Source organism: Natator depressus, chromosome 1 (assembly GCF_965152275.1).
Source record: "Natator depressus isolate rNatDep1 chromosome 1, rNatDep2.hap1, whole genome shotgun sequence".
Taxonomy (NCBI): Eukaryota; Metazoa; Chordata; order Testudines; family Cheloniidae; genus Natator; species Natator depressus.
In genome coordinates, this window is record NC_134234.1 from 309,746,741 (window position 1) to 309,890,919 (window position 144,179).

A 144,179-nucleotide genomic window follows, 5' to 3' on the forward strand; every position below is an offset into this window, starting at 1 on the left:
AACCTATCCTTGCAACAAAGCCCGTTGCCAACTGTGTCCACATATCTATTCAGGGGACACCATCATAGGACCTAATCACATTAGCCATGCCATCAGGGGCTCGTTCACCTGCACATCTACCAATGTGATATATGCCGTCATGTGCCACCAATGCCCCTCTGACATGTACATTGGCCAAACCGGACAGTCTCTACGCAAAAGAATAAATGGACACAAATCTGACATCAAGAATCATAACATTCAAAAACCGGTAGGAGAACACTTCAACCTCTCTGGCCACTCAGTAAAAGATTTAAGGGTGGCAATTTTGCAACAGAAAAGCTTCAGAAACAGACTCCAGTGAGAAACTGCTGAGCTTGAATTAATATGCAAACTGGATACCATTAACTTGGGTTTGACTAGAGACTGGGAGTGGCTGGGTCATTACACCTATTGAATCTATTTCCCTAAAGTTAAGTATCCTCACACCTTCTTGTCAACTGTCTAAATGGGCCATCTTGATTATCACCACAAAAGTTTTTTTCTCCTGCTGATAATAGCTCATCTTAACGAATTAGCCTCTCGCAGTTTGTATGGCAACTTCCAACTTATCTGTATGTATATATATAGCTTCTTACTATATGTTCCATTCTATGCATCCAATGAAGTGGGCTGTAGCCCACGAAAGCTTATGCTCTAATAAATTCGTTAGTCTCTAAGGTGCCACAAGTACTCCTGTTCTTTTTAAGAATGAAGATGGTAACTTTGGACTTGTTTTTAGGGGAAGGTCCAGTGGGGAGCTGGGGGGGCGGGGGGGAGGTGCTTTATCTGTAGCTACAGAGGAGTTAGTGACATGTCTGGAAACCTTCCTGAATATGCTATGCCTGCCAATCCACCTTCCACCTCCTAATTCCACATCCACTCCTACATATGAAGTAGGACTTGACTTGACTTACTATGGCCAGTGGTTCTATCCAGGTCGGTGCATGGGCCACCAGCGCCCCAGGCAGACTTCTAAATGGTTTGAGAACAAAGCCTTAAGTTGCCGGCAGTTTAGGAAAGGAGGATCTCTTTTATGTGTGCCCCTCTCCGCTCCACACACACACACACACACACATTTACAACTGCCCTATGCTGTTGCTAGGTGATTCTCAGTGCTCAGCAGACTATTTGCACTCCCGCGTGATTGTTATGCCACTATTTAAAAACGTACAGTGCCACCTAGCAACCGCTTGCATCTCTCAGACATGGGAAGTATGTAGCTTGTTAGGCTGCTGGTAGCAGCCTCCCTCCGGAAGAAGGCAACTGAGGACAAAGAAATTGGTTTCAGAAGGCAGCGTTACATAATACTGCAGTACAAGACCCCCACCCCACCCCCCCCCCCGCTTTAGTCCTGCTGAACTTCCTTCTGCAGTACAAAGAACAGGAGTACTTGTGGCAGTTTCCTTGAGCACTCCATGATCTCCTACATCAATCACTTGTGTTTTACTGAAGGATGTGGGGACTCTCCCAACTGGATTTGACTAGTGCACTAATCCCCTCACAATATAAACTCTACATTGCTTGTACTGATGTATTTGAAACGCTCTTTTCACAAGTGAAGTGTAAGTGAAATAATGCAAATGTAAATTGACTGCTATGCATGAAATCAAATGAAACAAATTACTGTTCAGATCCTGTTTTAGAATCTGCTCATTTTTGCTGTGGAAAGTGCTGTAAACAGGGCAGGGAATGGCTAATTGTGTTTGGACAATGCCTAGCTTGGCAGGGCTCTGATCCTAACTGGCACCTCTGAGCACTACTGTAATATAAGTAACAATCAAAGGCAGTGACTGGGGCCTAATTCAGTGCCCAGGAAGTAAATGGAAAAACTCCCATTGATCTCCGCAGACGATGAAAATATCATACAAACTGTAATACTTTTGAGACCACAATTCTGGCCACCAGGGGGCTGCAGCAACTAAGTTTCTGTTCCCTTTCCCAAAGGCTCGCTGTCTGTGCACGACAGTGCAGTTAGTTTTGTCGTCTTTGTGACACACGTCATTTGGCGTGTGTCCAACCACTTGCCATTTTCAGGAAACTCCTTCCTTTTTTGTTTTTCATTTAAATTATTTAGCTGATATTTTTAAATGCAGTGGATCATTATTAGGAAAAAAAAAAGAATTGGAGAAGTGTGCACAGAAAGGTTTCAGAGTAGCAGCCGTGTTAGTCTGTATTTGCAAAAAAGAAAAGGAGTACTAGTGGCACCTTAGAGACTAACCAATTTATTTGAGCATAAGCTTTCGTGAGCTACAGGATGCATCCGATGAAGTGAGCTGTAGCTCACGAAAGCTTATGCTCAAATAAATTGGTTAGTCTCTAAGGTGCCACTAGTACTCCTTTGCTTTATGCACAGAAAATCTTTGAAACAAAACCAAGGAGTTTGCTTTCTGAAAAGCATTCTTAAGATCTGGAATATATCGCAACATGAAACAATGTTAGTATTAAAGGCACTGAAACTATCATTCAAATAAAAAGACTCCTGAACAACAGTGGAATCACTTAGGCATATTCAATTAGAATAACCTGAAGAAGAGCTCTGGGTAGCTTGAAGGCTTGTCTCTCTCACCAACAGAAGTTGGTCCAATAAAAGGTTTCACCTCACCTATCTTGTCTCTAAAATAACCACACAACATTGAACTCCCAAGTGAATGAACCCTGGTGAGCATTCTTTCTAGTGCAGCAACTAACATGCCACTGCAAAACCTCCAGTTAAAGCAGGCAGAGTAAGGGTGAAAAGGCCCCAGTGAAGTCAACTGGAGTTTTGACTGTCTATCAAGTGGATGGGCAGATGCCAAGAATTGTTCATCAATTCAGACCAAAATTGTTTGGGGCACTTCTCTTACTGTAGCTAATACAAATGAATGTTGTGTCTCTGTTTGCTCTCTTATAAGGTAACTAGGGGATTTGACAGCTTTTGATCCGATCCTAAGGTGTGATGTGGCTGGCTGCTTTGCATTGCATTGTTAGTGGGTTCCAGCCCCAAAGCTGTTGTACCTTGCCAAGGTAGGATAACCCCAATATAGAGGATCCTCCTGTGCTATATCCACACCTCATTGTATCCTGCTGGCTGCTGTGTGGCCCTCAAGGCGATAGGCAGCTACTTACAGGCTCCTCCAAATCATGCCAGGAGACCAGCCCAGGATCAGGGCAGTGCAAGGGCTGCCTTTGTACATACTTCTCTCCTCAACCGCACTATGTTCCCCATCTATAGACAAAAATCTGGGCCTTTTGGTGTTGGATTTTGTTCAGAGGAACACAGCTTTTGTTTTTATATTTAATTTTGGCTTCCTGCCTGACAAAGCAATAAACAAACACTGTTATGTAAAGCAATGGCTAGGTATGGCGTTCCATAACTAAAAGGGGAATTTCCCCTGAGTAATACATTTTCTTTTCTTTTCTTTTAAAGAAAGGTGACTTCTTCGCTCTGATCACTCTGTTTGTATGTTGGATCCTGTTTCCCCACCTTTCATCTGTTTTATGTCTTTCTAGATTATTTTATGCATAGTTTCTAGGATAGTAGTGACATTCAGCCTTCAGTGCAATGTAGTACAATACCATTAGCATTGGTGCTGGCAGAATCACCTATTATTAAGGTAGTCTGATTCGTCCCATTATTACAATACCCTCTTTTCAGTTGCTTATACCTTTGACAAACTTTAATCATCAAGACTGCAATTCTTTCTACCACTTCCGCTCTCCCGCAGACAAAACAGTTCTGCTATTTTTGATAATGAGGCTAGGGCAAAATACATTGTTTTGCCGATGTTAAAAAATTCTGGTAACTTTTTCTTTCAAAAACTTTAGCACCCCATACTTTTGAGCAGGGGTATGAAATTTAGCTGGGGGGAGGGTGGCCTTTAAGTCAGGGAAGTCTCTTTTGCCATCCCTGTAAAAATCCCTTCAAATTTGTTCAAGTTATAAGCCTATGAAAAGTCTGAGTTTGCACATGCTCAGTAGAGACAGATTTTAGCAGCTAAAATCTCTAAAGATTTTGTCCTCACTGAGCATGCTCAAGCCTTTCACAGCTCCTAATGCTGACCAGACTGTGCATTCTCCCTCTAGACCAGGACTACAGGGGAAAAGCCAGACTTTCCCTCTAACTGCGGTTCCCAGCTGCCCCAGGCTAAGGTGTGGGCAGGCACCGGAACTGAGAATAGGGAGACTGTCTCGCTTGTGCTCTCAGTGACTTCCCTGCTGGCACCCAGGCACGACAGAGGAGGAAGCCGCCTGATCAGAATGCAGACGGGACAAGAGATGGACCAAGTCACAAAAAAAGCCATAATGGGTGGGCAAGTGAAATTGTGACTGGCTGGGCAAGGATACTGGTACTGGGAGCTGGGAGAAGAGGATGCAAAGAAGGTAAGGTCAAAGAAATGTATCTTGCGCTTATGAGGTTTGTGGTGGTCCTTTCTTCCCATGTGAATTCATTGCACAGTTTTGAACTGGCCCCCAAGAAAGGTCTGTCTCCTGCACAGATCAGCTTTATCTTTGCTATAGAGAGTGGGCCAAAGGAGAAAAGTTGCACCCAGGGTCTTCATCCCAGACCTTACGTCAGTCTTTTAGATATCTTGGACCCAGGCTATGAACCAAGAGTTTAAACTTGATGTGATGTTCTATGGGAAGCCAGTGTAAAGAGTGGAGGACAGCAGTGATGTACTTGTGGTAGCCTGTTTTGCTGAGAAGATGCACTGCAGTGTTCTGTACTAGATGGAGTTTCCTAAGCGCAGCCGAAAAATGAGGAAGGTGTGAATGACTGAAGCCAGGTCATGGTTTGCCAGGATGAGATGGAGTTTTGAGGTAACTAAAGATGGATGCTATTATGTGAGCGCTTAGCATCAGTGAGGAATCCAGGAGCACTCCTACGCTATAGACTGAATTGACCAACTGTGGGTGTGTATCTTCAACCATAGGAGGCTGCCCTGTGGCTGCAAATGCTTTCCTCTGCCCGTCAGCACAACTCTCTTTCACTTGGTTGGGTTCAGCTTTTTGTGTTCTTGCCACACAGAATGCATCCAATGAAGTGAGCTGTACCTCATGAAAGCTTAAGCTTAAGCTTAAGCTCAAATAAATTTGTTAGTCTCTAAGGTGCCACAAGACCTCCTTTTCTTTTTACACATGGTTATGGGTCACAACATTATTAGTCAAATTACATGACAAAAACACAACCCTGACTGAGAAAAGTTTCACCAACAAAAGTGCCAGTGTGGACGGCGCTATGTCGGTGAGAGATGATCTCCCACCGCTCATTAGGGGTGGTTTAATTATGCCGGTGGGAGAGCTCTCTCCCGCTGGCATAGAGTGTCTACACAGGAGACCTTATAGCAGTGCAGCTGCAGCGTCTGTAGTGTAGACATAGCCTTAGTCTCTATGCCTCAGTTCCCCAACTATAAAATGGGGATAATACCATCCCCTCACTTCACAGGGGTACTGTGAAATAAATTAATTAGTGCTTGTGAAGCACTCACATACTATTGTGATAAATGGCACAGCAAAGTTAATGAGGAAATTAATAATTCTGTATTCAGAGCACAGTTTGAATAGTGTGCAGTAAATAAGGCCTGTGGCCATACATTGAACAATGAGAAAACAAAATATTGAATAGCTTCATCTATCCTGTGGACTGAATGAGGCAAGGGTCCTGTGGAAAAAATAGTATGTAATCATATAGCTAAAGATTGTATCATAATGCATATGCACAAGGGGACCAAATTAAGGTTGCATAGGCGACCTTAATTCTGGTGTCTCCTACGTTTCGAGTGCTTGACTTTGCAACCTTAATAATAGAGAGCCAAGGTGGGTGAGGTAATATCTTTTATTGGACCAATTTCTGTTGGTGAGAGCTTTCAAGCTTCCACGGAGCTGCTCAGGTCTGGGAAAATACTCAGGGTGTTACAGCTAAATACAAGGTGGAACAGATTGTTTAGCAAAAGTAGTTAACACGTATTTCAAGGGACCATTCAAAGTGAAGTGGCCCGTTAACACCCCTCCAGTCATAAGGATTATAGGAACAAGGCATAAATCTAGTGTCTCTACTTAGGTCATGATTTTTAGTATCTAGCAAAGGTGTGAATTTGAGCTCCCAGACTCATGGTTTGACAGTGTTGTGCAGGTTTCCTTTGCGGATGAGGACTGATAGGTCCGCTATAGAGTGATCGCTTTGTGATGTGGGGTTTTTGTCTTTTTTTCCTGTGTGAGTTCATTCGAGAGCATAGTGATTGGCTGGCTGGTTTCATGCACACAGTTGCTATTGGGGCAGTTAGTGCAGTGGAGGAGGTACACACCACATGTTGAGATAGGCATGTGTAGGACCCAAGGATCTTCAAAGGTGAGTTCGGGGTCGGGGTAGTGTTGATCATTGTAGCAGTGGAGATATGTCTGCAGATTTTGCATCTGTTGTTCTGGAAGGGTCCGGTGCTCTTTAAGTTGGTGTGTCCTGGTCTGTGTGGAGCTTGCCTCTGATGATGAGGCTGAAGAGGTTGTGGGGTTGTTTGAAGGTCAGAAGAGGGGGTGCAGGACCCAGCCTTGAAAGAAATCTTTCCTGAATCTTTCTGGCTTCTCCTGTCAGCACAGATACTCCACCTCCCAGAGAGGCGGTAGCGATGTTGACAGGAGAAGCCCTCTCATCAACATAGCACTGTCTACACTGGGAGTTAGGTCGGTATAACTGCATCGTCCGGGGTGTGTATTTCCCACACCCCTGAGCAACGTATTTATACCAATATAAGTTGTTTGTGTAGATCAAACCTTAGGTTATCGCTACGCTAGACAGCTTACCGCAGCGCAGCTGCCTCATCTAAGCTGACAGGAGAGATCTCTCCCGTCAACTTAATTAATCCATCCCCAGTGAGTGGCGGCTACTATGTCGGTGGGAGAAGCTCTCCACACCAGTGCTTAAGTCAGCATAAGTTATATCACTCAGGGGGTGGCTAATTCACACCCCTGAACAACATAACTTGTGTCAACTTAAGCTGTAGTGTAGCCATAGCCTTTGTAAATTTCCCAGACTTGAAGCTGAGCTCTGCATATGCCCAGAAGTTGGTCCAATAAAAGATATTACCTCACCCACCTTGTCTCTCTTAGGCTATATCTACACTGGCACTGTTGTCACTCAGAGGTGTGAAAAAACACCTCCCTGAATGACAAAATGTTAGCGACGAAAAGCGCCTGTGTGAACAGCGTTTTGTCGGGGGGAGCCGCGCTCCTGGTGACAAAGCTACTGTCCCCATTGGAGATGGTTTTATTTTCTCACCGGGAGAGGCGATAAAGAGCAGCCACACAGCGCATCTTACAATGACGCGGCTGTGCCATCCTGGGATTGACACAGCCACAACAACACTGCATACCACCTTAGTAATGTTCTTTTAATGTAATTTTGTATGTGTGTGTGTGTATAACTACCATGTCTTATTGCTTATGTTCAATATTCAGTTAATATTAAACCTGCATATTGGATCTCAAAGCACTTTACACACTACATCAATACAGCATCACTGAAAAGCTGCTATCTGGGATAAAGTGTAAAAACCATCCAGCACATACTAGTGTGTCAAAGGAAACTCTTGGCCAAAGACACTGGCTAGCCCTTGTCCTTATTTTTTTATGAAAAGTGCCATCAGATCTTTAATCAGAGAACCTCTGTTTTTAAGTGAAACACCCACAAACTTCGTAACAGTACTTCGTGATCTATCTTGGGAGGATGAAGGCTTGACATAACCCTCCTGAAATTTGAGCCTGCCGGTTTGAAAACATCTGGTATTTCAAAGCTGGTTCTTAGACCAGGCATTCTGTATAACAGCATGATTGAATTATGGCTGAAAACATTTATTCATAATTCTTAAAAATAAAAGGAAACATATTAGAAGTTTTCCTGTCATAGGGCGTGATCCAAAACCTACTGAAGTGAATGTGAGTCTTTCAGTTGATTTCAACAGGCTTTAGATCAGACCCATAGTAAGTGCAACATTTAAAATACTAGGATATGTCATTTGCCCTAGCAGTGACTAGCTTGTTTACATGTGCAGCAAGCCCCCACCCTCACCACAAAGATTAGGCTTGAGACAGAAAGGAAACCTAATGCAAACAAGTGAAGAAGTTCTCTACATCTGAAATGAAACCTTCACACTCATGAGATAAGTCAAACCACTGAAGTGAAAAAACTGCAAACAGAGACAGAGTTCTTCAACCAGCAGGGTGAGAGGACAGAGGCACCAACTACATAAACACACTTCAAATCCCAGGTTACACACGACAGGCTTCCAATATAACTCCTCTTATGGATTCCAAAATAAAACTGCCTGGTAAACTTTAAGTTAAGGTTGCTAAATTACAGAACAGCTGCAAAAGAATGTCCTACTTATCAAATTTAAAGAGGCAAGAGTTTAGAAATTCTCAGTGTCTCAGTGTGACTTTCTCAGTTAATATTAATTCTCTAAAATTATAATTAATGGATAGATTAGCAATACCATCATAAGTCTTAAAAATGGAACTTTAACTCTATCTTCCTGTGCTGTAATATTAGGGTATGTGGAATTACTGGGGATTCTACAGCCTTCTATGGATTATGATTGGATTAATGCTGTGATGTCACTGATCTGATTTGATCAGTATAATGAGCTTGCTGCGTGTCTTACTGCATTTGAATTGCTCTCCATAAACGGTATGTGTCTTCATTATTGGAAGCGCTTTGAGATGTATATTATTTATGAAAATGGAAGATTTTCCCAAAACTGTATCACCAGCGCTGAGAAATGGCATATGAATGATCATTCCTCGGCACTTTTTGATGGAAGTCCAAAGGATAAAGCTGAACAAGGAGAGGAATATATCACCCAAGGTCAGCTATACCCAATGTGCTAAATTCATACTAGAGTATGCCTATACGCCCCTATTGAGGCTAAGGGGGTACAGTGGTGTGAGATCAGAACTTGGCATAATGTATCCCTTATGGTCAGCTACCTAACTTTAAAACAGGTTAAATTTCCTATGGCTCATCCAGCCCAAAAAGTTAGGCTTTAAAAATTTGGGGATATCCACAAGATGGGCTATAAATACTCTTATCCCAAAAGTTTCATCCTTTCTGGAAATATATTCTCCGCCACACAAGACTGATAGTATGGCATTTAGGCCCCAGTTCAGCAAAGCAGTTAAACATATGCTTAAGTACAGTAGTTAAGCACGTTAGGACTCACTGAAGTCAACATCACATAGGAAGACACAGTTCCTTATCCCTCTTCTGTTTTGTTGCTTTAAAGTTCACAGAAATGTCAAAATGCAAACATATTTCAGAGGGGTTGTGTGAGTGTATTACAAGCTTTCATCAGTTCATATTAGAAAGGGAAAGACTGGTGATGCCAGCAGTATTACACTGAATTTACACTTGCCAGCCACAGTTTAGGCTCCAAAAAAAGCAAAGGAGGACTTGTGGCACCTTAGAGACTAACCAATTTATCTGAGCATGAGCTTTCGTGAGCTACAGCTCACTTCATCGGATGCATGCAGTGGAAAATACAGTAGGGGGATTTTATATATGCAGAGAACATGAAACGGTGGGTGTTACCATCCACACTGTGCATCCGATGAAGTGAGCTGTAGCTCACAAAAGCTTATGCTCAAATAAATTTGTTAGTCTCTAAGGTGCCACAAGTACTCCTTTTCTTTTTCCAGATACAGACTAACACGGCTGCTACTTTGAAACCTGTCAGTTTAGACTCCTTATCTGAAAAGCTTTTAGAAGCAATTGCCTGTGGGACCTAACAAGTGAACAGAAAAGACATCTTTTTCCCCAGCAAGTTCAATTTCTCATACAAGATTAAAATGAAATATTATCTATTTATAATTTAAATAGATTAAATTTATAATTTAAGTAGATTATCCTGCCAGCTGGATTGGGTGCTCAGTGCTAAATAAGGCACAAAACCATGCACACTTCCTAAGAGGAGGTCACAGACTAAGCAGGCAGTCCAGACAGAAAATGGAGTGAGAGCCAGAGGATGATTCTAACAAAGGGCCCTACATAGATCTTGTTTTACTGGAGAAAGTTGGGGGTGGGGGGCCAAAAAATGTGTGAGAAAGTGGGGAGTCAATAAAATGTTAAAGTGAGAAAAAGTAACACTAGGAAAATTGGGGGTGGGAGGGAGTCAAAAAGGCAGAGAAAGTATCTTCTTCTCCCATGCTTCATCCTTTAGTGTTATCTACCAAATCCATTTACCAAATAAAAACCAACATTTCTATCTATGCAGCCAGCAGAAACAATCATGGTCAGGCTAGTGGTGTAATGCAAACGCAGGTGGAGGGCCAAATTCAATTCCGCACTTCCGGTATGTTTATCCCTGGGTGGGGCAGAAGCTCTGTGTAAATAATCTGCTCAGCCCAAGGATATGCGAGCGGACTTTAAGTGGCAGAAGGCATTCTCTCCCCTTCAAGTTAGGCGTGTGCATCTGCAGCATTCCTAGCCTTTGCTGGCACAGGGATTCTGAGAGACCAGGATTTAGGGGATTATTTTAGCCAGTCTCCCATGTGCCAGTGCAGAATACTGAATTGAGGCATCCTTCCCATCTTAAATCCTTTTAAACATCCTGTTTTATAAATATGCATTCTTACATAACTACCTAAAAGTCAGTTGAAAAACAGGAGTAGTATGGGTGGTCCATTTACATACAGCCAGGTGCTGTCACCTGTTCCTGTGTTGAATAGTGCTGTACGCCATGAGCGGTCCACTGAAATCAGTAGGACTGTTCATGATATATGATGATACTTAGCATGAATAAGGGTGGCAGAACCTGGCTTTCAGGGCTTGATTCTGCACCATTTAAGTCACTGGAAGCTTTGCCATTGACTTCAATGGGCAGGATCAGGCTGCCAGAGAGTAGCTTCATTCTGCTTTCAGTGGGACTCCTCACTGAGACAAGTACTACTTAACATAAGTAAAGGTGGCAGAGTCTGGCCCCAAATGGCAATACAAATGTAACTATATCCTGTGTTCAGAGGTGGAATGCTTTCAGTGCAATGACCCAGACCTGCCAACCGTCCCCATTTAGGAGGCACACTCCCTTAGTTTTCTTTATTTTAGAAAAGTATCACTTTGTCTTTCTGTGCCTCAGGAAAACTCTCCTGCACCGATATATTAATGTTGTTTAAAAGGTTTCAGAGTAGCAGCCGTGTTAGTCTGTATCCGCAAAAAGGAAAGGAGTACTTGTGCCACCTTAGAGACTAACCAATTTATTTGAGCATAAGCTTTCGTTAGCATCCAATGAAGTGAGCTGTAGCTCACGAAAGCTTATGCTCAAATAAATTGGTTAGTCTCTAAGGTGCCACAAGTACTCCTTTTCTTTTTGCAGTGTTTAAAATGGTGTCCTTACTTTTGTCCCCTAATGTTCCTGAGTCTAGCCTTCAAATGTTGTCAGCTAAAACAATCCCACCTCTAATCTATTTACTCCTCTATTATTTTAATAATGAAAATTGCCTTTTCAGAGCATCAAGTGACTCAAACATTACAGTCATCAATCTTAGGCCAGTGTGAAACCGGTAATGTTATTTAGAGAATGAAACCCCCGCTGTTCGCTAAAATCACCCTCTCCAGATAAAATATTCAGTCAATTACATGCATTCCAGGCTCAGCTTTCCTTCCCTGCTCCTTAGAAGACCAGTCAAAGCAAACCGCATTCTTAAAAATAATTTTAGGGCACCATTTAAGTTTAAACAGTTTATAAATTATTGCCTGGTAATTTTTTCCCCATTTATTTGTTCAACTCCTGTTGTTCATTCAGCTATTTAGGCTGGATTCATCTTAATTTAGATCCCTGCTAGCACAGTTGGAAGAAAAGTGACCCAGAGACAGTAAATGACTGTGCAAGCCAAGCTATGTTATATTTCACACAAAGGCAAAATATGTTCTGTATCCAAGACTAGCAAATGGGTGCTGGAGTCATGGCCTTCTAATCCTAGCCTGGAGGCTGAGCTGGTTCCATACATTTATTTTAGTCTGAATAGGGTTTAAGCATTAGGGTGGAGACATCTTTATCAGTGCACCTCTCAGCAAGACATGATAACAGAAAGCAATCGTCTTTGATCTCAATATAGGCAATGTGTGTTTCACAAACCACCATGTAAAAGGAACCTGCCTTTGCAGTTGTATAAACCTCCTATTGAACGGAGATAATGTCGCTGGTATCATGGCGGCTGAAGAAAAAAATGTTATTTCCCTGCACATCTTTCTCTGGTGATTGTTGTGTCTTTTGCTCTTTACACAACAAAAAGGAAATGAAACAATTTCAGAATGTGGGGCTGAATTAAGGAAGTTCACAGAGTGTTGTCAGTTTGGAGAGCATTTAAATGCTGCATTAAGGGAGTGGTTAGCGGGTGGTATGCAGAGTGAATCAATACAACCACCACTGTTGACTGAGGCTGATTGTATCCTAGAATGTGCCCCAGAAATTATTATATTAATCGAGACACCTACTCACAAGGTCAGCGAGCAATTGTTGCATCTTTTGTTCTTTACACAACAAATGTAAATAGTAATATGAAGGCACCACAGCAGCACATTGGGGGCCAAGAGACCATGTTTACTAAGAGCTTTTCTACACCAGTGCAGCTGCGCCACCGTAGGGCTTAGTGAAGATGCTACCTACACCAACAGGAGACCGTCTCCCATCAGCACAGCTACTCTGCCTGCCTGAGAGGCAGTAGCAATGCCGAGGGTTAGGTCGGAATAACTACGTCACTTGGGATGTGGATTTTCCACACCCCTGAGTGACGTAGTTATACTGACATAAGTTAGTAGTGCAGACCAGGGCTAAGTATATACAACATACAAGGCCTACCTACATGTACACACTACTGCTCGGGTAGGTTTCTAAACACAGACCGCAGAGAGTGCCACTAGAGGACTCTAAGACTTTTTAAAGGGATACTGCCCAGTTCCTACACAATGCAGAGATAAAAATCAAAATTGTTCATACTTTTAAAACATGGCAACTTGTTCTGCAAACCTATTGCCACTTTGACATTTAAATCGGGAACTGTACTACTGTTCATAAGAGCAGGTAATATATCTAACATAATCTCTGTAAATTAGTAGGAATTCTAGAACAATGTATTTGGGGGGTGGTGCAGCTTTGGAGTATTAGATGAGGGTGTCTGACTGTGAAGTCATGTTATAAACACTCAGAATCCCTGATTCAAGGTATAGATCTATATCTAGAAAGAGATATATAGTGGGAGGTGATGACTTGGTACCAGGACTCCTGGGTTCTATTCCCAGCCTGCCACTAAATGATGTGACTTCTAGCCTCTCACTGAACCTCTTTGTGATCAAAGGGAAGTAGTAGTAAAAAATACAGCTTTTGGCAGAGTAACAGATGGCACTAGTGGGAGTCCCATGCAGTCATCCTTATCCAGAAAGGGAGTGTCTGTAGTAGGGGGTCTCAAATGGGTAGGAGGAAAATGAAAACTAGGGAATATTCAAGCCTTTTGCAGGTATTTGGAGGAGTCCCATTGCCCCTCTGGTAGGGGGCAGCGGGAATAGAACAGAACTATTCCAATGGGAATTGTTTTTATAGTGATCAGGAACAAATAATTATCAGACATTTAGATACCACTAGGATGTACATGATGCTCTATACAAGACAGTCCCTGTTCTAACAGTTTTATACCTAATGCAAACATATTTTCTTTTTCATGCACTCAGAATGAAGTTTCCTAAAAACAAGCTTGGTTATAATGTTCTATCAGTTGATGGTTTAAGACACAGCCATTTCTTATAAGGGAGCTAGCCGAAAGGGTCATGTACATTTACCTGTTTGTGTTTATCTGAATGCAAAAGTTTGGAAAATCTAGAAAAAAAATTGGAATCTGAGAATACTATTCAAGTAGAAAGTTCAAAAGTAAAGACTAGTATTTCATCTAACAGTTTTTTCTTTGTAGAATTTTTAAAAGTAAATCCACTTACTTAAAAAGAATGTTATTATCTTGGTAGATTTATAGCAGGATCTATCAAAAAGAACCTACCAAGAAAAAAGAACGGGAGTACTTGTGGCACCTTAGAGATTAACAAATTTATTAGAACATAAGCTTTGCTCTAATAAATTTGTTAGTCTCTAAGGTGCCACAAGTACTCCTGTTCTTTTTGCGGATACAGACTAACACGCTGCTACTCTGACACCTGCGAAGAAGCCACCAGACAGAAACACAATGCATCTGCAGGCTGTTGCTTTGATTATTTGCTGACAAATATTATTTTTAAATCCCTGTTCAGCAAAGCCATTTGAAAATAGAATTTTTATTTCACTCATTTATGTTACAATATATTTTCCAAATTAAATAAGTGGGCCAGACCTTGCCGTCATTATTCAAGCAAAGCTCTCACTGATGAAAAAGATCTCAAGATTTGACAATAAGGCCCAATTCAGCCTATGTACTTAAACCTATGCATAATCTTAAACACATATTTAAGACTATCCCTATTCTGTAGACCATTTAACTGTACGTTTCACTTTTAATCACATGATTCAGTCTCATTGACTTCAATTGGGTTACATAAGCCGCGAATTTGACCCTATGTTTATTATTATGAATGGCAAGCCACAGGGTTTTTTCCTCCAGGAACCTAGAATAATATGACAGGTTTCAGAGTCGCAGCCCGTGCTAATCATATGAAGTAGGATTCAGGAAGCTGGCAAGTCCAGTTGAAAGGAGCAGCTCCCGGCTTAATGGAGTCAAGTGAGTACTCACCTGAAAGTTTTACTTTCTTAACTGATTTGAGCTATCTCCAGTAACAGCAAGAGGCCAGACATAATTTTCAGGTCTTGATGTGTTTTTGTCTTATCATGCTAATCAGTAGCTGACTACAGGCCACAGACAAAGGAAGTGCTGGGAACAGACAAGATGACCCTGTTTAATTTCTCAGTGGACTACAAACAATTGGTATGTATTTGCTGTTTACTTTCATCCAAATGAATTTATCTTTGGCTTATGTTAAAGCATACATATACAGCATCTTTGGAACTATTATTACTTAACTTTTACTTCAAAAGGGGCTGGCAAATCATTCAATACACTCTTCTGTACAGCGTTGTCTTCTTTAAATCATCCTGTAAATTATTCTTAAAACCTGCATATTCGTTCCTATTATTATTTACTTACCGGGAACAAAGCATTCTCAGTGGAGGGATATAGCTATAAAATGAACTTTGCGGGAGATTCGGCAAAGCCAAAGTCTGACCATCTTTACAAAATGCTGAAAAATCTGCCTCTTCAAAAGAATCTTTCCTCTGTAACAAGAATGACAGCCCCAACATTGACATTCCACTACCTAAACAGGACCCCACTTTTGTGCAAAAAAATAAAATTAAATTAAATTAAAACCAAGTAAATTAAAAAACACGAAACTAAAAATTAAAAACTAACAATAAATACAAACAAGCAACTCAAACCATCAACAACAACCACTATCCCCTTATGCATAGGTTAGTTTTTAATCCCTAACAAGGGGACTCCATGAATCCACTAGAGACTTGGCTATTGCTACTGATCTTATGTGCAAGGTGCTCACATAGAACAGTGATGGGCCACAGAATAGAATCCCAATATAGATAGTATATTTCTAGCACCTACAGGTCCCAGTCAGGAGCTGGAGCCCCAAGCTCTAAGCATTGCACAGACACCTAATGAAACGATGGTCCCTGCCACACAGAGCTTATGTATGTTTGAAGAGCAGGAATTTACTTCCATTATAATAATCTTCAACTCTTGTCCTCCTTTTCTCCTTCCTCTCAGAAACAACCTGTGTTACACACAGCATTTACCCCACAGCTGCCTCTAACTTTACTGTCGCCTTTGTATTGCCATCCACCGAATGCAGCCTACATATACTTCTAAGGATGTTTTACCTCTTTGTAGGGCTGTACTGAATTGAGGTTCTGAGCCTAAAAGCTTCTCATGCAAATAGTCCAACTGACTTCCATGACTAATGATTGCTTAGGTGAGGCTGGACTGAAAGCAGAGTGGCCCCAGGAGTAGTGCATTGGATGGGGATAAAAGGAGATGTGAATTCTTCTAATCCTGCCTTTGCCACTAACAACTCACCTCACTGTGCACCCTGTTTCCTAGCCCAACCTTTGTCTAGCAGGTCTATTTAGAAGCTGTTACTTACTCACTCTTTGTACAGTGCTAAGTACCCTTGGCCCCTGGCACTACTGTACTAGCTCCTGCCAGTATTTCCATGGCCCTTATTACCATTGTATCTGACTGCCTCACAGTCATGGGCAGTGGGTATCATTGGCTGGGGGAGGCTGTATCTCCCCAAACAGCCTGGCATAGCCCTGCCCATGCTCTGTCTCCAGGTCCCTTCCTGCAGTTCCCACTCTTCCCTGGCCCAGGCTGGCTGGCCTGCCACCAGGACTCAGGGCGGCCGGTACTGGGGCTGCGCCACCTGCCCGGCGCTTGGGGCACTGGGACTGCACCACCTGGCGCTTGGGGCCCTCAGGTGGCCCAGGACTGGGGACTGCGGTAGGGGTGCTCTGGGCTCCTGCGGGGGAGGGCAGACAGAAGGGGAGGAGGAGGGGCAGGCCCTTGAGCAGAAGGGGAGGATCCAGGGGTTAGCCTTCCCCAATGGCTGGTTCACCAGCTGCCCATGTTCACAATGATTAATGTGTTTAGCATCACCACACCCATGTGAGAATAGAGAAGTGCTATTATCCCCATTTTTCAGATGGAGAACTGACGCACAGGGAGATTAAGTGCATAGCCTAGTGTCACACAGGAAATCTATGACAGAGCAGGGAATTGAACATGGGTCTCCAAAGTCCAAGACAAGCACCCTAACCATTGGACAATCCTTATTCTCCAATAAATAATTAATAGTAATAAAGATAAAGATCCTCATTTGTAGCATCCCAGGGCAGTAGCCCTGTTCTCTTGAACTATTTATTGCACTATATGCACCTACAGCTCTTTTTAAATAAAAATAATATTTCTGATTTTTATAAAATTAAAGCATATCTTAAAACCATTCTTATTAACAAATTAAAGAAAATTCTTTCAGTACCAAACACAACTACTCCTCACAGTTATATTGGTGCCCGTATCTATTTACCATCATTTTTTGTAATCCACCAAAATCAAAACCAAAAGAAGAGACTATGAAATAATTGCTGTCATGGAAGAAAGCATGTTAGTGTGGCAAAGTACAATGGCAACTGGAATGTTAAAGTACAAAATATTTATTGTACTACTGACAGAGCAGGGCTTCTTGGAAATCTCTCATTAGGACTGAGAGTGGAGGCACAAAGTTTAAGGGTTGGATCCTTTTCAAACCATCTTGCATTTCTACAATTATTTTATTTGTTTGATATCTAAAATGATTCTGGCTAAATACTGCACCAAATCTTTAGTTTAACTTTTTTTTTTTTTTTTTAATACTTAGTTTTCTAATCTGTTCAGATTGCCCAAACTCCTGCCTTCTTTGAGGAGAATTCCAGTCCCATTTCTTATAGAGTCCGATCAGTGGCTCCTCATTAATCTCTGTCTCCCTGGGAACAGTCAAAGGAAATGAAGGGAACAGGGTAGAGGAGGAGGGTAGTCTCCAGTGACTATTCAAGTTATCAGGGTCCATCAACAGGTGACTGTCTCTCATAGTCAAGAACAGTAAATATGGCCTGTGGGTAAGGGAGTGACCTCACAACTTTCTTCAAAAGTCTTGAAAAGAATCAAGCTTGAATCACATGTTCAGGAACAACATACCTGTAAAACATGGCAGTTACTTTTTGACTGGACAACATTACATATTTCAAAGCTAACAAAACTTAGTTTAATAATAATGATAAAAAAAAGGCATGTAGGCCCTGCAATTTCCTCACTCAATTTCCTCAGCAATTCTTACTTTCTTTGTTTTTTGTAGTCCTTACTCAGGCAGCCCTTCCATTGAAGTCCCACAAGGATTTGGAAGAGCAGCAAGAGATGCAGCACAACCAGATGAATGAAGCGAAACAACGCATCAAAGTGGGATGCGGGTGGTGAAACACATAGTAAAAGGATCCCCTTATGAAGCCACGTGCAAATTCACATGGCAACTTTTCCACACCATGCTGATGAGTTAAGTAGCCACAAAAAGAAAAGGCAACTCGTACTCCTGTAACTCCTACTTCTGTGGCGGAGTCAACATACTAATTGACGTGAAGTGCTCCCCAAGCCATGTCTCTGTTTAGTGACTGGCTTGCCAGAGTCTTGTTAAAAATGATGAAGTATAGCCAACCGCTGTCAGACTGCATGTCAATCGGAGTTCCCTCCATGGAGGATGTCAAACTACTGAGACCTACAAATAAATATAGCCAGGAACTTCCTTGTACTTGAGACTGAACTGTGAATGTGTGGAACTGAAGTCTCAGAATGGAGAAGGCTTACCTGGGAAATGATGCTGCTGAGAATAGCACAGGATGAGCAATTTGACACAGCTAATACACCCTTGAACTAGATGATTACCAAGGTGCAACAGACTCAAGAGCCCAATCCTACGGACTTTGTTTTCTGGCAGAAGGCAGCCAACAAAGATAACTAGAACTATGGCCTACTAGGTAATGGTTTCAGTTGCTGCCTCAAACCAGAAACAGTGACAAATATCAAGCAGAAGGGGTATGTGTTTATGAAAGCTAGCGATCACACTAGGGCCGTGTGATCACTGGCTTTTGATTCACATGAACTAAAAAGCTGAAAGTGTATTTGAAACCATCACATTTTATAGCTAACAATACATGTATACATTTTTTCCATACTCAAGGAGCAGATACTTTTAGTCAGAATGATAAGAGTACACAGCAAAACAAGAAAGGGCAGAAGTGAAGCCTCCATGAGAGAGCATACAGTATGTGTCTCTTCTGACAGGCTGCACTGATCTCTCTGAGACAAGAGAAGCTGTCCCTCCAATCCCTGGTGGAGGCATATTGAGAGGCCAGCATGGAGATGCTTGATGTGCTCGTTCTGTTGTGCTGTACCTGTTCTATAAACTGAGGCCTTGTGTCTCCAGGATGCTCAGTCCACCTGCCTCAATAAGCACCACATTCACTCACACACAATAGTTTTCTTTACAATTAGAAAGTGCAGATCCTTTTAAAGACAGAGCACAGTAAGCAAACATGAAAACTGATTTAACTTCCTGCAGTGCAAATTTGGGACTAGAGTGAGTCTTTAGATACAATGCTGAGTAAGTGGCAGCTCATAACTGCTCCAACCCAGGAACAGCCCCAGGAAGAAATTGTGACACAGAGATTTCAAATTCCTTACTTTGAAGGGGAGAGAAGGGGATTGTTGCTATATAATACAGCCCTGGAAAAGGTTCCACTTGCTTCCCTACTCACACCTGGCCAGCTTCTCAGAGCCAGGGCCCCTCCTACTTCCTCCCTCTCCCCACCCACTTGCTCACAACCCAGAGACCAGCAATTGTTCTCCATTCTACAGACTGGAACCCATGTAGGCTGAGCAAGAATTGGAGTGTTTAAACCCCATTATTCCCTTGCTTGGCTGAGAAACGCATGGGCACAATCTCGCCATTTGAGTGAAAGAATTAATGTTGCCTGCAACAAGCTGAGAATTTGTCATAGGTCTATGTTTTGCCATTATATAATAGTTTGGAAGAAATCAAATAGTATTTTTATATAAAGAGTGTGGGAATTATGTTCGAAATAGTTAATAGCCCTCAGGCCTTTTAATTATATATGTTTTACAGCACTCAAAAGTGTGCTAGGAAGCTCACATTACAAATAAGAAGGCAGGGTCCCGATGCTGGAGAGCTTCCAACATGATTTCAGACATAAAGCAATGAAAAACACAACAAAATAATTCTGAGGGACTGAAGGAAAGGGGTTACAACAATAGGATTATGAGGTTACTCAGCAAAGGCTTGTGCACAGCATGGATGAATACAGAACTCCTTGGGGTTTGTTTGAGTATTTTGGACACATTGGGGTTCATTGGCATTGTACACATTCTCCTGCAGCTCCGAAATATGCAGTGCCACTAAGGCTGAGGGATGCAAAAGGGGCTGTAAACCACCTTTGTGCTCTCCTAGTCCTGCTTCATTTGGGCATTGGCCAGCCCATCAGCATATGTTACATCACCTGTCAAGAACCCGAAGCAATTGTTACAGCTGCCAGGGATTGCAAGGACACAACGAGAGGGAGTGGTACCCTAAGGGCCTTTTTGGAGGAGGATTTTACCTACATGGTGTTATCTTCCCTTGGGTTATATATGTTGGGTTACCCCATTAAGGCTTTCCCCATTGACTTAACTGGAAGTTATGTACATAGAAGTTTTGCAGGATCAGGTCTATGACTTAGCTCTGTGCACAGTGGGCAGCCAAACCATGTCAGAGGACAGTTTTAAAAGTTTCTTTGAATTGGTTTGAAACTCAGGCCCAGATTCTCCTGTGTTAAGGCTGCTTTGTGCCACCCTGTTGTTGCAAAGTAACTCTAAAGCCAACAGGTAAAAGCCTGGCCTAACTGAAATCAATGATACTAAACCAGTTTCTTTGGAACTACATTTTTATTGAGTTTCAACGTGGCTCCTAAATTTGAGTTGAAGATGAAGCACTTGATGAACTTGACGCTGATGAATAAAGGCTTGAGGAGTTTCCCCATAGCCCTAATTAGTCTTATTTTGTACTGATCTTCTCTAGTTTGAGGAAATGGAGACAGGTATAAATAAACCATATTTGTCCTCAGAAACAAGGAGCAAGAAACAAAACAATAAAAGAAAAAAAAATCCATGGAATATTTGTTTTTCCAAACAACACCATTAATCCCTGGGAACCTTTATGTTGTCTTTTTTCAGGGTATTTAAACAGATCCTGTAATTTTCCTGCTAGCATACAAACAATAAAACAAATATGTACAGTGAAATCCTGAGTCCCGTGGGAGTTCTGTCATTGATTTCAATGGGTCTAGGATTTCACCCCTAGACATTTACACACAACTAGATACCTGATATATAGTGTATTGTCTTTCTCAAATCTGTTGAGGCTAGAGGTCTGAAAACATTTTGGAAGAGTCTAATCAAGCACTATAACTGCCATGTCTGAGCCGTTCAAAAAGCTATTATGAGCCTATTTGTTTTAATTATATACACATCTATTTATCAGAGATAATACTTTGTAGTAGATTTATTGTGATTAGGGCCTGACATTTTATTAATATCTAAAAAGTTCTTGAAATAAGTTTACATATTGTAAAGTAGCCCAATTACTGTCTGTTTCAGAGTAAAAAATCAATTATTTGAGGAGAAATGGATCAAGTGATAAGAAATTGATTTTAAAAAATTGATATAAATAGAGCTGATGGAAAAATCTGTTTTCATCAAAATTTAAAATTTCCATTAAATTTTTTTCTAAAGTTTGAAACTCAAAAATTTTCAACCCTCTTCTGATATAACTTTTCTAATAGCAATATGTATGCTAGCTGTAACTCAGATCTATATGGCCTCAACTAGTCTGCTCCCTTCTCTGGTATATCTGGCACCCTTTGTTTTAATACTATGTAAGAAAATAACTTGCACTGTCAGCAATTCTATTTATTTTTAATTAACAAAACTGACAATTGAACTTGTGCTAAAAAAAGGGTGATGGGAGTAGTATTTGCAGTTATACATTTTCATGTATTTATAAAATGTTAATGAAATGATATTCATTTATTAGTAAAGTAATTAAAATACACAATCATCTGAATGCCTTAAATGTGTACCATCTTTCATCTCAAAGACTCCCAAAGTCCTGTACCAACTATAAGCAATATTCTGGCTTTGTGTAAGTGTATGTTCACATAGAGGACTGTAGCTGAAGCCAGAATATGGTCCTATACTATCCACTTAGGAAAAACTTCTCCCACCTCTGAACTTGAATATACCTTCTGCTAATCTAGTCAATGAAAGATGAGAATTCCATAGCTAAATATATAACCCTGCCTCTGGATATCCTAATGAATGAGACAATACAGTAAATTCCGTAAGCGCTCAGTTCTGTGACTCTTATTGAAATCAACAGTAGTTGTGGTGCACTTAACGCTTCATGGGATTGGGACCTAACAGAAGTTTCCAGACAGAATATTCTTTTACTAACAGAAAGCTGTCTCCTTTGTAGTACTTGACCACATAAAGAAAGTGCCTCTTGAAGTTGTAAAACAGTGCAAGAGACATGGTGCAATTACCAAAAGCAAAACATTTTCACTTGATAAGTCAATCTGAGCTGTTTTTTTCTGCCAAATCAGCAATGTCTGACAACAAAAGAGACACACCAACCCCAGGAGACAGCCTGTCTGTCAAGTACTTTTCTAGGGGGTCACTTAATTCGATTTAGCAGGCACATAGCAAAACTACCATGTGTCACAATTTAATATGCCACATAGTATGCTGCAGCACTGACATTTTCAGACTCATGAAATCCCATATGTAAATTTTTGCATTTAAAGTCATCGTCTCCACCTCCCTGGTTATCACAACAATCACTTGAATGGGCAATAAGCCCAGGTCTTGTCTTGAGTGTTTTGATAAGCTGTTGATAACGAATGGGGCAGAGAGCTCATGGTGTATATAAACCACAAGGCTTGTGTGTCTGAACACTGCAGAAGGACTTGACAACCCCATATTTAGCAACTCAGGAGTCACACAAAGATGTTTCCTGCAGCACAGATGCTCTTTGCTCTGAGTGGCTTCCTAAGATTGACAATGGGTTTTGACATCGGATTATCCACTAAATGTGTAGCGATACCTATGGAGATGGGCATGTGCCACAGCATTGGTTATTCTGAAATGAGGCTTCCCAACCTGATGGGACACACAAGTATGGCAGAGGTTATTCCAAAATCTGCCGAATGGCAGCACTTTGTGCAAACTGGCTGCCACCCTCATGCAAGGACATTTCTGTGCTCTCTGTTTGCGCCAGTCTGTTTAGATACGTAAGTACCATGTCACGTTCTAAAATTCTGCCTTGTGTACCTGAATAGATATCAACCTGAATGTATGTTGTTAAATCTTAAAATGAAGATAATTCTCAGCTCAATTGTTTCTCTTTTGCTGAAGAATATTTATTAACCTTTCTTTTGCCTGCCTGTTCCAGGAAAAAATTCTACACAAGAAGTGTTCTACTTAAACGTTGGTCATGATGTAAAAAAAGAGAGAGTTGTGATCAAACAATGTTGGGTTTTATTTCGTTTGATTGCAGCGTTATTCGTATTAATAATTTAGGGCCCAATCCAATTACTGCTGAAATCACTTATTGGACATAGAAGTAGGCCCTTATTGAGTGCCTATCAAAAATGACGTTCAGGTATTTTTCTTAAAACAATGTATGAATTCTATAAGCCAGCCCAAGGCCCAGATACAGAACCCCCAGCAGCACCCTCTGTCTGTGTGGAGTTGCATCACTGATGAAGACTGAGGATGTTAAACCCTGACATATAAGAAAGACTTTCACAACTCTGTACAGAATTTACTGTAGGAATAATCACTATTGTCACTGACTTCCAATAAATTTAACTGGTTGGACCTGATTTTTATTTTTTCACAGCTTCATCCATCCTTGCAGGAGTATGTGTGTCGCTGTTCGTGACAGCTGTGCTCCTGTGCTCCTCTGCCATGGACTGGCTTGGCCTGACAGTTTGGACTGTGATCGTTTCCCTGCTGATGAGGACATGTGTTTAGCATCTCTTAGCAAAGAATACAAACATATTCATAAAGGTAGATGGAGTAGATGGGTGGGATTGGCTGTGAGCTCTTTTAAAATCAAGTGTACAGAATCAATCAAATACAACTTGCGGGACAAATTTCAAAAACAGTCTCTTTTGTAAACAGTCATTTCCTTGGGTGCACATTTATTGTGCATGCATTCAGATCCATTTTGCACCCGATCCTGTGAAGTGCTGAACACCTTCAGTGTAAACTGGGCCAGATTTTAATTGGTATAATCAGTATAACTGCACTGAAGTCAAGGAAGGATGGTCAGATGGCTGGAGGAAGGCTAATACAATCATGCATATATGCAGCATAATCACCACGGTATCTACAGAGCTCAATGTATTTTATTTATTTACTGATAGGAGTGTCTATGGCCCTCATCACCATGTATTTGAGTACTTCATATACACAATAAATTTGTCCTCACAACAGCTCTGTGAGGTAGGGAAGGATTCCCATTTTAGTGCTGGGAAACTTAGGCACAGAGAGATTAATGCCCAGATTTTAGCACCCAGCAGCTCCTATTGAAGTCACCTTTGGAAATCTGGCCATAAATGACTTGCCCAAGCTCAGACAGGAAGCCTGTGGCAGAACCAATACTATTTCCGGAGCCCTAGCCCAATGCCTTAACCACAAGATCTTCCTTCTCGTGAATTTAGCATAGCATCACCAATAGAATGACTCCAATACATATGCCATAAATGGTACAAATTGATACCCTTGTCACTCTTAGCAAGCAATGTGAAAGGGCATGGAAAATGAACCCCCTTTTCATCCATAGAAGGGGCCCATTTTCAGAGCACTGTCTGGAAGCTTTCCTACATCACACCTGTTCTGTGGTTAAGTGGAGAATGTTACTCTTCAGGCCTGTCACTCTCGCACCTTTCATTGGCTCTAAATTCAGACAAAGGACAAAACAATAACAAGACTTTAATATTTCTTACCAGAATTGCCAAAGCCTATATGCCAGACCTGCCCAGCAGTGGAGGAATTCTTTACACAGAAAAGAGTACTTGATGTTTTCTGTGCCAACAATTTTGGTAAGTTCTTGTTAATATATGTACGATTAGAGACACCAGTATTTTTGATTCCTGAATAGTGGACACACTTTGCCACTTCAGATGTATTCAAAAACTATCTCTAATATAATTGGCAGTTTGTGATGTCCGTGTGTGTGTGTGTGTGTGTCAGGATTTAGCCCCAAGCCAATATTTTCTGGAAGTTCTTTCCCCTATAAACAATATACAAATAGGCCCCATGCTGATTTCGTTTGAATGATGAGGTTGCCTTATTGTCTATTTTATAACCAAGTGGCTTTTTTGTTCTAGTCTAATTTGCTGTACTACAGTGTACTTTATGGATAACATCTGTGGCAAAAAGGAATACTTGTGGCACCTTAGAGACGAACAAATTTATTTGAGCATAAGCTTTTGTGAGCTACAGCTCACTTCATCGGATGCATTATGCTCAAATAAATTTGTTCGTCTCTAAGGTGCCACAAGTACTCCTTTTCTTTTTGTGAATACAGATTAACACGGCTGCTACTCTGAAATCTGCAGCAAAGGAGTGAAGTGGCTTTTATTGGCAGTTAAAACCAAAAGAAAGCTGAGGCACTTGGCTGTTTGACATTAAAAGAGGAAAGTTCCTTACTGAATGTGTACATGTGCATTATTCCTGTTAACCACACAAAGCAAGATTCAGTAAATGCTAACATTAAAAAAAAAAGTCTTACCTGATGAGGGTTTGAAAGTTCTGGCTGCTGCCTCATTGGGCTTCCACTGACAATACTTTGAGATTACAGCTAGAAGCCTCTTCCAGAACCCACAGAAGTCAATGCTAAGACTTTCATTGACTTCAGTTGACTTTGGACCAGGCCTTAGGAGAAGCGGGCGTGGAAACGCAATGATACAGTTGGATCTGGGGAAAGAGCTGGATGGGAAGCTTTACGGAGAAAGGGAAGAACTAAAGAAGGTGGAGCAAAGAGCAGGCAGCAGTAGCCAGATATTTTGTTGGTTGATTCTGCTGAAAAATGGACAAAGTCACAATTTCAATAGGACCAGCTGGGATACCTGGGCTGCCCTACAAAGCTGGAATGATACCAGGGTGCTGGAACATCTGGTCACCCTAGTAGTTGGACACATGCAGTGTCACTAAAGATATATGACAGTGATCTTTGTGAGAATGTTACATTTTCCTGGTTGTGTTATTCAGTGAAAAACTTCTCTTATCTATGTCCCTCTTTAAAAAAATACTACCATAATCTATGGCAATGACCCAAAACAAAGGTATGACCTAATACTTATACTGTAGAATTCACTATGGATTCCTCCACTGCTCATTAGGCAGTATTCCTTGCTACACTTAAATAGTTAAAGCAACTTATGTGTTTTTTTCTCCCTAGCGGTAAAGGTAAAGCTGTCCAAAAAGAGAACAGTTTCTGGTGATCAGGAGTATAATATTGAATGCCAGGTGGAATTCATCAACCAGGGTTTGCTCTTGCCTTATGATACTCGGAACATGATACAACAGTGGTTGCTTATGAATGAAAATTGTACTCAGAGGATGACCCAGACCTACCGCTCCATGGTGTATCTCATTGTGGGGAATATTGAGGAAGGTACTGTTTTAGTAAACCAAATTTACCGCTGGCAGAGGAGGGACTCCCAGCTAACTTTGGCCACACGGAAGTGGAAACACCATAAATGTTTATAAATATTTATCTTATGGTCCCTGATACATGTAAAAGGTGACTACACTCCTCATACCAATGCAGTCTTGTAAATAGAAATGTATTATAAATGCAATGTAAAGTCTTAATGTAATTTTTTAAAAATATGTTATAACAGGTTGAATTCAACCTGGGTGTAAGTGGACATAATTTCTGTGTGGTAAATGGTGTTCCAGCCACTTTGGCCCAGCATGTATAAATGTGTATCCTCAGATTGTTGTGAAAAATCTTGCATAATATGTATAACACTGTCATAAAACACTTTCTTGTGCAAATCATAACAATGAATGCTTCTAATGCTGTTTGAGGTGCTCAGCACCTCTGAAAATCTGTCTGTCTACAGTTTCTTAAGTTTTCTGTATTGCCCATCACTGTAATATCTCAGTATTGACTTTTACATGCCCTAACTGTGGTTTTAGGTGCCTAATTTTAGGCACCTGCTTTGATAAAATTTGGCCTACATCTACACTAATCTACTTAATTTCTTACATTGATGGAGTGTTTTAAAAGAAGGTGGCCCTCTACTGGACATTTCTATATGGACAAAATGGTTTCCTTTTCTGTCAAATAGACATCAGTTTGAGTGCCTCAGAAGGACATGGTTGGGGTGGCTAGTTTTATTTTATAATGGGTAGCACTTACAATACCATAGTATTAATATTTTAAAGCATAAGACAAGTACAGGTTTTGAAAAAGTACTTTCTTGATCGTGTGTGATCATTTGAAAAAGTGTACACTCCTACTGGAATCTGAATCAGAACTCTACTGAATGTATCTAATCTGTTTTCATTTTATTAATTCAAATAAAACATTAGTTACTTTAAAAAAATCAACCCAGGTGCTTTACAAGCTGTCTCTGGGAATTACATGGGACTAAGACAACTGCAAAAGGCACTGATAATATTTAAGAAATGTAAAACATTATACTGCCCAAATTATTGTAATTAGCATCTTCAGTTGTAGTATGCCTGTGCTGATCTTAAAACACAGTGGTGATGGATTGGGCTCAATTTAATTTCAAACAAATAAGAACTAATTTCATAAAGATGTATAATCAGCACAAAAACATGTAATAGCTACTGCATAAATTATCAGCTACACCAGTAATATGCTACCTGTTGTATCTGTATATTTAAAAAGTTTAAAAAAGCATCTGGATTTTTAAAGCAAGGTCCTAAGGTCCCAACTACACCAACTAGAACATGATTCTCTACCATGCTCCAGGGCATCCTTATTAAAACTAAGCACATAGTTTTTTAGTGATTCATTAATCACCCTCTTGTTCACTTACATACAAAAATTTAAAAATCTAGCTTACACTTAGCTAATACATACAACCTTGTGTTCCTAACACTGTTAGCCCTACCTTCTTGGCTTCTCTCCTCCCACCATTATATCCTATTCTCACTTGTCACATCTTGTCCTTAGTTAGACTCCAATCCTTTAATAAACTCTTTGATTGAGTCTACCCTTGCAGAGCTCATTGCGAACTGTAAGCTCTCGGGGGCAGGGACTGTCTTCTGTTCCATGTTGTTCAGTTCCCAGCACCATGGAGTCCCACTCTTTGCTTAAGGCCAATAGTAACAACATGGCTTCTTCTTACCAATGAGGACAAGAAAATATGGGACTGAATCAGATATTCCCTGATAACCAGAAACTTCTATGCCTAAACTCTGTACCGTTTTCTTTTTATTTCAATATTTTAGAGCTGTTTTCCCATCCATACTGGCAATAAAAAATTGTATTTAAATGGTTATAACAGTGTCCCCTATTCATAGCAGAGAGTTGTGTACAAGTAGTGCAGATAGGCCCCAATATGAATCTTTTCTAATAATTAAAATCCATATGGCATAGAGGCTTCTGTATATATATTGTGGAACTCTTGTTATGAATTGAGTAGTGTTGTTACTGGAACAAATCCTCTTCATTAGACTGGTGGCCACAATTCCCATTGACATTAATTAAATGTAAATCATTTTCCAGAGGAAGTTGTGAAGGCCAAGACTATAACAGGGGTCAAAAAAGAAAAAGATAAATTCATGGAGGGTAGGTCCATCAGTGGCTATTAGCCAGGATGGGCAGGGATGGTATCCCTAACCTCTTTTTGCCAGAAGCTGGGAATGGGCAACAGGGAATGGATCACTTGTTCTGTTCATTCCCCCTGGGGCACCTGGCATTGGCCACTGTTGGAAGACAGCATACTTGGCTAGATGGACCTTTGTTCTGACCCAGTATGGCCGTTCTTATATACATGCATCTGAACCAGGACTAGCCCGTAGTTTGCTGTTATGGACTGGAAAACTAATACAGATTGAGAAATATCCAGAAGCTGAAACAACCTATTTTAAAGCTGTGTTGTATAATGAAGCAACTGCTTAAAAAAGCATGTCGTTGAAAAGCTCAGGTCATTCTGTCCTGTGGCTTGTGTGTCAATCTCTGGTGGTAAAATGGTAAATATTTAAAGAACTCTGTCAGTGCTTATACAAGTACCAACTCTCCAATAAAGGTCACATTAAAAGGCTCTCTTCATGGTAACATTCACACCCAGCAGTGGGTGACCCATTTTAGAAGCACAACACCTCTCAGAATGGTCAGCAACATCACTAACCTGGTTTTGATCATACTAAAAGGTACACTTTGAGTATGATCCACAGGGAATTAGATTCATGGTTCTTTATAAAAATAAATTTCCACTGAATGCTTCCGATGAAGTGAGCTGTAGCTCACGAAAGCTTATGCTCAAATAAATTGGTTAGTCTCTAAGGTGCCACAAGTACTCCTTTTCTTTTTGCGAACACAGACTAACATGGCTGCTACTCTGAAACCTATAAAAATAAAAGGAGTTATTTCCTTAGTTTAGTTTTATTTACCTTTATATTGGCGGATTTAGTCAGGATTTAGGTTGAAAGGTTTTGTTGGATTACGGCAAAAGTTTAATAAAATACTCCTGTTTTAAACTGTCCCTGACTGGGAGTGTAACAAAGACTGGCCCGGAAAACACATTCAAAACAATCCCTAACAAAGGGGCTGATACCAATTTGCACTAACAATATGTCTACACTACAAGTGCTACAGCGGAATAGCTGCAGCGTGGCAACTGTGCCACTGTAGTGCTATAGCGCAAACACTTGCTACAGCGATGGAAGGGATTTTACCTTGAGAGATGGTAGCGAGGTCCAAGCGAGAATTCTTCTATTGATTTACCAGTGTCTATACCGGGTTTTAGGTCAGCGGACAGTCTCTGAGGATGTGAATTTTTCCCACCCCTGAGCGACGTAGCTAGGTTTCAGGTGCAGACCAAGACTAAGTCTACTTTACACAGTGTAAAGGGGCCTCAGAATGGATATAAACTTACACATGTACCCACCATAAGACCTCTTTACACACGAGAGAGGTGTAATGTGGCCTTCGTGTAATGAGAACCAGGCCCTTCAAGTTTCCTCAGTGAGGTACACACACACACACATATAGTGCCCAGCCACCCTTGTCCCTTACACACACACACAGTGTCCTCCCACCCCAACCCACTCACACTGCCCTGTCCATTACACGCAGAGTTCCCTGCCCCGAGAGCCCAGCCACGCGAATCCCTCGCACACACCGTGTTCGGCCACCCCTAGTTCGTTCGTTCGCTCGCTCGCTCGCTCTCTCTCTCTCTCTCACACACACACTCACACGTGCGTGCCCTACCATTTGACTCCTCCCTCAGAGATCGGTCACGTGAGTGGGAAGGACGGAGGAGGGAGGTGGAGCAGGTTGGGGGTTTCACTCCGGGTTCATGGGCTGGCAAAGGAAACAGGAAGCGAAGACAAAGGGGCCGCGCCGTAGCAGCGGCGCAAAGACAACCCAGGTAGGGGACGCAAGGCCCCCGCTCAGAGCAAAGATACAGTCACCCTCCCGCTTCTCCTTTGCACCCGCCCCTCTCTTCCGGCGAGGGGTGGTAGCCTGAAGCCCTTATCACCCCCGCACAGCCCAGGGCGGGAATGAGAAGCGCATGGCCTCACCCTCCCGCAATTTGCATTTTTATTCTCCTACCCCCGCCTTTATTCCGCTCCCGGGGTGGTTGGCTGCCTGCAGGACTGATGCATTCTCATACCCTCTCCCCCAGCTTCTTTTTTATGTGTTTGCACTGCTGAGCCAAGGGGTGTCACGGCCTTTTGCGGGGTGCCACTGACCTCGGGATGCTAGTGAAGCGCCAGCGCTCTCACACCGTCACCCAAGTGTTCAGACAACTCGCTCTTGGGATTATTTTTACTGGTGAGGGTGGGGTGACTAGATGATTTGATTTTGCGATTGGTCCTGCTGCAAACACGCGAGCTATTTAAATAATAGGGAAACGGCTTTGTAATTTAGAAGTTATAAAATAAACTGATATGAGACTGAACTGGAAAGCTGAGCTGATCTGGGCAGTTCCAGGTTACATATTAACATCCCACTAGCTGATCTCTGGTCCTTGCCTTTGATGACACCAGTTTATTGCTTTGCATTTGAATTTGCTTTTGTCACTTTATATCCGTTTTTAAAATGAATTTCTTTTTATATCCATAAGATCCATCCTTCTAAAAGTAAACCTTATAAAGGTTAATGTGATCAATTTATTATAACTAATGACTATGGTATAAATAATAACACTTTGGTTTCACCAGTCTGAGGATTACCCAATACCTCACAAATATACATTCAGACCAGCCCTGACAAATAGGTATGTAGCGCAATGTTACAGTTTGGATAACAGAGAGAGTCTAGTGCTCTAATGGCCAACAATGTTGGCTTGCTGCATATTCAGACAATTGCAGGGCCCGAAGTGAGTTGTAGCTCACGAAAGCTTATGCTCAAATAAATTGGTTAGTCTCTAAGGTGCCACTAGTACTCCTTTTCTTTGTGCTCCAGTTTCTGGATCACTGCCTCTGCTTTGTATTGTTGCCTCTGTAATGTGGGCATTCATCCCCAAAATAGATTACACAGGATAAGATGACGTATGAACAGTTGAATCCTTTTTTTGTAATTTTTGTTTTCTGCCTGAATATGCAGAAATGTATCTTGGGATGTCTGTTTTGTTTTGTTTTAGCAATGGCTTCAGGAACAGCTTTGATTTACGATGATGAAATGACAAGTTACAAACTACTTTGGGATAAGTAAGTCAACTGCAGGTTTGCTGCATTTTCTATGAACAAACCGTTATTAGAGCGTTTCTAGAAATGCTGTATACACGAGTTGATGGGTGGCCCTGATTTCCATTTTGTGAGCTGCATTTTCTTGGGACCCAGGGAGTTTTTTTATTTTTACGGCTTTTGATCAAAGTAGAATCCTGCTGTAAATCCCCTTTTTCTTTGCTGGCCTTGAGCATTATTTATCTCTGATACTCTTTTCATTTGAATACTCCTGCCTTCTTTATTTTAGGGCGCGCGCGCGCTTGCTCTCTCTCTCTCTCTCTCTCTCTCTTTATTTATTTATTTTGGCTTCGTTCTTTGTTGGTTGCACTCCTGATGTTTTTAAAGAGCCACATAAAATTTCTTCTTACTCATGCATTTTTATAACCAAAAAATGTTTGTTGTTCCCCCACCTCCCCAATTCCACAAACTGGAAAGTTTTCAAAGATCTTTTTTCTTTTATTCACCCCTACAAGAAAAATGAATCTTCTTACAATGAAATATTTGTGCCTAAGCATCCCTGAAGAGGATTTATAATAAGACTTGTTGATATTGTATTGTAACAAGATAATTTTTGTTTATTTGTAGCCCTGAGTGTGATATTGAAGTGCCGGAAAGATTGTTATCTTCCTATGAGCAACTTAAACATTATCATCTTTTGGAAAGATGTGTCCATGTACCTGTCAGGGAAGGAACCGAAGAAGAGATCATGTTGGTTCACAGGTGTGATATCAAGTATAATGTTAATTTAATCACCTGGATCCTATTTGATCTTTACAAAAACTGTTCATATATTTTGCTGCTATGAAAGGTCCTGACCCAAAGCTCAGTGAAGTCAATTGAGGGATTCCCCCTGATATCAGTGAGCAGTGGATCAGGCCCAAAATGAAAGACTGGCTAGATCTAGGTGTAGTGGGGGCAGGTGCTGAACAAACTTCCCTGCACAAGTCTGTAATGCCCCTAAATCCTGTCTGACAATTTTCTTGCTTTTCCTATTCTGGGCTTCTTTTGAGCAGAGATTGCCAATTGTATCCAGCGCTAACTGCATACAACTGAGGCTCTGTACTTGTAAAACTTTAAAAGTAATCTTTAAACAAAACTGGTCCAACTTTGCCAGAAAAAATGAACACGGGAAAAATGGGGATTTGTATAAATCAAATAGGAAGAGATGTTGAGGGGAAATTATCTAAGATAAATTGAATCAAATAGAAAGGCATTGTATTTAATTCTGCAGAAGGCCCTGGGCCCAGAGGGACTGTGGCATACATACTCAGAGAGGGTGCCCCAAAGATGGGATTCCTGAAATCAGAAGGCTCTGGCTATAGCCCTGGCCCAGACTTAATTGTGGCATGTTGTGTAGTGGTTTTTCAGTATGGGCAAATGTTGATTGTACATTAGGATGAAACCACCAAGTTCAATTTTATTTGTGATCTGGATCGGTGCCTACGCATGAAGAAAATCAGGCCCAAAAGAGGTCCCATGGTGACCCACTCTGCCACCTGCCTCCCTCAAAAGACATGTAAAGTTCTTACTCTTCCTAGAGGATACCGCAATGGATTGGGACTCAAGAGACCTGGGTTCTATTCCTAGCTCTGCCTTTGGCCTGCTGGGTGTCCTTGAGCAAGTCACTTCCCTTCCCTGTGCTTCACGGGGACAAGGATACTGACCTCCTTTATAAAGGTGCTGTATAAGAGGTAGTTAATATTTATTTATGTTGAAATGTTTTGTACGTGTTGTTCACACCTGGTGCCTATGGGTTTAAGCTAGCTCTTTTTTTTTCTTTTTTCTTTTTCTTTTTCTTTTTTTTTAAATACAGTGAATTTGGATCCTACTCCTTAGTTCTTGCAAACCTCTTCATTTTGGAGCCACTCTTTTACATCTGTCCCTATTAGGCAGCTGCCGTTACTGTGTCTGTCTTCTACCTGGAGTGAGACTGTGGCTTGTGTTGCATGACCCCACATGAGAGTAAGCGGGGAGGGTGTAAGATGCATCATATCCTAAGTCACAGAGTGGAGGACAGAACAGGTTCCACTGGGATGCCATTCCCATGCAGTTGGACCAGGAGGGGCAGGGACAGACAATGGTTAGAGCATTGATTCTGCCCTTCCAATGCACTTCCAATGCCAGCACAATTGAGCCAGCGTGGAGATGCAAAAAATATAAACCTGATAAAGGGCTGATTCAAATTACTTCTTCCATGGAGCAAGGGGAGAATTTGGGACTGAACTGTGACTCTTAGAATCATAATATCATTCCCTCATCAACTCTTGAGGCAGAGCATCTCTGCATTGCTCTTTACTCAGGGCAGATTGCAAAGGGACAATCTCTCCTTTGGACGGTAAGGGTGTAGAGTACAGCGTGTAGAGTACAGATGTTGCATGCCCACTAGCACAGATGTAAACACAACTGGAAACAATGAGGTATGGTTTCGGTGAGTAGAGTGGAATGGAATGCCCAACACACCTGAACCCCAGGGTGCATGCCCTATACAGGCTCTCTACACCCAAGCAGTCTCCCCCACCTGCTACACTGCTATTGTTAGCAGTGTAGGATCCCACTGCCTCCTCACTGCCAGAGTCTTTCACCACTGCCTTTCACTATGACGTGTGGTTACACACCACAGTGACAAGTAGCCTGTCTTTTACTGCAGCATGTAGCTACACAGGTACACGCCACCCTAAGTGTACACAGCCTAAATGAGTGGCCTCCTTGGGGGCCGATAGCAGTCTCCAAACTGAACAACACTGCAAACCACACTTGGTTCTGCTCAGACAGGTTGCTAGTAGAAATGATAGTTGTCATGCTCTCATATGACCTAACATCTCGGTTTGATCCCCTGAACACCACCGGATATGCGGGGTTGACATTCTGAAGCTAGGTCTCACATGCTACCACCAACCTCTCATATTATCACATAGTCTTTTGTTTTCTCTTTGCATTAGTAGAGATTTTTCAGGCCATATCTAAGCTCAGTTAAGCTGCTTTCTCTTCTTTTTTTTTTTTTTTTTTTAATTATTAAAGTTCAGAATACTTGGAAGTTGTAAAGAGCACCCAGACAATGAATGAAGAAGAACTCCGAAGAGTCTCAGGAAATTATGATGCTGTTTACTTTCATCCGGTACGTGGGCATGGCCATTTATATAAGTGTTTGTACTGTTGCGTTAGAAGCCCATTTTTTATAGCTGGAATTAAAATAGCCAACTTTTTTTCTTTTGTTTAAATATACTTGTCGTTTTTTTCACGAGGTACTTATGTTTGTCAGTTAAAATTACTACACTGATACTTGTAACAGCTCCACAGCTTCTGCTCTCTAACCACACCACCCGATTGAAGTATAGTTCTTGATTTTAACTTAAACTAATAAAACTAAGGAGACTGATAGTTAAGGCCAACACTTTCCTCCCATAATTCTTCCCATTTTTGCCTGTGTATTGCTCATGCTTCAGAACAGTGCATGATATACACAAATATTTCTAGTAAAAGTCACACTTGAATTTCTATTGTCAAATTCTGCTCTCAGTTACATTCATGCAGCTCCAACTTCACTAGGGAGGGAACACTTCTTCAAATAATTTGTTATAGTGATGCAAAACATGTCAGTTATATTTAGTTTAAACCAGCTGGTGGGTGGCTGATGATGATAATGAGATTTTTTTTTTCTTAGAATACTTACCGCTGTGCTAAACTAGCAGTAGGAGCAACTTTGCAACTGGTGGACTCTGTGATGTCAGGAAAAGTGTGCAATGGAATGGCATTAGTAAGGTAATGAAGTACTTGGGAGTTATGTTAAGGGGTACTGGCAGCAGGAGTCAAACATGGGACCTCTTGAGCTAAATATATGAGCCTCTACTGCCTGAGCTAAAAGATAGGTCTCAGCCATGGCTGTAGCAGGGTCATCAATCTGTAGCTGGCCTAGCGACCACTAGAGGGGGACAGAGTGCCACTCTAACCAGAAAGGGGTTACATTACTTTTCAGCCAAAGTTCATTCATAGTGAGTAACGATGTCAAGCTTTGTTTCAGGCCTCCAGGTCATCACAGCCAGCGAAATGCAGCCAATGGATTCTGTGTGTTTAATAATGTTGCCATTGCAGCTCAGTATGCCAAAAGAAGATACGGTCTCCAGAGGTTAGTGTATATTTGTCTCTGGGGTAGGTTTTCAAAGGCACAAATGTCAGTTAGGTGCCTAACTTCCACTGAAAGTCCATAGGCGTTCGGCACCAAATTGCTTTTGTGCCTTTAACAATCTTCTCCTCTATCTGTTACTTACTATCCTCTTGACTTGGTTCGCTGTGGTTCTTCTAGTGAATATTTCCTTTTGATTCATGCAGAATTCTTATTGTTGACTGGGATGTGCACCATGGACAAGGAATTCAATATGTATTTGAAGAGGATCCCAGGTTTGTAAATTTTTTTTTGCATGTCCAGTTGGTTTATTTTTGGTCTCCTCTCTGTAGAATAAAACCCTTCTTACTTTGAAAATGGAAATTCCTACAAAATGACTCTCATTCTTTTAGGTACTTCATTCTCTTTGAAACTGTATTTATTTATTCTCATTTGTCAAACAAAGCGAAACAAACCTTTAAACCTAATTAAAAGTAATTTGTAAGTCTACTCTAGAAAAACTGACACAATATGAGCCCCGTAGCTACCTTTGTTTGCTGATAGAAAGCTCTCTCTGCACCACTATCCAAATATTCAGTGAACAGTTGGTCTAAACAAATGTGTTCTATGCTGTTTTCTGAAAGCTAAAAACTTTGAGCCCATCAGCAAAACCCCTCTTTCGAAAATTCTTTTTCTCTGGCCCTAGACGAGTCTATGCCAGAAACTTACAGCAGAAGTGCCCTAGTTGAATTTGACTGTTGTGCTAGACTATACTGAGCTTTTCAAGTAAGTGGGTGCCAGTTTGTTCAGAGATATTAGTGGAGAGAAAGATGAGGAATATTTTCTACTTAAGGCCTATTTTCATGCTTTCTGTGAAATGAGCCAGAGAGGGTCAGATGTGAAAAGATCCTTCATACCTTTTGTTTCAGTTAGGTTTGTTTATTCTTTCTTTCAGTGTTCTCTATTACTCCTGGCATCGCTATGAACATCAGCAGTTCTGGCCCTTGCTCAGAGAATCTGATTATGATGCTGTTGGTCAGGGAAAAGGAAAAGGATTCAATTTAAATGTACCTTGGAATAAGGTAAATGTTGCTTGATAGCATAACAGTGGAAATTCAGTAACTTTGTCATGCATTCAGAGCAATGTTGTCTTAGCAGTTTTAGAAGTAATACTTTTTATGAGAAACGCATTGACTTGATTACTTGGCAGAGTTCACACATTCTGGTGAATGGAATCTCTGCGGAGAAAATGAGTTCCAGTGTGATGATTTAAACAATCTATCACCAATTCACACATTCCCCTTCCTTTACCTGTGTGTTATTTAGTTAGGCCCCAGTACAGAACAGCATTTGAGCACATGATGAAATCCATCCCTCTTCAGCAAAGAACTTAAGCATGTGCTTAAGACCCATTGAAATTGGATGCTTACATACTTTGCTGAATAGGGATGGATGGCTGTACTGGGGCCTTAAAAGCTAAGGCTCCAGCTTTGTATTCTGTTCCTCTTGTTTAACCGTTGCTCCTGGCTTTCCCTAAAATCTTGAAGGAACTGAGACCTGGATCCACAAAGGGACTTAAGCATTGCAATGTTGAGCACTGCAATGCTTAACTTTTAGGCACCTTGAAAACCACAAAGCCTGAGTTAGGATTCTAGCCCCTTTGTACAACACTTAGAGAGAGAGAGAGGCACCTGAGAATGGGATCCATAAAAGCCAGCACTTTAGGCGGGCCAATGGGAGATGCTGACAAGAGGGGGATGTCCTAAGTCCCTCCGCTCTTATAGAGTTAGGCACCTAAGTCCAGCCTGCAGCGAGGCACCTGTCTCTGCTTGTGGAAACCCTTTTCCTGGAGTCAGGTGACTTAGGTGCCTAAACTATTTCGTAGGGCCTGTCTCACTCCACACAAGATGGCAGGGAAGGGAAGAGGAGGAAAGCTCCCTAATAACCTTTAGCCCTGTGATTATCCCTTTTCAAATCCCTTCTCTACATCAGGTGGAGGAAGGAATTGAACCAGGGTCTCCCACATCCCAGGTGAGTGCTCCAACCACTGGGCTAAAGATTATCGTCCTCACTGCCTATTTTGTTAGTGTTAGGCATGCTCTGAGCTTGCGTGCTGGACTCAGGTAAGATAAGCATTCCTCCATCTATCTTCTCCTGGTTTGAGCATCGGGCTGGGGCTTAGCCATGAGATAGGCATCCAGATGCCTGTCTTAGGCAGCAGTGTGCATGCTTAGAGGCAGAAACTTACCTGCCTACGGGACTTTTACAGCAAAAGTTTAGGTACTGAGTGAATTTAGGTACCTGTGGGGTTAGGTGGCAGCCAGGTGGGGGTTTTGCAGATTGCAGTGGTGCCTAAAACTGGGACATAGGCATCTGTCATGGGATTCTGGATACAATCCAGACCAGTGAGCGGTTGTGTCACCATTTTCCCTGAAACCCTGCATGCCTTACAGTGCTTTGCTGCTGTAGCTCCCAGCCTGGGATGTTCACAACCTACAAACATGCAGCCTACAAGCATGCAGGTCACACCCTGAAGTGTCTGTGCGCTAGACAGTCCTGGTTCAGCAGCTCTGACCCCAGCAGCCTGTCTATAGCCCCACTGTGTCTTCCACCAGCCTTGGTTACAACCAGCAAGGTGACCCCAACACACTCCCAATCCCAAATTGCAGAGCACACAGGCTTTGAGAAAATGTCCAGTCCTCACCTGTTTCAGAGTAGCAGGATAGTGCAGAGAAATAATAAATTTCATTTGTTTCTCTAAAGACACACAAGCAGATCATAGCTTATTAACTTAACTTGAGTAAATGCAGCTTTCCCTTTAAACACAGCACTGAATTGGTTTATAGTAAAAAATAAAACAAATTAATTAACAACAAGACATCGGTTCAGTGATGCCAAGTAGAAGGAATACACCTAGAAAGGGCTACAAGCAAATAAAAGTGAAAAACACACATCTAAAACTCAATCTAGCAAGGTATAAGCTTTGTTCAAGATGGTTTCTCACCTACATTCAGTTTCCAGAGACTTCAACTTCTCCTTGGTTGAAGGACCCATCTTTCTCAGCTTGCAAGAACTCTGTTCCCTTGTGTCCATCTAGTGATGGATGCCGAAGATGGCTTCTATCTTTGCTTATATCTTCCAAAGTTCAGTGACTTTGTTTCAAGAGGCGGGATGATCTCATGCTGTTTTCCCCTTCCTGTGGGCTTCCCACCTCCCTGCATGTAAACGGGCTTCCATTGTTTTGATTCCACATGCTTAATTTACAGGAGAATAGTTTACAGGTAAATAGTTGCATTTTATCCTGTCTGGGAGGGAACCTGTTTCACCTTGTTTGGCCACAGACTTTAAAGCATAATATCATTTATGTATCCATATTTCCTCATATAGTGTTAGTAAATACCTTTCCCAATTATATTAATCACCAGTGTGTCATTAGCTTCCAGAAAAGACCTCTGTACGCTGTATACAATATTACAGTCTTATAAAACTCAGTTGATTCAGTTGCTTATCACTTGAGGTTCGCCACCCTGTGCTTATAGACCATTAAAACTTTGAAACAGATTCTTCTGAGGGTACCCCTCAAAGTAAAGTTTATTCAAGCTGTGAGGAAATCACCATGGAATCTGGTGATGAAGGAAGCTCTGTGTTCTTTTCTCCTCTCTTCCCCCACTTGTTAGCTTTGTTACCTAATATTTAAAAGTGGACCGTCATTGTCTTTAACTGAATACTGGGCTGGTCAGAGAATCAAATACACATTGCTTTGTGTAAGTCATTCCTGTTTACCAGCTCCCCTGACATACCTGATTTCAACACACTTTAGTCATAATTCTACCGTATATCCATAACTCTTAATATACACTGCATACATATATCACACAAGAATATAAATAGTGAGTTATTAATTTTTAAATTATACAACACAAGGCATATTTTGTACAAAGAATATTACAGTAGTGTGCAGGGTGTGAATACAGGCATACTTAAGATTACAGCACCTAAAATCTTTTGTGGATCTGGCCCCTAGAAAATAAACACGTTACTTTCTCAGAAAAAAGAGCTGCTTCATATCTCATGCATTGGTTTTGCAGGTTGGAATGGGAAATTCAGATTATCTAGCTGCATTTTTCCATGTGTTGCTTCCAGTGGCTTTTGAGGTAATGTTTTTGTTCTGATTTTTGAATAAAAATAATAAAAAAAGAACCTTTTTTTAAATACTAAATACTTTTTAAAGTGGTGTTTTTATAAATATCTGTAGGTATAGGAATGCTGTATGCATTTGAAATGCAGCCGGTCCATTGTTTCTACTGAAAGGAGTGGCTGAATGATTGATGCCTGACTAGTGAAATATTGAAATGAGTTAGGATTTTATTTTTACATATTCAATATAAAAGGCTGTAATGAAAACAATACAAAGGCTAAGTCTTTACTCAGGAAAATTGTTTATTCATGTGTGTAGTCCAGTTGACAGGACTGGGCTCAGGGATTGCAAAAATGCCATATAACATATCTTTGTTTTATCTTAGTTTGTTCCAGAACTTATTCTGGTCTCTTCTGGATATGATTCAGGAATTGGTGACCCGGAGGTAAGCAATTTTACAGGATTTTGCATCTTTTCTCATTCATAATTTTATTTTAAAAGTATATTTATATTTTAAATGTCCTAATTGTCCAGCTACTGATAGATAGATTTTCACTTTGACCAAGAATAAAACCTCATGTTTCAGGCCTGAAACTAATCTTGAACTTTTAGGAATTAGGCTGAGACATTTATGGGTTGGTGGGGGGAGGTACAGATTTTTCCACATATTGCACATTTGTCTGAAATATCTGGTGCTGGAACCAGGATACTGGGCTACGTGGACCATGGGTGATCCACTATAGCAGTTCTTATGTTACCAGCTTTGTTGACCAAGGCTTCTATTTCTTTCTAACATTTTCCTGGTTTTTAGGGTCAGATGAATGCTACTCCAGAGTGTTTTGCCCACCTTACACATTTCCTAATGCAGTTAGCTAATGGAAGGCTGTGTGCAGTTCTAGAGGTAAAGCTTTAAACGTGTCATTTTTTTGTACATTTTGGAGGGGAGGGTCTCTGTATAAGAGCCTCACCCTAGCCTGAAACTAGAAATAAAAAGCTCAGCAAAATAAATTCTTTCCCTATGCATGTGAAACTTTACTAGAATGTCTTTTTTGAGAACCAGGAATGCAAGAATGGTTAAGATTTTACAGTGCTCTTGTGAGTGTGTAGAAAAGCTGCATCTCTTTTAAACTAACATTTTGTAGTCTACACTTTTGATGGAGAGAGAATTTATATGATGATTTTATATTCGGATTTAAAAAAATAAAGCTTTCAATGTGGGTTCATAGTGCTTGTGCACAGCAACTGGAGTGCTACTCCGAACCATATCAGATCCATTAAGAACAAGGCTGCATTATGGACATTTTTGCAAGTCCATCATCTGGAGTACTGTGTCCAGTTTTGGGCCCCACACTACAAGAAGGATGTGGAAAAATTGGAAAACATCCAGCGGAGGGCAACAAAAATGATTAGGGGACTGGAACACATGACTTATGAGGAGAGGCTGAGGGAACTGGGATTGTTTAGTCTGCGGAAGAGAAGAATGAGGGGGGATTTGATAGCTGCTTTCAACTACCTGAAAGGGGGTTCCAAAGAGGATGGATCTACATTGTTCTCAGTGGTAGCTGATGACAGAACAAGGAGTAATGGTCTCAAGTTGCAGTGGAGGAGGTTTAGGTTGGATATTAGGAAAAACTTTTTCACTAGGAGGGTGGTGAAACATTGGAATGCGTTACCTAGGGAGGTGGTGGAATCTCCTTCCTTAGAAACTTTTAAGGTCAGGCTTGACAAAGCCCTGGCTGGGATGATTTAGTTGGGGATTGGTCCTGCTTTGAGCAGGGGGTTGGACTAGATGACCTCCCGAGGTCCCTTCCAACCCTGATATTCTGTGATTCTATGATACATTGGTCTTTTACCATTCTATACCTGTCAATGGATGAATAGTGGATTTCAGTCTCCAGAGGTGTCAGTGTTGCAACCTTTGAGCACTAAGGTGTATATCAGAATAGATACTTGCAGATGCAAATGAGTTTAATAGAGATGAAAGCATCATGGGTGAGATCCTCACCCCCCCCATTCTGACCCTTTTATGTTGGGTAAGAGGGCCGGAGCAGTATAAAGGGGCCCTAAAATTCCTTGTTCCAGCTGGGTGAGGAGTCCCCTTGTGAAAGCACTCTTGGTTCCTGCGAGGTGGGAGGGTCCCAGAGCTCAGGCTAAACATCTACACTGCAATTAAACAGCCCCTTAGCCTGAGCCCTGTGAGCCTGAGGCAAGGGCCAGCCATGGGTTTTTAATTGCAGTGTAGACGTACCTTTAGTGGCTCAGTACGGAATCTCACCCCAAGTTTCCCAATTTTTTATTTTATTTTATTTTATTTTATTTTATTTTTGGTAAGATCATAACTGATTTCCAGTAATGCAGTCAAACCATATTATGTTCATTGGTGTCATTTCACAATGACGTATTTTAACAAGTTGCTTCTGACTTAGTGTTTTCAGACTGAAACAGAAACTGTAGCTGACTATTTATTTCCATGGCACTAGCCATTAGATCCTACTTTCCATTTAGCTAACATGCAGGCATATTTCAAAAGGTGGATGTAGAATATTTTTAAATGAAAAAATATACTTTCTACAAGCACGTTTTACAGATAGTTTATTTAGTATGTATTTGTTCTTTGCATTGCACAAAACATAGTTTAATTTTCCTAGGGTGGATACCATTTGAAGTCATTGTCTGAATCAGTCTGCATGACTGTAAAAACTTTGCTTAGAGACCCTCTCCCCCAGATCTCTGGAGAAATGGCACCGTGCTTAAGGTATGGATCAAGAAATATTTTGTTTCATGCTATATGTTGTCTGTTCTTCTTGTTTATGGAAGACGCTGATTGTACATTGAACTGGAGCTATTGGAGTGTGAGCTAGAAGTCGAGTCACATGGGCGTTTCATACTATTTTTTCTACTTTTATCATCAAGCCTAAAAGTGTAAAGAAAACTACCTTAAAACCTGAATGTGGGAAACAGAACATTTCATTAAAAATGCTACAATTTCCAGAAAATAATTAAAGTGCTCATTCCTTACATTTTTAATCCTGATGCTCAAAAATATTAAACAATATTATGATATTGATAAATGCAAATTAAGAAGTCAGGCCCCAGTTCAGAAAGATACATAAGCACATGCCTAGCCTTAAGCACATGAATAGTTCCATCAATGGGACAGTTAAGCATGTGCTTATAATACCTTGCTGAATCAGGGCTTTAATATGCTGCTACAATGCATTATTTTTCTGACTCTGATCACTCCCACTTCAAAATGATCCATGTATTTCTGGTTTTGTTTTCCTTTTCTGAGATTATTTCCAATTAAGATTAAAATGTGAAAGAACTCAGGAGGGGAATTTTTTTTACTATCTCTATCCTTAAGCCTCGTTTCTCTATAGACATCCACCTCAGTCAAAGCTGAACTCCTAATGCCGTGACAGCCAGTGGGGGTGAGCTATGAATGCACACAACATCTTGTCATGAATCTAGATTGTAATATCTTTGGGGGCAGCGACTCTCTGTTTACTTACTGTTTGTATGACACCCAGTCAAGGGCGCTGGAACAGGGGGGACCAGGGGCTGCATCACTTAAAAGTGGGAGGGCTGTGCCCTTCCACTTTTTACTGACTGTAAGGGCAAGTGACGGGGAGGGGGCAGAGAGGAGCTAGTGGGAGGTGGGGCCTAGGGGGAAGAGGCGGTGTGGGGGCAAGGCCTTTGGGGAAGGGATGGTGAGAGGGCAGGGGCTTGGGGAGAAGGGGCGACGCAAGGGCAGAGGCTCGCGGGGAAGGGGTGGGGCCACAGTTCAGGTGCCAGTGGCCCCCCCACTTCTGTCGCCTTTTGACCCAGCACAGTAGGGCCCTGGTCCCTGGATGAGGCTTGTAGATGCTACTGTAATGTATTTAATAATAATATGGAAAAAGACCTATTGCTTCCAACACAATGAAATAGCAAAGGATATATCACTGTTTTCTTAGGTCCCAAAACTGTGTTGCATCTGCTCCTTGTGCCTGCACAGAGCCCCACTGATTTCAAGAGGGCTCCACAAGTGTATGCATGGATAGATGTGATTGCAGGATTGGTGTCTTAATCTGCTGAAGCAATGGAAAGATGCAAGACAATCGGTGAAATCCTGGCCTCATTGAAGTCAGTGGCAGTTTTGCCACTGACATCTTGAGGGCCAGGATTTCACTCACCATTGTAAAGGTGTATACGCTTCTAAGGTACTGAAAGATATGGAAAGCAGTGTGTTCATGTAATGAACACTAAACTGTATTATACTGTTCAGCCTCTAGGTTGCACTGTGTGAGAAATACCTTATTCAAGCTAACCTCACCCATACCTGCGGGCAGAGCATTAAAGGATGGTATAGTGAGCACATCTGGTGTCTCTCTTGCTCACAAACAAGCTCTGTACTCAGTCGATAGCTGATACAGGACTACAACACTACACATTCTCTTTCATTTTCTGTGGCTGACACTTGCAAGTAATCATTCCAAGTAACATGCCCTTCTCTTTGTTTTTCTAGCAAAGACTTCAGAAACGGAGTCTTATGTTCAGCTTGGCAACCTTCCCTATATTTTCATCTGAACTGATGATGCTAATCACTTATCTTTTGTAGTGCTGTTGAGTCTATACAAAATGTGAGAGCTGCACATAAACCATACTGGAAATGTCTGATGTATGAAGGTAATTGGTCTTCTGTTTCTTTTTGCTAATGTGATTGATAAATGTGATACATACTTGAACTCCAGAAAAGATTTATAATTAATATCCATAGGTTCAAATAACCTACCTACTTCATGGAAGTATTGTGAGGGATCACGATTCAGGGCCAAATTCTTTGCTGGTGTAATTTGGCATAGCTCATAAGAACATAAAAATGGCCACTTGGGGTCAAACCAATGGTCTATCTAGTTCAATATTCTGTCTTCCAATGGTGGCCAATGCCAGATGCTTCAGTGGGAATGGACAAAACAGGGCACTTCTCAAGTGATCCATCCCTTGTCGTCCAGTCCCAACATCTGGCAGTCAGAAGCTTAGGGACGCCCTAAGCATGGAGTTGCATCCTTGACCATCTTGGCTAATAGCCATTGATGGACCTATCCTCCATGAACTTATCTAATTCTTTTTTGAACCTTGTTATAGTTGTGGCCTTCACAACATCCTGTTTCACAGGTTGACTGTACGTTGTATGAAAAAGTACTTTCATTTATTTGTTTTTTAAACTGATGCTTATTAATTTCATTGGATGACCCCTTATTCTTGTGTTATGTGAAGGGGTAAATAACACTCCCTTGCTCACTTTCTCCACACCAGTTATGATTTTATAGACCTCTATCACATCCCCCATGTAGTCGTCTCTTTTCCAAGCTGAACAGTCCCAGTCTTATTAATCTCTCCTCATATGGATGCTGTTCCATACCCCTAATCATTTTTGTTGCCCTTCTCTGTACCTTTTCCAATTCCAATATATCTTTTTTGAGATGGGGTGATCAGAACTGTATTTAGTATTTAAGGTGGAGGTGTACCTTGGATTTATATAGTGACATTATGATATTTACTGTCTTATTAGTAAGGCTGCGAGTCTGTCATGGAGGTCATGGAAGTCATGGATTTCGTGACTTTCCGTGATCTCTGTGACTTCTGCAGCGGCCAGTGCTGGCTTAGGGGCTGCCCAATTTGGGCAGCCCCTGGGCCAGCAGCAGCAGTTCAGGGGTGTGGGAGGGGACTCAGGGTTAGGGGCAGGGGGTTGGGCAGTGTGTGTGTGGGTGCTTACCTCGGGGTGGGGGGCTCCCCGGTTCCCACTGGCATGGCCCTGCAGCTCCTAGGCAGTGGAAGGACCAGGGGGCTCCGTGTGCCACCCGTGCCCATAGGCCCCTGCCCCGCAGCTCCCATTGTCTGTGGTTCCCGGCCAATAGGAGCTGTGCAGCCGGAGCTGGTGGCAGGAGCAGCGTGCAAAGCTCCCATTGCTCCTCTGCCACCTAGGAGCTGCAGGGACATGCGGAGCCGGGTAGTGAGCCTCTGCCAGCCCCCTGCCCAAGTTTTAGTTAGGGGTATATAGTAAAAGTCATGAACAGGTCATGGGCTGTGAATTTTTGTTTACTGCCCATGACCTGTCCATGACTTTTACTAAAAATACCCAGGACTAAAACGTAGCCTTACTGATTAGCTATCCCTTTCCTAATGGTTCCTAACTTTCTGTTAGCCTTTTTGACTGTCGCTGCATATTGAGTGGATGTCTTCAGAGAACTATCCATAATGACTCCAAGATCTCTTTCTTGAGTGATAACATCAAATTTAGACCATATCATTTTGTATGTATAGTTGGGATTATGTTTTCAAATGTGCATTACTTTTCATTTATCAACATTTGAATTTCATCTACCATTTTGTTGCTCAATCACCCAGTTTTGTTCGATCCCTTTGTAATGCTTCTCAGTCAGTTTTGGACTTACAAAATTACTCAAGAAAGTTAAGTTATCATCTGCATGCTTTGTCACCTCACTGTTTACCCCTATTTCAAATAATTTATGAATATTTTGAACATTTATGAATATGTCCCAGTACAGATCCCTGGGGGATACCACTATTTACCTCTCTCTATTCTGAAAACTGACCATTTATTCCTTGCCAGAGTTTATGCTCCTTTCTACTTTTTGCTTCTAACTACCACTTTCACTCTGTTTTTTAGCCATGGTGGCACTTTTTGTTCATCTTACTATTTTTTTTTTAAATTTTGGGGTATACATTTAATTTGCGCCTCTATTACAGTGTTTTTTAAAGTTTACCTGCAGCTTTCAGTCATTTCACTCTTGTTACTGTTCCTTTTAATTTCCTCATTTTTGTGTAGTTCCCCTTTCTGAAGTTATATGTTACTGTGGTGGGCTTCTCTGGTATTTCCCCCCGCCCCGAAGGATGTTTAGTTTAATTATATTATGGTTACTATTACCAAGCGGTTCAACTATATTCACCTCTTGCACCAGATCCTGTGCTCCGCTTAGGACTAAATCAAGAATTGCCTCTCCCCTTGTGGGTTCCAGGGCTAGCTGCTCCAAGAAGGTCTAGAAAGTCTAGAAACTTTATCTCTGCATCCTGTCCTGTACCTAGTCAATATGGGGATAATTGAAATCCACCATTATTATTGAGTTTTCTATTTTTATAGCTCCACTGATTTACTTACTCCAGCTGAAAATCTGGTCCTCAGTGCCTCAAAAATGCTGTGACGTCCTTGGTTGGAAGTGCTAATATGTATGACAGGATGCACAATCAGTATTTGGTCCCCAGTGAGCAAAGGGTTAACATTTGGTCAGCTTCCTCCTCCCTTTGTATGCTTGCTCAGATTGGCTGCTTGAGAGTCAGAGGGGCAGAGGATGCTTTTGTGAAGGCTTGGCACCAGTGTCATAAGTCTGGGTTAAATCTCATGCTGAGGAATATTGTGTGTTCTTTTTCTGTTTGTTTGTTAATTTATTTTGCTTTCTTCTTACAACTACTAGTGATATTCCTTTGAGGCAAAAACCTTGCTAACTGCAACTGGTTTTCTTTCTGCTGCATCATTCCACCAATTCAGAATATAAAAGCGGTACATGTTCTGAAAAATATTCCTTCCATGTTGTTTGTTTCATTCCTTCTACTGTGGTCCATCCCAGCTAATGGTACACATTGTAGGTTTTTTTTCAAATTGAGGTTGTTGGGTAAAAGCATCATATTTAGGATTCTAATCTCTTGAGATTTACACAGATATTCCCAGTAATGTTTATGGCTTTTATTCAAGGATGAGCATACCTTTAGGCCCCAATCCTGCAAACACTTCCTGCAAACACTTATACAGGTGCATAACTTTATGTACATGAGTTGTTCTGATGAACTCAGTGCAGTTAATTCAGTTAAGCACCTGTAGGATTGGGGCATCAAAGAATACAGAACAATTTATTTGACACTGCAAATAAAAACTTTTAGAAACAGCTTTATTTGCTTATCTTTCATATTAACCAAAGGAAGGTTGAAGCCATATTATTATGAAAACAAGAATGCCAAATATCACTTCTGAAAATTACATATTTCTTTGTAGCATAAATATGTTGACATCCAGCACCTGAAAATATATATTTGCACCAGCCAGGCAAATGCACCCCTCTATGGTAAATAAATGCAATTACTGTACATGTTAATATATAACATTTTTAGGCCTAGGAATTACACTTGTGTTTTATGATACTTATGAACCCAAAAAATGCATTTTTTTTTTCCTAGAAGCAACTCCTTTACACAATCTCGTTACCAAGTCAAAACAGATGATGGAGGCTGAGCTAATTCAAACTAGTACACATCCCACAGCAAAGCAAGTGGTTGGGAAGACTAACAGTGATGAAGCTATCAAAATGGACAGGTTTTTGGAATCACACATGAAAAAAATTCTCTTTCCAGTACCTTCTGTTAAAACAGCAGCAGCAATTGTCTCTAAAGCTGATGCACATTTGCTACGAATATCTGTTCAAGTGGAGATGGAAATGAATGCACAAGAACTGAAAACTCTTGTCAGGTTGGTTTTATTTATGTGGCTGTCAGCTTAATGTTGCGGAGTGGGCATGGTATAGTGATTTGATCACAGGACTGGAAACCAGTGACTCTTGTCTTCTAATCCTAGTTCTGATACTAACTTTCTTTTTGGCCTTGGCTTCCTTAACCTCTGCCTCAGTTTCTCCATCGGCAAAATGAGGTAAATGATATATATCTCCCATGTTGGCAAAGCTCTTTGTAGAGCTTGTCAGAACATTTGTGACTAAAAGTAATTTAATCAAATATACTGGGTTTTTTTGTTTGTTTGTTTTTTTGTTTCCAAAACTAAAACATTTTGCAGAAACATACCGATTTCAATGAAGTTTGCAGTAGGAAGTTTTCTGAGGGCCAGGGCTCTCTGTTCACTTCCGACCAGAGAGAGGTAGAGGGAGACCTGAATTGAAAACCTGAGCTTTTCAATCCATAAACAACTGTTTCAACACAATTCTGTTTTGGAAAGTGTCCCAAAGGGTTTTGTGGAGTGAAAACAAAGTTCAAGATCTCAAATTGTCATGAAACAAAATTGTCATCCTCTGACCATCTCTAGTTCTTTGAGGACAAATGTGTAGCACTTACAAAATGCTTTAGAAACATTTATTAATTAACATTACTATACTATTCAGAATATAACAGATTATTATTCATAACCCAATTTTTAATTAGTTTTAAAAAACTTATTTTACAGTGCATTTGATGCAGAACTTGTGAAGGAAGAGAGAGCTTTACTCTCTCTTCAGAATGTGGTGGCTGTCCTCGATAAAATACTAAAGAAGAAGGTAATATTAACTGCCTATATTGTTTTTCTTCTGCTCTTAAATTGTTCTTCAGTGTTAGCTCAATATTAGTTATGTCTTTTCCTATCCTGCTAGTCTCCATCAGATTGTATCTGTGTTAAAATTGTGACTACTTACTAGAGTAAATGGGAAAGATGAGAGAAAATATATATGAACAGCAGCTTACTTCAGTAATTTTTTTGATTGTGTTTGATCAAGATTGTGCCCTGCCTTTATGTGAGCAGGGGCATATGAGGGAGCAAGAATCCCCCTTGTTCTGTAGGCCTACCCAGATCATTGCTCTGACTCTTAAGAGAGTGCAGAGGGCTGTGCACTTGATGCCTCATGCAAAACTGGGAGTGGAGAAGGTAGAGCCATGGCGATGCAAATGGAGTATGTTGCACCCCATAAAGGAGCGTCTCAGATTATTCCTTCCCCAGTGCACATTGGGAGTAAGTTTTCCTTTTGGTCCTACCATTAGGGCAGTGGAGTTACGCATCCTCCCTTATTATGGGTTGCATGTTAAATGTACAGCTTAGCCCTTTTATTATTATATCTGTTGATGTCTGAATAACAGTTTACTCAGAACTGATCTTTTCTCTCTGTTTAACTCTCCAGCGAAGCAATAATCCTCTGTTTTGTTTAAAACATCACAGTGTATTGCCATGAAAATTAATGTGGTACCCCAAATTCAGTGTGGTGATTTCACTGCAGGATCAAGAACTAAGGAAAGATGGGCTTTGAAGTATCAAGACTATATTTAAACACAACTGTTATCAACAATTAGCAGGAGTGACCAGAAGAATTACAAATAACAAGCGAAACATAAATGAGTTTGTATTTTGTCATTGTACAGTTGCAAACTTTCTCTCTGGATGAACATCTCATTCTAAAGTGCAGTACTTGTCAGAAAAGTAACTGTCAAAATGACCCCTTCGTACTCAACAGGTCTGCTTCCTGCTATTGATATTTAGAGTCATATTTGCAGATGTTGGTGGCAAAAGCAAGTTTTTTTTATGTCTGCTAACATTACCAACCCCACGCAGCTCTGGGAGAGGGAGCTGGATTGTACAACAGTCAAGAGAACTAATAACTAAATTGCAGTTGGAGAACCTTTACTGTTCAAAATCCAAAAAGTTCCCATTTTGACTTTCAGATTCTAGGCTGAGCTTCCCGTGCTGGGAATTGGGAAATCCTTGTTTTACTCCATATTTATGTAGCATCTGAAGACAAATTTAATCTTTGCAGGGGGTAGGTATTGTTCAGATAGGGAGATGGGAAGGTGAAGGGACTTGGCCAAGATCACAATGACAGTGACAGTTAGAACTCGGCACAGCCTGATTCCCAGACCAGTGTTTGTTCCTCTTGAGCAGTGCCTACTTGTAAACTGAGCAGATTTATCTGTAAGTCATTGAGTGACAATAAACATGGAACCCCATGGTGACATTTTTACAGAGTCACTTTTCAGCATAGAACAACGCTTTTAAATAGGTTGCCAAACAAAGCAACTATGTAGCATAACAACCAAACACATCCTCTTTGCAGGTAGTGGGCCACGAGGACTTTTACCAATCTTGTTAGGCTACATCATTAATGTTCCTTTCACACAGCTGTAGCTTTGTTTGCATTTATATATAATATATAGACAAAACCAGGTTCAACTGGTACAAATTAAAAAATGGTATGATATAGGATTTATTATGATTTATTAATACAAATTTTTATTTTTAGGTGTGCAATGGAATTGCAGAATCATCTCTGGCTTCTGTTTCTACAACCTTTGCACTAAAGCACTGCTTTGATTTTGGATTACAAAGGTGAGCTATGCTCATTGGATATGGTGCTCTCTTATAAAATTTGAAAATGTGATGCAAGTTCATAAACTACAATGGGCTGCCTTAAAAACATTTCATTTGCCTCTGTAATGGAACAACATCACCTCAATATGTGTAGCATTGCCTATACTAAATATAGGCAACCCTGTAAGTGTGACCATAAAGCTATCTAGTTATCAAAGGCAAAACTCAACATTTTAAGAGTGATTGTTAAATAACAGTTTTTCTAACTCTGTTTTTTGATTGCCTAAGTCCCCATTATTTTTATCAGCCTGTTGTTTTATTTGTGTTTTGTCCTGAACTGTCATGAACCCGTATGCTATCCCATTGTTTTTTATATTGCTAATAGGTCAAATTCAGAGAAGACCCAGAGTTGTTTATTATTTTTTCTGGATTGAATTCTCTTCCACACATGTAAACCCCCTTAGCCAAATGGCCACATTTTCAGATTTTCTCTTGTACTGATTACTTAATTGCACTGCATGTTTTTAAAAGTTAGAAACTTATAAATGTAAGTTGTGTGTGTTATATACACACACACACACACACAGACATAATTATTTTTTGTGTTCTGTAGAGTGCTCTGCATAGTTGTTGGAGACGTGGATCTTGAACTCGATTTAGATGATGGGTAAGACTTTCCATTCGTTTCAGGTGATTAAATCCCAGAGGATCATTTATAAATGATTCTAGGTGCACATATGTTTGAGGAAACTTGCATTAAATGACTACCCAAGTGCCCGACAAACATTAGTTGTTTAATGGAGTTGATACCTAATAAAGTTGGGGCAGAATTGTACTCAGTATGTTTAGGGATATTTTGGGATGGCCTCTAAAGACAGAAGGTTGCCTTATAAGGGTTGTCCCGGGTAGGTTTTGTTGTTGGTTTAAAGTATAATCCTTTTCGATATTATTGAAAATTGAGATTGAAATGTCAGGCTATTAAAAAAGGGATCTAAAAAGAGCAATATGTGTTCAAATGTATTGCTGTTAATCACAGATGCTTTATTTAAGTCACTAAGAGCCCAGTACAGGTGAATGTGATGGTGGGGAGAAGGCACAAAATATCTTTTGCATTCACATTCATGTGCCCCTGCAGAGGGGCCAGATACATTCCCAGTCCTTGTCTGAGGTAATGCCAGCTCCTGGCTAGAACAACAGTGAAACCAGCCTCAACAAAGGGTCAGACCATGGTCATGCCCTCTTGAACAACCAATAGAACTGGCACCATGATTAGGAACTGTATGATGCATGCTGTAAAAGGGTTAGCGGGGGGGGGGGTCATCTTGCCCATGCTCATGTAGAACCCTAGACTCAGTGGGACTCTGTTGTTCTCTAGATCTGTATTAGGAGAGGAAGAAGCAGGACTGGGCAGATAGCAAGGAGAGGGCATGCATACATCATTTCCCACCCAACTCTGCAGTTTATCTACAAAATGGCTATATTATCTTTTCCATGGGGGTCTCTCCATGGCTAGGACCCCTCTTTGAGGGGGTTCCCTAGCCAGCCATGGGGAATGGAAAGCTACCAGGGGCACAGAACGGCTGCAGAGACACAAGACCTCCCTGCTGCTGGCCCCAGTCCACAACTCTTCCTCCAGGATCCATGTGGGTCACAGGGGACACAAGATTTCCTCCATCTGAGTCACCTCCAGTGGGTGTTACCATGGGGGCTGGAGGCTTTCTTGGCAATCCCAGCAGAGCAATGGTTCAGATTCTCGAAGGTATTTAGACTTCCACTGAAATCAATGGTTGAAATTCAGTTGATTTCAGTGGAAGCTAGGAACCTAAGTATCTTTGAGGATCTGGGCTAATATGACTACACATGCTCATCACAGAGCTGTGCCTTGAAGACACAGTCTATTCCAAAATGTATACAAAATACCATGTAGGACTTGAATTTGCTAAACGGTATCAAACTATCTCAGTATTAGAACCTAACATGGAAGGCAAGTTTCTTGTTGTTTGTACAGATGTAGGCATATTGTGTGTGTACAGCACATAGCACAATGGGGTCCTAATAAATAATAATGCTGTGTAGAGGTTTGTGGGGCAAGCCAATTGTGACATTAGACTCAAACTTTACATGATCTTGATGGTTCCCCTCGCCCACTCACTCCTGTAATAGATCCCTAACCTCTGGCTGAGTTACTGAAGTCCTCAAATCAGAGTTTAAAGACTTCAAGATTACAGAGAATTCACTATTTACACTAGTTTAAACCTGCAAGTGACCCGGGCCCCATGCTGCAGAGGAAGGCGAAAAACCCCCAGGGTCTCTGCCAATCTGACCTAGGGGAAAATTCCTTCCTGACCCCAAATATGGCAAAGACCCACCAGGCAGATCCATGGGAAAAAATTCTCTGTAGTAGCTCAGAGCCCTCCCCATCTAGTGTCCTGTCTCTGGCCATTGGGGATTTTTGCTACTGGCGGTCACCAGTGGGCCACATGCCATCATAGGCAGTCCCATCATGTCATCCCTTCCATACATTTATCAAGCTCAGTCTTGAAGTCAGTTTGGTTTTTTATCCCACTGCTCCCCTTGGAAGACTGTTCCACAACTTCTCTCCTCTGATGGTTAGAAACCTTTGCCTAATTTTGAGCCTAAACTTATTGATGGTCAGTTTATATGCATTTGTTCTTATGTCCACATTGGGGCTTAACTTAAATAATTCTTCCCCCTCCCTGGTATTTATCCCTCTGATGTATTTATAGAGAGCAATCAAATCTCCCCTTAGCCTTCTTTTGGTTAGGCTAAACAAGCCACGCTCTTTGAGTCTCCTCTTATAAAGTAGGTTTTCCATTCCTTGGATTATCCTAGTAGCCCTCCTCTGTACCTGTTTCAATTTGAATTCATCTTTCTTAAACCCCGGAGACCTGAATTGCACAAAGTATTCCAGATGAAGTCTCAACAATGCCTTATACACCTCTACCCCGATATAACATGGTCCTCGGGAGACAAAAAAAAAAATCTCACCGCGTTATAGGTGAAACTGCGTTATATTGAACTTGCTTTGGGCCCCCCTTTCCTTGTTCCCTGTCCCCTGACTGCTCCGACCCCTCTCCACACCCCCTGCCCCATGACAGGCACTCACCGGCAGCAGCAGGAAGCGGAGCAACACGGCCCCAGCCCGCTCCACTCCGCCACCTCCCAGCCACAGCGCTCCGCTTCCCACCACCGGTGAGTACAGAGGGCGTCCTTTCCCCAACCTCCCCTCACTCATCGGTGGCGGGAAGCGTTGGGGAAAGGACGCCCCCTGTACTCACCTGCGGCAGGAAGTGGAGCACCGCGGCTGGGAGCTGGTGGAGTAGAGCAGGCTGGGGCCGGGCTGCTCCACTTCCCACCGCTGGTGAGTGCGGGGGGGGTCCCTTCCCCCTCCCCCGAGCGACATGGCTGGGGACGGGGTGAGGGAAGTGGAGCGGGCTGCCCCTGGCTAATCCCCCGGGCCACTCTGGGACTGCGGGGCCCCCAAAAGTGCCCCCTCCAGCCCCTTCCTCCCAGACCCTGGGGGGTGGGGAGGAGCCCCTGACCACCCCCAAGACCCTCTGCCCTTTATCCAACCCCTCGGCCCCAGCCCGGCCCCCTTAACATGCTGCTTAGAGCAGCATGTCGGAGCTTTACCGCATTGTATGCGAACCCCCATTATATCGGGTCGCGTTATATCTGGGTAGAGGTGTATAATGATACTATCACGTCCCTGTTTCTACTGGAAATACCTCACCTGATGCATCCTAGGACTGCATTAGCCTTTTTCACAGCCACATCAAACTCATGGTTCGTAGTCATCTTGTGATCAACCAATACATCCAGGTCTTTCTCCTCTTCTGTCACTTCCAACTGGTAAGTCCCCAGTTTATAGCAGAAATTCTTGTTAGTCCCTAAATACATGATCTTGCACTTTGCACTATTAAATTTTATCCTGTTTCTATTACTCCAGTTTACAAGGTCATCCATATCTTCTTTTAGGATATTCTGGTCCTCCTCCATATTGGCAATATCTCCCAACTTTGTGTCATCCACAAATTTTATTAGCTCACACTCACTTTTTGTTCCAAGGTCAGTCATAAAAAGATTAAATAAGATTGGTCCGAAAACCAATCCCTGAGGAACTCCACTAGTAACCTCCCTCAAGCCTGACAGTTCACTTGTCAATATGAACAGTTGTAGTCCCCCCCTTAAACCAGTTCCTTATCCACCTTTCAATGCTCATATGAATCCCCATCTTCTCCAATTTAACTAATTTCCCATGTGGAACTGTATCAAATGTCTTACTGAAATCCAAGTAGATTAGATCTACTGCATTTCCTTTGTCTAAAAAAATCAGTTATCTTTTCAAAGAAGGAGATCTGGTTGGTCTGGCACAATCCACCTTTTGTAAAACTATAATGTATTTTATCCCAGTTACCGTTCACCTCTGTCCTTAATTACTTTCTCTTTCAAAATTTGTTCCAAAGACCTTGCATACAATTAAGGTTAAACTAACAGGTCTGTAGTGTCCGGGATCACTTTCCCCCCTTTCTTAAAAATAGGAACTATATTAGCAATTCTCTAGTCATAGGGTACAACCCCCGAGTTTACAGATTCATTAAAAATCCTTGTTATTGGACTTGCAATTTCATGTGCCAGCTCCTTTGATATTCTTGGATGGAGGTTATCCGTGCTCCCTGATTTAGTCCCATTAAGATGTATGAGTTTGACTTCCACCTCAGATGCGGTAATTTCTACCTCCACATTCTCATTGCCATTAGCCACTCTGCCACTACCCCTAAGCTCTTCATTACCCTTATTAAAAACTGAGGCAAACTATTTGTTTAGGTGTTGGGCTAGGCCTAGATAATATTTACTCTCCACCCCCATCCTCAGTGTTTAGCAGTCCCACTTCTACTTTCCTTCTTATTTATCTGGCTATAGAACCTTTTACTGTTGGTTTTAATTTCCTTTGCAAGATCCAACTCTGCTTGGCTTTTGGGAATTCTCACTTTATCCCTACACTTCCTTACCTCCAAGAGGCTAGCTTTCCTTGCTGATCCCTCCCCTCTTCCATTCCTTGTGGGCTTTTCCGCTTTCTCTTCATCACCTGTTTTGTGATGCTTGCTCATCCAGCTTGCTCTGCCACTCTTCCCTACAAATGTTTTCCCCTTACTAGGGATGCAGGCTGCAGATAGTTCCTGCAACTATAACTTAAAGTAATTCCAAGCCTCCTTCATCTTCAGATCCTTGAGTTCTTCAGTTCAGTCCATCTCCCTCACTAATTCCCTTAATTGTTTAAAGTTAGTTCTTGAAATCAAGGGACCTTGTTGCAGATCTATTTTTGTTTATCCTTGCATTTAAACTGAACTAGCTCATGATCATTGAAACCAAGGCTGCCCTCTACAACCAGTTCTTCTATGAGGTCCTCACTACTCGTGAATACCAAATCTAAAATGGCATCACCTCTTGTTGCTTCAGCGACTAGCTGGAGAAGAAATCAGTCAGCTATCACATCCAGGAAAATCTGGGCCCTACTATTATTGGTAGCACTTGTCCTCCAATCTATATTTGGGAAGTTAAAAGTCTCCCATAATCGCACAGTTTCCAGTACTATTTATTTCATTAAAAACATTAAAGAGGTTCATATCCATATCCAAATTGGATCCTGGTGGTCTGTAGCACACCCCAAGCACTATGTCAGGGGAACTTCTAGAAGCTTTCTTCCCCAAAGTGATTTTGGCACAGACAGACTCTTATCTTATCCATTCCATCACTTCTAATTTCTTTACGTCTATCTTATCACTAATATACAATGCTACTCTACCACCTTTGCCTTTTATTTGTCTTTCCTGAACAGCACATACTCTTCAATACCTGTACTCCAGTCCATGTCTACGATTCCACCATGTTTCTGTTATCCCTATAATATCTGGTTTCACTTCCTGCACCAATAGTTCTAGTTCCTCCATTTTGTTACCCGGGATCCCCGCATTGGTGTACAAACGTCTTAATTGTTGCTGCTTGGCTTCCCCGACATTCCTTGCCCAATTTGGGTACAGTCATTCTACTGCCAGTATCACCACTATTCTTCCTCTTAATGTACATTGTTGTACCCACTGCTGTTCCTTTCTCCATTCCTGTATCCTTTCTTACTTGATTTTCCTCCCACTCAATGTTAAAATCAAGTGTGGAAATTACATGAGCATCTCCCCTAAGTTCCTAGTTTAAAGCTCTTTTAATGAGTTGTGCCGACCTCCATCCTAGAAGTCTGTTTTCCTCCCTACTCAGGTGGAGTCCATCCCGCAAGAACTGTCGTCTGTCCATGAATGCCTCCCAGTGGTCAGCCATCCCAAAGCCCTCCTTATAGCACCACTTCCTGAGCCATCTGTTGATCATCAGAATCTTGTCTCACCTTCATTCTCCTCCTCTAGTAATAGGCAGAATCCCACTGAAGATCACCTGAGCCTCCATTTCCTTAAGCTTCTTCCCCAGCTTGGCATAGTCTCCCAATTTTGGTACTGTGAAAGTAGTTATTTCTTTATTGCATACTATGAAAATGTGCTTGCTAATCATATGTGGGGCTGGGGGGAAGAAGAGTCAAATGGACAATTCTGTATTGAAGGCCAACTTTACATATCAATATCCTATTTCTCCAGCTCCTCTTTCCACTAAAAGTGGCTTGACCATTATTTTCCTAAAAACTTTAATACAAAAAATTTACTTTATTGAGATTTCAGTTTTAACTGGTATTGACCTTTTTTAATCTTACTTTTCACAATTTAAACAAGGGACTACAATGATTCAGAAGTGTTTGCTGCTGAGATAAATTTGAGATCAAATTTATATAAGGGGCCACGAATATCGTCCAAAGAATAATTTTTAATATCCACTTTCACTAATTTCACTAGTATTATTTATTATCTCATTAGAAGTTGTTGATGAAATAGTGAAATGTATTTTTATCTACAGAAAAATACTTTTGATGAACATTTGCCAGAAACAACAAACTGAAAAGACCAACTCCAAATATCATATTTCTCTGAACTGGAAAGAGGTACATTAAAAAATTCTGGAAACCAAATAAGATAAAGGACTATTTCTTTTTTTTTTTTTTTAATTAAGTTAGAACAGAATCAAGTATATTTACTAGTTCGTAAAACTGAACGTAGTGTCTAAGATTATCAATTTGATTCAAGTTTTTACTAATGAAATTGGGGGGGAAATTTCAAAGATACAAATGGGAGTTAGACATCTAACTGCCATTGGGCCTTTAAAAATCTCCCCTTTTTATTTTTTTTTCTCCATTTTGTGTATAGTGCATCTTAGGCACCAAAGTTGTGACAGCTTGAAGAAGGTTAAAATGGCCTCTGACACTAGTCCTGGAGGGGTGGAGTTGTAATGAAAGGGGAGATGAATAATGCATGATGCGTAATTAATACAAATAATGATTCATATGAAAATAGGAACACTACATGGGATCAGACAAGTATCCTGTTTCCAACAGTGATCTATTCTAGAAGTATTTTATAGTTGTTCTCCTTTATTTCTGTGTTTTGTTTATTTTTTAATAAAATCTCTGTTTTTTGGTACATACAGGGATTTTGGAGTTTCACATAAATGTTAAATTGTTTTCTGTTTCTTGTTAAAGGATGCTGAAAGAAACAATTTCTTTTGTGCTGTACTTGGATTCATTCTTCCTGTAGCGTATAGCTATCAACCTGACTTAATGTTAATAGTCATTGGACCAAACAGGAGCCTTGGTGTAAATGGGATTTCTCTGCTTACTTGTTTACTGCAAGGATTAGCTGAGTCTCGAATTCTTGTGGTAATTCAGGTAAGAAGTGGTGCTAATCTTGATTACTCTAAAATCCTTTTAGCTGAGAAAGAGAAACTATTCTATTTAAGCACCATTGTCTTGAGTAGAAGTAGCAGTAGGCTGTCAGCATCCTCATTTATCAGAGCCTCACCAGAATACACCGTGCTGGGTGATATTCAATTTTATTTGGCTAATTCACTTTAAAATAACAAAAACAAAACATAGTTTTTTTTAAAAAATATTGCTATGTAAAAGAAGCCTATATAATGGTAGGAGCGTGTGTCTGGCCTAGTCCAAGTTACTAACGGTCATATTTGTAAAGGTAGTTAGATGCCTAAAGATGCAGATAAGTGCCGACTGGAATTTTCAAAATCACCTGTGCATTGAAATCATTGGGGGTTAGGCACTAAGCTATTGTTGAAAATCTCGCTGGGCACCTGGTCTGTAAGTATCCAAATACCTTTACAAATGTGGCTCTTACTTTCTCTACTCCAGATGTGTAAAACTGGAATAATACTGCTTTACTTACCACAAAGGTGTTATGCACTTTAACACTTTTTAAGATAATTACATAGAAGGTGCTATTATAAATACAAAGTAATAGCAGAATTATGTAGCAGGAAAGAAGCAAAAAAGTGGAAAATGTAAGTTACCATGAATCCATTTACAGACTTACTGACAAGTACTTATGTGGGGTAAATGTACCATTTATTTATTGTTTTAATGTAATGAAATACATAAAATGGAATCTCTTTCCTGGAAACTGCCCCACTTAGGGACATGTTATTTCTCAAGATGTCAATTAAGTAATCTTACCATACTTTATTCTACATTTCTCTAGAATTTTCTTTGAATTTACTGTGCTATGATATTTAAATTTTGTGAACTAAATCTGTACATTGTGTGATACAGCATGGCCAGAGAGCAGCAGGAGAGTGTAAGAAGGGAGCCTTATTCCCTGTAGAGGGAAGAAAGTTTGCTATAGATTAATTAAAGCACCTGAAGCCAGTCACCTGATTTAAAAAAAAAAAAAACCCTGCTTCAATCAGACAGGAGGAGGAGTTGAAGCAGAGTGGATTGGGATTGGAGCAGAGAGCAGTTTGGAGGGAAGCAGAGGAGAGTTTGGAGAAGTGCTGCAGTGGGCTAAGAAGACCAAGACCCTAGTAAAGGGACACCTGGTTTGTGCAGAGGGCGGGCAGGAAGCCCCACAAGCTGAAGGGCAGGAGAGGAAAGTAGTCCAGGGGAAGGAACCGCTAGTTCAAGTGGTTTACCGCTATCCCTAGGGCCTGTGGGCTGGGACCTGGAGTAGAAGGTGGGCCCGGGTCCCTCCCTCTCCGCTCCCCTTCTCTAGGACACTAATGGGGCAGTTAATATCCCAGTTCAGGGGCAAGAAACGTTGCCCTGAACACCGACCCCCCCCCCCCCGCCCCCCAAGAAAAAGCAGAAGACCCATCATTGTAGTGCCAGCAATTTGCCACAATTGATATACAGTATACTGAAATATTTGTACACACTAACTAGGAGCATTCAGCTGGGAAGAATTATTGGGAGTCTGAAGGGTAGGCTGAGAGATGAAAGAGGAGCTTGGATGGACATCTGAGCCTCTAATGAATGACTGAAACAGATTTATATTAACACTTAGCGGGTAGTACCTATAATAAAAATGTGGAGATTTTATATAGTATGCTTGGCTTCTTAGAAGAACTAAAATCCATGTTATCCCTTTTCAATGAAATTCAATAACATGATTGAAGAATGAAAATAAGTGGCATGCTCTTCACCACTAGTCACAATGACCACAGAAAATGCTTTCAGTGACTTTACAACATTGATTTAAACTGTTAAAAGATTCTAGAAAATTTTTATAATGTCATTACTGGTCAAAGCAAAATAAATCACTGTTTATTAGTGATGGAAAATTCAGTGATCTATGAAGTAAATAAGACCTATTTTTCTCCATTTTTCCATCTTTAATTCTGTGCTGTTTCTTTTGTCTCATAAAAGAGTAACTGAGAGGTCATTTGTATTTGAGATAAATTAGTTTTATAGGAGTTCACAGTAGGAATTCCTTCGTTATCTGCTTCAGCTCCTCCATTGGTAGTACTTTCAGACTTTGAAAACTGAAAGTTACTCCATTATTACTACTGATACTGCCAACTTCATTACAATAGGTTATAAAATATTGCATTCTTTTGCTGAAACAAATAAAAGTTTGCTTCACCACTATATATATATACATATATATATAATATTTTTTTTTTAAATAGGACACAGAAATAAAACTAGTGCAAAGTGTGGCCAAAGCCTTATCAGGTGTTCCTGTACCTGACTTTGGAGCCTATGCACCTGCTTCCCAAGAAAATGTACTTGAAATAAAACGATTAAGAAACCAACTTCAACAGGAATGGAAAATGCTTCGATGTTCAGGTAAGTAATCTGTTTGTAGTTCCGCTTCTTGGTACAGTTAGCATGTTTCTGAAAAGGCTATAAACTTCCTAAGGGTTCAGTTGTGTACCATTAAAGTCAATGGGAGTTTTTCCATTGACTTGAACGGGAGCAGGATCGAGCCCTTAAATGCCTGGTGAGATCTGTCTTCCTGGGGTTCCCATCACTGAAGTAAGAAAGCACTGAATTCAGTACCACTGTGGCTGCATAGAACATGGAATGCAGCCACTTCAAGTACTTAACGTTAAGCACTCACATTGAAAAGTAGTTTTCGGATCAAAATATTGTATATTCAGTGAACAATTCAGAGGCACACAAGCTCTGAATCTGTTAATCTTTTCAGAATGTGGCTCAGTCTTCTATCACTTATTCACTTGCCTACTATTCTCGCATGAGTAGTCCCACTGAACTTCATAGGGTCTACTCATGTACTCAGAGTTAAGCACATATATAAGTATTTGCAGAATCAGGGTCTGGGTTGGTACAGGACTCTGATTTTAGCAGGGAAATAGGCTTTCAAACGTCTGTATCCAGAAAGCTTCCTCTTAGCCAATACATGTATGTTAGGGATAGGGCACACCATAATAACATTGTGTTATATCCAGCAAGTGGGTGATTATGTTAACACTTTTGCTTATTTATGTCAAGACAGAGAGATCCCACAATTATCTGCAGAGTAAAACGTAGCTTTTGGCAGTAGTGAATATAAAACCTGCCACAAGCAAGATACATGAATATTTGTCTTGGTACAAGCTTAGGAAGTGCCTTCCCACCTATTGGTACCTGGAATGTGGTAAACCAGAGATAAGGAAAGGTACAGAACAACAAGTTAAGAAACTGGTATGAACTGGTGGGTTGGATCTTAGGTAACATATAAAGTGCTTTAACTTGTAAAAAGCCATGACATAAAGGTAGTTTTGGGGAAATATCTTTTGAAGTGCACTTACTGGGTAAGGTGAATATGCTGTGAGATAAAAATTGCTTCCTGAAATGTCTTTTGCATATTATACAATCTCTTGCTTTAGGCAGTAAACTGGCTGAGCTTGGTTATTTGGTCTCTTGAATATTTTTAATATGGAACCCAACTGTAGTCAACCAATTGGCTATATACTTTAAACACTCTCTACTATATAACTTCTTGTTTTGGAAGGGAGGGGAAAGGGAACAAGTTTAGACAAACAAAATTAAAAATGGGGATACAAATGCCCTCCACCCCCGCCACACGCATACACTCAAAAAAAACCTGCAGCTGTTTGTAGAAGTAGGTTGAGATCATCTGACCAGATCCTATAGACGGTAAAAATGTAATCTGGATTTTTGGGATTCTGCTGTGTAGCTTGACTAATAATTGCGCTTTTATTTTTTCTCTTTATAGTAAGGGACTGGATTTCTGGAAGCTGAGGTCACTTGACTACCTTTGGTCTCCATCATTTAACACATTTCATCATGACCGAAGGAAAAAGTGTGTTGTCACTTTTGGTTGTTTTCTTTTAAATCAATGAACAAAGATTATCAAGATATGGCCACAGCAAGAGCCATTCAGTTGTTTTACGACTATTAAATATTTTTGTTCAAAAGAGCCACATTTTCAGCTAAGAGCTCTTGCTGTGTGTCCGCAAAAGCATTCATGTATCAAGTTGTGCATGCAAAACCTGCATTTGCTTGTAACTGCCATAGGTGTATCTTTTCATGCATAGAATCATAGATGTGTAGAAGTGGAAGGGACCTTGAGAGGTCATCTAGTCCAGTCTCCTGCACTCAAGGCAGGACTAAGTATTATCTCGACAAGGGGTAGTCAGTAGGTGGACCGTGGGCCAAATCTGGATCGCCAGATGCTTTTGAGCATACCCCGAAATCTTTTTATGTACATATTATTTTATTTTATTTTCTCTGGAGTCTGGACCCTGACTATATCTTGACCAAGAAATTTGGACCCGGACAAAAAATAATTGACTACCCCAATCTAGACCATCCCTGACAGGTTTTTGTCTAACCTGCTCTTAAAAACCTCCAATGAGAGAGATTCCACATGAATGGTCCTATTTAACTCAATGAGACTGCTCATGTGTATAAGTGTTTGCAGGATTGGGCCTATGTGATTTATGAGTGCAAAGATGGGTTTTGCACATGCAGTAAGCTGAGTGTATATGAATTGTGAAGCTGATTGGAAACTTGGGCCCAAGAGGAGAGCAAGGAGAAAGTGAGTGGTCATAATACAATAATTGAGGAGTTTTCTGAATTACTCCAAAGTATGAACAAATAGTCTGCACTGCCTTCCAGCAACATGCATCAGACACATTTAATTCTGAATTAAACTTTTAATTGACAGTCCTCCAGACTTCTTTTATCATCCACTAATCTCCTATTGCAAGCTTCCATCTTACTTTCCATGGACTAGATGCTGGTACCCAGGTTGAATTGCAAAATAATTTCACTTAGGTCAATGGGACTACTCATGGAGTAAGGTTATCATAACCTGACCATATGTTAGTAGTCACCATTCCCTACAACTCCCCCCCACACAAACATAGCCACACTTTCTCTTGTTTCTTAATTTTTTTTGATCAACAGCTATCTGCCTAGCTATTTCCAGGAAAGAATTTTAAAAGAAAAACACTTGGGGGCATATTATATTTTGAAAATATGCATCTGGTGTTAATGTTTAATATCCTGGCATATACAGCATTCTTTTAATCTTTATATTACTTTATTCAATTTATTAAGGCAAGGAGCCAGAAACTCCTGAGTTATCTTCCCTTTGTTTGTGGCTTCTTCTGTGGCTTTTGATAGTCCTCTGGCCAGTCTCTGCCTCAGTTTCTCCAGCTGTAAAATGTAATAGTCCTCCCCTCCCAGGATTAAATAGTTCATTTCTGTGAAGTGCTTTGTAGCTGAAAAGCACAATATAAGCACTAAGCAGTATTATTAAATGGAGTGGTTTGAATAGCTAACACTGAAGTAGGATCTGTTTTGTTTCTTTTGGGATATTTACATAGGTGGTAGCTAGGTGAGCTGAGAAGTGTTTTGATTTGTTGATGTACTTCATTTTGTATGACAGATTTCTATAGTAGGAGGGATGAGCTGGAGTGCCAGTGAGAAGCGCAGTCAGGAGAGTAACAAATACTTTCCTCATGGATTGTATTTTCTAAATGGACAACTAAACTGATTCTCAATTACTGGGGGACAATCTCCACTCATTGACCTATTTTTGCTTTCCACAACCAAATCTATGCACAACTTTTCATGAGTGATGTACCCGAGTATTCGGACTCTAGATTTTAACAATACAGTTGAGATGATATTCACCTAAATCTGGGTTATTGCTGATCATGTACTCTATGTATCATATGACTTTTAAAAAAAACCCTAATTTTGTATTTGTGGATAATCTAAGCACTATACCCAGATGTACAGACACTCTTCTCCCAACCTATGTGTTATATAACTTTTTTTAACATTAGCTTTAATAAAAATTGTCAATCTATTGGTGCTGTTAAGGCTCAGCAAGGATTGACTAGGCATAGAGACTGGACTGGAACCTACTCTGCAGTTCATGCAGATGCACCTATGCTAGGTGCAATCTAACTAGGTTGCTAAAATGAGCAGTGAGGACACACCAATGCAAGTACATACCCAGTGGGGCCAGGTGGGCTTGTACAGCCTGTACTGAAGCCCATGCCACCATGTCCTCACTGCTATTTTAGCTATATTACAGCTAGTGCTGGTACATTTACATGAGCTGCAAATTACCCCCCTGGATATCAATGTAGATGTAGCCTTAGAAGCAGTCCGTCCAGGTCAGGCTTGAAGCACTGCTCTGCAAGTGTTGTACATGTTCAGTGGACTTTTCAGGCCAGCCTCTTTCATGAGCAGAAAGTTCCCCATACAACAAAGTTTAAAAATAAAAAAAAATAATAAAAAAAAAAGGCAGGGAGTGTTGCAGTGCTAGAGTAATATGCCCTCCCTAATGTAACTAAAATTAATGTATAGATTCTGAAGCCAGAAGGGACCACTGAGATTATGTAGTCTGACCCCAGCACACACACATAACGAGGGCACAAAATAATCCCTGTTTTGAACTAAAGTGTATTTTTTAGAAAAACATGCAATCTTGATTTTAAGATTTCCAATGATGGAGAATCCACTACAATCTTTGGTAAATTGTTCCAATTATTAATTACCCTCACTATTAAAAATTTACATTTTATTTCTAGTGAAGGCCTAGGGCACTGGGATTAATAGCTTTGTTGCTTCTGAACACTCCAGGAATGTTTTGGCAGAATACACCTGCTGTGTTGTTAAATGTGGCTACCAACCTTGCATTCCACTGTTTTCAATGGAATGCTAATGGGCAAACCCCTGCATAGCAGGGAACAATCAGCTACAACAGTAGTGCTTCTTGATCAGCGTTGGTGGGGAATTAGTCCCAGATACAGCATTGTTTTTGCTTATTATTTTGTTGCTTTTAAATGCATGTTCTGCTAGGGATGTCATTTACCATATGAATTCTCTTGGTATACCCAGCAACTTTCTACATGAATTCCAAGGTTTGAATACTGTAAATTCTTTGTAGCTAGCTCATATTGAAACATGCATAATTTTAAAAGTACTTTATTCACAGGGACTTTATGTTCTTCACTCTCCCAACTAATACTGGAAATTAGTAGGGTCTGTAAATGTTAAATGCAAGATGTAATTAAAAGAAGAAATATCATATTTAAAAATAGAGCACTTTAACTACTAACATCAATTTTAAATGTTCCAAGCAATGGAGAGATTGTATATTTCCTGTATATAGGAATATTAATATTTTATTATGATAAAGCAAGATGAACAAGGTGAACATTTGAAAATGAATAAGAATAGCCTACTTGTTTATCTGGTGACATAGTTCAGTTCTCAGCTTCAAAAGTAATGCTTCTAGCACAATGAGATCAGAGTATTAATTCCAGGTTCTAATACAAAACAGTGTCTTTTTACTTATCTCTACCAAGTCCACTCCTGTCACTTTGATTGAAATAAATGGTAGATATCTTTATACGTGATCTTCATCCTTAAAACACATATACTTACATGCTTAACTTGCTCAAGTCAAAGGTAAAGTTATCAAAAGCATCTAAGATGAGCCATAGAAGGAGGAGCCTAGCCAGCCATGGGAGCCCCAGCAAGTTTGGTCCCTGCTAAGGAGAAGAGCCCCCAGAGATCCAGCTCTAGCTGTGTGTTATAGAAGTTTTGCCAAATCTGCAGCAGATTTTAGAAAACATTTTGGTCCAGTGCCTCAGCCTTTACTGAAAATTTCTGACTAGCTCTACTCATAAGTTACTTAGGCTCCTACATCCTATTTAAAGTCAGTGAGACTGAGGCTTCTAAGTGACTTTAGATGCTTTTGAAAATTTTACCTAAAGTGACTACTTGCACGCTTAAAATTTAAGCATATGCATGTGTTTGCAAGATTGGGGCCCATATGGGGATATATCACGTAACAGTACTTATGTCCTAAACAGTCTGAATATCACAACTTTAAATTGCAGTAGTATTCTATTAAGATAGGTCTTCTATGGCTATTCCTATTTTAGATTTTCTAGCTCATACTGACTTTTGACTTGAGGTGGGCAGGAAAAGGTTTTCCCATTCTGCAAGAATTTTTGAGATTTTGAAAATTTTTACTGTCCCAAATTGGGATGAAATGTGAACACCTCAAATTCTCATGAACCAAAACATTCAAATCAGGTGAAAAATTTGTTTTAAATTGGAAAATTGAATTTTTTGTGTCGGGGACATTTTGACAATTTCAAAACTAATTTTACCAACAGTGAAAAAAAATTTTGAATTTGTCTAAACCAACCCTTTCCTGCAAAATGTTTGTTTCAAATGATTAGCATTTTCTGATGGAAAAAACATTTTGTTGAAAAATTCCCAACAAGGTCTACTTTTGACCTGCCTTCATTAAATTGTAATATTCTATAGCCGATGCTTGAGTGACACCAAGATTGTAGTATTTTTAATATAAATTGAGGTTCTTGAGCTCTTGATCAAATTAAATGGAAGATTTTCCGGTATATTTTTTCAGTAGGATTACTTTGCAGGTAATGTCAGAAGATTGTTTCTAAGGTTGATATGTATTAGAAAGCCAACTATTATAATATACAATAAAATGATGGCATTCTTTGCTATAACTTTGTCTACACAAAAATATATTGGAAGAGTAAATGCTAAAAAGTGTGGTGCAACAATAGCAATCAGCCTAAAAATAAACTACCAACCTTAGTTTGAAAGGAAAATCCAATTTGGGGTATTGGTTTCAAATTATCAGTAAGGTGAACCAAAATGACAGACAGAGCTCTTCAAAGCACTTTACAGTAACTAGCGGTGGATATGAGAGGGGCACCTAAAAAGAGGCAGCGTAGTCTAAGGCAGGGTTCTCACCCTTTTTCTTTCTAACTATTAAAAACTCCACTACCCACCGGTGCCACAACAACTGTTTTTTCTGCGTATAAAAGCCAGGGCCAGAGTTAGGGGGTAGCAAGGAAGGCAGCTGACCGGGACCCCACATCATAGGGGGCAAGGTGAAGCTAAATTGCTCAGGCTTTGGCCCCGGTCCCAGGTGGTGGGGCTTGAGGGCCTAGACTGCAGTCCCACATGGCAGGATTTTGGCTTACTGCCCTGGGCCCTAGCGAGTCTAATGCCAGACATGTTTGGCAGACCCTCTGGAACTGCTCGTGGTCCCCCAGGAGGACCAAGACCCCTGGTTGAGAACCACTGGTCTAATGGATAAGCCTACTTCTGGGGGAATTCTGCACCAAAAAATTAAAAATTCTGCAACAAAAATTTTTAAAATTCTGTACACAATACTTTCAAATTCTGCATATTTTATTTGACAAAATAACAATATAATCACACCCATTTCAATTATTTTTCGTCATTTATTTCAAAATACCTGTCAGCAAGTATGTCTGTAACAATACAGACAACAGAAAAGATTCAGAATTTTTTTTGACAAATAGATTCCTTACTAGGCATATTAATACAGAACTCTGAGTAATAATTCATTTAAACTACAATACAGAACCATATTTCCCACACCCCCAGAAGCAGTGCAAAGGCTGGGAGGAGTCAGGGGTAATGAAGGAGCAAAATTTGGAGGGTTGGTGGGTGTGGATGGGAAAAGTATGGAACAGGTTTTTTGAGGGTGGGGGTTGGGAGGGACTGTTAGGGAGCTTCCCCCATGCAGACCCTGGCTGTCCCCTAGAGTCTCCCATTCAGTCAGGCACATGTGGCCCTGCATCCCCTCCCCATCCTCATGTGTGTTTGTGCCCCTACTCAGACACCCTCTGTCCCTATGTTGCTCTGCACTCCCTCCCCCATTACCATGTGGCCATGCACCTCCCTTCCCACTATGGCCCTATGCCTCCACTCTAATTCAGCCCCGGCCCCAGTCTGTCCTCCCCTACTAGCCCTCATGAGCCCCTGTCTGACCCCCGTCAGCACTCCACGCTGTCTCCCCATAACCGCCATCTCCTGACCTGGCCCGCTGCGTAGAAGCCTCTGCAGGCTCTTTCTCTTCCCTAGCTTGCTGGGAACTGTTGATTTGTTCTGTCACCCACTGGTGGGCAAAAGGCAGCACTGCAGAAGTTATTTTCTGCTAGGAGCTGCTGCTGCGTTCTGTCACCACAGTGTCCTCTGGTGGGCAAAAGGTGGAACTGCAGCAACTTTTCAGCAGAACCCTTCTTCTGCACAAAAAATTAAAATTATTCACAGCTAACTAATTATGCACATGTGCAGTGGCACAGAATTCCCCCAGGAGTAAAAAGGACTAGGAGCCAGAACTCATCACTTCTATTCCAAAGTGCTACAGTCTGTTGCCTTAATACTACTTAACATATACAGCATATCTCATCCAAGGATTTAAAAATATTTTACAAATATTCTTTACGCCTTGTATTCCCTGTACCATGACATAAATATCACTGTTCCCATTGTTCAGGTGGCAAAATTTGAAGCTCAGAGAGATTTAAGTGTCTTGCCAAAAGCTACAAAGTGAGTGAGTGGTAACACTATGATGAGAACTCAAGTTGCCTGACTGTCCCGTATCTAATCAATTGAGAGACTTAAACTGTGTCCCATGCAACTCACTTAATTCCTCTATTCCTATTTGTGTGTATATAAAACAGGGATAACTTATTTATCTTGTGCTTTGAAAACATAAAGCAATGTAAAATTATTATTATTATTGTTACTGGGGCAGATCCAAGAGCAGCACTACAAATAGACAAGTAAACATTTCTCCCTTCATCTTAGCTCTGCTGTCTCCAAAAGCCAGCAAAATCTTAGCTTGGAAGACCCAAACTGAACAGAGCAGGAGAAGCTTGTTAACGATGATGCTGAATTCAGTTTTTAGTGGACCAAAATATGGCAACCCTTGAACTACTGGCTAGTGTGATACATGAAAGCCCATGTTGTACATGAATGTGTTGCAGAGCTCCTCTTAAAACTAAGTTGCTCAAAGCCAAAGAAAATTCCCAGACACAAAATGTTGATCTGGAGTTAGTTGTACAATGTAACTGAAACTTAAGAGGAAAATACATTTGAGAATTAAGCATCCTTGGGGCTAAATCACTGTTATGAAAATGTTTAGAAAAATCATGTACACAGGTAGCACATACTATCGTTTTAATGTACATGCTCATTTTGTAGCTCAGAATCAAGTAACACATATACCTTGTTATAACTTGACACTTTTTTCACTGACAAATACACATAACAAAATGATTATTAAAGATGCAAGTCTTCTGAAGCACTTCTTTCACATATTTGTAGTAAAATCCCACCGGAATAAAATGTTAAAAGAATTCACTAAGATTGTATTCTTTTATTTCGGATTTGAACATACCATTTGGCTTTCACATTACTGAAAGAAACAGGAAAGTCACACAAAATGGCTTATCTTTTATTCCTGGTGTTTCAATGTCTGAAAGCCAGTAAATTCAAAACTGAGGTTACACTTTTTTTTTTTTTTTAAGGCATGGAAATGCAGAATGGAGGTACCCGGAACTACTTTACTTTTGTCTGCCCTTCTTTTGCCCTAAATCAAGACAATCATCTGTCTGCAGGTCAAGCAGTTTCAAAACTGTTCCACTGATCTGCCCTGACTATTGACAGAGGGAAGAGAGGAGTTTAAATAGTACTCGTGGAGGAATTCTGCACCACTGTATGCATGCAGAATTCACGTCCCGCTCAGATTTCTTTGCTTTCCTGCAAAAAAAAAAAAAAGAATTTCTAAAGGAGAAGCAAAGGGAAACTGCAAGAGTGGTCACACACCCCTCTTCAGCAGCCTGGCCACATCATTTCAGGCACCCAGAACAGCCAGCAGAGAGGTAAATCGCTGTGGGGGGAGGGGAAGCTGAGGATGCCCCAGCTGGTGGCTCCTACCCTGTACTGGGCTTAGCTGCTATTCCCAGCTGGGCTGGGGAGGACAAGACTTCCTCTTCCCCTGCAAGGAGTGATGGGGTTTGTGTGAGACCCACCCCCAGAAACCTCCCCTGGCTGCAGGAAGCTCTTCCCCCTTCCTGCCCCCATCACTCCTCAGCCATGGGAGGAGAGGTCACTGAGGATGGGGAGCTGCTCCCCCATCCACCCAACCCCTGTGTATCTGGACCCCCCATACCCATACTCCCCTGCTGAACCTCACCTCCCCCAGAACTCCCCGCATTCAAACTCCCACCCTGCCATGCCTCACCCCCTGCATCCGGAGCCCCTCTGCACCCAGACACTTCCCGCTGAGCCACAACCCCCTACACCCAGACCCCTATGTGCTGAACCCCATCCCCTGATGAGCCCCGGATCCCCTTCACCTGGATCCCCCACCGTATCCCATTGCTCCTGCACCCAGAACCCCACAACAAGCCCCTGTGCATTCAGCTCCTTCCTGCACGTGGGTCCCCCACTGAGCCATAGAGTAGCCAACTGTCTATTTGCCCAAATCCAAACACCCTTACCCCGCCCCTGCCACACCCCTCCCTGAGGCCATGGCCATGCCTTGCTTCTTCTCCAAGGCCCTGCCACCCACTCACTCCATCACGTCACTCGCTCTCTGCCACCCTCGCTCACTTTTAGGCAGGGGGTTGGGTGCGGGAGGGGGTGCAGGCTCGGGCCGAGGGGTTCGGAGTGCAGGAGGGGGCTCCAGGCTGAGCCTGGGGCAGAGCGTTGGGATGCAGGAGGCGGTACAGGATCTGGGAGGGAGTATGGATGCAGGAGGGGGCTCAGGGCTGGGGCAGGGGGTTGGGGTACAGGAGGGGGTGAGGGCTCTGTCTGGGCAACACTTACCTCAGGTGGCTCCCGGAAGCGACCAGCACGTCCAGCTCCTAAACTCAGAGGCAGCCAGGGAGCTCTGTGCGCTGCCCCTGCCTGCAGGCACCATCCCTGCAGCTCCCATTGGCTGCAGTTCCTGGCCAATGGGAGCTGCACCACTGGTGCTCAGGGCAGAGCCTCTGTGCCTAGGAACCAGAGGAATATGCTGGTTGCTTCCGGGACTGCGTGAAGCCAAGGTAGTTAGGGAGCCTGCGTTAGTCCCACTGTGCTGAGGACCGGACTTTTAGCGGCCTATTAAAATCTCCTGGATTGGTTTCAGTAGCCAACAGGAGATCGATTCTGATTCCGGGAGACTCCTGGCCAATCTGGAAGAGTTGGCAACCCTACTGAGCCGCCTGCATCCAGACTGCCCCATACAGAACCCTCTCCCCCACACTTGGATGCTGCTGGGCTGAGCCTGTCTACCCACACCTGGTGCAGAGGGGCAGGACCCTGGGGTGTTTCTGGGGCAGGCCTGGCCCTTGCACTGTGTCAGGGTTGGGTGTAGTCTCTGTGCCTGTGGGGGGTCCTGCAGGGTGATCTCCCATCTCCGTGCAGCCAGTGGCCTGTGCTCCCCACTGCCATGCTAGAGTAGGGTTGCCTGGTATACGGTTTTCAACCGGAAAGTCTGGCTGAATGTCCAGTTAGCACTGCTGACCGGACACTAAGTCTGGTTATCTGCAGTAACTGGCGTCTGGGGGTGAGTAACGTGGGGCGAGGATGCGGGGGAAGAGCAGCAGCTGCTAGAGCCTGAAGGAGCACCAAGGAACGGCTCCCTCCCGAGGAGAGAGGTACCGGTGAGTCCCGCTCCTCAGTGATGAGCTACCGAAATCTTAACAACCAGTTCCCTCCTCACCCCACGAGGAGGTTGTGGCCCGCCCCCACACCCCAGGACCCCTGTGCCCTGACTGCCCCCAGAACGGGGCAGGAGGGTCTCATGGGCCACCGTAGTGGGTGCCTACCCCACCCCTAAGAGCCAGAGGGACCTGCCGGGGGGCGAGGTGGGGAGTCCCGGTGGTGCTTACCTGGGGCGACTCCCAGAAAGCATCCAGCAGGTCCCTCTGGTTCTTAGGGGCAGGGTAGCGTAGCTAGTGGGGGAGCAGGGGAAGCGGCCGCTCCCCACACTGATCACGTCAAAAGTGGCAACTTAGGCACCGACTCCGTAGGTGCTCCGGGGCTGGAGTGCACCCACGGGGAAAATTTGGTGGGTGCAGAGCACCCACCGGCAGCTCCCTGCCCCGCGCCAGCCCCAGCTCACCTCCACTTCGCCTTCGCCTCCACCTCCTCGCCTGAACGTGCTGCCCCGCTCTGCTTCGCCGCCCCTCCTCCCCCCGCTTCCCATGAATCAGCTGTTCGCACGGGAAGCCTGAGGGCTGAGAAACAGGCGGCGACTTTGCGCTCAGGCCCAGGGAGGTGGAGGCGAGCTGGGGCGGGGAGTGGTTCCCCTGTGTGCTCACCCAGGTTACCTGCCGTGGCACGGGCGGCCCTCCTCGCGCCCCCCCCCCGCCCCAGCTCACCTCCATTCCGCCTCCACAGGCCTGAGCACGACTTGCTTCTCAGCCCCCCCAGGCTTCCAGCGCGAACAGCTGATTCGCGGGAAACCGGGGGCCGAGAAGCAAAGCGGGACGGCGCGTTCAGGGGAGCAGGTAGAGAGGAGGTGAGGTGATCTGGGCCAGGCGGGGAGCTGCTGGTGGTTGCCCTGCACCCACCAAATTTTCCCGTGGGTGCTCCAGCCCCGGAGCACCCACAGAGTCAGCACCAAAGGTGCCACTTTTGGCCGGCTGTTAAATTTAGAAGCCTCTTTAGAACCGGTTGTCCCACATTGGTTGTCCCATGACCGGTTCTAAAAGGGCTTCTAAATTTAACAACCGGTTCCAGCTCACCACTGCCTCTCCTCCACCCTGCCCCACTCACCCCTCTGCCCCCGGACCATGCCTGCCCCCACCCCCGTCCTGCCCCAGTCTCCCATCCAGTCCTGCAGCCCTGATCAACAGGCAGTGGGAGGGAGTCTGGGAGAGCAGGGGGCGGCCTCAAAAGAGGCGGAGCAAGGGGAGAGCCTGGTGCTCAGTATCCGGTTTTCACACACTGATGCCGGCCTCCCTCTGCTAGAACCTCCACATTTATTTATTGACAAATAACATTTGCAGAACCCTGCAGAATTTTAAAATAGCGTGGGCAGAAATTTTCTTTTGTCTGGTGCAGAATTCCCCCCGGACGGAGCAAACACCAGCTTGAGCTGGAACGGCCCTGTCAATGCAAAACCACCCCGCCTTTCGCAGCGACCTTCAATACGCCCCACAATTACCAGAAACCGCCCAACCCCAACAGGCGGCTTTACGAGCCCCTTCCCGCGCTGCCCCTTAACCCCTTCTTCTCTCCCTCCCAGTGCACTCGCTAGGCGAGCCCCGCCCCCTCTGCCGTCCCCTCCCCCTCCTGTGAGCCCCGCCCCGCAGCAGCCCCAGGCCCCTCTCCCGGTTCCTACGCCAGGAGCCGCGTCCCCCGCCCCTGCTTCCCCCACCCCTGGCTGCCGGGCTCCGTCGCTCTCCCGTGACGTCCCAATGGCGGCGCCGCACGCCGCGCTCTTGCTGGGCGCCGCAGCGCGGGGCCGGTGGCTGCTCTCGGGCTGGAGCGGCCGGTGGGCCCGCGGGAGCGCGCAGCCCTGAGAGGCGCCTGGGGCTGCTCAGCGCGGGGTAGGGGCAGGGGGATCTACCCCTGGGCATTGGGATGGGCGGCCCCAGGCCTGGCGGGAGGGGGCTGGGGGCTGTCCCGACTCTTGTGGGGGGGCTGGTGTGGGGGGACTGGGGGCTGCCGGCTGCCTCGGGTATTGTGGAGGGGCTGGGGGGGGGTCAACCCAGTCGGCGGGCGAGTACGGGCGTGCTCGGCTGGGACCGGTTACAGTCACTATATGTTTTGAAGGGGACGCGACTGGTGCAGATCTTTTGGTGGGAGCGATGGGGACAAGGTGGACTAGGCACTGCTGTTTTTACCTTTGTGTGCCCCTGGGGACAGGGTGGACTAGGCACTGCCCCTGCTTTTAGCAGCTCTTGACTACTTGCCCTGTCTACACTAGCACTCAAACTATTACTATCACCAGAATAATTTTGATCTCACACTCTTTTTACACTGTATTGTTTGAACTCCTAGTATAAATATAGCTGAGTTTGCAGCAGAAAGTTATTTTTGTTAATCAAGTTGTTAGTGGGAAATATCCTGAAAAGAGTTAGTATTGACAAGACACTTGGATGTGTTAGTGCTTGACAGTGAAACACTCCTCTACCGTGGTAACCTGTGTTCATTCAAGTACCAGGTAATCTGTGTTCGTTCATGTACCACGGCAGGCTTTTTATCTATGGTGTAACGTGTCCTCTTTATATAAAAAAAAAAGTGTGAGATCAAATGTGTGTGTGTGTATATGAAACAGAGGTTATGATGTAGCAGTTTGGCTTTATCAGTAACACTGCACATATTGGGCTAACTCTATTTTAAATGTAAGTACATTAACACATACTTCCAGAGGTTCTACATGTGTAATTAGTCACTAATGTCTCTTTTTTTTTTTCTTTGTATTTTCCAGATCTTGAAATGGAATCAAAGACCAAACATACAGTTATATTTGCAATGAATTGACTTTACCACTTATTTGTGTTGAAATGGAGAGCATTACACAGTTGTTTAGTGACTTGTGTGAAGCGCACATGACAGGTTTGTCATGGAAGGTCCATCTGGGCAGACAGAAGATCAGCAAGAAAAGGGCTAAGCAAAATCTAAAAAGGATTGCATATAATGCCCTGTTCATGAATCTTTTTCAGGAGGAGGCCCGTAAAGTGCAGTCAAACATTTCCAGACTTCCAGTGAAAAACAAAATTTTAATGCTGTCCTTCAACTTGAGAGTTGGCGGAATGGGCGCTCAAGCAGATAGGCTGGAGAAACTCGTGGAGGAACTGGAAACATCTGATTGCTTACCATTTACGGAAATTAATTCTATTCTGGATCTTCTAGTACAGCTTGTAGGAAGTGGTCCTCCTCAGCTTCTACCACAAAAAAAGGACTATTTTCTGAACAACAAGTATGTTGGGAGAAATGTTAAATATCAGGGTTATGATTATTATGATGTGAGTGTATTTGAAGCTGATATACAGACTTTAATTACAAATGAAGAGTATCAGTTTAATGACACAATTCAAAAGACAGTTCAGATAATGGAGGCTGCACCCGGCACTGGACTTCCTGCCATCGGATTATTTTCACAGAACTACCCTGTTGGTGACAAGTTTGAGAAGGAAACACGTGTCTCACTTTTTGGTGCTCTTGTCCATAGCCGTACATATGACATGGACATCAGGTTGGATCTGCCACCAGTACCTGACCATGCGGATTTGTCTGGACTTGCGATTAAAGTATGGTGTCAATTTATTTTCACTATACTTCAGAGTATATACATACTTCCAATATGCCTTTTTGAAACTTTTTTTTTAATAAACAGCCATTTCTTGTAGTACTATCAGCATTACAAAGGTGTGGATTTAAAACATTTGCTTACATCATTCCCTGCTCATAATATTTAATTTGCATGTGAGCATCCCTCTTTACATATCTGTTCTAGTATCCAGTTGACCGGTTGCAGGTTTTTTTAATTGGAGCCCTTCTTGAGATGGTTTTATGTAGCTCCCCACTACATGCAACCTTTCACTAAGCAAAGTTTCCACTATCTCTTTTTTGGTATCATTTTTCTCTTTCGTCCTGTATTGTTATATAGCACTGATAAGCACTGCAGAAGAAGCTAGATTAACAGATTTGATTTTTTTTTCTTTCTGTCGATGGGTATCTTTTGCTTTTTCTGTTTTTAATCTTTCTTTTTTCTTATTTTATTGTTGCCCTGGTAATTCTCCCATTTAATAGAGAAGGCTACATGCTACTTAGGGTGAAGTTGGTCCAGTAGCACAGGGGTAGCCAAGCTATGGCACGCATGCCAAAGGCATCACACAAGCTAATTTTCAGTGGCATTCCGGGGGGCTCTGCATTTTAATTTAATTTTAAATGAAGCTTCTTAAACATTTTAAAAACCTTATTTACTTTACATACAACAGTAGTTTAGTTACATATTAAAGACTTGTAGAAAGAGACCTTCTGAAAACGTTAAAATATATTACTGGCACGCGAAACCTTAAATTAGAGTGAATAAATGAAGACTCAGCACACCACTTCTGAAAGGTTGCTGACCCCTGCAGTAGCAGTTTCTTTTGCCTTGGATGTGTATGCTTTTGCTACTGAGCTGAGTTTGGTGGGAGCAGAGACATGGGCTAGCACAGTGGAGGGCAACCTGCAGCCCATCAGGGAAATCCGCTGGTGGGCTGCGAGACAGTTTGTTTACATTTGCGGGAAGCGGCAAGGGCTTCAGGGACGTGCTGGCCGCCGCTTCCCACAGCTCCCATTGGTCGGGAACAGCAAACCACGGCCACTGGGAGCTGCGGGCGGCTGTGCAAATGTAAACAAACTGTCTTGTGGACCACCAGCGGATTACCCTGAAGGGGCCGCAGGTTGCCCACCACTGGGGTAGCAGGTTGCTGCCTGAATCTGTAGCGCTATACACGGTAATTGCAGATTCAGCTTTCATTAGGGTTTATGACAGGAACATGGAAGGAAGGCTGGCATGCTTAAAGGAGCTGCATGCCACTTTACCTGTAGCTGTGGGTGCACGTTGTAGTTAAGGGGGTGAGTCAGATCCTGGGTCAAGGAAGCAACTCTTTTTCTTTACATGCCTGTACCCCTTCTCTCAGGTTGGAAAACACTGTATTAAATGTTCTTAGGAGCAAATCAATCAATTTGACCTATTACACAGACTTGGGGTATTACACTGCGCACCAAGCTCCCAACAAAGTCAGTGGAGTTCCATGGTTGGGATGTTTAGAGGCCCTGATCCTGCAAACCCGTGCCTGATTTTATGCACATGAGTAGTCCTAGTGAAAACAATGGAACTGGTCACGGACACTTTAATCACATGCATAAGAATTTGTGGGATCAGGGCCTTATTATAAGTCACTTATTTTGTGAAAAAGAAAAACAAAACAGGTTTATTGTTCTGGAGCATTATGTATTATTAGACATCTAGTTTCTGAACTGACGTTATATTCAGAGTAAAATATTTCCGCGTCTAATACTAACATTGTTAATATTTTAGTTTGATTATTCCATTGGCTACCAAAAAAAAAGGCTTGTCAGAAATTGAAGTGGATTTTATTGTTTTTGTTACAAATAGCAAAGTTTCGGTTTGTATAAATAATAAAGCCTGAGTATTTAAAATGAGTATCTTTGATTAATTGTTAAAGTGAGGCCAACAATTAAATGGCATTAGCGTAATATTCCTCAATAAATGTTGCATATATGTGTACAGTTTGAACTCTCATGGTTATTTACAGGTTCCTCAAAGTATAGATCAATCAGAAGATGAGGGATTCCAGTCAGCATCCAATCTGACTCCTGATTCACAATCGGAACCCAGCATGACTCCAGACATAGACCTCTGGGATGCCGTACTTACTTATGGACCCAGCAAACGAAGATGCTGGGAAAGAATTGGATGGTATGTGTCTGATGTTAAGATGAAAAAGAATTGTATGCTTATGTATGGTTTGTATGTATTTTAGTTGGAAGTGACCTTAATTAGAATAAACAAGCTAGGAATATACCATCTGATTTGGAACATGGGGTTCAATATCTTGAGGCTCCGAAGCTTATTTCTGTTCCCTCCGAGCTATGTTTTTGCCAGATAACAGTGTAGTGCTCTATGGCATTTTTCAAGCAGCGGGACAGTTTTCCTTGCTGCCATTTAGATTTTGAGTTTTTAGTGGCATGGACTGTGTCTTCATATGTGTGTGACCGAGACTAGCACATAGTGGGTGCTATCGTAATAGAAATCAATAACACTTTAGGTCGAGGGAGTATTTCTCATTTTATGAACAGCTATTCTTGTTCTAAGGGGGGAGGGGATTTGCATATGTTAATACAAGTAATTGGAGCTTATAGGATCCCATTTCCTCTTCAAAGCAATTAACAAACATTAACCGCAAGTTAGACAAAGTGTCCTCATTTTGCTGATGGGGAAACTGCAACATTTTCAGGGCTATGGAGGAAGCTGGTAACTCCAGTCCAGTGTTCATTCTGTTTGTGAACAGTTGACACAAATAATCTATCAATAGGAACTCTTGACATGTATATAATCCCCTTCACCCTATTGACTCATTTCAACCAATAAAATGGCATCATGCAAATTAACAGTAGCATGCTAATTAACAGTTTTAGTTGATTGGTTATGATGGTTGTCATTTTGTCAAATGACAGCATTTAAGAATGACTTGAGCTTTAACATGGCCTTGACTACCCAGTAACAATTATTAATGGTTGATATTTTTAATTTAGCTAATTTCAACCTATTTTCTTCAAATGGAGCCTTTGCACAAGGTTTTAGTATGAATTATATGGAAAATGTTAAGAGCCTGTTTTGTTCCATTATTCAGATCATTTGGGTGAAGAAAAAGACAGGGAATGCTGAATTTCAAAAAATGATTATTTTTAAAATATTTGCGCAAGGGAATATAAGGAAGTGCTTAATCCAGAAATTGATCTAGAATATTCACTTGTCCTGTGAAAAGCAATTATGCCAAGTCTTGAAACAAAATTCATTAATTACACTGGATAATAGACTAAACATTAGCTGGAATTACCTATCAGTACGTCCATAATAACTATGTACCCACTAAACCGCTGTGCTGTGGTGGCATTCACAAAACTGTGTAGTCTGGAGGGAGTATTGGTTAGAATGGTAAATATAGGTTTCCTTCTTGCATGAATAAGTAAAAACTTATTCTTTTAAACTTTAAACACTTTAAAAAGGTGTGTGTCATTTCCTAAATAAGAGCAAATGCTTATTTTGAGGTCATGTCCAAATAATACTTTTGGATGTCTATCTAAAGAAGAATTGGTGAGACAGCATTAATCATTTTTCCTTCCAAAGGGTGCATCATATTGTGAAAGGTCTAGGTTTCAGTATGTTATGTTTTCAACATGGGTAATGTGCACTTTTAAATTTAGGCAAAACATCAGTGATGTCTTAGCACATGTGTATGAACATGTAAGCTGAACCGGGGTGTGAGAGATTGCATATAGGAGGAAGTGGTTGCAGAGGCACTTAGGAAAATGAAAAAAGAAGAAAAGATTTGGGCAGGTGAAGTACCAGTGCATGTGATGAAGTCATTGGGAAGGGAAGGCATTAAGTATCTTAAAGTTTGTTCAGTTATATTCTTAAGAAAGAGAAAATGCTGGATGAATGGCATAGAAGATTAGTAGTGCCTATTTTTAAATATACAGGAGATATTACACTGTATGCTAATTATCACCCAGTTAAGCTGACATCACATGTTCTGAAAGTATGAGTGAAGATAATTGAAAAGTGTCTGCATGGAGTAGTTGAGATTTGGAAGGGACAGTATGGCTTCATGCCTAGAAGGAGCAGAACTGATGCCATATTTGCACTACAAATCCTCATGGAAGAGTTCAGAGAAAAGAGATGGCAATTGGGTATGGTCTTTGTGGACCCATAGAAGGTGTATGATCATGTACCACGAGAACTATTTTGGATTTTGTAATGGAGAGGTGTCCCAGAATGGTATGTCCATCTTATCGAAGATATGTACGATGGAGTGACTACCGTAGTCAAAACTAAATGGGGCTACGTTAGAGAATTTCCTGTAAGTATTGGCCTACATCAGGGATCAGCACTGAACCTCTTTTTGTTTGCAGTTATCATGGATGTGGAAAGTGAGAATAAACAAAGAACTGCTTTGGAAAATGCTGTTCATTGGTGACCTAGTGATATGTGCAGAAGATTGTGAGATCTTGCAAGTCAATTTTCAATAGTAGCAACATAGTTTTGAGCAGGCAGGACTTAAAGTGAACATTGGTTAGACTGTGGCTATGATAATTGAGGGAGAAGGACTCTCCATAAAGGAAATCACAGGCAGAAAGCTTAGAAGAGTGAAATAGTTTAAATACTAGGATCAGTGGTTGCAGATGATGGTGTCCTCCTGAGTGATATCCAGCATAATATTAAAGCTGTGTGATGCAAATGGCAGGAGCAGATCCCAGTTCTCTGTGACAAAACGATGCCAGTAAAGTTAAAAGATAGACTGTATAAAACTGTAATTCGATACATCTTAATGCATGGAACAGAGACTTGATCAGTCGCAAGAAATCAATATGCTTAGAGCCCTTCGCGGATACAAAATTTGTATCTGCATTCGATCCGCAATCTGCAAAAATGATCCGTGGATAAAAAGTGGATATCCGCAAATTTGCAGGGCTCTAAATAGGCTCTTCACCATGGAAATGAAGATGTTGACAGAAGCGTGGACGCTCCATGATAGAAAGTGAAATGAGGTTGTAAAGGACCTAAGGCAGGATGCTCCAATTGAACACAAGTTGAGGGAGGCAAGGCTCTGTTGGTATGGGCATATCAGTGGAGATTAGAGAGTTCTATCATCAGCAGAGCTCTTGCAATTGTTGTGGATGGAAGATGACCAAGGAGGAGACAAAGACTCAGTATGTGGACCAGATATCAGCAGAGTACAGTGAGCCCAATCTGTACAAGAGCCTGGCATACAGTCATGAGTTTTGAAAGAAGGCTATAAAAGTTGCTGACCCCGAATAGGCAAGTGGAATGAGAGGAGGAGGAGGAGAAGTGCCGTTTTCACTCATATGTTTTGTTTTAACCCAGTAGTTCTCAACCTGTGGTCTGCAGATCCCTAGGGGTCTGCAGACGATGTCTAGGATTTCCAAAGGGGTTTGTACCTCCATCTGAAATTTTTTTAGAGGACTGCAAATGAAAAAAGGTTGAGAACCACTGTTTTAAAACCACTTACAAAGATCCTGGGCAAACTTATAAGAAAGTATCCATTCCAACTCCAGTTCTAAATTGTGCACAGATATGAAAGACATAATTAAAAGATGCATCCTAGAATACTGGAAAAATCTAGTTCCTTTGCTGTATAAGATATGCTGACTTGTGAATGAACTTGTGCTTAAGTGTTGTGGGGCCAGGTCATGTGTGATTGTTTTCTAATGGCTTCTCAATGCCATTTAGCAATAGTGATTTTTATAATTAAGTTATTACTGGAAGCTGTGGGTAATATATGAACAGTATTTTGAATGTTTTGTCTCTGTGTTTAGATTTCAGATTCTTTTATGCAGGGACATGCCTTTCTGTTTGTTCTGTAAATTCTCTAGAACACATCTGGTGCCATAAAAATTACCGTAATTAAGAATGGGTTGGTAGTGGAGAGATTTTTAGGTTGTAGTTCAAAATTGGCTCTTGGCAGTTGCCTAGCGTTTTTAACACTTGCGCTGCAGAACTTCACTTACTATTTTAACAAAAGTTATTTGTAACTTCAGCAGTTAATTTGTGTAGGTAATTTTGTGTAAGCAGTGGTAGTCTTCTTCCCTTCCTCTTTGGGAACCCACCCTGGTCTTTTCACTCTTCCTGTCAGGAGCTGGTGCAGACAGGATCTTGGGGTCAAATACATCTATCGCTTTCTTCAAGAATGCAATTTCCTGCATGCTTTTGACAGTTGTCCACACAGCCTCCTTATGCAAATGTTGCATTGTAGATAATCTACGAGGGTAAAACATTTTTAATGACTGTGTAAAGTTCTGAAATGTCTTTATTTTAAAGGAAAGCAGTTGATTTATTCTTGGCTTGTATTTTTTCTGACACAGCCCACCTGGTAAAAAAGAGGAACCATATCTTACTGAAGCTGGAAGAGAAGCTTTTGACAATTTTTATAGGCTTCGAGAAGGGGAATTAGAACTATTTAGCAATACCATTCTCCAGCTTCCACAACTTGTGCTAATGAAAGAATTTGAACTGGTTAAAGATGTTTTGAATGTCCTTATTGGTGTGGTATCTGCTACATTTTCACTTAATCAGGTATGAAAAACTTTTCTAAGAATGATCATGTTCAGTCACATCAGATTTCATGATTTTTGGTAGAGATTTTTGCAAGAGAAATAATTTTTTTGCATTTGAAGTTTTGTGATTCCTATTAGTATAACTTAAAATAATCAGAGAACTCTTTTACTGCAGTTTAAATGTCCAAAACAGTCTCCGGAGATCTGTACAAGAAAACATGTGAGGAAGTAAATTAATGGATTCCACGAATGCCTTAAAGTGATTAAAATAATGTATAGAGAACTGTTTGATTAAAAGATTAAGTAACAAGAATTTTTATATACACTTTATATAATTATGATTTAATTTTCCTCCTAAAATTGTGCTACCTTTTATATCTGTTAATCTTTTTGTCTCAGGTATTTAACTCCAGTCACCATAATAAACTGTAAATCTGTGTGCCATTATTTTATGGGGGTTTCGTTTTCAGGCAGTTTGGGGTGACGTTGTGTAATTATATAGCACTGAATATATAGTTCTGAAATAACAAACTGGTATTGTCTCCCTTTCTGCACGATTCTAGGCTGCTCAGACATTTGTGATAAAGCAGGGGATATATGTATCTGGAACATCACCTGAGAGCATGAACAATCTCCTGTCAGAAGTTGCTGAATATGGAACATATTACACACGATTGAGTCGCTTCTCTCTTCAGCCAGTCTTAGACTCCTTGTACAACAAAGGGCTTGTATTTCAGGTAATGTACTTGAATGGTGCTAGCCTGCTCAATAGTGTGTGTATTGTTTCTGTAGAGGAATGATCTTGACATGCTGTTTTATTGGGAAGTAAAGGGTGACTGTTTCTCAAGTTCTGCAGTATTGCTAAATATTTGATTAGTAAATATATTAAAAATATAATAGCTCTTTTTTGTAAGTGTAAATGCAATTCCCAGTGTAAAAGAAATAAAATGAGGGAAACAGTCCACTTTAATACCTTTTATTAGATCATGTCAGTTTGAAATTGCTTACTGCTTCCTTGTAGATATTAGTTCTCCAAATGTGACTTGGATTAAGCAATGCGCTTAATCTTCTGTGCATGGTGAGGTGTAATAAGTATTCTTTTTTAACCAGAGGGGCAAAGGGAATCTTCTTTGTTTGTAATACCCTATTAAAATTAGGTCATTTTTATTTTCATAGTTGCGATACATTCTCTTTTTAAATACTAAGTGTAATTCACATTAATGTTAATAGGTGTTGTCCATATGCATGAAAAGGAAAAAATCCTGTTATCTTTCAAATACACAACTTTTCTTGTCTTGCCATTGAAACTGGACTTTTTTTTTTTTTAAGATAACGTACCCAAATTAGAATGCAGTAAATGTGTTTTAATGTTAATGTACTGTAATCAGTGTGAACATAAACTGAGCACTAACAGTTTTAAAAGCAGGGTGTTGTCAATGTTTTTTCTTCTACTAGGCATTCACAAGTGGATTGAGGAAGTACCTTCAGTATTACCGAGCATGCGTTTTGTCAACACCTCCCACTTTAAGCCTTCTAACAATCAGTTTTCTCTTCAGAAAATTAGGGCGACAGTTAAGGTAATATTATAATATTAAAGCATTGTAGGACTGAAAAAATGAACACTAAAAAGACACTACTAGAGAACCCTTCCTATTCAATCTCTGGTGTTCATTTCGTAATATTTTCACAGAAAAAAATCTTTAAATTCCAGAGGCTGATGGTAGTAATACTACCTAGCTCTAATAGTCGTCTTCATCAGTAGATCTCAAAGCACTTTACAGATAAGCTCCTATTATATCTCCCCACTTTTTACAGAGGGGGAAATTGTGGCACAAGGAGGTGAAGTGAGTAAGGATATGAGGACTGATAGACTAGATAACTTTAGTATAGATAGTTAGACCTAGAGTCCTGGCCAAATTCCAACTTGAGTCACCATCTGCTTATCTAAATACTTTCTATAGCTTGAATTGGAGAAATGTCCTCCACCTCCCCTCCCTACGCCTGTTATAGTTTGATGCTGCAAAATGATAGCCTCATGCCACCCAAGTGTGGCACATTTCATTGATCACTGTAAATGCCCTGGGATACTTCTGTCTGAAAGATGTTACATAAATGTAATGTTTTTGTTTAGGTATTTAGCTGAGCTCTGTGGCATAGGAACAACTGTACTGGGGATCAGCAGAGGTGCTGGTGCTTCATTTCCTACGGTGATTATTGATCTTTTTTGGAAACCTGTTGTTTTAGTTTTAATATCAGTATATCCGCTTCAAATAAATTGAGTAGGATTTTTTTAAATGTTCAGTGTTGCCCTCTGCTCCCAATGAAGTCAATGGGAGTTTTAGCAAAGAACACTATTAAATCAGTGCTGAATGCTTTTGAAAATTCCACGTAAGTGTTGCATTAAATGAGAGAGAGAGAATTCATATACTGATTATAAATTGTTAAATTAATGTTGGATGTCTGTCACTGTTCTGCAAGTGGGTATACAATAGAAACACTTTTATAATATAACACACACAATTTTAAGTATTTTTCTGTTGTATTAACAAAATAATCCAAGCATTAAAAGCAATGCTCAACAGAAGACAGCCTGCTACAATCCTTCCTATTTAGCTTTGCCCCTCTGAAAAGTTTCAGTGAATAGATAAGACCTGAAGGTGAACATACGGGCTCAGGCAGACCAAAGAGGAAATGTGAACTTCAGCGTCTGTGGCTTTCCAATGAGAATGCCGTGCCAGCCCCAAATATTTAAATATTGGGACTTTGCCTTAGTGACTTCAATGGATGAGGTAAAGCTCAAAAAAGGTGGACCCTAAGATATTCAGGACCCAAATTAAAGCCTTTTATTAGAGTTCAAAACCAACCCCTTGAATTGTCCCTGGAAACTGGTTGGAAGGTAGTGCAGTCTATCAAGCACTGGTGTAATATGCTGTATCCTTGAAACTCTGCTATGTATGTGGGCTGTTTACACTATTGAAGTTTCTATGGTAAAGAGGTACGGCCCCACATAGAGTATTGCAGAAATTCAGTATATAGAGGTGGTAAATGCAGGGACAATAGTGGTAAGGTGTACATCTGGTAGGTAAGATTACAATCTTGTATTCAAGTAAAGATGAGAAAAGTACTCATGGCTACAGTTGCTATCTGGGTATCCAGAAGCAATCCAGGATCCAGAAAGAATCCTGAAGATTCCAATAAAACTTTGTCAGTTGAAGGGGCATATGTCACCTCTACCATTTCCTCTGGTTGTTATTGACCCATCCCACCAGTATCGTTTCAGTTTTATCCAGACTGAGCCATGACCAAATTGTCTCTGTCTAATAAACAGATGTAAAGATGTGTATATTATGAATCTTTTTTTACTAATAGTACGATGGATTCTACTGTTTTGAAATGTAGTTGTTTATCTTTTTTTTTCTTCCAGGGAGTAAGATTGCTTTCATACTTGTACAAAGAGGCTCTCAATAACTGTAGTAATGAACATTACCCAGTTCTTCTGTCATTGTTAAAAACCAGCTGTGAACCATATACCAGGTGGGTTGCAGACTATTTGTTTTATAATTGTGCTTAGCAATGACTGTAATAATAACCTACTGGTTTTCCATTTGGGCATTTTTAATGTAATAACCACTTTGAAGAAGTGGATAACTAGGCTGGTTTAGTTTATAAAGGGCAGACCATTAGCTTGAAGATTTTCAGAGTGGATGTGAATTATTTTTAATGATTTAAGCTGTGGTTCGGCTCTGAAAAGTGACTGCAAAAAGGCATTGTGTGGGTCCATATTTGCTTTCCAATGACTTCCCTAGCAAAACCTTTTTTCTTTTTTTTAACAAATAAAAGGATATTTTTTTCCTAACTGCCAACCCAGCAAATTCACTCAGGGATCTGAGACTCAGCCAGGGTTCAGTTTCTTTCCTTCTTGTACATCATCACCACCAGTAATAAATATCCTGCAGCTGATATTTAATTACACACAAAACCAGGAGAGATCCCACCTCACTATCTCATACCTGTGTTGGCTTTTCAATGTTAATAGAAGTTCAAAAGTAGTAAAAACATCTTTTATATCACTAACATAAGCATAGCTGTTGAGTAAGAAGTTATCTTTAATAGAGTCCCTTGGATGTACCAGTTTTTTTAATCAATATCCACACAACTTTGGAAATTGCTTATCTACTTCTATAGCAATGCTAAGGAGTGTATAAAATATTAGACATTTTTAGGAACTACAATAGTAATTAAAAAAAATCAATAATAATGTGGCAAGTATAATAAAATTAAACAGGACAAAACAAACCCATCAAGATATTCTGAACTGAAGACTCCACCCACCGTCACCTTTTCCCTGTGTTCAGTTCCCAGTCAAATTTTGGGCCTCAGACCTTCTCAGCTGTAAACCTGTTGAAATACTTAATTGTGGCTTCAGTTCTGCAACTTATACCTTGACAGACCGTTGAGTCTTCATTGTGTTTATTGCAGGAGTAGGACAGTAAAGTTATAAGTACATGCATAAAAATTTGCAGGATTAAGGCCTAAATGTGTTTGTAACAAGTCACTATGAGAACATCAATTGTTTAAGCAATAATGGTTGCTATAGAGGTCATTTCCTGCCAGCTAATGTCTGTCTTGAGGATGTTAACCCAGTCATTAATTCATTAACTTCCAGGAAATGTACCACCTGGAAGTTGTTGTTGCTGTTATAAATCATAAAAATATAAGGATATTAACACACAAGGCCTTATTTTTAATTAGGTTAAAGTTGAACTGCGGTTGCTATGGATACATTTTTCTGTTTACAGTACCAGTCTGTTCCTAGGCATTAGACCTTTACAGTAACCAGTCGAAAAGAAGGACTGGGCTGATGCTACTATGGGACCCTGAGTTTCAGTATCTGTAATTTATGATAATTTTGTTTCCTCTGTGCATATAGGGAGGATAACCTTTGATTCACACTGGGGTCAAGAGAGTGTTATCATAAATATATGAAAAAAGGAATATTTTCTCCCAAAATAATAGTTCACGTTTCTTCAGATATATGAAAAGCTGCTCAAGCTCAAAGGAAAAGTTGTCTGAATTTGTGTCCTAGAGTTCTATAGCCTCTCTTCTCCTTCTAAACAAGTTGCATCTAATTAAAATTCTTTCTTCCTCCCCCCTTCCCCATAAAATGTATTCTATCATTATGACAGTGCAAAGGTTTTTATGTATGTCCAGATCAGTAAAAAAGATTGTTACTGGAATTAGAATGATTTTAAACTAAATGTTTGCAGTTAAGATTCTCTAAAAAAGATGCTTCTTATGCCAAAAATGAGGTTTTATATTTTTTGGGAGTTAACTGTCGATGTGATTATGCTTAATTTTTATATTTATCCTCAACATGACTTGAAGATTTACCTTTTTGTCATGACTTTGACAAATATGCTGCTGATACAATATTTGCGGCGTGTGCATGCATGCGCACATGTGCATCCATACTGATTGAGATATATATATGTCAAAGAAAATAATCCATTATGTGTATTGGTTCAAATAAAATAATTTTAGAAAGGAAAGAGGGACTTAACTCCGTTGTATAATCTTTATTTTTTAGGTTTATCTATGATTGGGTGTACAGTGGTGTATTCAGGGATGTTTATGGCGAATTCATGATTCAAGTGAATGCGGATTATCTTAGTTTCAGAGGTACAGTACGTAGATGTAGAACTTCTAGTTCAGTTTGCATTCTTGTTATCTTTATTAAATACAATATACTTTGATCTTTCTTGTCTTTGATCTATAGATAAACATTACTGGACCCATGGATATATTTTGATTTCAAAAGAAGTAGAAGATTGTGTCCCTGTGTTTCTGAAGCATATTGCCAATGATGTATACATTTGTGGGAAAACCATAAACTTATTGAAATTGTGTTGTCCCAGGGCAAGTACTTGCTTGGTTCTTTCATGTTGCACTACAAAAACAAATTCTTGGCATATGTTGACTGGTTCTGTGGCAAGTAAATTTAAATATATGCTTTTATTGATAAGTGGCCCTGCCAAGGATGGATGTTGAAGAATGTTATTTAGCTGTTTACATTCAAGTATTCATGACCTCAATATTCCAGTGTAACACAGATCTTGATAGCTAATTGACAAACTATGAATGTGCAGAAGTAAGTTTAAAGTACCCTTTGTACAACTTTAGGTTTCATATTTTCCTTTATGTAAACCCTGAATGTTTTAGGCCTCCAAGCAATTGTTCTCCAACACCCAGAGAACACTGACCAAAGCAGGGGGCCTCCTCTCCCTGAAGACCTGAGTTTAGCCAATCTGGAGATCATACCTTCCCCCCCCCCAATCATTTTGGCTTTTTTTGCTGCACACTTATTCAGATACACTGTAATAGTTCCACTGTACACATTTTTTGCAAAACAGATCTGTTTGTGGTAGGAAGAATGCTTGAAATAATAAATTTAAAGTTCCCTTTAATTTATACTTTGATCTTTTCATCTGATTTCTAAGATCTTGTCTTTATAAACCTTTCAGGTCTCAGTCACAGGGTGTAGAAACGTGATCCTGTTATATCAGTTCCATTTTCATATCTGGATGTATGTGTTGTACCTAAAGGCAAGCAGTGGCCATTATCGGACACGTAATGCCATAAGCTATTCAAGAAAGTAATATGATTTAAAATAGATATTTAAACATCTGCAGAATGGCTCAGAACAAGACTCCTCATAGGAAGTATCTCAAACAGTTGATATATGCATATACAATCATAAAGCCTGATTAGTCATTTAAATTCACAGGCTTTTTTTCCCACTATTTAACTGTATAATATTTCTTATTTGTAGCATTACATATGCTGGTCAGATATCCCTGTTCCTCGGATTTCTGTTGTTTTTTCCCTTGGGGAGCTGAAAGAGATTGAGAGAGACTGTGCCGTATATGTGGGTCGAATGGAAAGAATTGCCCGTTACAGTTCTATTAGCAAGGAAGAAAAGGTAAATGAATATTAAAGAAGAAATAATTTTATATAATTAGTATATTTAAAGAGAGCTCAGATTTCTCATTTGATTGTATATGTAAAAGTACTGACATTCATGACTATAGTCTTCCTGCGGTGGTCTGCTTGCTTTCTATTGCTATCTCAGGGGAAAAAAAGACTAACATAATTGCTTTTAGTTTTGTTTAACTGGCCTGTCATTATTGTTGACATTTTCATGATTTTTGGAAATAGTTTTGGAGGATGTTCCGCCAGGAGTTTGTTGCATCTGCTTTAATCTATTAAGGAAAGGTAATCAAGACCCAACTAGTACACTATCAGAGTCTAACTTGTTTATTAACTAATCAGATTGTTCCATTTGTCAAGTCCTTTAAATAATTTGCATGGCTAATTTATTTTAGTAGAACTTCATTACTGTGAGCAGATCATTGTGTTAATAAATTTTAGTATAACCTTAGATTCTACGTTCAGTGATTTGCCTAATTAGGTGTCCCATTTATTAAGTGGGCATAAATCCTGGAAGCCAGCTACCTGAGGACATTATTGCTATGTGTACATGGAATGAAAGCGTGCACTTTAAATTGCAACACTATCTCTTCATGTCTGAAAAGCATAATAAAACTATATATATTTATCTCCTAGGATTTGCGCATGGAGATTGCAAAACAGGAGTTGATTGTTCATGCTCGAGAAACAGCTAGTAAAGTACTAAAAGCCATTAATGGTAAGTTTCAGTGGGGTTTTCATCTAGTGAATTTTTTCTCTGTTTTTTCAGTATGTTGATGTAAAGTAACAGTATTTTCAATTTAAATACAGATCAACAAATATCAGAAAGAATGACTTTGGATGCAAGGAAACGGGAACAGTTTCAGAAATTAAAAGAACAGTTTGCAAAAGATCAAGAGGTATTTCTGTGGCTTGATTGCATTGAGAATTATATTATTTGCTAAAGAAAAACAAAGAAATTACAATTTTACAGTGAAACATCAATTATTATGAAATCTAATCTTAGGAACGACCAGTTATACAAACCATTTTTCCTGAAGGAAGGGAAAAATCCCTACACAATAGTGATGTCTATGAAGAAAAAGGCAACATCCCTTCACGTTCCGATGTTTTCAGTGCATTGGAAATCACCTTGCAGTGGTTTGAAGGACAAGAAGAAAGTAATGCAGTGCACCATACTACAGTTTATGCACACTACCTACTGTAATTTTGAAATGTTCAATGTTATGACCTCCTCAATCCCCAATTAGTTTATAAAATAAGGGGTTTACTACACATTCTGAAATCGCTCAAACACCTAATGATATATAGTTTTAAAAGCTCTTTAAAATGTGTACATCTGTTTGACTGGGTTGGTGTTGAGAGTGATTTTTTTAACAGTTCTGAATGTTTATGTAGCGTCGACTTACGATGAAACAGGAGGAGATTGATGATGATTTCAGCTATGCCCGAGAGCTCAGGGAGAGAGAGAAAAGACTGAAAGCCTTAGAAGAGGAACTGGAAAAAAAGGCAAGGTAATGTATAAAGAGACAATATTTGTGGTTAGTCTCCCAAAGGTTTCAGATCACATTTTCCCATAAGGTCTGGTTTTAAAAAACAATTAAAATATTGCTCTTCATTTTGGAATCCTATCAATGCTCTAGAGAACAGACAGTCTATACCAATGACATCCAGACTGGTTTTTGTCATAATCATGGCTTTAGAAAAACTTTAACAACAAAATTTGTGATCAAAAGCTGCCCACACAGCAAAAGAATCGGATGTGTCAGATCAGATTAAAAACCGGTATGGGGGAATTAACATAGACTTTTTTTTTTTGCTTTACTGCTAATGTTAAATGTGGGTTACGATACTTTCCTCTGAGTCTACATGGACCCCGATCTTACTTCAGTGGGGCTCTACTTGGGCCTAGTGTCCACCAAAGTGGATCTGATTGTATGGTCAGAGCCACAGTTTATACATTGGTGAATGCTATTCGATTTTATTTGGACTATGAATAGCTGTCAGAGGTTAAGGGCTGCATTTTAATCATTTAATCAGGCACACATTGATGGTGTCTGAGTATGTAAGGTGAAATGTATATCTCAGTCAGATCCTTTTAATTTGATATATAATCAGCACTCAGATGCAGGTCAGGAATTTCTTGGTAGTTAGTCATTAGCAGGGATCGAGCCTTGGGCTTCACCACATACCTTCAAAATCTCCAGCTGGAAGTGGTGGATTCTCCGTCTCTTGATGTCTTCAGCTCAAGACTGGATGCCTTTGTGGAAGATATGTGTTAGCCAAACACAAGGTACATGGCTCAATACTGGGTAACTGGTTTAAGGGCCTGTTATATATAGGAGGTCAGACTAGATGATCGCTCCAGGACATACTGTAGCCAGGAGTCATTACTGTTCCCATTAACCATCAAAAGGACAAATAAAAGATATTTATGTGATTAAAAATTAAATTGATGAGGACAGTGCCATGGGTGTGATGTGGTGTGCTATTTTTAATTGTTTTTCCTTATCAGATAGACTTAAACAGTAATGAGCAGGAAACAAACACTTTTTCAGTGTTAAAATCAGTTCTAATTAAGGCTGCATGTCTGTCACAGAGGTCACGGAAGTCCTGGATTCCATGACTTTTCATGACTTCCGTGACTTTTGCAGCGGCTGGTGTGGCTGGCTCAGGGGTTTCCCGAGCACTTGGGCAGCCCCTGGGCCAGCAGCAGCAGTAGTTTGTGTGTGGGAGGGGGCTCAGGGCTGGGTCAGGGGCTTGGGGCATCGGGCGGCACTTACCCCCGGGGTGGAGGGCAGGGGCTTCTCGGAAGCAGCTGGCATGTCCCTGCAGCTCCTAGGCAGAGGGCCAGCTTGCAGGCACCGCCTCCACAGCTCTCGTTGGCTGCAGTTCCCAGCCAATGGGAGCTGCAGAGCCGGAGCTCGTGGCGGGGGCAGCGCATGGAGCCCCCTGGCCTTCCCTCCCCCTAGGAGCTGCAGGGACATGCTGGATGCTTCTGGGGAGCTGCGCGGAGCCGGGTAGGGAGCCTGCCAGCCCCTCCAACCCCGCCCCTCACCCCAGTAGGGGTCTTGGGCCATGCGCTGCCGCCTGGTTCCCCAGCACCAGCGGGGGTCCTGGGCTGCCCAAGCTTTAGTCTGGGGTATATAGTACAAGTCATGGACAGGTCACGGGCTGTGAATTTTTGTTTACTGCCTGTGACCTGTCCATGACTTTTTTACTAAAAATACCTGTGACTAAAACGCAGCCTTAATTATAATTGATATAAGTTCTGCATAGTAATTATAGCTATTACAAGCTTTGACATTACTTATCAATATATACAGCTAATTGTAATTTTTCTTTGTTTTCTATTATACATTTAAGCACATTTGTTATGAAAAATTAGTCTCCTAATAACATGGTTCTACAAAAACTTATTGACAAAAAATACCATCCTATTTTCATTACATTTTCTCAACTGGCTTTTGTACTGTGGATGAAACCTCTGGTTTTTAATTTTAAAAATATATAATCTGAGAGATCTATCATTTCCTTGCTCTTCTACACCAGCATATGGTCTCAATGTACAGAGTGCAAGATGAAAAATAAGCAGGTGGAGTGTCTGTAATATAGTATCTTTACTCTCTTTCAGGCAAGAAATAATTGACCATTATAGCAAACTTTCTGATGATGCAGCCCGTAGGGAGCAAAGAGCTTTATGGAAAATCCAGCGGCACAAATTGGAAACAGCCCGTCTCAACTTTCTATTAGAAGATCAAAAACATATTGAGGTATCTTTTAAATTTTTAAAAGAAATATCATTTGTAGCATTTTAACATTTGATATATTAAAAGCTTTTTGGTTTTGCTATTTTGATTTTTAGGAGATGCTTGAAAAACTTCCTAATGGGAAGTACAGGAGGAAATTAGACATTATTCCGCATAAGCAATGCCAAACAGTTTCACTTGTGGACGCAGCTGTAGAAGAACCAAGTTCTCAGGTTAGTTTTTTTTCTTACAGAAGCATTGCATGACAATTCCAAGTTTTCTAATGTGAATTTTGTAAATGTTTGATCACTAAACAGAAGAGTCACCATGGCAGAAATGTGAATGAGTATTACAGTATTGTGGTGCTGGCAATAAAAGGGCAGGACTGGAAATAAAATCTTGTTGTGGAAAAATAGTTTAAAATACATACAAACTGTATGTAAATAGCTGAAGAATGCAATAATTATTTGTGTTTTAGGTATCTTCTGTGGAACCTGTGCATTCTGACAGTAATGTTGTCAGAGGTGATTCTGAATCTGGACTGAAGAGTGTTGCTTCTGCTGAAAAACCATTGGCTTTGTCCCGGCCAGTAAATACTCATATTAATCAACATCCTGAGCAAGATGCAGCAGGAACTGAATCTCAATTACTAAGTACAGAACAAACATGGGATCCATCGCAGAGTGCTCTTTCTCTGCCTGAATCCAGTCTAAATATTGAGGATTTCCTACCAGAATCACAGGAAGAACAACCTGCTGTCGTTGGCTCTTTACTAGATGAAGGATCTTTACTAGACGAAGCATTTCAAAATATTAGCTCAGAACTTCCTGAAACTACTCAAATAAGTGAAAGTCAGCCTCTTTTGATAGAAGCACTGCAAGGAGAAGGTAATACACAGTTACATCAGCAAAGTGAATATGATTTTAATACAATTCTCAGGCCAGCTGCTGTTTCACAAGGACATGGCAGAGTTGGAGAAAATGTGTTGGTGGAGAGTAGGAGACTTCAGTGGAATATTCATGGGCATGTATCCAATGCCAGCTTTAATGTAGGGGAATATGTGCCTCGTGCAGAGACTTCCCAGCCACATTCAAATCCATATGGACATTCTTCAGATTCGCACATAAAGATTGGGGAATATACCTCTGAAGTTGAATCTAGTCGGCCTCGCTGGAATATTCATGGGCATATTTCTGCAGCTCATATTAAAATTGGGGAATACACATCAGAGGTCGAGTCCTTAAGGCCCAGATGGAATGTTCATGGACATGCCTCAGAAGCCAACATTAAGATTGGTGAGTATGTGTCAAACATAGAGCCTACAAGGCCTCGGTGGAACATCCATGGTCATGCATCTGATGCCAATATCAAGATTGGAGAGAACGTGTCTGAGCCTGTACCATCTAGAGCTCGGTGGAACATCCATGGCCATGCATCTGATGCCAATATCAAGATTGGGGAGAATGTGTCTGAGGCTCTACCATCCAGACCTCGGTGGAATATCCATGGACATGCTTCACAATCACACATTAAAATGGGAGAGCTAGTTTCAGACACTGAACTTTCAAAACCTCGTTGGAGCCCTTTTGGCCATGCATCTCAGTCAAACATTAAAATAGGGGAGTGGTCTCCATCCACAGAAAGTGATCCAATACCTCATAATAAAACCATCTCTGGTCACACATCAGACTCTACAGTTCAGACATTTCAGTGCAATGGAGAGTTTTCTCCCTCTGTTGAAAGTAAGAGAGACAATAAATCATCAGAAGGCAAGGAAGAGGTCTTACCCCAATCACAGTCCTCAGACAGTGTTCCAGTCCTTTCAGATTCTAATATTGAAGGTGAAAAGCAAGAAAACATCACAGAAGAGAGAGAGAAACAAAAAGGTGAGAATAAGACAATCAAACTGTATTCAGTTGGTCAGTAGTTTTTTAGGACCTTATAAAAATTACTATCAAGTGTGTTTGTTCTATCTGGATACTTATATGAGTTAATTCATTGAGTATATGGCTAAACACTATTAGAATTTAGAGGTGAGAATTTGCATGTAGTCTTGTCTCCTGTATGAAAAGGGTGAAATATTTGTTAAAATTTTCCACTGGTTTGAAACTTTGCAGACCACTTATAATTCTAGTGTGGTTTTAAATAGCTACTTTGCACTCTGAAATTGAAGAATGTGTTCTGACAGTACTTTAAATATATTAACGCTAATAGTGTCACAGTGTAATATATAGAAGCATGTGAAGCTAAAGTTCCCTGTTTTTCAAGTGCAGTGTAATGGTGGTTTTGTTACAGATTTTGCATTCTTTTGGAATTAGGATCAGGTCTGAGATACGATCCAGTGACTATAGGCAGTCAGCTGTATTTTGTATGTTCATGGGTTGTTTTTTTTTCTGATACTGTTTCAATTTGTGTTATTACAGTAATTGCAAAAGATGTCAGCAAAGATCTCCCTCCAGAGCTTCCTCAGGGTTCACAGGTAAGGAACACATCATTTCTGCATGGGATTTATGAGAAGATCGGCTCTGAGAGAAGGTGTTAGTTATTGTCTGCATTTTCTTAGACAGAGGAACCTGAAAAATCGATTGCCCTGACTGTTACACCTCAAGAAACTTTACTTTCTGAGGCATGTGCTTCTGAGACTAAAGAGAAGGAAGATGATGATGATACGTGGAGGAAAGAACAAGCTTATCTGAAAGCCTTATCAGACCAGTATTGCCTTGAAAAGTACCAAGACAGCTATGATTTAATGTGTGAGTAGAACTCTTGAAATGGTAGTTCAGCAAGAATATGTAATGATCTTGAGTGAGAAATCAGGATTTTAGCATAAGGAAAAGTTCTTAGATGATCTTTATCATCAAAATTATTAAGTACAGGAGCAAAACTATTTTTCTTTGCATAAAAATCTGAAGTCTACGGTAGCATGTTTTTGACTTTTCTAATCTGGAATGACTTTCAGGAGATTAATTGAAATAGCTTAAGTATAACAGCATACAATTTTTATATGTGTTCTTCAATTTAGCAGAGTTGCCAGTTTCCCATCTCTTGCATCATGTGATACCCAGGTCATACACTTTCCCAGTGGATCCTTTGGTACAGTCAGCAACAGATGAAACAGCTGTACAACTAAGTGAGCTTTTATCTTTGCCAGTGCTAATGAAACACTCTATTACTGCTCCCCTCGTGTCTCAGTAAGTATTAATTAGGAATAACAAATCCACTTTTATTAACTCAGTTATTTTTTCTTTGCTGGTTATTTTCCCTTGAGACAGAGCTGCACGAAAATCTGCTTACTACTTCTTCAAGTGCTGGTCCGGTCCCTATGTGTATTCCACACATGTGTACACATGCATGCCATGTGCCTGAGTCTGGAAGTTCTTCAAAGCAGTGTCTATTGACTCTCACATGCGCATTAGCTTCCCTCATGTTCCCGACCAAGGGTATAATAGGTGGCGCGGGTTGATGCCTCTCCAGTTCCTTCTTAACACTGCATGGCTTTGGTTGGAATTGTGTCCTTCAGTGCATAACCTGTAAACTAAACTAGATATAAAACCAATTTACAATGAGTTTAGTTTACAAGTATAGGGTATAGGATAATTTCCTCCCGCCCCTGCCTTTGGGGAAAGTCTTCCCCGGTCTCGGGACTATCCCCAGAGTTCCAGGGTTCAAGAATAGCATCTCCTGCCCTCTCTCCTTCTCTGTCAGTGACTAGCATCAAAGGTGCCTACATTGCCTGGGTGAAGTACACATCTCTGCAAAGATACAGACATGACACTTGCTTAACCAGTCTGGATCCCACCAGATGAAAGCTTCATAAAGGGAGGTTACTGGTAATGTGTTTTCCTATGATCCATGTAGTGTCAGTCTTCAGATATGCTAGCAATTCCAATCAAACTATAGTTCTCAGTAGTGGTAGGTTTTAGTTCTGGCTCATCCTGGATACTATCTGTATATAAGGTTTCTCCCATTTTCTTTTGTGCATCTGAATGTCATACAAGCTTGTACATTATGCTAGATACTGAAACGTTAATTTGATAGTAATATCCATGACTTCATTTTAATAGCAAGGAAAGAATTGTTCTTAAGAGTGATTGTCACTTCATGTTTTTATTAGTGTTTCCCTTGTGAACAAAGCGATAGTCGATTACTACTTTGTGGAACTGAACATAGAGAAGCATTTTGAAGCACTAAGACATTTTTTGTTAATGGAAGATGGAGAGTTTGCTCAGTCACTTAGTGACCTACTATTTGAGAAGGTATTTGCTGGCTTGTTTTATAACTCTGGTATTTGGTCATTTGTAATAGGCATGATGTCTGTGAACCTCTAATATCTCATACAGTGATATTAAGGACTGTTCCCTGCATTGACATAGATAGCTAAAAAAAACCAATATGAGTAAGGGTGGTAGAGAGGTGTGGGTTAAAATCCTGTCTGCTATTTTTCCCCTTACCCATTTTGTATCCCCTTGTGCCAAGGCAGCAAATTCTGTAACAAAGAGGCCCTGCTGAGGCCTTAATGACTGTGGGTCAAAATGCACCCTCTCTTAGAAATGCCCATGAGAGGGACTACACGAGGCCCAAGAAACTCTGTAAGAGCAGTATATTTGGCTGATATTCTCCCTGAGGAATGGGGCAGTGGGATTTGGCAGACTGCAGAGGATGTCAGGTGTATGACCTCTAAACTAAGCAGAACTTGGAGATCTTCAGGGAAGAAAACCCCCTGTCCTGTGAAAGGCTAGATTGTTTGCACTATTGCTCTGGCCCCTGCTGCCTAATGGCAACACAGCTGGAGGACACTGTTGCCACTGGTTGAGTCCCACCACTCCCCTCCATCACCCTGCAGGGGCCCGTGCTGTGAAAAGTTGGTCTACACTCCCACTTCAAAAATCCCACAGTGCACTGTTGAAGGAGAATTAGGGAGGAGAATGTTGGAATCTGCTGCAGAGGTGGCACTTATATGCCCTATTTCTGTGTCCCTGGATGAGGTTCACCTGAGTAAGGTCACAGGAAGGATGGTTTGAGCTTATGTCTAGCTATCAGGACATGCATGGGCACAGGATAGTTAACACCAACTCTCTAGAACCTGAGAGCATTTTGGTCACGATCGAGAAAAGTACTTTAGCACATGCTTAACTTTGAGCATATGTGAGAAGTCCTGCTGAAGTCAGTGCGGCTGCTTGTGCTTAAATGTTTTGAGTCCGAGTCTTACGCTCACTACTGTCATTTTAATAGTTGCAAGGGGATCAGGATAACATAAATGAAATGTTTAAAACGACATGATTTTTGTTGTTGTTCTTTATTCATTTCGAGACTTGACACCTGCAATTCTGAATTTGCTATGTACTTCTATTTTATATTTTCCATAACAGCAGTTAAGTCTTTATATTTGTATTTTGAAAAGTGAATTAGTAAGTTCTCATTTGGATTTTCAACGAATATATTAATTTCATTAGTAAACATATGTCGGAAAACACATTAAAATTGCTTTAAAGTGCTAAAGATGAAAATTCAGAGGTTTATTTCACAGTATTAATTTTGATTCTGTCACATTAATATGTTAATTAGGTTGTTCTGACATTGATCATCATGGTACTGAGCCAAAAGACTAAGGGCAAAAATTTCAAAAGCAGCCAAGTCCCATTTTCAAAAATGAATAAAACACTTGTGGCTAAGCCACTTTTGAAAATGGGACTTAGGCTCCTAGGTCATTTAGGTGCTTTTGAAAAATTTACCTTAAAGCAAGAACATGACTTGTATGTCTCTAAAAATTGTGTGCAATTAATTAAGATTTCTTTTTTTCAAGCTTGGTTCAGGGCAAACTCCTGGTGAACTTCTGAATCCACTGGTTCTCAATTCTATCTTAAATAAAGCATTACAGTATAGCCTTCACGGAGACACCCAGCTTGCTTCCAATCTTTCTTTTGCACTCAAGTACCTTCCAGAAATGTTCAAACCCAATGCTCCTGATGCTCTGAACTGCTTGGAGCTAAGGTACAAGGTAAGAAAGCATATAGAAAAGATTATTTGAAAGTTTTATACTTTGCTCTTATACCATAATCATTTGAGCATCCATGTTTCTTGTTCTTTGATGTATAGTAATTGATGATTTACTACCTCCTAGATGAAAAGAGTCAAGAAATTAGGCTAATCTAAGTGAATTCATAGGGTTCACGCATCCTGGTCATTCTATGATGCCATTTATAAATTCATTCAGTTATGTTTCAGCAGCCTGTAGTACCTGTGACTGAAAGGGTTGTGAAATATTCTGAAATGATCAAATATGACATGGACAGGTAACATTAATAGCACTTGGTTTTATATATATATTTTAGGTCGATTGGCCTCTGAACATTGTCATTACTGAGAGCTGCATGAATAAATACAACAAGATCTTCTCCTTTTTGCTGCAGTTGAAGCACATGGTGTGGACTCTCAAGGATATTTGGTTCCACTTAAAACGTACTGGTAAGATAAATTAGAAAAGGTACTGCATAAAAATATGTTTAGCTCCATGTGCCAGACAATAGATTGTAAACATACCATTTAAAACAGGTACTTTGGTCCTTAAAAGTCAAAATTTATTCAAGGAAACTTGTTTGGAATTTGAGACAGGTTTCTGCTAATAGTTTTGTCAAACCATGATTTTTATGGGAACAGTCTCTACAGTGTCAACAATAATATCTTTCTGTTTTTATTTTCAGCATTAGTGAGTCGTGCATCAAATTCTGTTCAATTTCGACAGCTTCAGCTGTATAAACATGAAATGCAGCACTTTGTTAAAGTTATTCAAGGTTACATTGCTAACCAAATATTGCATGTAACATGGTGTGAATTTGGAAACAGACTGTCTTCTGTAGGAAACCTGGAAGAAATTCACAGAACACATGCAGAATACCTCAACAAAGCAATTTTCAGGTAAGCAAAGCAGAGAAACACTTGAAGTCAACTGAGCTGTTTCAGCTTACTCCAGCAGAGGATTTTGCCCACTCTTTTGTGTAAATATGGTATATAGTGCGCACACAGTCTGTGTGTGTGTACGTATGTGTACATGTGCATGCGTATGTATATATATGTATACACATAAAATTATTTCAACAAACATACACAGTAGTAATTATACCAAAAAAAAATTGTAAAAACGTTGCATAGGTACAACAGAAGCATCCAGAATATTAGTGCTGTGATGAAAAGGAAGTTCGTCATTTGTAATTAATACCTACTACTTAGGGAAATGAGTGCTGTCTGTCTGAATAAGTAGTATGTACAAATAATCCAAATTTAAGGATTGCACAAGGGCTGTCTCTATACATTGTTTATACTTTTAATACTTATGCAGAGCTAATTTCAGGCTGCAGGATCATACCTTGGCAGAGCAGTTGTCATCTGATGTACCCAAATATTGTCTCTTAAGAAAGACCACCACCAGGGTTCATGAATAGTGGAAGTAGTACTACTTGCTTTATGAATCAGAGGCTGCTAACACTTTGAGTCTCATACACTACAGTTGTTACTAACACCAAACTGTAGATGCCCTGAGATGTTGTGATAGAGAGCAGAGAGGAGAGTAATAGGATAAGGAGAATGGAGTTGAGAGGTAAGTAGATATGGGAGTGGTGGGATAAGAAAGGAAGGAATAGAGAGAAAAAGAAGAGGTCAGAAATGACAAGGGAGGAAGATGGCGAACAGGAGGAGTAGATACAAGAAAAGGCAAAAAGAGTGTGTCCAACTAGAAGTGGCATCTCTTGTTAGTTACAGACTAGAACAGGTGCATCCAGAAAGACCAGTTCAGGCATTGGGAAGTGGCAGAAATGATGACAGATGCTTAATTACCTGGGCAAAGTTAAGAAGAACCAGAACATGATACTTAAAATTTAATCCCACCACCATAAAAGTAAAGGGCAAGTGTCTGGATTGAGCTCTTCATATGTAAATGTCAGCAACCTTGAAGAGTAGGTAAATCATACTGGACTCAAGAGTTACATAAATTCACTCCTGTAGGGTCCCATGTTTTGTTTTGAAATGATTAGAGAGGGAACCCAAAGGATTCTCTCTGCCTTCTAACCGCTCAAATAAACAATGTCTCTTTAGTTTTTTAAAGTCTGTTTTTCTTTTGCTAGAGGACTATTGACTGAGAAGGCCACCCCTGTGATGAACATTATTCACAGCATCTTCAGTCTCATTTTGAAGTTCCGCAGCCAGTTAATCTCTCAGTCATGGAACTTTGATGCTGGCGAGCAAATGGCTGTTCATCCCAACTTTGGTTTGATGCAACAATCTTATAATACTTTCAAATATTACTCTCACTTCTTATTCAAAGGTAGGAACTGGTATACATTATTGGGCTAATTTATATTGCCTCAGTCAACTGACACCTGAAAAACCCATCAGTTCTTGCAGTTGTCTCTGATAGTACAGCCTAAAATCCGGAGACATATTGAACTCATTTTGCTTAGTGCATTACTTCTGGGAAAGCTAATCTCTCCATGTCCGCTAACGTAAAGCATCAGAAGTCTGAATTTCTTGGCATGTGTCCCAGAGCTGACAATAAGTATCACATTGGTGGTTTACGGGGAGTAAATCCATGGTAAATAATTGCTTCTTAGGTTGATATGCTTATATTTACCATTTATCTGCAATGTAGTCTTTGAAACCGTATGACAGACAAAAGTATCTAAAATGGCAACACACAAAAAGTTCTTTGAACTCTATTTTACATCTTCCTACAAGTCAAATACTACATCTTACTGTGAGATTGAATTTCCTGGCTCCTGCAAGGGGTTAAGAGACTAAGGCCCACAGTCCGCTCACCTACTGCAAGATGTAGTTAAATCTAGTGCTGCAGGCAAGAACTTTGCCACTGTGCAGATTTCTTGCCATGTAGTTCATGTTCTTTTTCACAATAGAATTCCTCGCGGCGGTCACCTCAGCTTGCAGGGTGTGTAAGTTAGAGAGACCCTATCTAATCTTCTACATTTCCCAAATAATACTGGTCTTACAGACCCTTCCCGTATTTCTACCAAAAAAAATATTCACCTTTCTATGTGAATACAGGCAGCTCCTCACTTTCCTTTGTTAGCAGACCCAATATCCAAAGGAAGTGCCACTTTTTTCTTTAAATATCAGTCTCTCACAAAGGGTGTGATCCGAAGCCTACTGAAGCCAGTGGAGAGTCTCCTGTTGATTTGAGTGGGCTTTGGATACTCTAATCCTGTATATTCCACACCTTTCTTTCTTTTTCTTGCATGCTGTTACTGCTTGCTAATCCCCTTGGTGTATGAGATGTTTATGAAGCCAGGGCAATTTTTCTTTCTTTGATTTAAGGCCATATATTGGAAAGATCTATTCTTTATTGTGAATGATGGTTAGCATTAGTAAGTTTATTATTCAATTTATAGTTAAGATTTGCAATCATCCCAGGTGTTTGTCTCATGGTCCCTTCTGTACCAGTGGTCTTGGCATAAGAAAATTAGCAGAGCTGCTTTCTTTTACAGAGGTCAGGCAGCTCAGTAGTGCCTGCCCATTGGTTAATATGATGTTATGGGAACCTAAAATTGTCCTTTTTAAAATAGTTTGGATAAAGTGTACTTGTAATTAGAAGAATAAAATTCCATTTATATGCACACTGCTATGCATCCGATGAAGTGAGCTGTAGCTCATGAAAGCTCATGCTCAAATAAATTGGTTAGTCTCTAAGGTGCCACAAGTACTTCTTTTCTTTTTTCTTTTACGAATACAGACTAACACGGCTGTTACTCTGAAACCTGTCTAGGATTGACACTTCTATTCCTTGCCTTGCATCTGATTTGTTGTACAGACAGTGAATGAGAGTACTTTGTAATTCCACAAATAGAGGCAGGGGCTCTTTTATACAGTATTAACTGATTTGTTTCCATCTACATCAGACATCTCCAATAGGCTTTTTCCATGATAGTATTCGTACATTTAATCAACAGATAGACTTGTTAGAGGTTTAAATTAAAATTTGTGTATTTGCTTTTCCTACAGTGGTAACCAAACTTGTAAATAGGGGATACCAACCTCACCTGGAGGACTTCCTGCTGCGAATCAACTTTAACAACTACTACAAAGATAATTGAGCTCTAGTATAGTGTAAGGAATACTGGTAGCATGGTAAAGAAAATACAGCTACAGCTTTATGCTTACTATTTATGGAAATTGATGCTAATAACAGAGGCTTATCTTAAGAAATAATCCATTGTTCAAAATAACTTTGAAGAGGTTCCGCACAGCACTTAGAATATGATGCCATTTAGAATCCGTACAAATCACCGCTTCATCAGTACATTGAGAATTGATCCCGTAATTACAGATATAGGGAAGAATGAGGCCTTTTGTTATCATGGAAAGGGCATACATGTAAATCGGTTAATGTATAGTATACATTTTTCCTTTCAGTGTTGTGAATTGATGTTCAATGTAAATATATGTTTGTGAAATAAATAAACAAAAAGATATGTTTTAAAACTTCTTGGTGTTCAGTATGCTCAAATTTGGTCCATTTAATTTATTTAAAAACTGACGCACATTCTCAGTCTAAATCACATTTACATTTACTGTTCTGTAATTATTTCTACAAGGCTGCTAGTCACAAGGAATGAATAATATGGCTGAAATATGACATTTTGAGTACATCTTCTCAGCTGCTGGAAAGTGAGACTGGATTTGGAATATTTGTGAGAAACAGGAGGTCATTGGATCACATAACACAAAGCAGTTATTTAAAAAAGCAAACAGTTTGGTTGAAGATGTTCATAAAATGAGATTGGTATGTAAAATGGCAAACAAGAAAGTTTAGTATCCCTAACACAAATCAAAGCTCTAACTATGAATAACCTCAAATCAGTGATTTTTTTTTTAACCAGTAGAACTAGAAATCCCATATACTTATAAACCATTAAGTTGCAAAGATAAATCATATATTCATATTTAGTAGAGCTGATAGAAACTCAGAATTTCCAAAATTGATTTTGTTCTGATTCACCTGGTGGGGCTATCCCAAAGCCACAGACCCCAGAAACGCAGGGTTCCCAGCACTGGGGCAGTGTGCATAGTGGGGCAGTTTTGAAAATTTGAGCCAAATGTGTTTATCCTTTTAGAGTTTTTTTTGGAGTTAGTTTTTTCCCCCCTCCTTTTCCTCCTCCTCCTCCTTCCCCCCGTACATTACTGAATTTTGAAGGTTCACAGTCCGCATGGAATTACTGTTCAGGGAAGTGTAATGCCTATACTAGGTTTGAAATATTTTGGTTTTGAGTTACAATTTTTTACAATGTCACTTTGTGCATGCACAGTAGAAAGACCCTAATAAAGCCTACAGGTGGGTGCTTAGCTGAACATGTGTGTTCACTATATATATGTGTGCTCTTCACACGTGTCTATGCACCTGTGTACATGCTCAGTTGTTCACAATTAAGAGATACCAGAGGTGTTTGTTAGCTGGTGAAATGGCGACCTTCTTTTCTTTGCGTGTTTCTAAAACATACCTGAGGACTTTAATGCAAAAACTTAATATTTCATTGTCACTAGGTTGTGAAATCAAACATTTCGGTCAGAAAATCCCAAGTATAAAGTTGGCTACCGTGGGAGCTGAGGCTGTTCAGTTCCTTGTAGGGGCAATCCCATATTTAATATTAAAGGATTGCAGTGTTCAAATAAGGCAATGTGTATCTCAGACTGTTTCACACCTGTGTCTGTATATACGTACTTAGTGTCTGTCTTTGTCCTCAGTGGGAGGGGGAATTCACACCTATAGAGTTATTATATAGGTTTACTCCCCCAAAATTTAGCCAGTTAATAATAAATAACTGGCTAAATTTGGGGGAGTTAAACCTAGTCACAACAGCAATACTTTGGAGGGGTAAAATGGCAACAAAACAGCAAATTTCTGATTTTTGTCTGTTTTTGTGTTAGCCTCCACTAGAGGTCAGCCAAACAACTTTGAAAGAGAATAGTGGACCAATAGAAAAAGAGTTGCCTGAACTACACAAATCTTTTTCTATAATAAAATTTCAGAAGCACAGTGTTAACTTTCCTATGGGTTCAGTCCACTTATCTCTGAGTCAATGGAAAGATTCCCACTGATTTCAGTGGGAGTTAGATTAAGTGCTATGTTATGAAGGGAAGATAGATAGTAATGATAGGAGAAAATTAGACATGGAAGGCACCTATAGCTTATCTAGTTCTTCTCCCAAGAGACTCTTTGCTAGTAGTTGATCTAGTTAGTTTTTAAATTTCTTGAGCACTTTTTGAGAATGATTATTGCACAGTTTAATATACTATTCAATGGCAAAAACTACATCAAAGCAGAGTTGAGGTTGCTTGGTGATAGAATCATAGAATATCAGGGTTGGAAGGGACCTCAGGAGGTCATCTAGTCCAACCCTCTGCTCAAAGCAGGACCAATCCCCAACTAAATCATCCCAGCCAGGGCTTTGTCAAGCCTCACCTGAAAAATTTCTAAGAAAGGAGATTACACCACCTCCCTGGGTAACGCATTCCAGTGTTTCACCACCCTCCTAGTGAAAAAGTTTTTCCTAATATCCAACTTAAACCTCCCCCACTGCAGTTTGAGACCATTACTCCTCATTCTGTCATCCGCTACCACGGAGAATAGTCTAGATCCTTCCTTTTTGGAACCCCCTTTCAGGTAGTTGAAAGCAGCTATCAAATCCCCCCTCATTCTTCTCTTCCGCAGACTAAACAATCCCAGTTCCCTCAGCCTCTCCTCATAAGTCATGTGTTCCAGCCCCCAAATCATTTTTCTTGCCCTCCGCTGGACTCTTTCCAATTTTTCCACATCCTTCTTGTAGTGTGGGGCCCAAAACTGGACACAGTACTCCAGATGAGGCCTCACCAATGTCGGATAGAGGGGAACGATCACATCCCTCGATCTGCTGGCAATGCCCCTACTTATACATCCCAAAATGCCATTGGCCTTCTTGGCAACAATGGCACACTGTTGACTCATAGCCAGCTTCTAGGTCCTTTTCTGCAGAACTGCTGCCGAGCCATTCGGTCCCTAGTCTGTAGTGGTGCATGGGATTCTTCCGTCCTAAGTGCAGGACTCTGCACTTTGTCCTTGTTGAACCTCATCAGATTTTTTTGGCCCAATCCTCTAATTTGTCTAGGGCCCTCTGTATCCTATCCCTACCCTCCAGCATATCTATCTCTCCTCCCAGTTTAGTGTTATCTCCAAACTTGCTGAGGGTGCAATCCACACCATCCTCCAGATCATTTTTGAAGATATTGAACAAAATCGGCCCGAGGACCGACCCTTGGGGCACTCCACTTGATACCGGCTGCCAACTAGACATGGAACCATTGATCACTACCTGTTGAGCCCGGCAATCTAGCCAGCTTTCTATCCACCTTATAGTCCATTCATCCAGCCCATACTTCTTTAACTTACTGGCAAGAATACTGTGGGAGACCGTGTCAAAAGCTTTGCTAAAGTCAAGGAACAACACATCCACTGCTTTCCCCTCATCCACAGGGCCAGTTATCTCATCATAGAAGGCAATTAGATTAGTCAGGCATGACTTGCCCTTGGTGAATCCATGCTGACTGTTCCTGATCACTTTCCTCTCCTCTAAGATACTGACCTGAGCAACACAAGGAAATGCACGGTAAAGGTTGCCCATGCAACATTAACTCCGCCCTGCTTCAGCATAGCCCCAGTTTGCCCTGTTAATATACGTACCTTTACTCTGCCAACTGCACAGCTGCTGAAATGTACAAGCTGTTTATTTCATTTAAAAACCCATTCACTCTCACCCATAGCATTCCATCTAACACTAGTAAACACTATTAAAGGACAAAAAGAAAAAAAAAGTTTTCCACTAATCAATTGCTAATACGTGGCAGCAAAGTCCATGCAGTTGCCCTGACCATAGCACAAAATTGTCCATTGCCCCTCCTCAGTTGGTGGAAGCGCTCCTGGTGAGGATGCACACCACTAACAGAAGGAGGGTAGTGTGGACATCATCCACTGCAGTGGTGCATTGGCTGTAAATTGACCTAACATAGGGCGACTTAAGATTGTAGTGTAGACATGCCCTAAAAAATGTACATTTTCTTAAATACTATTCTCAGTTCGGGTCCACCAAGGATTTAGTGGGTACCATGCACTGCCTTATTTAAAACTTGATAGATGGAGACCATTTTGACTTGCACCACATCAATAGTTTGATCTCTAGCTCTGAGCAAAACAAAAACAAAACTCAACCTAGAAACTTTTTTTAAAAATGGCTATTTGGGTGGTTGTTTTTTTATCTTTGGAACCCCTGGCTCAAATACCTCCAAATTTGGCTCAATAACCCTACCTAGAGTCCTCCTGAGGCACACCAAATTTCAAAGAAATCCAACTGAGCATGTCAATTTTACATGACTTAGAAATGTTTACCTTTAAACAGATGTCATGACACAAACTTAACTATAGTGATGCAACCTTAACTACAATGCAGCTAAAGTTTTCCTGATATTTACTCTAAAATCCTCTTATTCCTATTTTAATTAATAACTCCTTCTACTGCGCTTCTTCCTGCTTGGCATTTATCTCTTTCAAAAGCATGTAGAGAGATTGTTCTTGTTTTCACTTAGCTAAGCTGCAGTTATTTTAATCCTCTTTTGTAGTTCCTGCCACCCCTGTAGTTATAATTGCTGCTTTACTCTGAACTTCTTCTCCTTTCTAGGTTTCTGTCTAGTACTGAGGGGTCCAGAACTAAAGGGAGCACTTTAGATTCAGTCTCAGCAGATCCTTATAGAGAGGGGACTCTCTTTTTAAAGACAAAAATAGCTTTGGCAATTAGAACATAGCTTCTAAAATATGTGAAAGTCAATTGGGTTTATATTTGAAAGGTTTCTTAGTGAGAAAGTGCCAGTCTGAAAGTCTTTATATATTATATCAACCAACAAAAGCAAGGAAAACCAGTGCTATGGCAGACAATGTGTGTAACAAATGCTACTCCATCTAGTTCCTAATCACTAAAGATTTGATATTTTACAAGAAAAATGCATGTGTGGGAGCCACTGCAACACCAGTACGCTCCGTAGGAATATTTTGCAAAGCCAAGCTTTTTTTCCTACATATATGCATAGGGAAACCATTAATCATAGTGGATCAAAATGAAAGGCAACCAAGTACTAAAGAACTGAATCATTACAGAGTCATAGCTTCCAAGGTGAGAAGGGACCATCATGATCCTGGCTAACCTAGTGAGGAGGGCTTTAAACTAGGTTCACCGGGGGAAAGAGACCAAAGCCCTGAGGTAAGTGGGGAAGTGGGATACCGGGAGGAAGCACGAGCAGGAGTGCATGAGAGGGCAGGGCTCCTGCCTCATGCTGAGAAAGAGGGACGATCAGAGAGTTATCTCAAGTGCCTATACACAGATGCCAGAAGCCTGGGAAACAAGCAGGGAGAACTGGAAGTCCTGGCACAGTCAAGGAATTATGATGTGATTGGAATAACAGAGACTTGGTGGGATAACTCACATGACTGGAGTACTGTCATGGATGGATATAAACTGTTCAGGAAGGACAGGCAGGGCAGAAAAGGTGGGGGAGTTGCACTGTATGTAAGGGAGCAGTATGACTGCTCAGAGCTCAAGTATGAAACTGCAGAAAAAACTGAGTGTCTCTGGATTAAGTTTAGAAGTGTGAGCAACAAGGGTGATGTCGTGGTGGAAGTCTGCTATAGACCACCGGACCAGGGGGATGAGGTGGACGAGGCTTTCTTCCGGCAACTCACGGAAGTTACTAGATCACACGCCCTGGTTCTCATGGGAGACTTCAATCACCCTGATATCTGCTGGGAGAGCAATACAGCGGTGCACAGACAATCCAGGAAGTTTTTGGAAAGTGTAGGGGACAATTTCCTGGTGTAAGTGCTGGAGGAACCAACTAGGGGCAGAGCTCTTCTTGACCTGCTGCTCACAAACCGGGAAGAATTAGTAGGGGAAGCAAAAGTGGATGGGAACCTGGGAGGCAGTGACCATGAGATGGTCGAGTTCATAGAATCATAGAATCATAGAATATCAGGGTTGGAAGGGACCCCAGAAGGTCATCTAGTCCAACCCCCTGCTCAAAGCAGGACCAATTCCCAGTTAAATCATCCCAGCCAGGGCTATGTCAAGCCTGACCTTAAAAACCTCTAAGGAAGGAGATTCTACCACCTCCCTAGGTAACGCATTCCAGTGTTTCACCACCCTCTTAGTGAAAAAGTTTTTCCTAATATCCAATCTAAACCTCCCCCATTGCAACTTGAGACCATTACTCCTCGTTCTGTCATCTGCTACCATTGAGAACAGTCTAGAGCCATCCTCTTTGGAACCCCCTTTCAGGTAGTTGAAAGCAGCTATCAAATCCCCCCTCATTCTTCTCTTCTGCAGACTAAACAATCCCAGCTCCCTCAGCCTCTCTTCATAAGTCATGTGCTCTAGACCCCTAATCATTTTTGTTGCCCTTCGCTGGACTCTCTCCAACTTATCCACATCCTTCTTGTAGTGTGGGGCCCAAAACTGGACACAGTACTCCAGATGAGGCCTCACCAGTGTCGAATAGAGGGGAACGATCACGTCCCTCGATCTGCTCGCTATGCCCCTACTTATACATCCCAAAATGCCATTGGCCTTCTTGGCAACAAGGGCACACTGTTGACTCATATCCAGCTTCTCGTCCACTGTAACCGCTAGGTCCTTTTCTGCAGAACTGCTGCCTAGCCATTCGGTCCCTAGTCTGTAGCGGTGCATTGGATTCTTCCATCCTAAGTGCAGGACCCTGCACTTATCCTTATTGAACCTCATCAGATTTCTTTTGGCCCAATCCTCCAATTTGTCTAGGTCCTTCTGTATCCTATCCCTCCCCTCCAGCGTATCTACCACTCCTCCCAGTTTAGTATCATCCGCAAATTTGCTGAGAGTGCAATCCACACCATCCTCCAGATCATTTATGAAGATATTGAACAAAACCGGCCCCAGGACCGACCCCTGGGGCACACCACTTGACACCGGCTGCCAACTAGACATGGAGCCATTGATCACTACCCGTTGAGCCCGACAATCTAGCCAGCTTTCTACCCACCTTATAGTGCATTCATCCAGCCCATACTTCCTTAACTTGCTGACAAGAATACTGTGGGAGACCGTGTCAAAAGCTTTGCTAAAGTCAAGAAACAATACATCCACTGCTTTCCCTTCATCCACAGAACCAGTAATCTCATCATAAAAGGCGATTAGATTAGTCAGGCATGACCTTCCCTTGGTGAACCCATGCTGACTGTTCCTGATCACTTTCCTCTCATGTAAGTTCAGGATCCTGACACAGGGAAGAAAGGAGAGCAGCAGAATACAGACCCTGGACTTCAGAAAAGCAGACTTTGACTCCCTCAGGGAACTGATGGGCAGGATCCCCTGGGAGAATAATATGAGAGGGAAAGGAGTCCAGGAGAGCTGGCTGTATTTTAAAGAATCCTTATTGAGGTTACAGGGAGAAACCATCCCAATGTGTAGAAAGAATAGTAAATATGACAGGCGACCAGCTTGGCTTAACAGTGAAATCCTTGCTGATCTTAAACACAAAACAGAAGCTTACAAGAAGTGGAAGATTGGACAAATGACCAGGGAAGAGTATAAAAATATTGCTCAGGCATGCAGGAATGAAATCAGGAAGGCCAAATCACATGCAGAGTTGCAGCTAGCAAGAGATGTTAAGAGTAACAAGAAGGATTTCTTCAGGTACGTTAGCAACAAGAAGAAAGTCAAGGAAAGTGTGGGCCCCTGACTGAATGAGGGAGGCAACCTCCTGACAGAGGATGTGGAAAAAGCTAATGTACTCAATGCTTTTTTTGCCTCTGTCTTCACGAACAAGGTCAGCTCCCAGACTACTGCACTGGACAGCACAGCATGGGGAGGAGGTGACCAGCCCTCTGTGGAGAAAGAAGTGGTTCGGGACTCTTTAGAAAAGCTGGACGAGCACAAGTCCATTGGGCCGGATGTGCTGCATCCGAGAGTGCTAAAGGAGTTGGCGGCTGTGATTGCAGAGCCATTGGCCATTATCTTTGAAAGCTCATGGCAATCGGGGGAAGTCCTGGATGACTGGAAAAAGGCTAATGTAGTGCCCATCTTTAAAAAAGGGAAGAAGGAGGATCCTGGGAACTACAGGCCAGTCAGCCTCACCTCAGTCCCTAGAAAAATCATGGAACAGGTCCTCAAGGAATCAATTCTGAAGCACTTAGAGGAGAGGAAAGTGATCAGGAACAGTCAGCATGGATTCACCAAGGGCAAGTCATGCCTGACTAATCTAATTGCCTTCTATGACGAGATAACGGGCTCTGCGGATGAGGGGAAAGCAGTGGATGTGTTGTTCCTTGACTTTAGCAAAGCTTTTGACATGGTCTCCCACAGTATTCTTGCCAGCAAGTTAAAGAAGTATGGGCTGGATGAATGGACTATAAGGTGGATAGAAAGTTGGCTAGATTGTCGGGCTCAACGGGTAGTGATCAATGGTTCCATGTCTAGTTGGCAGCTGGTATCAAGTGGAGTGTCCCAAGGGTCAGTCCTCGGGCCGGTTTTGTTCAATATCTTCATAAATGATCTGGAGGATGGTGTGGATTGCACCCTCAGCAAGTTTGCAGATGACACTAAACTGGGAGGAGAGATAGATACGCTGGAGGGTAGGGATAGGATACAGAGGGCCCTAGACAAATTAGAGGATTGGGCCAAAAGGAATCTGATGAGGTTCAACAAGGACAAGTGCAGAGTCCTGCACTTAGGACGGAAGAATCCCATGCACCACTACAGACTAGGGACCGAATGGCTCGGCAGCAGTTCTGCAGAAAAGGACCTAGCGGTTACAGTGGACGAGAAGCTGGTTATGAGTCAACAGTGTGCCCTTGTTGCCAAGAAGGCCAATGGCATTTTGGGATGTATATGTAGGGGCATTGCCAGCAGATGGAGGGACGTGATCATTCCCCTCTATTTGACATTGGTGAGGCCTCATCTGGAGTACTGTGTCCAGTTTTGGGCCCCACACTACAAGAAGGATGTGGAAAAATTGGAAAGAGTCCAGCGGAGGGCAAGAAAAATGATTTGGGGGCTGGAACACATGACTTATGAGGAGAGGCTGAGGGAACTGGGATTGTTTAGTCTGCGGAAGAGAAGAACGAGGGGGGATTTGATAGCTGCTTTCAACTACCTGAAAGGGGGTTCCAAAGAGGATGGATCTAGACTGTTCTCAGTGGTAGCTGATGACAGATCAAGGAGTAATGGTCTCAAGTTGCAGTGGGGGAGGTTTACGTTGGATATTAGGAAAAACTTTTTCACTAGGAGGGTGGTGAAACACTGGAATGCGTTACCTAGGGAAGTGGTGGAATCTCCTTCCTTAGAAGTTTTTCAGGTGAGGCTTGACAAAGCCCTGGCTGGGATGATTTAGTTGGAGATTGGTCCTGCTTTGAGCAGGGGGTTGGACTAGATGACCTCCTGAGGTCCCTTCCAACCCTGATATTCTATGATCATCTAGTCTGACCCCCTGTATAACACAGGCCACAGAACTGCCCTAAAATAATTGCTAGAGCATCTCTTTAGAAAAACATCCATTCTTAATTTAAAAGTTGTCAGTGATGGATAATCTATCACGACCCTTGGTAAATTGTTCCAATGGTTAAGTACCCTCACCGTCAAAAATGTATGCCTTATTTCCAGTCTGACTTTCCAACTTGGAGCCACTGGATTGTGTTCTATCTTTCTCTGTTAGATTGAAGAATCTATTATTAAATAGTTGTTCCCCATGCAAATATCTATAATATAGACTAAGCAAGTCACCACTCTTTGTTAAGCTTAATAGAATGGGCTTCTTAAGTCTATCACTATAAGGCATGTTTTCTAATCCTATGATCATCCCTGTGGTTCTTCACTGAATCTTGTCCAATTTATCAACATCCTTCTTGAATTGTGAGCACCAGAACTGGACACAGTATTCCAGCAAGGGTCACGCCAGTGCCAAATCCAGATGTAAAGTAACTTCTCTGTTCTATTTAAGATTCTCCTGATTATGTATCCCAGGATGGCATTAGCTCTTTTGGCTACACCTTTGCACTGAGAGCTCATATTCAGTTGCTTATCAGCCACAACCCCTAAATCTTTTTCAGAGTCACCGGTTCCCAGGATAGTGTCCACGATTCTGAAAGTCTGGCCAACACTCTTTGTTCCTAGATGCATACATTTACATTGAGCTGCGTTAAAACGCATATTGTTTGCTTGCACTCAGTTTACCAAATGATCCAGATTGCTCTAAATCAGTGACCTGGCTTCTTCATTATTTACCACTCCCTCAATTTTTATGTCATCTGCAAACTTTATCAGTGATAATTTTATGCTTCTTCCAGGTCATTGATTAAAAATGATAAAATATGGTCAAGAACCAATTGCTGTGTGACCCCCTAGAAACAGACCCACGCAATGAAGCTGCCCCGTTTACAGTTATATTTTGAGACCTGCCAGTTAATCAGTTTTTAATTCATTTAATTTATGCCATGTTAATTTTATATTGTTTTAGTATTTTAATCAAAATGTCATGCAGTAAAAGTCAAGCGCTTTACAGAAATCCAAGCATATTACAGCAATACTATTACCTTATCAAATAAATTTGTTACCTCATAAAAAAAAGTTAGTGTGACAGGATGTATTTTCCATTAACCCATGTAATTCATGCAAATTAACATTACCGGTCTTTATTAATCGAGTCCCGTATCAGACACTCAATTATCTTGCCCAGGATTGATTTCAGGATGACAGGCCTATAATTACTCAGGTCATCCCATTTACCTTTTTTAAAAACTGGCACAACATTAGCTTTCTTCCAGTCTTCTGGAACTTCCCCACTGCTCCATGACTTATTGAAAATCAACATTAATGGTCTGCAAGCTCTTCAGCCAGTTCTTTTAAAACTCTTGGATGCAAGTTATTTGGACCTGCCGATTAAAAAAAAAGTAACTTTGGTAGCTTAACATCCTATAGAGATACTAATGGAATAGAAAGAGTGTCTCATCATATATAGTGATAACTATATCATCTGTGTTTTCCCCAAATACAGAGCAGAAATATTTATTGAACCCTTCTACTTTTTCTGCATTATTATTGATAATTCTACCATCTCCATTTAGTAATAGACATTGTCAGGATTCTTTTTGTTCCTAATATAGTTTAAAATTCCTTGTTCTTATCCATAATGCTGCTATCCATAGATTTCTCCTTGTGTTTCTTTGCTTCCATTATCAATTTTCTACAGTGCTTACCTTCTGCTTTATATTCATTACTATCCACTTCCCCTTTCTTCCATTTGTGTATACTCTCTCTTTCTCTCTCTCTCTCTCTTCACTTCCCCTATAAACCAGGTTGTTGTTTTTTTAAATCAGCACAGCCATCTTCCTTGACTGTGGTTTTGGGGCATTTAGGAAAGTGTTCTTAACTAATTCTGAATTATCATTCACAATTTTCTGATTAAATTCATTCTCCCAAACTGGTCTCACAGCTGTGACTAATGATAACTGATAAATGGGAGCCCTCTTCAGCTCTGGATAATAAAAGAACATGGAGTGTGGGCTATGAGCTACTGTTTTCACCCATTCAGTGGATTAATGAAGGGCCAGATCCATTTATGTTCACTTGTAGAACCCACATTAAAAGTCTGCGGCTGAATCCTAGATAAGGAAATTAAGTATATATTCTGCATTTCCTAACAATATTATGAAGGACCCAAATTTTCTCTTTGCTCCTGACAGTATGGAGGAATAGCTGTCTAATATAATTAATGGTGATCATTGAGGGTGCTGGATAATTCTTGAGCCATATGACAGACTGTGATGAAGTGGAGAAACTGCCTGCCAGCACAGTAGGGGTTAAAGAGAACCTTTGGGCCCAGCCAGCCTCGCCTCCATTATACCTACTGCCAATGCTAGGCCTGGATGGGGTAGAAAAGGAGAGAGCCTGGCTCAGTTCAGCATTGACTGGCGAAGAGGCAGGCGCTAGCTGTCTCCCTACCTGAGTGGAGGGGTCACTAGCCTTCCAGCCTCAGCAGCCACCAGGGAATAAGTACTGTGACCCCAGCCAAGGGACACTGAGGAGGAGACGTAGGAGTCTCCGGCACATGAGGTAACTGGGTGATTGCAGCACAGAGACATTGTGTGGTTTGGCCTCACCTAACTTATGCCTGCCCCACCCAGAGGCACCTGGGACCATGGCAGGATGCTGCCCAAGGTTCATGAGGGAGCTCAGGAGGCAAGCCATGCTCCAAATGGAAGGGACAGTGGTAGGAAGTAGCCCAAGGCAGTGTATTTAGACTTTTTGCTGGGAGAGTCCCCTGTTCAGGGGTTGGCTCACACAGGACCTTGGGTTGGGACCAGTTGAGAGGGAGGGTCCCACTACCTAAAAGACTAAGGTACTTCAACTCAGGGAAGCAAAGGATTGGAGGTTCGGCCTGCCAATCACTAGGCAGCCCAGTCCTCCAAGCTCCCTGTTAAACATAAAACTGAGAAGTTGCCATTCTACCACCAACTTCAAATTGGGCACAGTGCCCTCAATAAGATAACTAGTGGTTAATCACTACTGTTCTGTTTCTATTGATAGTATATGCCTACAGGTGTTTGGAGGAGATTAACCTCAACCACATACTGTCGGTGTCTGAAAATAGCTCAGTTCAAACCAAACTACATGCATGGTTGGGAGCTAGACTAGAATAAATCTAACAGGCCAAAAATAAGATAAAATATGATTGAAATGAAAGTGTAACAGAATTTTTCAAAGAACTAGTGGGCCAAAGGAGAGGATGGCTGAGCTCAGGGAATGAAAAAAAACCTACACAATTGTGCACCTGTTTCATGTGCAGAAAAGGTGAATGAGCATGATAATGGCTAGCTAGAGGCACAGCTATTCACTTATGTGTTCATTCACCCAGTTATTGAACAGCTGAATGTGCTGAATTTCACCATAATCCATCCACCTCATTTTTGTTTGTTTGTTATTCCACGCTATTTTATTTAGTCCAACATGGTCATTTGTAATCCAGCTTCTCTTAGTTCATTTTGGATATACAATAGCTGTATACTTGCTTCCAAGTACAACAGAAAAAAAAAAAAAAGAGGAAACAGGATTTCCACTCTTTATTGGAGTTTTACAGAACTAACGTGAAGTACATTTTACTTTAAGCTCACTAAAGAGTAATGAATGAATCCAATCCCAAGTTCCCCAGTACACTCCAGACAGCCAGCTCTGACATGTTTCTTTCGTATGCCACTCTCCATTGAGATTAGCCATGCCACAGTGACTGAACCACCACCCGGAATAACCTATATCCTGGGCACAATTGGTGTATGCATGTCCACCAGTTATACATACATTGCAGCCATCATTGTCTCTGTCATAGGTAGTGAAATTATGGCCATTTTGATCCCCAAATTCTTCTGTGCCTCTGAATGCATCTCCTAAACAAAGAAAATGCTGTCATTGGAATTTCAGTGAGATGGTGGCATTCAGTGATATGACCCAACACTCTCACAAATCTTGGGAGACAGGCCAGTCCTTGCCTACAGACAGCCCCCCAACCTGAAGCAAATACTCACCAACAACCACATACCACACAACAGAACCACTAACCCAGGAACCTATCCTTGCAACAAAGCCCGTTGCCAACTGTGCCCACATATCTATTCAGGGGACACCATCACAGGGCCTAATAACATCAGCCACACTATCAGAGGCTCGTTCACCTGCACATCCACCAATGTGATATATGCCATCATGTGCCAGCAATGCCCCTCTGCCATGTACATTGGTCAAACTGGACAGTCTCTACGTAAAAGAATAAATGGACACAAATCAGATGTCAAGAATTATAACACTCATAAACCAGTCGGAGAACACTTCAATCTCTCTGGTCACGCAATCACAGACATGAAGGTCGCTATCTTACAACAAAAAAACTTCAAATCCAGACTCCAGCGAGAAACTGCTGAATTGGAATTCATTTGCAAATTGGATACTATTAATTTAGGCTTAAATAGAGACTGGGAGTGGCTAAGTCATTATGCAAGATAGCCTATTTCCCCTTGTTTTTTCCTACCCCCCCCCCCCGACGTTCTGGTTAAACTTGGATTTATGCTGGAAATGGCCCACCTTGATTGTCATGCACACTGTGGGGAGAGTGGTCAGTTTGGATGGGCTATTGCCAGCAGGAGAGTGAGTTTCTGTGTGTGTTTGGGGGTGGTGGTGGTGAGAAAACCTGGATTTGTGCTGGAAATGGCCCACCTTCATTATCATGCACATTATAGGGAGAGTGGTTACTTTGGATGAGCTATTACCAGCAGGAGAGTGAGTTTGTGTGTGTATGGGGGTGGGGGGGTGAGAAAACCTGGATTTGTGCTGGAAATGGCCCACCTTGATTATCATGCACATTGTAGGGAGAGTGGTCACTTTGGATAAGCTATTACCAGCAGGAGAGTGAGTTTGTGTGTGTGTGTTTTTTGGAGAGAAAAAAAAAAAAACATGAGAGAACCTGGATTTGTGCAGGAAATGGCCCACCTTGATTATCATACACATTGTGAAGAGAGTGGTCACTTTAGATGGGCTATTACCAGCAGGAGAGTGAGTTTGTGTATGGGGGGGGCGGAGGGTGAGAAAATCTGGATTTGTGCTGGAAATGGCCCAACTTGATGATCACTTTAGATAAGCTATTACCAGCTGGAGAGTGGGGTGGGAGGAGGTATTGTTTCATGGTCTCTGTGTGTATATAATGTCTTCCGCAGCTTCCACAGTATGCATCCGATGAAGTGAGCTGTAGCTCACGAAAGCTCATGCTCAAATAAATTGGTTAGTCTCTAAGGTGCCACAAGTACTCCTTTTCTTTTTGCGAATACAGACTAACACGGCTGTTACTCTGAAACCATGGTAAACTATGGCATCTTACAAACTTTTTTTTTTTTTTGGCAGGAGTTGGGGGATGGGGGAGAGCAAGCAGCACTGCACTCTGCAAATCCAGAACTCCCACTGAAATCAATGGCAATTTCCTGCAGTATCTTGGAAGACCTTAATGAATTAAGTTTAAGTATCTTTGGGATCCATTGTATTAAATGAATGGCTTATATATTATTGTGAGCCAGGATTGTATGTAACCTCTCGAGCGGGGAGACATGTGAGACCTGGGGGTTTAAAAGAACTACATTAAACAATAAGAAAAGGAGTACTTGTGGCACCTTAGAGACTAACCAATTTATTTGAGCATAAGCTTTCGTGAGCTACAAAAGCTCGAAAGCTTAAGCTCAGATAAATTGGTTAGTCTCTAAGGTGCCACAAGTACGCCTTTTCTTTTTGCAAATACAGACTAACACGGCTGCTACTCTGAAACCTATATTAAACAATGTGTCAGACAAGAATGGACTCTTGGAACAACAAGAATTAAGTGGTTTTCCTGGGAAATATTTAGGGGGACGTACATGCAAATTCCCCACCTCCAGTTATGCAGCCTTTTGAAGCATCTCCTTGAAGAATGGGCATTGTCTGCTGATCACCTGTTACTTGACACCAAAATCAAAGGCCCAGGCTGTATATAGGAAAAACTGAACTATTCACAGTTGTTCTCATTCTGAATCTGAGACAAGGCTGTAACCATGGGGAAGTCCCAGTTGTGGGTTTTGAAGGACTGACACATACCAGAGCCTGAGGTTGGAGTTGGGGCTGACCACTGCTAAGGTTTTTTTTAGCATGCATGCAGGTTCTTTTATTGTTTTTAATATGTTTTATTTGTAATGATTTCACCTTTAGAATAAATGTGCTTGCTTAGGGCTTGTCTACACTTAAAACACAGCAACGGTTCAGTATAGACACTACCTACCCACATGAGTGGTTCTCCCATTGACATAGGTAATCCACCTCACTGACAGGTAGTAGCTAGGTCGTTGGAAGAATTCTTCTGTTGACCTAGTGGTGTCCAATTGGGAAGCTAGGTCATTTTAACTAATCTACTCAGGGGTGTGGATTTGTCACACCCCTGAGTGATGTATTTATGTCGACCTAATTTGCTAATGTAGACCTGCTCTTAGAAAGACTTGCAACTGTGCTGTTCATGGCCTCTGGAGAGAAAGCAAAGTCCAGATGCTGACTTCTTAGGGAATCTGGCTTGCTGGGGATATCACAGTGTAGTCAGGGAACTGTGCACCCTGGAAAACCTCCAGTTAGGAGGCAAAGAGATGCAGGTTTCTCCCCAAGAGAGGTGATGGCTCAGGAGCCTAGAGTGGGTACTCTCGGAGGACCACAGAGGGGAAATACTGATACAGTTGCCCTGAACTGAGACAGTTATAGTGGAAAAAAAACATATATAGTCTGGTAGGGATTTTCTACATTTTCTTTTGGGAGTGGTGGGAAGTAAGGGGTCATTATCATCCTGCAACTATAGACTAATTACAGGAGCTGTTACTGTGGTACCCCACCCTACAGGATAGGCTTTTCTTAATTGGCAGCCATTACTTTGCTTTATTAGTATGTAAAAAGCCAGCAAAGTAAAACAAAACCAAAACAAAACCCAAACCAAACAAAAACCCAACCTTACAGGGAGGGGAACTTTCCAGCCTCTTTTATACATTGTAAAGAAGCAAAAAAGGGCACAACTAACTTTCCCCCCTTTAAGTAGTCGCCGTTAAATCTTTTTGTTTGATTGTTCAAATAGCATTTTCCTATATGGGAACGAATCCTACTTCCACTGATGTATATAGCCATCCTTCCACTGATTTTTATGGTTGGATCAGGACATAGGTGAAGAGTTCTCCACTGGACTGTCCCCATTCAGAGATTTCTACCATATTTTAACTCTTCTTCCCCCGCCATCTTGCACTAAGCGTCATAGTTAGGATTGCTTGCTGAATAATGGTATATGCCCATCTTGAGTTAGGAAAAGGAACTGAACTAGGGGACCTTTGGTTTGATCATCCACAGATTCTACGTGTATGTTAGGAGGTGTTAAATTTTTCCCTTCCCCCCTCCCATTTTCTGACACACTCTGGTATCTAATAAAAAGATTTTTACTATCCTTTTACATTTTTGAATCAGCTTGACTTCTTGGAGTACTTACCTACATTTCCTGTAAAGTTCCCTAGAGAAATTTGGTATAATTCACTTTCATTGCCAATTTTGAAGGTATCATATAGCACATACGCGAGCTCTTCTTTGCAACTCATCATATCCACTCTTAGCTGGCACACTTTGCCTGGCTGCTGGCTCAGAGCATTAATGCAGTCCAGCCCCAGCCAATGTTCATCTGGAAGAAAGTTTATATAGTTTCTCTATCAGGATGATGGTGTCTGAGAGTTTTATTTCTATTCTATATAGTTTCATATACCACCCTCATCACCACAGAATCCTAACACCTTCCACTAGTCCATTAAGTGCCATGCCTAACATATCTCCAAATTAAATTTTACCAAGCTAGTGATGAGCTGCCAGCATGTTAACAAGATTGTAGTTTAGGAATTGGGTAATATCCCTTTGGGAGCTGTCTAATGGCCTTCCTGCCTTCTATTGCAGAAGCCACCAAAACCTAATAGGGTTCTGTATATAGCCTTGGATGTTTGCATATCGTTAATAAACGTGGTTATTTGGAGCCCCAGCTGTGGCTGTGTGGTTTCCTGATACTCCTAATGTTGTGTAGAGAGCACAGACACAATAAAATTCCTCTCTTCCCCCCCCTCCACTCAGGCTATGGTAAACTGTGTGCGTCACGGGCATAAAGAGCAGGGAGTAACTGGGGAATCTATTCAAATATTTTTCTCATTTAAACAAACATATTTCCTGAACAATAACCAAGCAGGAAGACAGCATCACTTGGCCAACAAATATAAGAAGTGCCCTTTGCTGGAAACATTTATGCTTGTTTCCCCCAACACAATATACAGGCCATATTATTAGTAATGTACAGTGTCCAACTTGTGATATTGAAATGGAGGGTGAGAATGTGTAAAGACCTTATCAGAGGTGCAATTATATGTGTCCTCACTTTGGAAATACTTGACACTTGGTGCAAACTTGTACAACAGCAATTTAAAATGTGTGCTCTTTGAAAGTCTTTCCATGAGCTGAACAGAGAAGTGAACACTGACAGAGCTGATAGATCTGTTGTGGAACTAAGTTAAAATTGGAGTTCTTGATCTTCAGATCCTAGGGAGGCCCAGGATATAGTGCAGGGGGAATCTAATGGACCAAGAGCCTTCCAGGTAAGACACCATTCTCTAAGTCTCTACTAAAGCACTTGGTGTTTGTCTTGTTTGGTTGGGGGGTGTTGGTAGCTACCAGCAAGTGTCTTTGATTTATGGGCAATCACAGACCTTGTTGAAGCTGATGGGAATGCTAACCATCCTTGATTCAGTCTAAATGAGGGAGCAGTTAAGTGCCCTTTTATTTGGAATATGAGACATGTAGGGCTGGGAGGGACCTTGAGAGGTCATCAAGTCTGGACTGAGGCAGGACCTAGACTCTCCCTGGCAGGTATTTGTCCAACCTTTTTCTTAAAAATCTCCAGTGGCAGGGATTCCACAATGTTCCTTTGTAACCTATTCCAGAACTTAAGTACCTTTACAGTTAGACTTTTTCCTAATATCTCATCTACAGCTCCCTTGCTGCAGATTAAGCCCATTACTTCCTGTTCTACCTTCAGTGGACTTGGAGAACAATTGATCACGATCCTCTTTGTGACAGCCCTTAACATATTTGGAGAGTGCTATCAGGTGCCCTCTCTGTCTTTTTCTCAAGATGAAATATGTTCAGTGTGACAGTGGCTTTATGGAAATATGCTTATGAATGTATATATATATGATATAACTGGAATATATTTTATGCTACATATGCCATGTAACATATCTCTGTAGAGGTTATGATCTACTGAATCTATTAATCCTATGTGTATGCATGTATCATTTTTGTATTCAAAGTTATGAACATTGGATGTGTACTGGCTTGATTTCTAAGTAACCTTAATAGAGCATTTGGTCAGTTCCTTGAGAAAGGAATGTGCAAATTAGGTGCCCAATCAAGAAACACTTAAAGGACAATGACTCTTGTAAGGCTCCAATCCACATAAGAAGTCTACCTGAGGACATTCAAGGAAGCATGTGAACCATGGCTGCCACCTGTAAGTTCTGAGTCATGCATGGACATGTGATTTGCCCATGTGACTCCAAAACTCCATCTTGGAACTGGACTTTGCATAGGAGAGAGGAGGGGGTCTCCACCCACAAGAGAAAGTCTATTTAAGCCCATGGGAGACCCCTTCATTTTGTCTTTAGCTGGCTAAAGAGAGAGCCTCTCCACCCCCAAAGATACCTGAAAGAAACTGGAACAAAGGACAGTAACTACAGGGTGTGTGAGTGATTGCTGGATCCGGACTAGAAGGAGATTAGTCCGTAAAAGGAAGCTTACTGGAACTGGTGAAGTTTTGTCTGTATTCAGTTTTATTAGACATAGATTTGCGTGTTTTATTTTATTTTGCTTGGTAATTCACTTTGTTCTGTCTGTCACTACTTGGAAACACTTAAATCCTACCTTCTGTATTTAATAAAATCACTTTTTGCTTATTAATTAACCCAGAGTATGTATTAATACCGGGAGAGCGGGGTGCAAACAGCTGTGCATATCTCTCTATCAGTGTTATAGAGGGTGAGCAATTTATGAGTTTACCCTGTGTAAGCTTTATACAGGGTAAAACAGATTCATTTGGGGTTTGGACCCCATTGGGAGTTGGGCAAGTGTTAAGGACAGGAACACTTCTTAAGTTGCTTTCAGTTAAGTCTGCAGCTTTGGGGCACGTGGTTCAGACCCTGGGTCTGTGTTGGAGCAGACTGATGTGTCTGGCTCAGCAAGACAGGGTGCTGGAGTCCCAAGCTGGCAGGGAAAGCAAGAGCAGAAGTAGTCTTGGCACATCAGGTGGCAGCTCCCAGGGGGTGTCTGTGATCCCACCCATCACACTCAGTTTTTTTTTAACCTTTCATCATAGGTCAGGCTTTCTAAACCTTTAATAATTTTTGTTGCTCTCCTTCAAAGTGTCCTCCCAGCTTGGTGTCACCTCTAAATTTTATACACGTGCTTTCCACTCCATTATCCAAGTCATTAATGAAAATACTGAACAGAACCGGATCCAGGACAGGCACCTGAGGGACCCCACTAGATTCATCTTCTCAGTTCCATAGTGAACCATTGATATCTACTCTTTGAATGGGGGCTTTAACCCAGTTATGAACCCACCTTATAGTATCTCTAGACCACATTTCCCACAATTCCCTAGAATGTCATGTGGGACTGTGTCAAAACCCGTACAGAAAATGAAGATATCACATCTACTGCTTCCCCTTATCCAGTAGACAAGTACCATGTCAAAGAAGGAAATTAGGTTGATTGGGTATTATTTGTTCTTGACCAATCCATGTTGGCTATTGCATATTGCCACATTATCCTCTAGGTACTTACAAATTCATTTAGTTTAGTGATAACAGAATGACAGGTTTCGGAGTAGCAGCTGTGTTAGTCTGTATTCGCAAAAAGAAAAGGAGTACTTGTGGCACCTTAGAGACTAACCAATTTATTTGAGCATAAGCTTTCGTGAGCTAATGCATCTGATGAAGTGAGCTGTAGCTCACGAAAGCTTATGCTCAAATAAATTGGTTAGTCACTAAGGTGCCAAAAGTACTCCTTTTCTTTTTGAAACAACAGAAGTCACTCACTGCCCAAAGCCATAAGACCAGCATGGCAAGGCTAGAGTAGCAGCTGAGCTATTGGGGTGAGGGTTTTCCCTGGGAACTGATTGCAAACAGTCTGGGCACTGGATTCCAGCTGGGTGTGTGTTTGTGTATGTCAGTAGCAGAAAAGCAGCAGGAAAACTGGGAGAAAGCCACAGCAGTATTAATAGTGTGGCCCTGGGAAGAAGCCAAGATAGAGAGCTTCTTTTGGGCAGTGTACTGGCTGGCAGCAGGCTTAGATTTCTGAACAAGAGACCTGTCTCCTGGTGTGTGTTCTTACTGCATTAGGGAATCAGGTTTCATGTACATTCTTGGTAAATAAACAGAATTGAATGCAAGAAATACCTCACTGTCTATCACCAATCTCTGCTCCTAACGGAAACAATTCAGAAAGGCCCTGAATATTGGCTAACTGTTCTGGCCTAAAGAAGCAACAATATATTCTCTCTCAGCTCCCACAACAGCAGTATCCAGCGCTGGGGGGAGGGAGGGGAATCCTTTGGGCCAAGGAAAATCACCTGAATTCTCTGATTTATTTGTGGGAAATTAACAAGTTGTGCCCAAAAGTCCTTTCCAACGCTTCATTGCACCATGTGGGTGGAGCAGCTGCTTTACTGTAAAGAACAGTACACCAAGTGCCTGTCTTCTCAAACCACCTGTTTCATGAAGCATTCCAGTTACAGAATGTCTGCACTGCACTCCATTCTGCATTGCATCAGCTTGTACCTGAGGACTGGAAACACTTTCAACTGAGACACTATGATTTGTCTGGTATATCAAGTCCCTCAGGTGCATGGCCAGACAGATAGGCCAATAGTGACTTTAATCCACCTTTGCTTTCCCCTGATTCCAAGGCCACGGACCATTCAGGTTGCTCTAACTTATTCCTGGCTACCTACAGCCCCAAAATGCTGTTCAAGTCGCTAGGAATCAGCTGGACATACATGTTCTGCCCACATCCCACTTTGCTCAGCCATATCTCCCAAATAGAAGATTGTAGGAGCTGTTCAGAGGGCTTATGCCAATAGGAGATTCTGCATCACAGAAATCCCCCACTGCCTGGATCCACTGGATATATAGTAGGGCTGGTTAAAAAATTTTCTTTCAAAATCATTTTTGATGGAAAATGGGGATTTGACTACATTACATTTTCTGCAAAAATTGTCTGCTTTCAAAGGAAAATGTTGACTTTTCATGAAAAAACCGAATGCCCAAAACCAAAAATACATTGATTTGGAAATGCTGCTGCAGTGCCTCCTGGGTATTGTAGTTTGGTTGTCTCATGTCACTATTCTTTTATAAGGGCTGGACTACATTTCCCATGATACACTGCCTCCCTGCCAAGAGAGGAGATCATGGTGCATGATGGGAGATGTAGTCTATCCAGGGAGCCAGCCCACTGAACAGAATAGGCACTTGAGATACCAGAACCACAACTCTCATCCCATAGCAGCATTTCCAAATCAAATATATTTCAGGGGTTTTTTGTCAAAAGTTTTCAATATTCAAATTTCTGCCAAAAATTGAAGTTTTCAGTGAAAAACAAAACCATTTTTCATCCAGCTCAACTACCAAATCATTCTGAGACGGTGAAGCAGCACAAAGTGGCACAGCATGGCCATGAATCTGGCCCTATATTTAAATATTATAGTTAATAGAGGGAAAATAGAGCTGACTTGAGTGTTAAAACAACATTTAATTACTCTTAGGAAATTGGCAAATCCTGAGGCTTTTGGGACTGCTTAATTTCCAGGGTCGACTTGGGACTTAGGAGCATCAATTGCTGTGGGGCAAAGGGGGAAAAGGCCTTGGTTTGACTTTTCAAAAATCTATATGCTCCATTTTTGCCCCCCCTTTCCATGACTTGCAGGATATAACTTCATCCCATACATGTTTTAGATGAAGACACAACTTCCCCCCGTGATGACTCTGGTGGGGCTGCTAGGGTGCACTGCAGTAAAGAGAAAGCAAGGCCTGTGGTTGCCATGAGAAGGTACTGAAGTAGGCTGGGACTGGCCCAAAATCATTACCAATAACCCCACACCGTCTTCCCTAATGTCACATACCCAACTGTCCTGGCCAACCTTACTGCTGGGCCCATCTCCTCCTCATACCCGGAGGCATTACACAAGCAGCTATGTAGGGAGCACTGGCGAGCACCACTGAGCTGGTCATGGGCACAGATGGGAGAGGCTAGGGGCAGAGTGCATCCGATTCATGACCATTCAGAGGGGCAGCCTTTTTTAATACCTATCCACTGGGGTGGGGGTGGAGAAAGGCTTGTTGTGTGGATCTAGGAAAAGAAGGAAGCCAAGACTACTGCAGAGGAGAAAATGATGCGGGTCAAATATATATATATATTTTTGGATCCAGTCTGTTATCTTAGCTGGTGACAAGTATACCTGTTCTAAAGGTTAAACTGTAATATACACTGTACAGGCATTTAGACTTCAGATTTTGAGACTTAATTTTAAGGCCTATTTAAATGCAAACTTCCTTGTAGGAACATTCTTACATACATGCAACATGTCCAAATCCTTGTTTGTAGCTGTCCCAGACCCTCATGAAGTTCACTGGTTGACCATTTTCACCTTTTCCATGGCGCCTCTGAAAAATAGTCCATCCTCCATCTTCACGCTTCTCACAGAACACCTATGAGGCAAAGACTCAACCTAAGGTAACGTTATAGCAGATTATCTACTTCATGTACTGTTATGAGCAGGGTGGAATCTTATTATGGGTTGAATTGAAACCCCTGTCCCCCGAGACAAAAGGAGTGTGTAAACCCACCCAGGTGCTTTTGACTGAGTGTTGTTTTGGGTAGGGATGTGTCTGTGGGGGGTGCGGGGAGACAGAACAAGAAAACCTGCGAACGAAAGGCTAAAGTTGCTGCTGAAAGCATGGTGGCTGATCCTGGAAGACACCTGAGAAGGGTTTCTGGGGCAGGGAAGCAAGCTGAAAAGGGTGCTCTTGGTGCTATGAGAAAAAGAAGCTGTTCCCTGATATTGGATTCTTTCTGCATTAGAAGACACAGAATTTGTACATTCTTTGTAAATAAACTGAACTGCATCAAAGAAAATACCAGACTCCATCAATTTCTATTTCCAGCTGGAACATCCCCAGGGCCCCGAAACTTTGACTAGCCACTTGGGTCAAAAAGGGCCAACAATACTATAATGAAAAAAAGGGAAATGGTCCAGGTCTTGTTTACATGCTAATTCTGTCTGGTCAACAACTAATACAATGGAATTCCAGGTTTAAAGTCAACTTTTAATTTGACTTTAAGCTAGAACAAAAACTTTTAGAACATAGATGGAAAAAACTGCAGTAAAGTTTGGTGAAGTCATCTAATTAGCCAGTAAACATTGGGCTCATGGAGTGGACTGTTTCCTTTTCAAAGGAGATGGGGACACAGAATCAGTACGTTGTCATAGCTTAGTTACATTAAAAACATTTCAAGGCAGATATAGCCTTGAGCAGCTGTGCCAATTTACCTACTTCTCTTGAACAACGCTATGTATTCCTCAGTCCGCACAAGCCCTAGCTGCGTTCCCTTCAATGGAACTGCCCTTTCCATTTTCCCAAACAGGCTGTGCACTTCAAATCCCCCAACAAAGAACACATTTCCTGTTGTTGTTAGCTTAGCTGTTTTACCTCTGTAGGTTATACAGGTACCTTACCATGGGCAGTGGGTATAATAGGCCAGGGGAAGTGCCTCTGGACACCTGGGATGTGGTGGCCCTGCCTGCACGCCATCCCTTCCCTGAGATCCCCATCAACCACTGCTGCCTGGCGAGTCTCTCCTCTCCTCCACTCCACCCCCTCTCCGCAGGTCCCCGCCCCTCACCACATTCCTCCTCCCCTCCACCTCCTCCCCCACAAGGCTGCCCGCCTCTCCCCAGAAGCCAGTGAGGACTCAGCTCCAGACGGCAGCCTGGGGCTTGGGCTGGCTGGCGGCTCAGGGCAGCTCAGCCCAGAGTTCAGGCCAGTGCTGGGGCCAACAGCACAGGCCGGGCTGAGCTGGTGCTCAGGCCAGTGCTCGGGCCAGTATGCAGGCCAGCCCTGGGGCTTGGGCCAGTGCTAGGGCCAGTGCTTGGGCCAGCTTGGAGGTCGGGGCGGTTTGGCTGGGGCTCCTCTGGCCACGGGGGGTGGGGGGAACTCAGGGCTCCGGTGTGCGAGGGGGGAGAAAGGGGCGGGGTAGAGGTAGGGGCGCGGCCTTAGGTGAAAGGGGCTGGGGCTAGCCTCCCCAAAGGGGGTTTCACCCACCACACATGTACCTTACTCTCTGCTAACCTGATTCCTCTTTGGGTGCAGCCATTTTGTAGACACAAGGCTATCCATTTGAAATCAAATATTAAGGAATTTCAAAAACTTCAACTTGGCAATGTCTAGTTAAGGGTCAAGAACATATTGCCACTGTATCCAAATGAAGGTTTTCTCACCATCCAGAGTTAAAATTACAGCTAAACTACTGTATAAAGGACACAGGAGATGACCTTCAGTTGCCAGCGTGCATTGTCTGGGTCATGTTTTTTTTCTTAATAAAACACAAATGACCATGAAGTACCTAACTGGGAAGATATTTTCACAGTCTAGTTGTAAGTATTCTGGTGCCACAGTAAATTAGTGAGCTGGATCTCTAGAAAGAGCAGTTCTCAAAGTCTCTTTATAAATGCTTGCTTTCATAGTTGACATCGCAGTTCACAAAGGCCTTGATCCTGCAATCCAATCTCCATGGGAGAACCCTTGCACTTGTGTGTCAATCCATTGACTTCAGTGGCACTCCCCGAAGGTGTAAGGGTACACCGAGACAGATCGGCTTGGAAGATGGGGGCCAAAGTTTGGCTATGGATAGTTTTATAAGTGTAGGGCTGTCTGGATCCAGGATTTTGATACAAGACCAACAAGAAATGTCCAGAATTTTTGGATTTGTTCTGTTTGCTGGAACACGGTTAATGGTGGCTTAAAGAATTTGTAACATTCTTCTGAGCAATCTGAGTACAAAATTCATTTCAGAAGAGACTCCCTTATGACTGTCTGTCTATCTAGTGCCAAATCACAGTATCATCTAAGCATTCTATCAACACTTTATCTAGTGGCTGATATAGAAGAAACAGCTAGCTATTTGTACTAGATGCTTTCTAGACAGATCTGAAACAGCCCCAATACTGGAAATAGCATCTTACCTTAAAAGGCTTTGCAACTTTTTCTGGTTTTATCAGGTAAACTCCACTTTCAGCATTAGGATTTTCAGCAAATATTTCTGTGCAATCACGTCCTTTAACTGAAAAAAATTACAGGTGGGTTTTTTTTTGAGGGGTGGGGAGGGATTGATTTTGTTTGTTTTTAAAGCTGAATGAAGTGTCTGAGGTGGGAAAGGGTGTTATATACTAGCGTTTTTATTACACCTGGTCAAAAAATGTCCATTGAAACTTTTCTTTGATAGAACATGGCTTTTGATGGAAATTTTTGCCAAAAAATTGCTTGCATAGAAAATGTTCTATTTTTCCATAGAAAAATTGCATATTTGTAGGGCAGGGGAAGATAACTATTATGAAAGCCAAAATATTTTGAAGAAAAATTTCAGCAAAAATGAACGTTTGTTTTCATCAACAATTTTCATGGGAGAAAAAATCATTTCCTGTCCAAATCTGAAAACCAGACTACTTATTTTATGTGCCTTGGCAAAATGTTTCAAACATGGTTTATGTGTCAAACTCCACTAGAAAAGCCAACATTTCTTTTGGTTGAGGAGTTTGAAATTTACTGCCCTTGGAAATCTTCCAGTCCCATGAATCTTAGGGCTTGATGCAAGAAGCCATTGAAGGACTTCCATTAATTTCACAGGGCCTTGGATAAGGCCTTTAGAACACCTAGTTTTCACTGCTGTGGGCACTCTGGAAATAAGTAATAATAATTTATGTAAGATCCATACAATAGAAAAAGAAAGACGCAAAGTTATATTTTGGCAGTGCTGCCATTCTTAAATTTAACATTACCATTGCTCTTGATGTCTGAAATTAATTTAGCTTATCACATTCTCTATGCAAATATATTTATCTTTGTAGTGGTAGCTGATTAATATCTGAATTAATAACAGACTAGTGGCTAAAATATTTACTCAACTTCTATCATACCATTAGCAGCCTCTGCGGTCATCACCTGCAAAGAGATTGCATAGTGTTTATTTTACACTAAGCTATAACACTAGTGGTACAATGCATAGAAGTTTTGCGTAACTCAACAATACAAACAGATGAAAACTAAAAGAATTCCTCCTTTTAAAAGGATTTCTAAGAGAAGGAAGAGCTCTGTAAATGAAACATTCACCATATACTTTTAAGATTTAATATATGAGAGAGACAGGTTGGGTGAGGTAAAATCTTTTATTGGACCAGCTTCTGTTGATGAGTGAGACAAGCGTTTGAGCTACACAGAGCTCTTCTTCAGGTCTGGGAAAAGTAACCAGGGTTTCCAGACCTGAAGAAGAGCTCTGTGCAGCAAAAAAGCTTGTCTGATCCACCAACAGAAGTTGCTCCATTAAAAGACATTACGTCACACACCTTGTCTCTCTCATATCCTGGGACCACTATGGATACAATACTGCAAACATTTAATATATGAAGTATTTTTAATCCACACCCACTCATTGTGGCACTCTGTTCCCCTTTAGTGGTGGCTGGGCCAAACATAGAGGCTCACGAGCCTGTTACAGCCTGGACTAGTAGACTTGGCTCTCTTACCTTAGGCTGCAGCGGCTCATGCTTAAAGTTCTAGAGGGTCAATGTTCAACCCCCACTGGCAATGACCCATCCAAGGGAAGGCAGTACCAGGCTGATGAACATCTGTATGTGGCCCAGCCACCACTGGGTTACAGATCATCACTTGACACACAAAGTGGCTGCTTGGTCCAATGAACATGGGATTAGACTGGGAGGCAGGAAAGCTGATTTCTCTACACGACCACAAGACTTGAGCAAGTCACTTAACCTCTAAGCGTTTCAGTTTCCCCATCTGCACAATGGCGATTATAATGCTTACTCACCTTTTGTAAAGCTATTTGAAATCTGTGGATGAAAAGTACTATTTAAGTACTAAATATTGTTCTGATCTATTATTAAAATGTAAAATTCACTCTCTAAGTCAGTATCAAAACATAAAAGCATGAAATAAGTCAGCTTGATTGGTCAGTGAAAACTCCAATTTTCATCAATCTGGGCCAATAAACTTGTGTTTCTTTTTATGCATATACTGAAGTAACGGTATATCTCACCTTTGCACTTGCTTGCTGAAAGTACAGGCTTAATAAGACTATTGCAACGCTGTTTAATCGGCCAAGAAAATTCGGTTTCATAACTGAAACAGAAAAAAATTCAAGAAATAAATTCAAACTGTTGTGTTCCTTTAGCTAAGAAGAGCAGGGGACAGTGATCTCTACCATCCTAGCAGAGGATTAGCCACTGCACAACATGATAGTGGGCTAAATTCATCCATGGTGTTAGTTATTTAAGTCAATGGGGCTCCTTTTGAACCACTGCTTTTATTACTGACCATTTAATGTAAGAACATATTGCAAAGGAGGTGATTAGTAACATTTATTCCAGAAAATGATATACCTGCAACAGATACCAGTCTTAATGGCACTGCATGTTTTCAGTTAAATTTCATTTATTGTTGTCACAATTACAGGGCTAGCTGCACCTCTGTCCCCCTCCTGGTCTGAGTGCATCCCCTCAGGTGTCAGGCCTCATGCCTTTACCTGTCCTGGGGTGGAATCCCACAATTCTCCTACTCTTAGACCAGGTCCTGGACTACCATAACCTGTGTGTCAGCCATTCCTAGCTGCAGCTCAAACTGGGCTCAGCACCTGTGGTTCTTCCCTTCCAGAGTCTGTGTCCAGTGACAAGACCGCCTTCTTAAAAACCAAAGTATTGTTTATTTTAGCCATGCAAACAAAACATTTAGAGAAAAAGGCTTTTAAAACAACACAGTCTATCTGCATGTCTACCTTACCTAATGGATCACCATTCCCTGACTGTGATCTATGCAGCTCTAACTTCTTCACCCCCCAGTGGGTATCTGTGCCTGGTTTCCCAAACATCTAAGCCCTCCCTTAAGATAGAGTCTCTGTTTAAAGTGTCAGAGGTCTTTTGTGCTTCTGAGTTTCTGGTCTTGGCCATCATCATCAAAACCGGTTTTGTAGGTTGGCTGGAGCCGGAGGTAAAATTATCAGAGCGAATATATCCGGCTGACTCGTAACAATTCTCATATGTTTGCTGAGGGATGGCTTATCTTTTTGCTTCCTGCTTACTTTTCCCAACAGGCCCCTATTAAACTAATCCAATATATTGATACAATAAACATTCCAATAACAAGGCCAACTTAGAGTATTTATAAATTATTACAGAACAGCTCCAAATCCATCACAACTATACATATAGCAACAGGACCTGGGTGCTATACAGTGCAAGAAACATGAACATATCGCACACCCACAATCTGCAGCCCAGATGTATGTCGCAAGCAGCACTGCCCGCAGTTCAGCTCTGCCCTCACCCTGCCTAACGCATCCCACTAACCAGAACCAGAAATACAAATGATGGAAGAATAGAAACAAACCCAAGAGCAATTCAAGGAAAAGCCGGAGGGAACAAAAACCCTTGCAGCGTGACCAGATTCAGGCTCTGGCTCAGAACACAGCCAGAATTGACAAGGCCCAGGACAAGCTATGGAAATGAGTCCAGAATAGCCCCAAGGGACAATGACGGTTGTTGGCAAAATAGACATGGGAAAGTGAGCTCAAAACCTTACTCCCTCCTGCAAATCTCACCTCTCCCAGCTCCCCCCAGCTGTCCCCTATAAATCACTCTCCCACCCCCACATCAGTCAGTTGCAGAAATCTGCCCTTTAACCCTTCTACCCCCAGGGGAGTGGAGCAGGACAGAAATAACTTTCCCAGGGACCTGGTGGGGCATGGTGCCAGGAAATGTTCTCTCTCCTTCCTGAAGGAGAGCTGGCATTGGAGGGAGGGGCCAGGGGTCCGTAGGAACTTAAATCTCAACATTTTGGCCATTGCATTTAATTAATATGGCATCTCTGATTTCTAGGAGGTGAAGTAGCAGCATCTCCAATTATGGATGAGGAGCCTAGGAGCCTTTATCCATAAGTAACTGGCCTGATTTTCAAAAGTCCTGAGCACACACAAATCCCATTACAGTCAGTCTGAGCTGTAGGTGCCCCTCTCCTTTGGGAATCAGGCCATTTACATTTAGACACAAATATGAATTTAGGACCGCAACTCTAAACACCTTATTTTGAAAGTGTTGGGAATTATCACTGCCAGCCCAGCTCCCACTCAGCCCTCTACCTTCCTGCCAGCCCAGCTCCCCCTCCCCACTGTGCCTGCCTGCCCACCCAGCTTCCCCTCCCCACTGGGCCTGACTGCCAGCCCAACTCCCCCTCACTGCTCTGCCTGCCTGCCAGCCCAGATCCCCCTCACCCGCCCTGTCTGCCAGCCCAGCTCCCCCTCACCCAGTGTGCCTGCCTGCCAGCCTACATCCCCCTCAGCCCTCCACCTGCATACCAGCCCAACCCCCCTCACCCACCCTGCCTGCCTGCCAGCCCAGCTCCCCCTCCCCACTGTGCCTGCCTGCCCGCCCAGCTTCCCCTCCCCACTGGGCCTGACTGCCAGCCCAACTCCCCCTCACCGCTCTGCCTGCCTGCCAGCCCAGCTCCCCCTCACCCAGTGTGCCTGCCTGCCAGCCTACATCCCCCTCAGCCCTCCACCTGCATACCAGCCCAACCCCCCTCACCCACCCTGCCTGCCTGCCAGCCCAGCTCCCCCTCCCCACTGTGCCTGCCTGCCCGCCCAGCTTCCCCTCCCCACTGGGCCTGACTGCCAGCCCAACTCCCCCTCACCGCTCTGCCTGCCTGCCAGCCCAGATCCCCCTCACCCGCCCTGTCTGCCAGCCCAGCTCCCCCTCACCCAGTGTGCCTGCCTGCCAGCCTACATCCCCCTCAGCCCTCCACTTGCATACCAGCCCAACCCCCCTCACCCACCCTGCCTGCCTGCCAGCCCAGCTTCCCCTCACCCACTCTGCCAGCCCAGCTCCCTCCCATCCACCCTCCCTGCCTGCTAGCCCAGCTTCCCCTTACCCCCTCACCCACCCTGCCAGCCCAGCTCCCCCTCACCCACTCTGCCAGTCCAGCTCGCCCTCATCCATCCATCCTCCCTGCCAGCCCAACTCCCCCTCAGCCCTCTGCCTTCCTGCCAGCCCAGCTCCCCTTCACCTGCCCTGCCTGCCTGACAGCCCAACTCCCCTCACCCACTCTGCCAGCCCAGCTCCCCCCCATCCACTCTCCCTGCCTGCTAGCCCAGCTTCCCCTTACCCCCTCACCCACCCTGCCAGCCCAGCTCCCCCTCACCCACTCTGCCAGTCCAGCTCTCCCTCACCCATCCATCCTCCCTGCCAGCCCAACTCCCCCTCAGCCCTCTGCCTTCCTGCCAACCCAGCTCCCCTTCACCTGCCCTGCCAGCCCAGGTATCCCTCACCCACCCTGCCTGCCATAGAACCAATATATGCAGTTTTATCTTGCTATCCATGTTCCGTATTGGGAAAAGTGTAAGAAGCAGGTTACGCAGGCTGGTTCTGTTAATCCACTCTGGCACACAGAGACATTGGCAGTCTGTGTGCCCAATGCACCTGTAAATGTAAACTAAGCTGTAACTCCACCTGCAGCAGCAGCAGCAGCTTCCTTACCTACTGTGTTCAACAGAGCATGTCCTCTGCTTCACTGAGAGAATGATGAGAGCAACAGTGCTCTGGGTGAAAGGGACGCCCCGGAGGAAGAATGTAGCCAGGTGACAGAGTGGAGGCCAACTCTCTCCTCCACCCAGAGGATGAACCATTGCCTCTCACCTGGAGGTGGGAAACAGAGGTAGGAAGGGGAAAGGCTGAGCCTCGATTACCTGGCACTCCAATTGTAGGCACAAGTGTGGGGAGAAGCAGTTTATCTGAAACATGTTAAATAATTGTACAGGCTTAGCCTGGCCATGGTGAGCCTGACCCAAAGCCCTTGAAGGAAACGCCGATGTTGCCATTGGTTTCACTGGGCTATGGATCAGGCCCAGAATGAGCAGAGCTCCTGCCTGTCAGAGTCCAGACATTTGTAGTCGTATTTTCAAGATGTTTCATTCTTTGATATGGCACAGTAGGGTTATAGCACAGGTGGGGCCTAGCCCAGGCCCACAGATGCATGGAAGCTGTCACTAGGGATCTTTGGGGAGGAGACTGGGGACTCGCTTTGTAACGCCATTGAAATACACTGCAGGAATTGAAACAAACTAATAATGTCCAGGAAGGAATGTACCAGGGTGACACACTATGATTGTGACCTAACTGGGGGAAGGCATGTCCACGGCGCGCACACACAAACACACACACATGCACACAAATGATAGGATCTGCCATATTTAAAGAAACAAAGGTCTGGTTAGTTCAAAATTCTGTCTCTCGTGGTGATCTATTTTAAATGATGGTTCAGATGCAGGCAAAAAACAAACCAAGCACACACCCTAAGAAACCTGGACAACTGTACAGTATTTTTCATCCTGGCCCCAGCAGGTGGTCAGGTTATGCTCTGCAGCATGACATATTACCACTCCTTTGCCACTCTATTGAGTGCACCTGCTTTCTCATCTAATGTGCAGGGCCAATTGAGTACATATTATGTAGAGCTGTAGTCTGACTGCCTGAACTTAAGCATTGGAACAGTATTGCCACAGGGTGAAATTCCAACAGCCAGCTAATCCCTTTTGAGGCGGATATGTTGTGTGCCATGCAGTTTACTATGTTCTGGATCCTTCAGAGGAGACCTTGAAAAGCAAGCGCTGTACAGTCAACAAAGATTGAGCTGAGTTAGATAATAGTTAGAGTGAGATAAAAACAAGCAACTGGTCAAAAATAAAAATAAGTGGCTGTATACAAATGTGAGCTGCTTAAAAGAAAAAGCCGTGAATTAGACTGCCTTGTAATGGATAAAGCCTCTGATAATATAGGTATGACTGAAAGATGGTGTCATGATGCCATGACAGATGTGGAGCTGATATGTACTCATGTTATGAGTACTGAGATGTAACCTTTTTATGAACACTGTATGTGATCTGGTCAGCAACGGGAAGTTGTGGTATAGTGACTCAGACTATCCTGTATAACTATCACGCTAACTTACTAGAGGGCTGTGAGAAGAGCAAACAGGAAGGCAATAAAATCAATCTACCTGAGGACACCCCAAAACACGCTTGACAGACAATGGGTCAAGCTGTTAGCTTCAAGACTCCTGTCTCTGGTCACTAATAAGTAGGGTGACCACCTCTCCCTTATTTTAAGGGACAGTCCCTTATGGCATTGATTTGTCCCTTCCTTAGGGGGACACCTGTGCCTTACTTTAAGATGTATTGAAATGTATTAAAACTAGTATTTTAAACATTATATTGAAGCTTATGGTAATTGCATTGTATACCTGAGGGCAGTAGAAATGTACACTCGAGAGAAAAATACATGATGTGTTAAGGGAAATGGTTTTTCCCTAAAAATAAAGAAGCAGTAGTTTTCATGTTTTTTCCATCCAACAAAGGAGGTCACCCTACCAATACGTTGCAAGCTTCACTTTGCCAAAGCTCTGCAGCTAGAGCTCAAAACGCTAACAAGTTAAAAAGCCTTTCTCACAGGCAAAAAGGGTACACTTGTCAACAGCTGTCTAGGGAGACAGGCTACCAAGAGGAACTCTGCAGATGGAGTCCACGTGGTAGGGCCTTTCCCCCTCCAGGGAATGGTAAACCTGAAGGGGAAAGATAGACAAGCATAAAGGCTAGTTTATTGTTTTTAAGATGTTTTCTCTGAAATGCTTTCGTTCTAAATTCGCTTTAAGGAGCCTGTTTGGTTACTGATTACCACTGTCATTGCTTCCAGAGGGAACAGAGCTGCAGGCACTAACGATACGTCAGGCCTGCTGAGGTAAATCACAGTTGATATACAGGGGACTAAAACTCAGAGCTCAGTCTGAGAGTGGGAGAACTGTGTTACTTCACCCCAAGAGACAGCTGGAGGCCTGAGACCTCCTAGAGGCAATGCACTCAAAGAGACCAGGAGGGGGAGTCAGAGGTGCGTTAGACTGGTAACTGTGACAGCCACAGACCAATGGGATACTGTAATACCTGGTTACAAGACAGACTATCCCAGAGAGGTGAGGGAGTAGTGCCATATCTAAAGGATTCCATAGATACCAGTGAGATAAACATTCTGACTGGAGAGGAACACACAGTTGAATCTATGTGGATACAAATCTCAAGCTGTAGGGATGTAAATATAGACACAGGGTTTATAGTACTGGCCTGAGGATCAAAAAAAGAAGGAAAAAAAGGAAATTGTGTGCTCAGTGTTGAGAAAGTGGCAAAAAATTGTTTCTCTAAACTTTGTCCCATCTGACCAGTTTCTGTGTGGGGAGCTGAAGTCCTCCGTTATTATCACATTATTAGAGGTTGCTGCCTCTCTGATCTCTAAGTGCTTTCTTCTTGAAACAGCTAATTCTAGCTCACACAACAGGAGAGACTATGCTCCTTAGTTTTAGGTAACACAGGGCGATAATTCAAGAAGTAAGTGTCTGAGGCCCAGATCCTTAAATGTATTTAGGAGCTTGTCTGCCTCTTTAGATGCCTAAGTCCACCAGTTAGGCTCCACTGAAATTTTCAAAGCCACCGCTCAGCTGCCACCTGACCCCCATAAACACCTATGTCCCCTAGGTGCCTACATTTCCACCAGTTGGCATTTTCAAAGCAGCCTAAGCACTACTGCTACCCAATAGCTAATAACCTAGCTCAAGCTGAGGCCTGGAAGCAGGCTTTTATAAGCTAGACGGGGAATGCCTATCTCACCCTCAGGGCCCACTCCTGTAAGTGTGCGCTGAGCATACCTATGATGCTTGGGGAATCTGGCTAGGCATAGCTTATGAATTCTGTTTGATACAGGGGGCTCTTTAAGTGTATCTATGTCAGACTGCAGACTCCATTTTCAATGTGAGGCTTACTGCCTTGTCTGTTGTCCTTTTACCTCCATGTTGGACTGAAATTCCATTGGCTGGTGGCCCAGGGATAACATGAGTGGGTCATTAAGCTTTGATGGTCAGCTATTCAAATAGAAACCACCGCATTTGGCAAAGAGTTTGGCTGCCCCTGAGAAGAATCAGTCTGCCCAGGACGGATGGTAATCAAGCAACAGATCACCTGGTGAAGGACATTGATCACTGGATGATGAGGCTGAACAGTGTCACCTGAAAAATGGGACAGGAGATTATAAAAGACACGGTCTCTCACCAGCCATTTGGGAGAAGCGACCAGAAGAAGCTTGGTGATGAGTGGAAGGGCATTGACTGCAGCGGTCAAAGGGAGAGAGCCTGCATGATTCTGAAAAGCCATGTGCAGCAAGGAAAACCCAAACTCTGCAGAGGACTCTGCCCAAGCCCTGAGAACTCTCTGGAGTGGTGAGGAAGCCGAGGCAGGGAAACGTGTAGAGGTGTGTTTATTATTTTGTTGATCTCTGTGCTAAGTAAAGAGTAATTGTGCTTAGAATCCTGTGCAAAGGTTATTTGTGTGGCTGTCAGCTTTCACTGTTATGTGCCCTGGAGAGTTAAACTGTAAACCCAGAGTGCCCAGGATGGGGAATCCTGAGAAATGGTGTGCTTAAGCTACAGGAGAGTGTGAGGGGTCTTCACTAGTCCCAGGGACTAGGCTGTTGGATTCTGGGGGTTCTCAGCACTCAGAAGGGGTTGCTTGGCAGATGATCAGCACCCTGAGATTGTGCTTAGAGACCCCAGCCAGGGGAAGTATCTGGATTCTGTTCAGACTCAGGAGGCTGACAGCACATGGGGCCCAGTGAGATGGGCCCCCAACACAACAGCCTTGTAAGTGTCCAGCCAGGGTTGTGTGTGTGTGTCAATGCCTAAGATCTGATGCCCATCAGACCCTGCAGCAGGAGGGCTGGATGCAGGCCACAAAGAGGTGGGAGGATGCCATTAGTGAACGGGACAGGCGCAACTCCCTGGGCAAGGCTGATGCAGGAAAAAACCATTTATCAACAGATTTTTGAGCCTTTGGCCAGTGAAATGTTCACTGATCAAAATCCCCCTCCAAGGAGTGGGAAGCCGGCTTGTCTAGCTGGACGATTCCTTGGGATTCTGCTGAATCTGCGCTCACCCTGTCTGGGCAAGAGGACACTCCCAGCTGCTGAACAGAAAGCAGCAGCAATGCTGGGGACTCCCTCTCTGGCTGGACAGTCTTGGCAGTTTATTTCATTCCTGGCTCCCCACCAGGAGGCCGGCTGCCCCACCCTACCCTTGGGCTGTTGGCTCCCCACTCCCCACCGGGAGCATGGCAGCCACCCGGGCTCTCCGCTCCCCGCTGGCAGCCATGGGCCACGTGTAATGGAGGCTGAGAGAGGCTAAGCCTCCCAAAAACCTCATGCTACTGGGGGGAGGCAGTGGTGGAGCAGCGAACAGGGGCGAGGCCACACCCGGAAAAGGCGGGGCAGGGGGCGCAGGCAGCAGCTTCACCCACCGCCCATGAGCAGATCCTTGGTGCAGCTGGGCCCCCAGAGGGGAGTGGGGAGCCTCATTGTAGCCGGGCTCCAAACAGGGAGCTGGGCGCAGGGAGCACAGGCAGCAGACTGGCTGGAAGAGGGGACCCCAGGCTCTAGATGGAAACCCACACCCCCAGCTCTGAGTGGCTTTCTTGTCAATTTCACAGATCCAGCATGGAACCATGAAATTAACAAGAATGACAGCCAACAGCCAATGTAAGTAACCTGCAGTGTCTACACAGACACTGCATTGACCTAACTACACCGACATAAGCCCTATACCTCTTGTGGCGGTGGAGTTATGATGTCAGTGTAGCAGGGCACTTACATCAGCGGGAGAAGGCTGTAGTATGTACACTGACATTAGGTGGCTATAAGCTGCCTTACATCAACCTCACTGTAGTGTAGACCAGGCCGCAGTATTGCCTCTTGAAGTTGTTCCATTGGCTACTTGCTTAAAGAGGCATTGGGCCAAAGAGAGCGTGAGAGACTGACACTATAGTCTAGTGGTTAGGGCACTGAGATGGGACACCCATGGTCCACTCCCCCATGCTCCAATGCCTCGTCAATCAGTTATAAAAAGTGGAACAGCTTCAACAGGCGAGATTGAGGGAACCCACATCAGAATATCTCATTGCCCAATGGTTAGAGTGCTCTGGAAAGTTGGGAGATCCCGTGTTCAAATCCTCTCTCTCCCTCAGGCAGAGGTGAGACTTGAACCCAGGTCTTCGACATCCCAGGTGACTGTGCTGCCCACTGGGCTAAAAGTTAGAATGTGGGTAGTTCATGTGCCTCCTGCTGGATTTTGAATGGTGCTTAGGCGAGTAGGTGCGCTCTGAGCCAACCTACCAGGTCCAGCAGGCAATGTAAGATGGGACTGTCTATCTTCCCCCAGTTTATGGGCGGCGCTGGGGCGTAAGCATCCAGCGTGACCCTAGGACTAGAATGACGTAGCAGTGCACGTGCCTGGAGGCAGACACGTAGGCACCTATGCAACTTTTATCTTGAAAATTTAGGCACCAAATGAGTTTAGGTGCCTAAAGAGTTAGACAGCAGACAAGTTGGCATGTTGGGGAGCTCAGTGAAGCCTAAAACTGGGACGTAGATGCTTAAATTTGAGATTTAGGTTCCTCAGCTCCTTTGTGGCGCTGGGCCTTACTGCAGATTGAGGTGTGCGATATTTCCCTTCAACTTGATTTTCTTCTAAAACGTGAATCAAAGGCTTGACTAGCAAAAAATGCCCAGTCTGGAATTTCATTAAAAATCTTGCTGTTGGTTAACAACAAACCCACCATGATGGAGTTCCTGACATGAAACTGCTGAGTGTCCCATTACAAGGTACAGCACAGTGGCTCAAGGCACTCCCTGCCTGCCCCCAGCTTTGTGGCTATTGAGCTGAAAATGTGACTGCTGGTCCTGTATCATTGACATGTTGGCAATACTGCCCCTGAGATAAAGGGTGCATGGTGTTGACAGTAGCTCACATACTGAGGCATAAAGCACAAAACCTTGTGGTTCTCCAGGCTGAAGGGGAAGCCTTCATTTATTCCACAAATGGAGGGGTAGGTAAAGAGCCTAAATGCTGCAAATGCAAATTTCAGCATTGGACTCATATTATTTTGTGTAAATTGGCACAGAGCCGGGCAAGCTACCACCACCAGAGAAAACATTTTGTGCTTGAACATTTATTGTCCACAGAGAGCCCTGATCGCCTCATTCCCCAGGCAGGACTATGCAAGCAAAGTGATTTTTAAAAGGTCGTGTCAGGGTTTTATAAACATAAAAGCCAGCACCTCTTAAAGACTGATTTCCAGGGGTCAAGTTTCCTGGACCTCTTCATAGTTTTCTGCTTGTAATTACTCTATAGGTGGAGGAGGAAAGCAGGTGGTTATGGACAGTGGTGAGCTGGAGCTGGTTCGCACCGGTTCACTAGAACCGGTTGTTAAATTTAGAAGCCCTTTTTGAAGCAGTTGTCCCGTGAGGGCTGGAGCACCCAAGGGGAAAATTTGGTGGGTGCAGAGCACGCACCGGCAGCTCCTCACCCTGCGCCCGGCCCCAGCTTACCTCCGCTCCACCTCCTCCCCTGAATGCGCCGCCCTGCTCTGCTTCTCTGCCCGTCCCCCCCCGCACCCTGGCTTCCCGTGAATCAGCTGTTTGCGCGAGAAGCCTGGGAGGGCTGAGAAGCAGGCGGTGGCTTCGCGCTCAGGCCCAGGGAGGCGGAGGCAGAGCGGAGGGGGGCACGCAGGGGAACCGCTCCCCGCCCCAGCTCACCTCCGCCTCCCTGGGCCTGAGCGTGAAGCCACCGCCTGCTTCCCAGGCTTCCCGCGCGAACAGCCGATTCGCGGGAAGCTGGGGGGGGGGTGGAGAAGCAGAGCGGGGCGGCGCATTCAGGGGAAGAGGCAGAGGCAGCGCAGAGGTGAGCTGGGACTGGGTGTGGGGTGGGGAGCTGCCGGTGGGTGCTGTGCACCCACCAAATTTTCCCTGTGGGTGTTCCAGCCCTGGAGCACCCACGGAGTCGGTGCCTAAGGTACCACTTTTGATGTGATCAGTGGGGGGAGTGACCACTCTCCCTGCTGCCCCCCTAGCTACGCTACCCCGCCCCTAGGAGCCAGAGGGACCTGCTAGATGCTTCCTGGGAGCTGCCCCAGGTAAGCACCGCTGGGACTCCCCACCTCACCCCCCAGCAGGTCCCTCTGGCTCTTAGGGGTGGGGTGGGCACCCACTACGGTGGCCCATGAGACCCTCCTGCCCAGTTTTGGGGGCAGTCAGGGGACAGGGGTGGATGGGGCAGGGGTCCGGGGGTGGGTGGGTCAAGGAACGCGGGGGGTTGGATGGGGCAGGAGTCCCCAGGTGGTGGGGGGTGGGCCACGACTCCCTCATGGGGTGAGGAGGGAACCAGTTGTTAAGGTTTTGGCAACTGGTTATGGACCTACATTAGCAGGATGGTAGGAAAGCAGGGATCTTACTTCCTGTATGGCTATAAGGCAGGTGAAAAGGGAACCTTGATCTTTGGAAGGCTGTGGGCAAGGGATAGAGGAGACCCGCTATGTGGCTAGTATGGGATCATGCTACTTGATCCTTGAATGGACTTTTAGGTGTTGTATTGCCTAACTTGTAGGCACCCTGCCACCCAGTGGAACCTGAGTTAGGCACCCACAACTGTGGGTTAGGCACCCAGGCTCCCCATACAATGAGTGGGGAGACTTGGGCACATGAGAATGGAATTCATGGAAGCCAGCAAGCCAAGCAGGGAGCTGCTTAAGCTAGTCAGTAGGAAATACTGGGGAGAGGGATGGGGCCTAAGCTCTGCCCCTCAAAAGGAGAGGAGGTGGGGGTGGGGTGTGCCCAGTGGTTAGCACAGTCATCTCAGAGGTGGGAGACCCACATTCAAATCATCACTCTGCCTGACATAGAGCCAAGACTTGAATCCAACTCTCCCAGGTGACTGCACTAGGCTATAGAGAGACTATAGCAGAGGTTCTCAAACTGGGCATCAGGACCCCTCGGGGGTCACAAGGTTATTACATGGGGGGATGAAAGCTGTCAGCCTCCACCCCAAACCCCACTTTGCCTCCAGCATTTATAATAGTGTTAAATATGTAAAGAAGTGTTTTTAATTTAAAAGCAGGTTGGAGGGGGTCGCACACAGAGGCTTGCTATGTGAAAGGGGTCACCAGTACAGCAGTTTGAGAACCACTGGACTATAGGCTACTGGCTATGATGGGTGTGTGTATGTCTGTCTCTCACCTTCCTTGCCCCTGGTTTTTCAGAGTAGGGTAGGGCAGGGCTACCTAAGTGGCTGACCTGGCTGTCACCAATCTAACCCTAGGAGAAGATTCATGGCAGAGAATCCTTAGTGAAGGTGACATCGAGTGGCCCAGATCCATGCCAGTTAGGTTTCTAATTATCTTTGAGGATCTGGCCATAAGCTCCACCCTGGCTAGTTTCCGTGAGTCCCTTGCTTACATGCCTAACTCTCCCCATAAAATGCACACGGAATCCAGGCATCTAACTCAGGCCTCAGAGTAGCAGCCGTGTTAGTCTGTATTCACAAAAAGAAAAGGAGTACTTGTGGCACCTTAGAGACTAACAAATTTATTTGAGCATAAGCAGCTGTAGCTCACGAAAGCTTATGCTCAAATAAATTTGTTAGTCTCTAAGGTACCACAAGTACTCCTTTTCTTTTAACTCAGGCCTGTAAGTTCCAGGGTTTAGGTGTTGCACTGTTCAAGTACCTCTGTGGATTTAGTTTCCTGTCAATCTGGAGATGAAAAGTCATTTTTAGATAGTGTCAGTATCTGGTCATCCAAGCTTAGGAGCCTGAGGCTTAGCAATGCTTTGACAAATGGGAACTTCTTGGCTACTTCTTCAAAGTGTTTCTCCTTTCTGACCTGCACGCTGGGTTCACCATGAGGCAGATGCTCTTCATCTAAGACAGTGGTTCTCAACTCCAGGCCGGTTTGTTTACCTGCCGCGTCCGCGGATTTGGCCGACTGTGGCTCCCA

At 42.2% G+C, this 144,179-nt stretch overlaps 4 protein-coding genes across 4 annotated transcripts; 3 read left to right on the forward strand and 1 right to left on the reverse strand.

The window, feature by feature from the left end:
• Positions 1 to 22,671: 22,671 nt before the first annotated feature.
• On the forward strand, positions 22,672 to 26,445 carry LOC141987174 (secreted frizzled-related protein 2-like). Its single transcript, XM_074952276.1, has 4 exons — positions 22,672 to 22,955; positions 23,567 to 23,736; positions 24,681 to 24,773; positions 26,135 to 26,445. The coding sequence occupies exons 1-4, from the start codon at positions 22,672 to 22,674 to the stop codon at positions 26,443 to 26,445; spliced, it is 858 nt and encodes a 285-aa protein (XP_074808377.1).
• A 3,738-nt stretch (positions 26,446 to 30,183) lies between these two features.
• HDAC10 (histone deacetylase 10) lies at positions 30,184 to 70,073 on the forward strand. Its single transcript, XM_074942369.1, has 21 exons — positions 30,184 to 30,311; positions 31,530 to 31,596; positions 32,200 to 32,334; positions 34,633 to 34,729; positions 35,276 to 35,373; positions 35,633 to 35,737; positions 35,941 to 36,009; positions 36,669 to 36,795; positions 39,802 to 39,867; positions 40,237 to 40,296; positions 40,663 to 40,752; positions 42,500 to 42,606; positions 44,452 to 44,519; positions 48,084 to 48,372; positions 49,075 to 49,165; positions 50,894 to 50,979; positions 51,575 to 51,628; positions 57,934 to 58,018; positions 58,613 to 58,798; positions 61,048 to 61,207; positions 62,601 to 70,073. The coding sequence occupies exons 2-21, from the start codon at positions 31,532 to 31,534 to the stop codon at positions 62,624 to 62,626; spliced, it is 2,064 nt and encodes a 687-aa protein (XP_074798470.1). The 5' UTR covers positions 30,184 to 30,311; positions 31,530 to 31,531; the 3' UTR covers positions 62,627 to 70,073.
• A 4,050-nt stretch (positions 70,074 to 74,123) lies between these two features.
• TUBGCP6 (tubulin gamma complex component 6) lies at positions 74,124 to 103,728 on the forward strand. Its single transcript, XM_074942370.1, has 26 exons — positions 74,124 to 74,259; positions 75,144 to 75,966; positions 77,986 to 78,149; positions 82,337 to 82,547; positions 83,092 to 83,265; positions 83,984 to 84,105; positions 84,660 to 84,735; positions 85,953 to 86,062; positions 88,116 to 88,207; positions 88,305 to 88,444; positions 89,358 to 89,507; positions 90,152 to 90,233; positions 90,326 to 90,414; positions 90,914 to 91,029; positions 93,150 to 93,288; positions 93,381 to 93,497; positions 93,743 to 95,150; positions 95,688 to 95,743; positions 95,828 to 96,017; positions 96,287 to 96,455; positions 97,379 to 97,520; positions 99,068 to 99,262; positions 99,597 to 99,729; positions 99,966 to 100,179; positions 101,382 to 101,581; positions 103,270 to 103,728. Exons 2-26 carry the CDS (start codon positions 75,220 to 75,222, stop codon positions 103,359 to 103,361), a joined length of 5,328 nt encoding a protein of 1,775 aa, XP_074798471.1. The 5' UTR covers positions 74,124 to 74,259; positions 75,144 to 75,219; the 3' UTR covers positions 103,362 to 103,728.
• Positions 103,729 to 113,985: 10,257 nt separating this feature from the next.
• On the reverse strand, positions 113,986 to 134,646 carry LOC141987180 (fibrinogen gamma chain-like). The gene is made up of 5 exons (XM_074952287.1): positions 134,599 to 134,646; positions 131,316 to 131,398; positions 129,229 to 129,326; positions 126,562 to 126,694; positions 113,986 to 114,244 (listed from the first exon to the last, which is right to left on the reverse strand). Exons 1-5 carry the CDS (start codon positions 134,643 to 134,645, stop codon positions 114,183 to 114,185), a joined length of 423 nt encoding a protein of 140 aa, XP_074808388.1. The 5' UTR covers position 134,646; the 3' UTR covers positions 113,986 to 114,182.
• Positions 134,647 to 144,179: the final 9,533 nt, after the last annotated feature.

Bases quoted from the DNA above. Each gene is read 5' to 3' on its own strand.
- TUBGCP6 (XM_074942370.1), top strand. From the start codon at position 75,220: ATGGAGAGCATTACACAGTTGTTTAGTGACTTGTGTGAAGCGCACATG. The intron at 75,967-77,985 runs GTATGGTGTCAA...GGTTATTTACAG, and splicing joins TGTCTGGACTTGCGATTAAA to GTTCCTCAAAGTATAGATCA. The intron at 97,521-99,067 runs GTATTTGCTGGC...CTTTTTTTCAAG, and splicing joins GTGACCTACTATTTGAGAAG to CTTGGTTCAGGGCAAACTCC.
- LOC141987180 (XM_074952287.1), bottom strand. From the start codon at position 134,645: ATGGATAGCAAGATAAAACTGCATATATTGGTTCTATGGCAGGCAGG. The intron at 129,327-131,315 runs GTGAGATATACC...AATTTTTTTCAG, and splicing joins TTCAGCAAGCAAGTGCAAAG to TTAAAGGACGTGATTGCACA. The intron at 114,245-126,561 runs GTATGTAAGAAT...TTTAATCGGCAG, and splicing joins AGGATTTGGACATGTTGCAT to GTCCAAATAACTTGCATCCA.
- LOC141987174 (XM_074952276.1), top strand. From the start codon at position 22,672: ATGTTTCCTGCAGCACAGATGCTCTTTGCTCTGAGTGGCTTCCTAAGA. The intron at 22,956-23,566 runs GTAAGTACCATG...ATTTTTTCACAG, and splicing joins GCGCCAGTCTGTTTAGATAC to CTTCATCCATCCTTGCAGGA. The intron at 23,737-24,680 runs GTAGATGGAGTA...ATTTCTTACCAG, and splicing joins ATACAAACATATTCATAAAG to AATTGCCAAAGCCTATATGC.
- HDAC10 (XM_074942369.1), top strand. From the start codon at position 31,532: ATGGCTTCAGGAACAGCTTTGATTTACGATGATGAAATGACAAGTTAC. The intron at 50,980-51,574 runs GTGAGCTATGCT...TGTGTTCTGTAG, and splicing joins TTTGATTTTGGATTACAAAG to AGTGCTCTGCATAGTTGTTG. The intron at 61,208-62,600 runs GTAAGTAATCTG...TTCTCTTTATAG, and splicing joins GAAAATGCTTCGATGTTCAG to TAAGGGACTGGATTTCTGGA.